At 45.6% G+C, this 144,179-nt stretch overlaps 1 protein-coding gene across 2 annotated transcripts; it reads right to left on the reverse strand.

The window, feature by feature from the left end:
* Positions 1–16,946: 16,946 nt before the first annotated feature.
* On the reverse strand, positions 16,947–108,099 carry LOC138638360 (phospholipid scramblase 2-like). 2 transcript variants are annotated; one of them, XM_069727593.1, is made up of 9 exons: positions 107,936–108,099; positions 65,197–65,239; positions 64,055–64,222; positions 59,343–59,491; positions 57,824–57,866; positions 55,765–55,985; positions 49,952–50,113; positions 35,706–35,867; positions 16,947–18,019 (listed from the first exon to the last, which is right to left on the reverse strand). In XM_069727593.1, exons 2-9 carry the CDS (start codon positions 65,207–65,209, stop codon positions 17,981–17,983), a joined length of 957 nt encoding a protein of 318 aa, XP_069583694.1. In that variant the 5' UTR covers positions 65,210–65,239; positions 107,936–108,099; the 3' UTR covers positions 16,947–17,980. The 2 variants fall into 2 exon arrangements, with proteins under 2 accessions (XP_069583694.1, XP_069583695.1); XM_069727594.1 differs by lacking the exon at positions 107,936–108,099 and adding an exon at positions 101,663–101,924.
* Between the last annotated feature and the right edge of the window lie 36,080 nt (positions 108,100–144,179).

Genomic DNA, 144,179 nt, shown 5'->3' on the forward strand with positions numbered 1-144,179 from the left:
GTGGTGGGGGTATGTGGGCACAGTGGTGGATTACAATATTTGTAATGCTTGGTTGCATAATAAGTAATTATATTTTAATAGTGGGTGCACGCCTGACATTGAGTTGCGTAGTGTAGAATTTGGGGAAAAAATAGGGAACGTGCTCTGGAAGGAGTGCTCTAGATAACTGTGTTATTTTCTGCAGAGACAACTCCTGGCTGGAAGAAGTGATGGCGGTCTGCGCTAGATGAAGAAGAAAAGATTAAGGGCTTCAGCTAGAAAGGTCGCTGGTGAGTCAGTGTCTTATCTGTACACTTACACTCATAAACAAGAGCTCTGCACATTGTATAAATGTCACTCATAATGGATAAGTCACTGTATTGCCTGTACACTGACATTATATACAGAACTCCTGTGTATAATATCTCTGATGATCACTATAATACCTGTACACTATATACAGAGCTCCTGTGTATAATGTCACCTGTGATCACTGTATTATCTGTACACTGACTCTATACACAGCGCTCCTGTGTATATTGTCACTGGTAATCCTTGTATTACCTGTACTCTGACACAATATACAGAGCTCCTGTATATAATGGCACAAGAATAGTAGATTGAATAGGCCACTCTGTTTATTGATGAGGCTCCCCAATAAATAACTGATATAAATAAATGTCAATCAAAAAGACATACTGATAGGGAATCTAGATTGTGAGCCCCAACGGGGACAGTGATGATAATATGTGCAAACTGTAAAGCGCTGCGGAATATGTTAGCGCTATATAAAAATAAAGATTATTATTATTATTATTATTAATCAAACTTTAATCAATGAATAGTTAAAATGAAACCATGAAACAATCATAACTGGGCAACATAACCCCCTTGAACAAACATCATGACAAAAATAAAAATAATTTTTGGTGTCACTGATTTTTGTCTTCTTCTTAAGACTTGCACGAAACCGCCTCAGTACCAGGTATTTATCAGCAAACTCCTTTCTGATGATTTTCATTGTCCAATCAAGTAGAAAAAGAGAGATTATTATGAATAAAGATAAAGTAAAATTAAAAATAGGGATGGCCAAACAATAGTCTACATGTGGCTGTGACATCATTGTCCCCTTGGTTCAAGTGCCCCAATAGGGCCTTGCCAGGATGCCAGGAATTGACCCATAACATGCAGTGTCTATTCCTTTCTGAGACCTCCAGCATCAGAACTTGGAGCATGACACACCTGGAAGTGAAAAGGTAACATTACTTGATAGAAGAAAGTACAAAGGGGTCTGGTTTTGTTTTTTCTTTTTTGTTTGGGATGTGATACACTTGAGCAGACACCCTTTCTCCTAAGGATCCCTTTGAACGTCCTGGTGATTTCTGTACTAGAAAAAACAGTACTGGTGAGATTCGTGGTCTGTGTCCGTGTGCCATGTGTATATACAAATGTGTCATACGTGTGACATCTGTATGCTGTCCATGTGCCCATGTGTCATGCATCGGCGCATAAGAAAAGAAGTATAGTTAGCTCTGCTCCTAGGCGACGGGTGCTGAAGACAGCTCTTAACATTGTTGCCTGGTCTCCCTGAGATCAGCGCGATGAGGCGACAATTATGGGAGCTGTATTGATCACCTGCGCATGCACATTTTCTAAGAAATAAATATTAAAAAAAAAACATTGTGTGAACTCCCCTGTAATTTTTTTGAACCAGAAGAGGGAGGGAATGCCGACCACTAGGGGCTGATGTTAATGTTTTGGGAAAAGGGCCCATAGCCATAAATGTTCCTCGGCTATTAATAAAAGTTTTTTTTATTCCAGCCACACTGCAATGGCAGAAACATCAGTTTTATAGACTACTTTTGGTAGAAAAATATAAGGAAAGTAACACAGGTAGTTGACTGAAAGTAAGTGCATGCCTGTCTGTCTGGGAGCCCTACCTACATGGGCAACCCACCAGATGGAGACCCAACTTGGAGTCTCCACATTTCATAAAATAATTGGCACACAACACTAAAGTGTCATCAATTTCCACAAAGTAGAAACAGTATAATAGGCCTCTGATCCACCTTCCACCACAGGCAACCCACCAGATGGAGACCCAAGTTGGAGTCTCCACATTTCAAAAATTGTTTGTAACATTAGCAGCAGTAACAACAGCAGCCACAGAAGACACCACAAAGATGGCACAGACTGCAGTAACGCGATCAATACATGACACTGAAAACAACAAAATAGCCTAGTTTTCCCAATCTGCGACTGGGATGCAACAGTCATCAGAGATCCATGACTTGTTCATGTTAATGAAAGTTCCTTTGAAGGGACAGATGGATGCTCTTGCAGCGCCCCAGAGATCTAGTCGTTGCAGTAACGTCGCTCTGCCACTAAGGAGAGTGATGGTACGTCTGACTGCACTAAAGGAGTTCTTTGACCAGGTATCACCAGCACACATTACACTTCACACTCTTGCCACTAGGGGGAGTAAAAGGCTTATTTATTGGGCCACTCCTCACATTGATAAAACTAGGGGTTGGACAGGAAGTTAGGCAGAACGAAGTCTGGGAGAGCTCCAGGGAGGACCTGTCAGAACTGGGAAATCTGGCAGGTACCTAGCGAAAGGACAGATTGTTACGGAACAGCGCCTGCACTACCTTGTGGCGGTATCCTAAGAAAGAGACACAAAGCAAAGGATATTGTGGAACAGTGAGAAACGGGATCAGCACAAACGAGATCCAGTAGGAGTCGTGCCCCGAGAATGGCAACATCTTACTAAGGCGCATAGCCGGTGGCCGGAGCACCGAGGAAGTAACAGTCTCCACGCATTACTTCAAACAGCGGCAGGACAGTTAATTACAGGTTGGCTGTCTACCATACTACACCTAAGAAGGACATAGGAGGCAATCGTGGGAGAGGGGCGACACTAGGGTTCCAGAATAGCTCCAGGCCTACCTGTCATAAAGGTGCGTCCTAGCCATAACATACCTGGGGGACGGAGAAGAGAAAGATCTAGAAAGAACGAGAACAGAAGTTGTGAGGACTATCCTGAATGCTCAGCAGGGAAGCACTACAACACACAGGCGCTAGTGGGTAGACACTGATTTCCACCTGCAAAGGGAACTCCGGATGTGCCTTCGGACCGGCCGGTCTCAGACAGCCCTGTTAACAGTGCCCTGGATTGAGGATCCTGAAACTTTCAGTAAAAGGTAAAGAAACTGCAGCCTTTGTCCTCATTATTCCTCGCACTATGCACCATCACCCTTTATTGGATGCCCCTTGGCAGGGTCACGGACCGGGTCCAGCCACCGTGACAACCCCAGAACTGAGACAGAAAGGACCGGTACCGAGGAACCTGTGGCCCTGTGTCTGGGGGTGATCCACTCTTATCAATCAGGAGACCACCAGCAGTGCTGAAGACACATCCTGAGAGAATGCTTACTGCGAGCTCAGTCCACTCTTCCATTTTTGAAGACCAAAATGTAAATGGGTCCAAACCTCCCAAATAGCATGGATATTGAGCTCCAGGTATTCCTGCACCATCCTCTCCAGTCGTTCACAATGTGACAGACTTGCACTCTGTTCTGTTGATGCATGGGCTGGCCTAAAAAATGTGTTAAATGACTCACAGAAATTGCTTCTGCCACTTACACTGGTGCTGTTAATAATAATTTGGTGATGACTCCTTGACATTCCCGGGTTTGGATGTCTACAACTGGGATGCACCCTGTGTTCCTCACTGCGGTCTTGGGGAAACCATTTTAAGATTGTCTACAAACGTATTTCAATACGCCAGCATGCATGCATCCGTTTCCAGTAGGGGAATCATCTGGCTAAATTTGCTCTTGTACCATGGATCTAAGAGAGTGGCAACCCAGCGGTCAGCACTATTTCTAACCCTAAGAATACAGGCATCGTGTTGAAGATAGCGCAGCAAGAAGTCACTCATGTGTCAGGCGCTTCCATGAGGTCCAAGTGCAAGCTGTGTTAGTGTCCGGGTAACACTCAAGGTTGCTTCCTCCATCCCCTCCCGCCAACCATGGAAAACAGACAGAGTATCATTATCCTTTTCCTCTCCTGACTGTTGCGCATCCATCACCTCATCCTCCTCAATTTGTTCCTCGGCTCTTGCATCTTCACTAACAGTTTGGAACCATGAGCCCCCCTTGATCGCTGTAATCCATCCTCCCATGGCACCTACATGTGTGATGACAGTCTGGAAATTTGAGATATTGTTATTCCTTCCGCATCCTTTTCTGCTTCCAACTCTTCCTCTTGGACCATCACCTCCGCACGCAGACTAATTGTGGTAGAGAATGCCAAGAGTGTGCAAAGCAGTCATCAAAGCAAAAGGTGGCTACTTTGAAGAACCTAGAATATAAGACATAATTTCAGTTGTTTCACACTTTTTTGTTAAGTATACAATTCCACATGTGTTAATTCATAGTTTTGATGCCTTCAGTGTGAATTTACAATTTTCATAGTCATGAAAATACAGAAAAATCTTTAAATGTGGTGTGTCCAAACTTTTGGTCTGTACTATATATTTGTGTCAAATATATATATATATATATATATATATATATATATATATATATATATAAAGCTGAATGTGTTTATGTGTGTGTGTGTGTGTGTGTGTATGTCCGGGATTGGCATCTGCACCGTCGCAGCTACAGCCACAAAATTTTGCACAGTCACACGTCTGGACCCTGAGAGCATCATAGGCTATGTTGTGAGGTGAAATTTTAACCCCGCGCTTTCCAATTCACCAAACAATTTTGCCCTTATCTACATAATGGGGAAAAGTGAAAGGAAAAGTGTTGGAGGCAAATTGACAGTTGCCAGATGTGAACAAGGGGGACTTAAAGAATGAGAGCGATGGCGCCAAAGAGTATATACCGTACAGTTGCTAAGGTGGGGCCCCGACATGGGATACTCACCACACACGGGGATATGAACACACACACAAAATGCGCCACACACTACCACGTGCTTGAACACATATTACCCGCAGCACACATTTCACCACACATACATCAACCTCGCCACATAAAAGTCGAAACACAAAAGTCGCCGCTCAAAACTTGCCACGCGCAAAACTCGCCACATGCAAAAACTAGGCTCACGCAAAACTCGCCACAAGTGCAAAACTCACCTCATGGAAAACTCGCCACACGCAAAACTTGCACACGCGGAAAAATTGCCACATGCACAAAAGTTGCAACACATGCAAAAGTTGCCTCTCACAAAACTTGCACATACTCAAAAGGCACCACACATAAAACTCGCCATGCGCAAAACTCGCCATGCGCAAAACTTGCTGCACACAACTTGCTACACTAACCTGTCACATGCAACTCGACACACAAAAAGTTTCTACACGCATGTTGCCACACAAAACTCATCTCACAAAAGTCGCTACATGCATGTCGCCACATGCAACTCAACACACACAACTTGACAAACGAAACTCGCCCTAAAACACACACAAGTCTGGTATTATCCTTCAAAAATAAAAATCAGATTAATAAGCAGACAAACTACAAGAGCAACAAATGTACCATATAGGAAATACGGCAGCTGTCAGTCACATGACCTGTCTATTATGTGTATATGTGAGCTAATATATACTGCCAGGGGGAAGGCTTCCTGTTGGCTGGGGATTTATCAGGCTGCCAATTTAGCTTACAAATACTGAGGTAAAAATACTGAGCAAATAACGTGTGAACGAGGTCTAATACAGGAGGAGATGACACACAGGTATATACTATATACAGGGGAGATGACACACAGGTATATACTATTTACAGGAGCAGATGACCTACAGGTATATACTATACACAGGAGGAGATGACATACAGGTACATGCTATATATACAGTAGATGACATACAGGTATATACTATATACAGGAGATGACACACAGATATATACTATATACAGGGGAGATGACATACAGGTATATACTTTATACAGGAGATGACATACAGGTGTATACTATATATAAGGGAGATGACAAACATGTATATACTGAGGTGAAAATGAGAGGTGTGAGGTGAAAATGAAAAGGTGTGAGTGCAAAATGAGAGGAGTGAGGGAAAATAGTGGAGTGATCGGAAAATGACAGATGTGAGGTCGAAATGACAAGTGTTAGGGGGAATGAGAGGAGAGAGGGAGAAAATGAGAGGTGTGAGGGAGAAAATGAGAGATGTGAGGGGGAAAATGAGAGGCGTGATGGGAAAATAAGAGAAGTGAGGTGCTATAACTAACCACAGATATTTACTATGCCCAGGCAACGCCGGGCTCTTCAGCTAGTATATACAGGTCCTTCTCAAAAAATTAGCATATAGTGTTAAATTTCAATATTTACCATAATGTAATGATTACAATTAAACTTTCATATATTATAGATTCATTATCCACCAACTGAAATTTGTCAGGTCTTTTATTGTTTTAATACTGATGATTTTGGCATACAACTCCTGATAACCCAAAAAACCTGTCTCAATAAATTAGCATATCAAGAAAAGGTTCTCTAAACGACCTATTACCCTAATCTTCTGAATCAACTAATTAACTCTAAACACATGCAAAAGATACCTGAGGCTTTTATAAACTCCCTGCCTGGTTCATTACTCAAAACCCCCATCATGGGTAAGACTAGCGACCTGACAGATGTCAAGAAGGCCATCATTGACACCCTCAAGCAAGAGGGTAAGACCCAGAAAGAAATTTCTCAACAAATAGGCTGTTCCCAGAGTGCTGTATCAAGGCACCTCAATGGTAAGTCTGTTGGAAGGAAACAATGTGGCAGAAAACGCTGTACAACGAGAAGAGGAGACCGGACCCTGAGGAAGATTGTGGAGAAGGACCGATTCCAGACCTTGGGGAACCTGAGGAAGCAGTGGACTGAGTCTGGTGTGGAAACATCCAGAGCCACCGTGCACAGGCGTGTGCAGGAAATGGGCTACAGGTGCCGCATTCCCCAGGTAAAGCCACTTTTGAGCTACAGAGAAGCAGCACTGGACTGTTGCTAAGTGGTCCCAAGTACTTTTTTTCTGATGAAAGCAAATTTTGCATGTCATTCGGAAATCAAGGTGCCAGAGTCTGGAGGAAGACTGGGGAGAAGGAAATGCCAAAATGCCTGAAGTCCAGTGTCAAGTACCCACAGTCAGTGATGGTGTGGGGTGCCATGTCAGCTGCTGGTGTTGGTCCACTGTGTTTCATCAAGGGCAGGGTCAATGCAGCTAGCTATCAGGAGATTTTGGAGCACTTCATGCTTCCATCGGCTGAAATGCTTTATGGAGATGAAGATTTCATTTTTCAGCACGACCTGGCACCTGCTCACAGTGCCAAAACCACTGGTAAATGGTTTACTGACCATGGTATTACTGTGCTCAATTGGCCTGCCAACTCTCCTGACCTGAACCCCATAGAGAATCTGTGGGATATTGTGAAGAGAAAGTTGAGAGACGCAAGACCCAACACTCTGGATGAGCTTAAGGCCGCTATTGAAGCATCCTGGGCCTCCATAACATCTCAGCAGTGTCACAGGCTGATTGCCTCCATGCCACGCCGCATTGAAGCAGTCATTTCTGCCAAAGGATTCCCGACCAAGTATTGAGTGCATAACTGAACATTATTATTTGATGGTTTTTTGGTTTGTTATTAAAAAACACTTTTATTTGATTGGATGGGTGAAATATGCTAATTTATTGAGACAGGTTTTTTGGGTTATCAGGAGTTGTATGCCAAAATCATCAGTATTAATACAATAAAAGACCTGACAAATTTCAGTTGGTGGATAATGAATCTATAATATATGAAAGTTTAATTGTAATCATTACATTATGGTAAATAATGAAATTTAACACTATATGCTAATTTTTTGAGAAGGACCTGTACAGTATATATAAAATCTACCTATACTATGTGTACATTTATTTTATGTATTCTATTTTTAACCTGTCAATGTGATTTTACATTATATCACACTGAATTGCCAGCTTTTTTAAGGACACCGTTGCGTATTTCTCGCAAGTGACACTCATGGTCCACGTGGTGTGCGAGTTTTTCTCGCACCCATAGACGTGCATTGGCAAGTCTCGGCCGTAATACGGTGACAATCACAACATGCTGTGATTTCATCCGCACGTATAATACGGTCAAGAAAATTACGCTTGATGCGAGCTGCCCCATAGATTAACAATCGTCCGAGTGCTATGCAAATTTTTCTCGCATACTACTCATTCGTATTTCTTGCTAGTGTGACTCCGGCCTAAGGCATGTTGATTGCGCATGTATCGGTTTGTGCATGTAGTTGTCAATATCCTCAATATTCCAATCTCTCACTCCCATCTCAAAATCTTCTCTTGAGCTGTGCCCGTGCTCTGGAGTTCTTCACCCAGTGCAATTCAGTTAATTTCCAGTATCCATAGTTACAACCGTGCTCTAAAAACATGTCTCTAGACTGGCCTATCACCTCACTGTTCCCTTTTCTTCATTCCCAAACTTTCTTCAGAAATTTGACCCCTTTTTCTCCTGGTTCCACACCCTCCATAGGCTGTCTGTCTGTAAATATAAAGAATAGTCCCGAAGACATATTAAACTAATAGTAGTATCATGCATACATTGGCATGTATATGCTGAGTAGTAGGGTTGAGCGAAACGGGTCGAACATTTTCAAAAGTCGCCGACTTTTGGCTAAGTCGGGGTTTCATGAAACCCGATCCGACCCCTGTGCGGGGTCGGCCATGCGGTACGCGACTTTCGCGCCAAAGTCGCGTTTCAATGACGCGAAAAGCGCCATTTCTCAGCCAATGAAGGTAAACGCAGAGTGTGGGCAGCGTGATGACATAGGTCCTGGTCCCCACCATCTTAGAGAAGGGCATTGCAGTGATTGGCTTGCTGTCTGCGACGTCACAGGGGCTATAAAGAGGCGTTCCCGCCGACCGCCATCTTACTGCTGCTGATCTGAGCTTAGGGAGAGGTTGCTGCCGCTTTGTCAGAAGCAGGGATAGCGTTAGGCAGGGTCCATTAACCACAAAACCGCTTGTGCTGCAGCGATTTGCACTGTCCAACACCACCCTCGGTGTGCAGGGACAGTGGAAGTTTTTTTTTTTTTTTTTTTCCCCTCAGCGCTGTAGCTCATTGGGCTGCCCTAGAAGGCTCCCTGATAGCTGCATTGCTGTGTGTACGCCGCTGTGCAAACCAACTGCTTTTTTCAAAGCACAAATCCTCTTGTTCCTTCCTTTCTGCACAGCTATCTTTTTTGTTTGTCCACACTTTTTATTTCATTTGTGCATCAGTCCACTCCTTATTGCTGCCTGCCATACCTGGCTGAGATTACTGCAGGCAGGGAGATAGTAGCTGCCTGCCATACCTGGCTGAGATTACTGCAGGCAGGGAGATAGTAATTGTAGGACATTCCCTGTTTTTTTTTTTTTTTTTTTTTTTTGGTGGGAGATTAAGATTGGCAATTTGGCATTTCTGCTAGAGTGCCATCCCTGTGTGTGCCATCTCTCTCACATAGTGGGCCATAGAAAGCCTTTTCATTTTTCTGTATTTTTTTTTGTGGGGTGTATAAATTCTCCCTGATAAAAATACAGTGGGAGATTAATATTGGCCTTTGGGCTTGTGTGCCAGTCCTGAGTGTGCCATCTCTCTCACAAATAGTGGGCCATAGAAAGCCTATTTTATTTTTTTTTGGGTTTTATAAATTCTCCCTGAAAAAAAGGGAGATTAATATTGGCCTCTGGGCTTGTGTGCCAGTCCTGAGCGTGCCATCTGTGCCAGCCCTGAGCGTGCCATCTCTCTCACAAATAGTGGGCCATAGAAAGCCTATTTAATTTTTTTTTTGGTTTTATAAATTTTCCCTGAAAAAAGGGAGATTAATATTGGCCTCTGGGCTTGTGTGCCAGTTATGAGCGTGCCATCTGTGCCAGTCCTGAGCGTGCCATCTCTCTCACAAATAGTGGGCCATAGAAAGCCTATTTAAATATTTTTTTGGTTTTATAAATTCTCCCAGAAAAAAAGGGAGATTAATATTGGCCTCTGGGCTTCTGTGCCAGTCCTGAGCGTGCCATCTGTGCCAGTCCTGAGCGTCCCATCTCTCTCACAAATAGTGGGCCATAGAAAGCCTATTTTTTTTTTTTTTTGGGTTTTAGAAATTCTCCCTGGAAAAAAAAGGGAGATTAATATTGCCCTTTGGGCTTGTGTGCCAGTACTAAGCGTTCCATCTCTCTCTCTCTCTCAGTCAGTGGGCCATAGAACGCCTATTTTTGGTTTTATTTGTTTTCTAAATTCTCCCTGAAAAAATCATTTTATTTTATTTGGTTTCTAAATTCTTCCTGATAAAATCATATTTTTTTTATTATTTTTTTTTCTAAAGTCTCCCTGAAAAAAAAAAAAAAAACAGTGGGAGATTAATATTGGCCTTTCTGCTTGTGTGCCAGTCTTGACTCCTGGGTGCGTCATCTCTCAGTCAGTGGGCCATAGAACGCCTATTTTTGGTTTTATTTGTTTTCTAAATTCTCCCTGAAAAAATCATTTTATTTTATTTGGTTTCTAAATTCTTCCTGATAAAATCATATTTTTTTTTTTATTTTTTTTTCTAAAGTCTCCCTGAAAAAAAAAAAAAAAAAACAACCAAAAAAAACAGTGGGAGATTAATATTGGCCTTTCTGCTTGTGTGCCAGTCTTGACTCCTGGGTGTGCCATCTCTCTCTCTCTCTCTCTCTCTCTCTCTCTCTCTCTCTCCAATTGTGGTCCATAGAAAGCCTATATTTTTTTTCCTTGATTTGGGTTCTAAAATCTACCAGAGAAAATAACTCCATCAATCATTGGTAGAAAAATATTGGCCTCTGGGTTTGTGTGCCACTCCTGACTCCTGTGTGCGTCATCTCTCAGTCAGTGGGCCATAGAACGCCTATTTTTGTTTTTATTTGTTTTATAAATTCTCCCTGAAAAAATCATTTTATTTTATTTGGTTTCTAAATTCTTCCTGATAAAATCATATTTTTTTTATTATTTTTTTTTCTAAAGTCTCCCTGAAAAAAAAAAAAAAAAAACAAACAAAAAAAACAGTGGGAGATTAATATTGGCCTTTCTGCTTGTGTGCCAGTCTTGACTCCTGGGTGTGCCATCTCTCTCTCTCTCTCTCTCTCTCTCTCCAGTTGTGGTCCATAGAAAGCCTATATTTTTTTTCCTTGATTTGGGTTCCAAAATCTACCAGAGAAAATAACTACATCAATCATTGGTAGAAAAATATTGGCCTCTGGGCTTGTGTGCCACTCCTGACTCCTGTGTGCGTCATCTCTCAGTCAGTGGGCCATAGAACGCCTATTTTTGTTTTTATTTGTTTTATAAATTCTCCCTGAAAAAATCATTTTATTTTATTTGGTTTCTAAATTCTTCCTGATAAAATCATATTTTTTTTATTATTTTTTTTTCTAAAGTCTCCCTGAAAAAAAAAAAAAAAAAAAAAAAAAAACAAAACCCCCAAAAAAATGGGAGATTAATATTGGCCTTTCTGCTTGTGTGCCAGTCTTGACTCCTGGGTGTGCCATCTCTCTCTCTCTCTCTCTCTCTCTCCAATTGTGGTCCATAGAAAGCCTACATTTTTTTTCCTTGATTTGGGTTCCAAAATCTACCAGAGAAAATAACTCCATCAATCATTGGTAGAAAAATATTGGCCTCTGGGCTTGTGTGCCACTCCTGATTCCTGTGTGCGTCATCTCTCACTCAGTGGCCCATAGAAAGCATATAGTTTGTTACATTTGTTTTCTAAATTCTCCCTGCAAAAATCTATTTTTTTTTTTTTGGGGGGTTTCTAAAGTGTTCCTGAAAAAAATAAAAATAAAAAAAAAATAATAGTGTGACATTAATATTAACATTTGTGCTTCAGTGACAGTCCTGCGTGTGGGGCATCTCTCTAATTTGCAGCCACCAAAAAAAGAGTGTGTAACATTGGGCCTGATTTTCGCTGTGGTCTCACCAACCTGTAAAGGGGTAGCTAAATCATACTGAAGTTATAGCTCACCGTGTAAGTTGTGTGACTGCAACAAATAACGTTAGTTTGGTTACGTTTTTAAAACAATGAGGAAGTCTAGTGGAAGAGGTCGTGGCCGGGGGCGTTCATTGTCAGCTGGTAATGAGGGTAGTGTTAGTGGTGGAGCATCAGGTGGTCGTGGGGAAAAAAATATTGCACCTAAGTCTGGAGCTGTGGAGCCAGGTTCATCGTCCGGCTACACAAGGCCTCGAACGCTCCCTTTTCTGGGATTAGGAAAACCGCTTTTAAAGCCGGAGCAGCAAGAGCAAGTTTTGGCTTATCTTGCTGACTCAGCCTCTAGCTCTTTTGCCTCATCTCGTGAAACTGGTAAAAGTAAAAGCAGCGCGTCGTTAGTGGATGTTCACGGTCAGGGACAAGTCACTTCCTTGTCCTCTTCAGCAAAAACAACAACAGAGAAGAATGCAGCAGGCGACACAACGGGTTACTCCATGGAGCTCTTTACACATACCGTCCCTGGCTTAGAAAGTGAAGCAGTTAACAGTCCATGCCCATTACAAATTGAATCTGACATGGAGTGCACTGACGCACAGCCACAGCCAGACTACTATGCTGGTCCTTTGTCTCAGACCACAACATTGCCCTCGCAGGGTGCTGATCAAGAATCAGACCCTGATGAGACTATGTTGCCCCATCACGAACGCTATACCACCGAACGACACGGTGACACAGACGAAGTTGCGCAGGAGGTACAAGAAGAGTTATTAGATGACCCAGTTCTTGACCCCGATTGGCAGCCATTGGGGGAACAGGGTGCAGGCGGCAGCAGTTCTGAAGCAGAGGAGGAGGAGGGGCCGCAGCAGGCATCAACATCGCCACAGGTTCCATCTGCCGGGCCCGTATCTTGCCCAAAACGCGTGGCAAAGCCAAAACCTGGTGGAGGACAGCGTGGCCATCCGGTTAAAGCTCAGTCTGCAATGCCTGAAAAGGTATCCGATGCTAGAAAGAGTGCAGTCTGGCATTTTTTTAAACAACATCCAATTGATCAGCGCAAAGTCATCTGTCAAAAATGTTCTACTTCCTTAAGCAGAGGTCAGAATCTGAAAAGTCTCAATACTAGTTGCATGCATAGACATTTAACCACCATGCATTTGAAAGCTTGGACTAACTACCAAACGTCCCTTAAGGTTGTTGCACCCTCGGCCAATGAAGCTAGTCATCAACGCAACATCCCTTCCGGCAGTGTAGGACCACCATTTAGCGCACCACCTGCTGTATCTGTGCAGGTATCTTTGCCAGGCCAAAGCAGTCAGGGTCAGGGAATCACCAGTTTCGTAGTAGGAAACACTGCATCTAGGGCACCGGCGGCAACAATACCATCTCCCACCGTCTCTCAGTCTGCCATGTCCACCGGCACCCCCGCTAGTTCCACGATCTCCAGCTCTCCAGTCCAGCTCACCCTACATGAGACTATGGTTAGAAAAAGGAAATACTTAGCCTCGCATCCGCGTACACAGGGTTTGAACGCCCACATAGCTAGACTAATCTCGTTAGAGATGATGCCCTACCGGTTAGTTGAAAGCGAAGCTTTCAAAGACCTGATGGACTACGCTGTACCACGCTACGAGCTACCCAGTCGACACTTTTTTTCCAGAAAAGCCATCCCAGCCCTCCACCAGCATGTTAAAGAGCGCATCGTCCATGCACTCAGGCAATCTGTGAGCACAAAGGTGCACCTGACAACAGATGCATGGACCAGTAGGCATGGCCAGGGACGTTACGTGTCCATCACGGCACACTGGGTAAATGTGGTGGATTCAGGGTCCACAGGGGACAGCAAGTTTGGGACAGTTCTGCCTAGCCCACGGTCTAGTAAACAGTTGTCTGTAGCCGTTCGCACCACCTCCTCCTCCTCCTCCTCGTCCTCCTGCAGAAGCAAGAGCTCGTCCACAGACCGCAGTCGCACAAACACTCCATCCGCACCTGCCACTGTTGCACACCAGGTCTCCCATTATGGGGCAGCTACTGGCATACGTCAGCAGGCTGTATTGGCTATGAAGTGTTTGGGCGACAATAGACACACCGCGGAAGTTCTGTCCGAGTTCTTGCAGCAAGAAACGCAGTCGTGGCTGGGCACTGTAGATCTTGAGGCAGGCAAGGTAGTGAGTGATAACGGAAGGAATTTCATGGCTGCCATCTCCCTTTCCCAACTGAAACACATTCCTTGCCTGGCTCACACCTTAAACCTGGTGGTGCAGTGCTTCCTGAAAAGTTATCCGGGGTTATCCGACCTGCTCCTCAAAGTGCGTGGACTTTGCGCACATATCCGCCGTTCGCCTGTACACTCCAGCCGTATGCAGACCTATCAGCGTTCTTTGAACCTTCCCCAGCATCGCCTAATCATAGACGTTGCAACAAGGTGGAACTCAACACTGCACATGCTTCAGAGACTGTGCGAACAGAGGCGGGCTGTTATGTTTTTGTGGGAGGATACACATACACGGGCAGGCAGTAGGATGGCAGACATGGAGTTGTCAGGTGTGCAGTGGTCGAAGATTCAAGACATGTGTCAAGTCCTTCAGTGTTTTGAGGAATGCACACGGCTGGTTAGTGCAGACAACGCCATAATAAGCATGAGCATCCCCCTAATGCGTCTGCTGATGCAAAGTTTGACGCACATAAAGGATCAGGCGTCTGCACCAGAGGAAGAGGAAAGCCTTGATGACAGTCAGCGATTGTCTGGTCAGGGCAGTGTACATGACGAGGTACCGGGCGAAGAGGAGGTGGAGGATGATGGGGATGAGTATATTTTTAATGAGGAAGCTTTCCCGGGGGCACGGGAAATTGGTGGCGTGGCAAGGCCGGGTTCTGGTTTTTTGAGGGACACAAGTGACGTAGATTTGCCTGCAACTGCCCCTCAACCAAGCACAACCGCAGATTTGACAACGGGAACTTTGGCCCACATGGCGGATTATGCCTTGCGTATCCTCAAAAGGGACACACGCATTACAAAAATGATGAACGATGACGATTACTGGTTGGCCTGCCTCCTTGATCCTCGCTATAAAGGCAAATTGCAAAATATTATGCCACATGAGAACTTGGAACTAATATTAGCAACAAAACAATCAACTCTTGTTGACCGTTTGCTTCTGGCATTCCCTGCACACAGCGCCCGTGATCGTTCTCACACGAGCTCCAGGGGCCAGCAGACCAGAGGTGTTAGAGGGGCAGAAATCAGAAGTGGCGTTGGCCAGAGGGGTTTTCTGACCAGGTTGTGGAGTGATTTTTCTATGACCGCAGACAGGACAGGTACTGCAGCATCAATTCAAAGTGACAGGAGACAACATTTGTCCAGTATGGTTACAAACTATTTTTCATCCCTTATCGACGTTCTCCCTCAACCGTCATTCCCATTTGATTACTGGGCATCCAAATTAGACACCTGGCCAGAATTGGCAGAATATGCATTGCAGGAGCTTGCTTGCCCGGCAGCTAGTGTCCTATCAGAAAGAGTATTCAGTGCTGCAGGTTCAATACTAACAGAAAAAAGGACTCGTCTGGCTACCCAAAATGTAGATGATCTAACCTTCATTAAAATGAACCACAACTGGATTTCAAAATCTTTTGCCCCACCCTGCCCGGCTGACACCTAGCTTTCCTATGAAAAGGTCTTGCCTGTGGACTATTCTGAATGACTTTTCCAATCTCGTAATTTTCTTCACCTGATTGTCCAGCATACGACATGTTTCCACCTCACGAAATGGCCAAACTCCCCACACGGGGCCGTGCTATCGCCACTTTGCGCTTGGACCCTTGAGAGTGCTGTTTGTCTGAAGAGGTGGGTGTGGCCGCTTTTGGTCGACGGCACTGCCACTGGGTCCCTCATAGTACAATAAAGTGTCTCTGGCGGTGGTGGTGCGCACCCAACGTCAGACACACCGTTGTAATATGAGGGGCCCTGTGCCTGTACCGCCGGCCACAAGACAGTTCCCCCCCCAGCTCAAACAGTGCTCTACCACTAGCAAAATTATCTCTCACAGCTTCACCAATGTGTAGTCTAGGCGCTGACATCCTTCAATGCCTGGCACTGACAATACCATTGTTTTGACATTTTTGTTATGTTAGGCCTTCGAAGCCTGTCTGCGGTCCCTTCTTTCTACAACTACTACACTGACCAGGCCACTGCTGGCCGTGTTACCCTGGAACCAATTTAAAAGTGCCTACAGTCAGCCCAATTTTGTTATGTTAGGCCTTCGAAGCCTGTCTGCGGTCACTCCTTCCACTAGACTTCCACTGACCAGACCACTGCTGCCCGTGTACCCCTGCAACCAATTTAAAAGTGCCTACAGCCAGCCCAAGTTTGTTATGTTAGGCCTTGGAAGCCTGTCTGCGGTCACTCCTTCCACTAGACTTCCACTGACCAGACCACTGCTGCCCGTGTACCCCTGGAACCAATTTAAAAGTGCCTACAGCCAGCCCAAGTTTGTTATGTTAGGCCTTGGAAGCCTGTCTGCGGTCACTCCTTCCACTAGACTTCCACTTTTTTACATATAAACAATATCCTCATAAGGAATATTTTGTTGCTTCTATACAATCAGTGTTTTGTCAGTAGGAGATTATCACAAGATGCTCTCCTGCCTACTAGTCCAACTACGCCCCCAGTACTAATTAGCAGCTTTCCAGTACTAATTAGCTGCCGATAAGTGGTGTGGGTGGGGATATACAGGGTTCTGTTGCAACCAATAAACTACGTGATACATCGTTGGAATCAGTGTATCTGTCTCTACATCATGCTGCTGTTAGATAACATAGTAAAAACCCACTGGCACATTCCTTTCAAAATGGTGTTTGAACCCAGACTAGTGACTACCTTTTTGTATCTGACTTCTCCGAGCTGGTAAAAGTCGAATGTGCAGTATATAGTTATTATACATTACATTGATATTTTTGGCACATGGATGTCAAGGAATTGAAAAACTGTTTTTTATTTAATGCCGAACACTTAAACAGTACATTCATTGTACATTGGCTTACAAGAGGTAGACTATTCACTTAAAGGCAAAAAGTTTTAATAAAAGAAAGATCATTGAAATGCCAACAACCACTAAATTGCATAAAAGTGGAATATATATATATTTTTTTTAAAAACGTGCAAAGTTTTGTAAATTTTACATATAAACAATATCCTCATAAGGAATTATTAGTACAAAGACCATACATTCATCAAGGTGTTTTTGCCAGAATATGATGTAAAACACCTTAAAATGTTACTAAATGTTTGCACAATTTGAGGTTCTGACTGCCAACAAACAATATTATGCTTGTCCCTGTCAAAGTGGATGGAACCGGGGTGGGACAGGGGCGTGATACATCAAATTCACTATTATTTGCACCATAAAGTGGTGTAAATTAAATCACTGGCTGGAGGAATATTTCTGGCGGTGGTGCACATCAGTTGTAAGATGTGACAGGTTCATTAGGAGGCAAACACCTCTTAAAGAATTTGGAGCACCTCACTCCAGCGCCACTTTCACTAAGGCTGGTGTGCACAACTCCAGCCCTGATGAATCAAGACCTAAGTGCTTGGTCAGAGAGAAGTCCTCTAAGCAGAATAACAATTCACATTGCAGGAAATTTAAGTGTGACCCTATGTTACAGGAGCGTGTTACTTGGTTCAGTTTGGTTTGATAGATTTTTACTGTGACCTATCATTCTAACACACTAGTTCCAGCAGCATTAGCAACACCGGAATAAAAATGATGAACAGATTTATAACATTCTGCCCTTCTTTTTTACTTCTAGATGAAACCTAAAAAAAAGTCAAAGCACCAAAACTATTATGAATCCAAAACCTGGAGTGTGACTTGAAAAATATAGAAAATACAGAAAAATAACATTTTAAAAACATATTTAAAAAACTTGAGAAAAATAAAAAAAATAAAAACACGGAAAGTTCTTCCAAAGGGATTTCTTCTGTTATATCCATCTTCACATTCTAATGTTTATTTCCAGTCTGTTCAAAAAACATGAAATCCTGTAAAAAAGAGAAAGAAGAATTAGATTCCTCTAGTTACCTGGGAAACTCACTTTTAAGAGTTACAATAAGCCAGTTCACAAGAATATATAGCCAAAGATAAAAAAAAACAAAAAAAAATAATGTAAATCTTTATTGATAATATACAAAAAATTGTTAATAAAATGGTACAGTGAGTAAGGCTGTGTGTATGTGGTATATTTTTGGTGTGTTTTAGCAGCTGTTTTTCTGAGCGTAAATGGGCCAAAAACACTAGGGAATCCTTATGCCAGTTAATTCAATGACAATCCTGAAGTGTTGTGCACACGATCAGTCATTTTCCTTTGAGTACTTGCAAGTGCGTTTTTTCTGCTGCGCTTCAATTCTTTGTGCGGATTTTTAGTGTTTATACCCATTGACTTCCATTGAGTCAGTCAAATCTTAAAGCAAAAACATAGGTATTAAAAGGTTTGCGGATTTGCTGAATTGTTGTTTGCATTTTTACGAACTTCCTATGGTGTTTCCCACGCTGTCATCTGTGTGACAGCACGAGAAACACGGGGGTTCTGATCGGTGGTAACATTACCGCCAGTGAGACTGCTACCGCCATCAGAGCACTGTGTAGTCATGCTGTCAGGGTGACCCCGCAGCTGTGAATGTGACCTGCCGTCACATTTACAGCAACTCAGCAGGTGTTGGCTGATGAGAGACTACTACTCCATCAGACGATGCCTGCTGTCAGATGATGCCTGCTGATGTTCTCTGAGTATCTTGGGCGTGCTAGTAGATTATGTTTTAGTCCCCGCAGCCGCATGATTTGTGGCTGCTAGATAGGGAATCTCCACATGTATTCAGTCTAACAAACAGGCATGTGTTCAGGTTGTCTAGCAGCCGCAATTCTTGAATATGATAAATGTCTCCTTGAGAAGAATAAAAGTTTTTTTGTTTTGTCCGCAGCAATGGCGCACATGTTACATCGATTTCCATTACACTTGAAAAAACCTTTGTGTTTTAATCAACAGGTCTTTTTGGTTGGACTTTGGAACAGGTTCGGCGAAAGTATATTGCCCACAGTCCATCCTCTTTTTGCCACAAACGTACAGCCCTGAGATATGATTTTTATAAATGTGTCACCTTGATTGATGACAGAGCTTTTTTGGGATAATACTTGTAACATGATCATATTGTAGGCCGTAAGTGTCACGGGTGTGTCAGATGCAGCAGACTGTCGCTCTGCACCTGGATGCAGAAGGTCTCTGCGTTTGGCATTACAGATGCCTCCTTAATCCTTCTGACTCTTGGACCCAGCGGCAACCTCCTGGGTGTTTATAAATCTCCATTCTGCTGCAGAGAGTTGTCGGTGAAATTCACATTTTTCCTTTGTGAAAGCTTGGCGCTACAGCGGTTGGCAAACTTCTTCTCTGGATCTGTTTGAGGACGTTTGGTGTTGCCTCTCTGAGTCTGCCCAAGCTAAGTTCATTCCTCTTGTCTGTCTACCTTTTCGGTCTTTAGTTTACAGTGGGGGCTGACAAGTGCACATCCCTTCCCCCTCCCTATCCAGGGCCTAGCTCTAGGGAGCTACAGGTCTTAGGTTTCCTTCTCGACGATTGGTGAGGAACCAATTTAGGGATGGTAGGGCAGGTGGGTTATCTGATCTGCCAAACAGTCTCCACTCACCCTTTACCTAGTGTCTGGGCTTCCTTCCCCTTATCCATTTGTGTTGCACTTAGTTTTCTCACACTGTGCGTGACAGTAAGATGTGGAAAAAGTAACAGATGCGTTAATAGTTATATTTAAAGGATTATTTTTCTTATCAGATAGGAGTTGATTTCTAGTTTTGTTTTTCACTTTGATAAATACACTCTGAGTTAACTGACTGACATATCCCCTTTGTCGCCATTTGTTAAGTACAATATTACTCTCCCCAAGAAAACAGTTGTCATCTGAACAAGTGCACCCAGCACGTAACATTTCTCCATAGTTGAAGGTCCCCTGGTAGTATGTTTGGGGTAACAGCTTGTCAATTGGAGGATAGTATTGCCTGATATACTCTCCTGCACAAAGATGTATGTACATGGTCAGCAATGCAATCTCCTTCCAGGAAAATATCCAAAACTGAAATTTGATTGGAAAGTTAATCAGCCGTAAATTTCAAATTAAATATATTCTCATTTACATATGCAACAAATTCTGAAAATTTTAATGTAGTTCCCAGTCACACCAGGAGGAAGTTGTCCATACCACCTGATGTGGTGGGGAAGGGGCTGTAAGGGTAGAAAATGAATTTGGTCATTGGTGCTCCAACTACTTGTTTGAAAAATATAGAATTATCATGCACTGGTGGTGCCGTGAGAACACCTGAGCTCATTCGCTGATGAATTTGTGTGACCCCCTCACGGCAGCTCAGCGCTATACACTGCGGGAGCGATGACACTCCTGTCACTGTTTAGCCGGCAGCTGATTAGAGCAGTCACATTTCCCGATGTGACTGTTCTACAAGTGAGATCACCATGGGACACTCTGGATTACGTGGACTGGAGAGCATATGGTTGTTTATTATTTTTTATTGTGTACAGGGAACATGGGCATCGGGCACTGGCCATTTGGCGAGTATAGTAAGTTTAGATTTAATAATGGAGTCTGTCATTTTTTTAAAAATAAAGAACTTTATTCTGGGAGTATTTTATTTACAAACTTTTAGGCTGCCGTCACACTAGCAGTATTTGGTCAGTATTTTACATCAGTATTTGTAAGCCAAAACCAGGAGTGGGTGGTAAATACAGAAGTGGTGCATATGTTTCTGTTATACTTTTCCTCTATTTGTTCCACTCCTGGTTTTGGCTTACAAATACTGATGTAAAATACTGACCACATACTGCTAGTGTGACGGCAGCCTTACTGTGGGGTTAGTAATGGGGGCATCTTATAGATGTCTCGCCATTACGAACCTGGGCTTCATGTCAGCAGCCACTACTATTACCCTACTTGCCAACGCACCAAAGCAAGTGGGAAGAGTGAGGCTAAGTGCTAAATTTGGCACATCTTATTGATGTGCTATTTCTGGGGCGGTAGAGAGCTGATGTTTTTAATTTGAGAGGTGGCCAATATCCATGGCCCCTTCCTAAACTATTGATGTCAACCTGCAGCTGTCTGCCTAGCCTTTCATGGTTAGATTTTATTGGGGGACCCCAAGTGAATTTTTTCTGGTCCCCCTGTAATCAGTTAAGGCTAAGCAAACAGCTATGAGCTGATATTAATAGCCTATATTATGCATTGTTGCCATAGAAGAATCAACTAAGATGTAAATGAAAGAAAAAAATAACATATGAATTGCTGTATTCATCTCCTTCTGCTAGAATGGTGCAGGTCCCAACACTTGTTTTGGCGTATAGCCTTCGTCAAGGGGTGTGGTTTCAGACCAACAGGAGGCATATTAAATACTAGTACAGACCATTAGTGTCACGCCACGTTTTAAAGCATATCCAATTTGTATGCAGCTGTCACGGGTGTGCCAGGTGCAACAAACAGTCATTTTGGATCCGGCTGTAAAAGATCTTTGCGCTTGGCTTTGCAAGCATCTTCTTGACCTTCATCTCTGTTATGGAGTGATATCCTTCTCCCTTTGGGACATAGCAGTGATCTCCACCTTCTGCTGCTTATTGACACACCTTTGCTGGATGTTTAAATACCCTGAGTCGTTTCAGCAAGGCGCTGGTGTTAGCTGAATTTACCTCTGTTGGAAGTGCTAGAAGTCAACTAGTTTCTTCTTGAAGCCTCTTGGAGGATTGCTGGCGTGAGTGTATTCCCTCGTTTGTCTTCCCGATTTGTCTTTAGTTGCAGGGCCTATCGCTAGGGGCTTTCAAGGACTAGGTTCCTGCTTGATGATAAGTGCAAAACCTATTTAGGGATGTTAGGGCTGACAGGTGTTTGTCAGATCAGCCCAGAGGTCTCCACTCCCCCCTTTACTAGTGTTTGAGCTACCCCACCCTCTTTCCGTTAAGCAGCCAGATTCTCCCTCACCCAGTGTGGCAGCAGAGCATGCAGCCGCTTCTAGCTCCACGAAGGCTCATCCCTCACCGTGTCATCTGAAGGGGCCAGGTCGGATGACGTGAGCAAGAACCCCATCATGTGATGAGTCACATGATCTGTAGCGGGCCTGGGATAGTATTTAGCATGCCTGATTCTTCTATGGCAACAATGCAAAATATATTTGGACTATTGGTTACTACTTATTGGATATATATCCTCTTTGCATTTTGTACTGTATTTATTACCATTTATATTTTTTCATCTCCGCCTACTGTTTATGTGTCGCCTTTACTGTGCCTTTTTATTACGGTAATAATTTTTTGCATATTTTCAATAAAGATTTACAATGATTTATTTATCTTTGGCTATATTTTCTTGTGAATTGGCTTGTTACTGCTACTTTGTATAGCTGTATTTGTATATATTTAGGTAAGTGCTTTGATATTTTATCTTCTTAACTGGAACTTTATTGTTTGGCTGATGATTGGCTATTTTTAAGAGTTACACTAGATGACCAGATGCAGATATTCAGGGAGATATAAAGTGAAAGGAAAACAAAAAAAATGACCAGGAATATATATTGGTATAAGTGTAATGTGTAGGTGCACATTCACACTGGCCACACAGCCAGAACCTAGGATAAAAACAATGAGCAAATACCCTGGAGTAAGTAAATAAATAGTAATAGTGTCAATTAAGTAGCCCATGTTATTTACATGCACTGTTTTGATAAAAAAAAGTCATAAAAGCCGTCCCACCATGACAAGGTGTACCCAATCAGGATGGTCCCTAACTTTTGTAGTTAACTTCACAATGTGTCAGCAGATCTCAATATAGATGGGGGCAGAGCAGGACCGAAGCCTGACTGTTCAGATATCTGCCAGTGGAAAGGTATAGGAACAAAATGACCAGACTGAGAAGTACAAAGTTCCAAAAGCAAATGAGCAGGAGCACATGTTGGTAGAACTACAGTGTGTAGGTGCACATTCAAACTGTGGCCATTTAACAGGCAGAACCTAGGATAAGTACAAAATGAGCAAATACCCTGTTGTAAGTAAACAAATAGTAATAGTAATGGGTTTCACAGTATAGTAATGAATCGGGTCACCTTGTCATGGTGCAATAGCATTTACATTTTTTTTAATATAAAAATAGTGTCAACTAAGTACTCTGTTACATGTACTATTATTCATTCACTTACTACAAGCTATTTGCTCATTTTGTTTGTATCCCAAGTCCTATAAAGTGGAAGGAGCTGCTTAGAGCATGACAACCACTGGGAGGCAATGTACGATCACTGCATTGTGCAATGCGGAAAGACCTGGATGATACAAATATCAGATGTATTAAACTTGTTGGCGCACTAACAAAGGGGTTATTCCCATTTTTTTATGGGTGGATATTGCCTGATATTTCTTGTTAAAAAGGATCTATCACCAGGTTTTTCCTACCCCATAAGGGAGCAGCATAATGTAGTGGTAAAGATCCTGGTTCCAGCAATGAATCACTTAGGCTACTTTCACACTTCCGTTTTCTGGGGTCTGCCGTGGTGCAGCAAAATGACGTATCGACGGATGTCATGAAAATAGGTAAAAACGTGTGCAATGACGGATCCAGTGTAATGACGGATCTGTCGTACAGAAATTCCGAGAGAGAGGAGAGAGGGAGAGGGAGAAAGAGAGAGAGGAGAGAGAGAACCTTTCTGGGCACATGACAGCTGTTCTATACAGCTGATTTTGCCCGCAACATCTGCGGGTGGAATCACGATCCACCCACGGTTGTTAACTGGTTAAAATGCTGCTGTCAATTTCTGACAGCGGCATTTAACTCGGGCTTACTGGAAGCGTGTTACTAATCCCGCCCATCGGTGACCCCGTCAGAACAGATAGGCAGACATGACAACTAGAGGTCTGCAGCAGACCTCTATGGTTATAATTGCCAGATTGCTATGAGTGCCACCTATGGTCAGCACTCACAGCAAGTTAGCATTTCTGCTACACACAGGCAATCTGATCACAGGCAAATCTGTGTGTAGCAGAAGTGATCAAATTACTGCAGCATCTAGTCTCCCATGGAGACTAATGAAGCATGCAAAAAGTAAAAAAAAAAAAATTAAATATTCAAAAATAGAAGTTCAAATCACCCACCTTTCGCCCAATTCAAAATAAAATAAAAAAAACAAACATACACATATTTGGTATCGCCGTGTTCAGAATCGCCCGATCTATCGATATAAAAAAAAATTAACCCGATCGCTAAACGGCATAATGAGAAAAAAAAAGGCAGAATTACGATTTTTTAGTCGCCACTACACTGCAATAAAATGCAATAACGGTTGATCAAAAGATCACATTTAGACTAAAATGGTGTCAATAAAAATGTCAGCATGGTGCACAAAAAGTAAGACCTCACCCAGCCCCAGATCACAAAAAATGGAGACACTACAGGTCTCGGGCAATGGCAAATTTGTTTTTTCTTAAACACATTTTGGATTTTTTTTTCACCACTTAAATAAAAAAAGAACCTACACAGGTTTGGTGTCTATGAACTTGTTATTACCTGGAGAATCATAATGGTAGGTCAATTTTAGCATTTAGTGAACATGTTAAAAAAAACAAACAAAAAAACAAGTGTGGAATTGCACCTTCTTTGCAATTTCACTGCACATGGAATTTTTTTTCCCCGTTTCTTAGTACACGACATGTTAAAACCAATGGTGTTGTTCAAAACTGCAACTCGTCCCGCAAAAAACAAGCCCTCACATGGCCATATTGATGGAAAAATAAAAAAAAGTTATGGCACTGTGAATGGGAGCAAATAACGGAAATTCAAAAACTGAAATACCCCCGTTGTTAAAGGGTTAATATTGACAAGTACTGTCAGACAATAACCAGTTATAAAGATTAGAATAACCCTATAAAATGGAGTCAGTGAGCGGCAAAAGACTGTTCAATTCAAGCACAAGTATTTGATGCACCCTTTGAGTTGACAAAAAATTCAGCGCACCTTCCCACCTTCTGGTCTTCCATGTGGTCACATTGCGGGTTTACGACGATCATGCAAAAAAAAAAAAGGCTACACGGCTGCAAACGTTCAACCAAGAGAAAGGGGGCAGAGATGTAAAAGAGGAAGGGGCGGCACATGTGACTGTTCAATCCGTGCAGTAATAGAAAGCATTAACTGTACTGTAAGGGTAACAATCTAAACATTATACAAAACACAAGCAAATATTTGATAAAAATGGGACATGCCCAAATATTGCATGTAATGATAATATGCCCATATACTTCAAAAAATAAAAAAATGCTTTCCAAAAAAAAAGAAACCATGTTAATTGCAGATTGTAAGGGTACCGTCACACAGTGGCACTTTGATCGCTAGGACGGCACGATCCGTGACGTTCCAGCGATATCCTTACGATCTCGCTGTGTCTGACACGCTACTGCGATCAGGGACCCCACTGAGAATCGTACGTCGTAGCAGATCCTTTGAAACTTTATTTCGTCGCTGGATCTCCCTCTGACATCGCTGAATCGGCGTGTGTGACGCCGATTCAGCGATGTCTTCACTGGTAATCAGGGTAAACATCGGGTTACTAAGCGCAGGGCCGCGCTTAGTAACCCGATGTTTACCCTGGTTACCAGCGTAAACGTAAAAAAACAAACACTACATACTTACCTTCCGTGTCTGTCACCGCTCTGCTTTACGACTGACCGGCGCTGACAGTGCAGAGGAAAGCACAGCGCCGGAGGACAGACACGGAATGTAAGTATGTAGTGTTTGTTTTTTTTATGCTTACGCTGGTAACCAGGGAAAACATCGGGTTACTAGGCGCGGCCCTGCGCTTAGTAACCCGATGTTTACCCTGGTTACCAGGGGACTTCGGGATCGTTGGTCGCTGGAGAGCTGTCTGTGTGACAGCTCTCCAGCGACCACACAGCGACGAAACAACGATGCTGCAGCGATCGGCATCGTTGTCGTATCGCTGCAGCGTCGTTTCAGTGTGACGGTACCCTTAGGCTCACTTGTGTTTATTTTTCATACCATCAGATGCATTACAAGCAAGCAGAAACCTGATGGAGAACCTGAGGGACCCATTATACTGTAATGAGATCCATTAGGATTTACTGCAAGAGAGATTCAGTTAGATCCATTAAGGCTTCTTAGAAAATAAAAGCCATAAAAGCCATGATGCCAGTGTGAACAGAACCTACTTCTAAAGCCATAACCCAAACCACAGGTGGAGCAAGGTCTCGGTACAGGATGTCACATTCTATTCTCCACCGTGCCAAGTCACAACTGTGGTTTCCTGTTTTCATCAGCATGAATGTGCTCAGTTGTGCTGGTGTATAACATAGCACATTAGCAGGAGCTCCTTACAGCAATGTTCGAGAACTGATGGAGAAATATGCAGTCTCTTCCCACTTAGGACCATTGTGGGTCCTAGCAATATGTCATTTATCCCAATACCAGTGTAACAGGCCAAATTAACCCCCGCCCAGAATATACCCGGGGTTAAAGTGGCCTAGGACAGATTATACCCCTCTGGGTCAGAATATACCCCAGCTGCTGTAGATCAGATTGTTCAGGCTTTTGAGAACCATTGAGTGATATCTACTATAGAATTGTCCAAGGGTCACTTCCGTCTTTCTGTCTGTCACGGATATTCATTGGTCGCGGCCTCTGTCTGTCATGCAATCCAAGTCGCTGATTGGTCTCGCCAGCTGCCTGTCATGGCAGCGATAGCCACAGTCCGATTAGTCCCTCCCTACTCCCCTGCAGTCAGTGCCCGGCGCCCGCTCCATACTCCCCGCAGTCACCGCTCACACAGGGTTAATGCCAGCGGTAACGGACCGCGTTATGCCACGGGTAACTCACTCCGTTACCGCCGCTATTAACCCTGTGTGTCCCCAACTTTTTACTATTGATGCTGCCTATGCAGAGTCAATAGTAAAAGGATCTAATGTTAAAAATAATTAAAAAAAAAAAAAAATCATTACATACTCACCTTCCGCCGCCTTTCCCGCTCCTCGCAACACTCCAGTAACAGCTCCATGCAAGCGGCAGGTTCCAGTGGCAAGGATGGTATGCGACAAGGACCTGCCATGACGTCACGGTCATGTGACCGCGACCTCATCACAGGTCCTGCACGCCTGCACGAGAAGGACCTGCCATGACGTCACGGTCATGTGACCGCGACGTCATCACGGGTCCTGCGCTACCAACCCTGGGACCGGAAGCTGCAGAGTGCACCGCACACAGGCGACAGGACTACAAGGGCTCCCTTGGAAGGTGAGTATGTTTATTTTTTATTTTTTAACCTGTGACATACGTGGCTGGGCAATATACTATGTGGCTCTGTGCTGTATACTACGTCGCTGTGCAATATACTACGTGGCTCTGTGCTGTATACTACGTCACTGGGCAATATACAACGTGGCTCTGTGCTGTATACTACGTCGCTGGGCAATATACTATGCAACTGGGCAATATACTACATGGCTGAGCAATATACTATGTGGCTGGGCAATATACTACGTGGCTGGGCAATATACTACGTAGCTGGGCAATATACTACGGGACTGGGCAATATACTACGTGGCTGGGCAATATACTACGTGGACATGCATATTCCAGAATACCCAATGCGTTAGAATCGGGCCACCATCTAGTACTCAATAACGGGGCCCAAGGCAGCACACGGGGACCCAGGCTGAACACGGGGCCCTAGGTAGCACATGGGGAGCAGAGACAGCGTACGATGTCCCAGGCAGCACACGGGGGGCAGAGACAGCGAACAGGGCCCCAGGCAGCACACAGGCGTCCCTGGCAGCACATGGGGCCCCTGGCAGCACATGGGGCCCCAGGCAGCACATGGGGCCCCAGGCAGCGCACAGGACCCCAGGAAGCGCACAGGGCACCAGGCAGCACACAGGGGCCCCAGGCAGTGCACAGAGGAGCAGAGACAGCGCATGGGACCCCAGACCGCGCACAGCGGGGGGGAAGAGACAGCGTGCAGGGCCCCTGTGCGCTGTCTCTGCCCCCCGTGCGCTGTCTGGGACCCCCTGTGTGATTTATTGGACCCCGTTCTTGAGTATATCACTCAATCCTGTGCAGTGCCCGGGGCCCCCGTGTACTGCCTGGGGTCCCGTGTGCTGCCAGGGACCCTGTTCGCTTTCTCTGCCCCCGTGTGATGCCTGGGGCCCAGTGCGCTGCCAGGGGCCTCTGCATGCTGCCTTGGGCCCCGTGTGCTGCCTGGGGCCCCTGTGTGCTGCCTTGGGCCCCTGTGTGCTGCCTGGGGCCCCGTGCGTGGCCTGGGGCCCTGTTTGCTTTCTCTGCTCACCCGTGTGTTGCCTGGGGCCCTTTGCTGCCTGGGACCCAGTTAGCTGTCTCTTCCCCCCGTGTGCTACCTGGGGACCCGTGCGCTGCCAGGGGCCTCTGTGTGCTGCCTGGGGCCTATGTGTGCTCCCTGGAGCCGCGTGCGCTGCCTGGGACCCCGTTCGCTGTCTCTTCCCCCGTGTGCTGCCAGGGGCCTCTGTATGCTGACTGCGGCCCCCATGTGCTGCCTGGTGTTTCTGTATACTGCTTCAGGCCCCGTGTGCCACCTGGGACCCCGTGACTGCCTGGGACCCTGCTCGCTGTCTCTTCCCCCGTGTGTTGCCTGGGGCCCCTGTGTGCTGTCTGGGGCCCCCATGTGCTGCCTGGTGTTTCTGTATGCTGCTTCAGGCCCCATGTGCTGCCTGGGACCCCGTTTGCTGTCTCTTCCCCCCATGTGCTGCCTGGGGCTTCTGTGTGCTGCCTGGGGCTCATGTGTGCTGCCTGGGGCTCGTGTGTGCTGCCTGGGACCCTGTTTGCTGACTCTGCCCCCCGTGTGTTGTCTCTGGTCCCTGTGTGCTGCCTAGGGCCTCTGTATGCTGCCTGGGGTCCCGTGCGCTGCCTGGGACACCGTTCGCTGTCTCTGCTCCTGTGTGCGCTGCCTTGGGCCCCCGTTCTGGAGTATATCACTCAATCCTGTGTGATGTCTGTGGCCCCTTGCGCTGTCTGGGGCCCCTTGTGCTGTCTCTGCCCCAGTGTGAGCTGCCTGGGGCCCCTGTGTGCTGCCTGGGGGGCCTGTGTGTTGCCTGGGGTTTCTGTGTGCTGCCTGGGGCTCCTGTGTGCTGCCTGGGGCTCCTGTGTGCTGCCTGGGGCTCCCGTGTGCCGCCTGGGACCCTGTTCGCTTTCTCTGCTCCCCCATGTGTTGCCTGGGGCCTCTGTATATTGCCTGGGGCCCGTGTGTTGCCTGGGGCCTTTTGCATAGCCTGGGGCCCCGTGTGCTGCCTGGGACCCCCTTCGCTGTCTCTTCCCCGTCTGTTGCCTGGGGCCCCTGTGTGCTGCCTGGGGCCCCTGCATGCTGCCTGGGGCCCCGTGCGCTGCCTGGGACCCCGTTTGCTGTCTCTTCCCCCCGTGTGCTGCCTGGGGCTCCTCTGTGCTGCCTGGGGCTCCGTGCGCTGCCAGGGGCCTCTATATGCTGCCTGGGGCTCCTCTGTGCTGCCTGGGGCTCCTCTGTGCTGCCTGGGCCCCGTGCGCTGCCAGGGGCCTCTGTATGCTGCCAGGGGCCCATGTGCTGCCTGGGGCCCTTTGCATTGCTTGGAGCCCCCGTGGCTGCCTGGGACCCCGTTCGCTGTCTCTTCACCTCGTGTGCTGCCTGGGGCTCCTGTGTGCTGCCTGGGGCCCCGTGCGCTGCCAGGGGCCCCGTGCACGGCCTGGGACCCTGTTTGCTGACTCTGCCCCCGTGTGTTGCCTCTGGTCCCTGTGTGCTGGACCATACAATTTGTTGTGCAGCTTGTCCTGAGTATACTGATACCTCATGTGGGGGGGAAACTACTATTTGGGTGCAAGTTAGGGTTCAAAAGGGAAGGGGCACCATTCAACATTTGGAGCGCAAAGTTGGCTGGAAAAGATAGTGGACGCCATGTCATGTTTGCAGAGCCCCTGATGTGCCTAACCAATGGAAACCCCCCGCACAAGTGACCCTATTTTGGAACCTTCACCCCTCAAGGAATTTATCTAGAGGGGTGGTGAGGACCTTGAACCCCCAGGTGTTTCACAGAAATTTATAACGTTAACGTTGAGCTGTGAAAATAAAAAACAAATATAAATTTGACATGAGTACGCCAATATCCTATATGTGATCAGAAACTACTTTTCAGGCACAGTGCAATGCTCAGAAGGCGAGGAGTGCCATATTGGAGTGCATTTTGATGGAATGGTTTCAGGGTGTCATGCCACATTAGAGCCCATAAGGTGCCAGCACAGCAGAAACCCCTATAAGTGACCCCATTTTACAAACTACACCCTTCTATTAATTCATCTATGTGTGCAGTGAGCATATTAACTCCACAGGTGTGTCACAACATTTTATGCAATTAGGCGTTGAAGAAAAAATAATTGAATTATTACCAGTAAAATGTTGTTTTAGCCCCAAGCTTTTATTTTTCAAAAAGGGAAAAGAAGAGAAATTGCGTAACAAATTATGTGGTCCACTTCCTCAGATTTATCTGGAATGGTTTGTGGTTGTCATGTCACATTGGCAGAGCCCTTGTGGTGCTTGATCAGCAGAATCCTCTATAAGTGACCCCATTTTACAAACAGGTGTGTCAAAGAATTTTATACAACTGGGGGAGCGAAGAATTAATAATTACATTTTCAGCTCTAACATTTTGTTTTAGCCCCAGATTTTCATTTTCACAAGATAAAATGGGAAAAAGGCCCATCTGGACTCTAAACAGTGGAAACCCTCCTCTTTTGACCCCTTATTGGAATTTACACTCCACTGTGAATTCATCTACAGGTGTTAGTGACGATTTTGACTATGGGCATTTTTCAGAAACAAATACGCACTGGAAGATGCAGAGTGCAAATTTCATATATTCCATTGTAGTGCCCATACATTGTGTCCTGCTTGTCACTCTGGAGCCACACACCCATACATTTAGTGGTCTCTACTCATTACATTAATGTCAAATATGTCGTCGCTAACTTAAGTTTAGACACATTGTGGAGCTTAAAAGGAAGGGGAAGTATTTGGATTTGGGAACGAAGATTTCACTTCATTTCTTGGTGGGAGCTTTCCCAGAGCTTTTGTGCTACCAGTAATTTGAAAAGCCCTTATGTCTGTTAATATCTGTGATTCAGATGAAACGCCCGGGGAATCCAATCACTATAATGAAGCAGCCAAGTTACTCTGGACTCCATCTGGCCTCTGTTCAATGTTGTCTTTCTTTTCAGAGGTGTACAAAACTGTAGCTGACAGCGCTTTTGTGCATGCTTAAAAAGACGGGACACAACCAGATCATAGGCCAGTCTGCATCCACAGTGCCTCTATTTACCTCATTATAGGAAATTTTAAATCTGAGGTTCTGTCTGAATCACATATTTCAGAGAATTACCTGGAAACTCCTATGCAAGCGCTCAGAGCAGAGCGCAGGATAAATGTGAGACAAGCCTTATTGCAATCTTTGGGAGGCAGAATGACCAAATCAACAACAGGTGTAGAAATGTTTTTGTTTTTTTATGCTGTTCCTCATGCATTATAAGTGATAAGATGGCATTATTCTTCGGATCGGTGCAATAACAGTGATACCAAATGTATATACAGTAGTGTTTTTATGTTTGGCTGCTGTTAATTTACAAAAAAAAAGTTTTTGCATCACCGTATTTTGAGAGCTCCAATTTTCATATACCGTATTTTTCAGACTATATGACGCACCGGACCATAAAACGCACCCCAAATGTTGGGGTGGAAAATAGCAGAAAAAAAGATTTTTATGAGGTGGGGTGTTAGGGGTCGAGTTCCTGCCTCTGCACAGGGGGAATCTCAGGCCATCTCCGCTGCGATCTCCCATTCTTCTCCTGCCGCAGTGGAGCCTGCTCAGCAAAGACGTCGATCCCAGCATCCCGCTTAGTCTGACTCTGTGCTAAGAGTTACTGCTGCATTTCCTGCTTCTGCCATTGAAGTCAGTGCTGGGCAGCGGCGAGCAGACGCTTCTGGGACTAAGTCCTGCTTTTCACGTTCTGAGCATGCCCAGAGTAAAATCTCTCAGTGGAGATCGAAGGTCACATGATCAGATACTGCAGCTAAGGTCATTGGTCCTTCTTGGAAGGTCCTTGTAGGTGCTAGGACTAAGTCCTGCTTTGCACTCTGAGCATGCCCAGGGCAAGATCTCTCAGTGGAGATCTGGGGTCAAATGTAGGGTTGAGCGAAACGGGTCGAAATTTTTCAAAAGTCGCCGACTTTTGGCAAGGTCGGGTTTCATGAAACCCGACCCGACCCCAGTGTGGGGTCGGACATGAAGTCGGCGATCTTTTGAATCTAGAATCGGAATTCCGATACCGATTCCCGATATGTTTAAGATATCGGGAATTGGTATCGGAATTCAGATTTAAGTGTAAAATAAAGAATTAAAATAAAAAATATTGCAATACTTACCCTCTGACGCGCCCTGGTACTAACCGGGAACCTTCCTTCCTTAGAATCAGCCTTCCAGGACCCTGGGTTACGTCGCGGTGACGTCGCGGCTTGTGATTGGCTGCGCGGCCGCCCATGTGACCGCTCGCGCGGCCAATCACAAGCCGCGACGTCACCGAAGGTCCTGGAAGGGCTGATTCTTAGGAAGGAAGGCTGCCGGAAAGAAGCAGGGCGCGTCCGAGGGTGAGTATATTCCTATTAGGTATATACTCACCCTCGGACGCGCCCTGCTTCTTTCCGGCAGCCTTCCTTCCTAAGAATCAGCCCTTCCAGGACCTTCGGTGATGTCGTGGGTGACGTCGCGGCTTGTGATTGGCCGCGCGAGCGGTCACATGGGCGGCCGCGCGGCCAATCACAAGCCGCGACGTCACCCAGGGTCCTGGAAGGCTGATTCTAAGAAGAAGCAGGGCGCGTCCGAGGGTGAGTATATTCCTATTAGGTATATACTCACCCGTATATACTCACCCTCGGACGCGCCCTGCTTCTTTCCGGCAGCCTTCCTTCCTAAGAATCAGCCCTTCCAGGACCTTCGGTGATGTCGCGGGTGACGTCGCGGCTTGTGATTGGCCGCGCGAGCGGTCACATGGGCGGCCGCGCGGCCAATCACAAGCCACGACATCACCGCGACGTCACCGCAAGGTCCTGGAAGGCTGATTCTAAGGAAGGAAGGTTCCCGGTTAGTACCAGGGCGCGTCAGAGGGTAAGTATTGCGATATTTTTTATTTTAATTCTTTATTTTACACTAAAATATGGATCGCAGGGCCTGAAGGAGAGTTTCCGCTCCTTCAGACCCTGGGAAGCATGGAAACCCAATGCACTGCATTGGGTTTCGGGTTTCGTCCGACCCCAACTTTTTTATAGGATCGGCCGATTTCACTCGACCCGACTTTTTCAAAAGTCGGGTTTTGTGAAACCCGGCCCGATCCTATAAAAGTAAAGGTCGCTCAACTCTAGTCAAATGCTCAGGTACTGCAGCAACTCCATTGGTCCTTCTTTGAAGGTCCTAAACGTGCTGCAACTATTTAAGGCTCACACGGCCGCACGGCCATGCGCTAGTATTGTCTTTTGTTATGTGCTTTGCGCCAGTGTGGTCACGTGAGAGTGTGTTCAGGGACCCAGCTGAAATAAGCCCCTAGAATTCTGGCACCTCCGGCAAGGAGTTTGTGTTTGAATGTATTCAGGGACCCGGCTGAAATAAGCCCCTAGAATGCTGGCTCCTTCGGCGAGGAGTTTTGTGTACATGCGTGACCACTGACTGCTCTCTGTTTGGGCAGGTAGCCTGTGCCAGGGCACAGTGCTTCTCTTTCACGGCTACTCGGTGAATTAACTGAATTAGTCTATACCGCCATATAGTTTGCTAGCAGCGGGTACTCCTGCACGGTGGACCCCGGGCTGCGAACGCACCAATATCAATAAAAACATCTCTATTTACTCGGTGCGTTCCGCTAGCCCTAACATTGGGTCAGTCTTATTGTCCGAATTTAAGGCTCTTTGGTCTTCACCATAGTGGAGTTTGGAGTCAGACTGTTTGAGGGTGTGCACAGGTGTCTTTTTATACTGATAACAAGTTTAAACAGGTGCCATTACTACAGGTAATGAGTGGAGGAAAGAGGAGACTCTTAAAGAAGAAGTTACAGGTCTGTGAGAGCCAGAAATCTTGATTGTTTGTTTCTGACCAAATACTTATTTTCCACCATAATATGCAAATAAAATGTTAAAAAAAACAGACAATGTGATTTTCGGGATTTTTTTTTCTCAGTTTGTCTTCCATAGTTGAGGTCTACCTATGATGTAAATTACAGATGCCTCTTATCTTTTTAAGTGGTGGAACTTGCACTATTACTGACTGACTAAATACTTTTTTGCCCCACTGTATATAAGGCAGCTTTATTCTTTGGGCCAGTAACATTGCAGCGATACCACTTTATGTTATGGCGTTTTACACAATAGAAACTATTTTATAGAAAGAAGAATTATTTTTGCATCGCTTTATTCTGAGAGCTATAACTTTTATTTCTCAGGTGACAGAGCTGTATGGTGGGACAAGATGACTTTTTCGTGATACCATTTTTATTTACACTCATCTTTTTTATCACATTTTATTCCACTTTATTTTTGGCGGTTGGTTGTTTATTTTTGTTTTTACATAACTATACATTATTTGATTTTTTTTTTCTTCATTTTTTGGTTATTTTGTGATTTTTTTTCTTACATTTTCTCTACATTTTTACTTAGTCCCTCTATGGGACTTTAACTTTTATTATTTTGATTGCTGGTACAATGCATTACAGCTTCTGTGTCAGCATGATCGTCATGACATACCGATACATCCATTTGCGGGAACACATAGCAAAATATGATGTACAAGTACCTCATAAGTCGAGAAAGGGTTAAAGAGGCTATTACACGACTGCCGATCAAACAAGTGCGCAATTGGCGGTCCTTAAACCCTGCCAGTCTGGTATTGTAAACCCGGCCTTACACAGGAAATATAATATCCAAAAGGAACATCAGTAGTGGATCGTTCTTGGCACATACGCTGCCATTGATCTTGACAGCGCAGGTCCTGTTGATGTTCTGCCCTATCTGTATAATTACTCCATAATTATCAGGAAACGAGCAATCCTAGGAACGCTCGCTCACATAGTCCTACAGTGTAAATGCACCCTTAGATTGCTGGATTCAGGTCACATAGCATATATTCCTCCATTACATCCTAAAGCGCATTTTGCATTGGGTCACATGATTTTCACCGGTCGGTGAGAAGTCCTTGCCCCCATGACTACAGCTTGTGTGATGACTCACCTAACATCAGATACACCCACTCCGCAGGCTTCATGGATCACGTTTCCCACCTATCTACTTCTGCCAGCATTGTCCATCGCTTTGCTCCTTTTCTCTCTTTTAGTATATTTTACTATCATCTAACCACTTTAACCATTTACTTACCTTCCTGCATCAATCACAGCTTGTAGTTTTAAAATTGGTGTTTAGAGGGTAGGCTAGGAACATTTACAGGCTTTAATATTATAAGAGCAGGCTTGATTCAATCTAATCGTTCTACTGTGCACAAACTTTAACAAAAATGGTTCCAACAAACAACCCATACATTTATCACAACCCCTCTCCGCAGGAGAAATAAGAATAAGACATGGAATAAATAATACTTACAATAAGGAAAAGGGCACCAAGAATAACGGCTTTGATTTTGACATCAAGGTCCATGGGGAACTGAACTCCAAAGTTGTCAGCATCTGTGAAGTACTCCTTTACCATTCCAGACCATTGTTTAGAAATCCGCCCAATGATAGTTTCGTCATCGAGTGCCTTCAGCTAAAGAGAGAAATTAAGTAGAAGAGTTGGAGCTGTTTCGGCATGTTAGGATTTATGTGTAGACACACTGCACAATAAAACACGCCTTCTTGGGAGCTTTATTTTTGGATTATAACTTTTTGGATACAATGTTTGAAAACATCCCACAATCTTATCACATGATACTGCGCGGTATAAAAAAGGAAAAAGCAGAAGAGCAAAGGTAAATCCCAGAGCTGACGCATCGGCACTTAAGGCTATTACACATTAACCATGAAAGTCAAACATATACTAACATCTTTGCTTATGGAATATCTGGCTGAAGGCAGTTATGCCAGGAATGGCACTTTTGGGCGATATCATTGAAACATCCAAAACTTATCAGCCTGTTCTTGGACTTACTAGGAACCTGTGATGAATATTTTATACCTTTTAACATGGAAGTACAGGTGCTTTATGATCATTAAATCTATAAATTAATTGTAGAAATCAGTTTTGCAGTTTCTGAGAAATAGTGTTGAAATTGCATGCAAATGAGCTGTGGGACATTGCACTTGCAGCTCTCCTGCCTCTCTCCCTATTCCCCTCCCTCTGCCTCCTGTCTGACAGGTCACATTGTACTTGCAGCTCTCCTGCCTCGCTCCTTATTCCCCTCCCTCTGCCTCCTGTCTGACAGGTCACATTGTACTTGCAGCTCTCCTGCCTCTCTCCTTATTCCCCTCCCTCTGCCTCCTGTCTGACAGGTCACATTGCACTTGCAGCTCTCCTGCCTCTCTCCTTATTCCCCTCCCTCTGCCTCCTGTCTGACAGGTCACATTGCACTTGCAGCTCTCCTGCCTCTCTCCTTATTCCCCTCCCTCTGCCTCCTGTCTGACAGGTCACATTGTACTTGCAGCTCTCCTGCCTCTCTCCTTATTCCCCTCCCTCTGCCTCCTGTCTGACAGGTCACATTGCACTTGCAGCTCTCCTGCCTCTCTCCCTATTCCCCTCCCTCTGCCTCCTGTCTGACAGGTCACATTGTACTTGCAGCTCTCCTGCTTCTCTCCCTATTCCCCTCCCTCTGCCTGCCTCCTGTCTGACAGGTCACATTGCACTTGCAGCTCTCCTGCCTCTCTCCTTATTCCCCTCCCTCTGCCTCCTGTCTGACAGGTCACATTGTACTTGCAGCTCTCCTGCTTCTCTCCCTATTCCCCTCCCTCTGCCTGCCTCCTGTCTGACAGGTCACATTGCACTTGCAGCTCTCCTGCCTCTCTCCTTATTCCCCTCCCTCTGCCTCCTGTCTGACAGGTCACATTGTACTTGCAGCTCTCCTGCCTCTCTCCTTATTCCCCTCCGTCTGCCTCCTGTCTGACAGGTCACATTGCACTTGCAGCTCTCCTGCCTCTCTCTGTATTCCCCTCCCTCTGTCTGCCTCCTGTCTGACAGGTCACATTGCACTTGCAGCTCTCCTCCCTCTCTCCTTATTCCCCTCCCTCTGCCTCCTGTCTGACAGGTCACATTGTACTTGCAGCTCTCCTGCTTCTCTCCCTATTCCCCTCCCTCTGCCTCCTGTCTGACAGGTCACATTGTACTTGCAGCTCTCCTGCCTCTTTCCCTATTCCCCTCCCTCTGCCTCCTGTCTGACAGGTCACATTGTACTTGCAGCTCTCCTGCCTAGCTCCCTATTCCCCTCCCTCTGTCTGCCTCCTGTCTGACAGGTCACATTGCACTTGCAGCTCTCCTGCCTCTCTCCTTATTCCCCTCCCTCTGCCTCCTGACTGACAGGTCACATTGCACTTGCAGATCTCCTGCCTCTCTCCCTATTCCCCTCCCTCTGCCTCCTGTCTGACAGGTCACATTGCACTTGCAGCTCTCCTGCCTCTCTCCCTATTCCCCTCCCTCTGCCTCCTGTCTGACAGGTCACATTGCACTTGCAGCTCTCCTGCCTCTCTCCTTATTCCCCTCCCTCTGTCTGCCTCCTGTCTGACAGGTCACATTGCACTTGCAGCTCTCCTGCCTCTCTCCCTATTCCCCTCCCTCTGCCTCCTGTCTGACAGGTCACATTGGACTTGCAGCTCTCCTGCCTCTCTCCCTATTCCCCTCCCTCTGCTTGCCTCCTGTCTGACAGGTCACATTGCACTTGCAGCTCTCCTGTCTCTCTCCTTATTCCCCTCCCTCTGTCTCCTGTCTGACAGGTCACATTGCACTTGCAGCTCTCCTGCCTCTCTCACTATTCCCCTCCCTCTGCCTTTTGTCTGACAGGTCACATTGCACTTGCAGCTCTCCTGCCTCTCTCCCTATTCCCCTCCCTCTGCCTCCTGTCTGACAGGTCACATTGTACTTGCAGCTCTCCTGCCTCGCTCCTTATTCCCCTCCCTCTGCCTCCTGTCTGACAGGTCACATTGTACTTGCAGCTCTCCTGCCTCTCTCCTTATTCCCCTCCCTCTGCCTCCTGTCTGACAGGTCACATTGCACTTGCAGCTCTCCTGCCTCTCTCCTTATTCCCCTCCCTCTGTCTGCCTCCTGTCTGACAGGTCACATTGCACTTGCAGCTCTCCTGCCTCTCTCTGTATTCCCCTCCCTCTGTCTGCCTCCTGTCTGACAGGTCACATTGCACTTGCAGCTCTCCTCCCTCTCTCCTTATTCCCCTCCCTCTGCCTCCTGTCTGACAGGTCACATTGTACTTGCAGCTCTCCTGCTTCTCTCCCTATTCCCCTCCCTCTGCCTCCTGTCTGACAGGTCACATTGTACTTGCAGCTCTCCTGCCTCTTTCCCTATTCCCCTCCCTCTGCCTCCTGTCTGACAGGTCACATTGTACTTGCAGCTCTCCTGCCTAGCTCCCTATTCCCCTCCCTCTGCCTCCTGTCTGACAGGTCACATTGCACTTGCAGCTCTCCTGCCTCTCTCCTTATTCCCCTCCCTCTGCCTCCTGACTGACAGGTCACATTGCACTTGCAGCTCTCCTGCCTCTCTCCCTATTCCCCTCCCTCTGCCTCCTGTCTGACAGGTCACATTGCACTTGCAGCTCTCCTGCCTCTCTCCTTATTCCCCTCCCTCTGTCTGCCTCCTGTCTGACAGGTCACATTGCACTTGCAGCTCTCCTGCCTCTCTCCCTATTCCCCTCCCTCTGCCTCCTGTCTGACAGGTCACATTGGACTTGCAGCTCTCCTGCCTCTCTCCCTATTCCCCTCCCTCTGCCTCCTGTCTGACAGGTCACATTGTACTTGCAGCTCTCCTGCCTCTCTCCCTATTCCCCTCCCTCTGCTTGCCTCCTGTCTGACAGGTCACATTGCACTTGCAGCTCTCCTGTCTCTCTCCTTATTCCCCTCCCTCTGTCTCCTGTCTGACAGGTCACATTGCACTTGCAGCTCTCCTGCCTCTCTCCCTATTCCCCTCCCTCTGCCTCCTGTCTGACAGGTCACATTGTACTTGCAGCTCTCCTGCCTCGCTCCTTATTCCCCTCCCTCTGCCTCCTGTCTGACAGGTCACATTGTACTTGCAGCTCTCCTGCCTCTCTCCTTATTCCCCTCCCTCTGCCTCCTGTCTGACAGGTCACATTGCACTTGCAGCTCTCCTGCCTCTCTCCCTATTCCCCTCCCTCTGCCTCCTGTCTGACAGGTCACATTGTACTTGCAGCTCTCCTGCCTCTCTCCTTATTCCCCTCCCTCTGTCTGCCTCCTGTCTGACAGGTCACATTGCACTTGCAGCTCTCCTGCCTCTCTCCTTATTCCCCTCCCTCTGCCTCCTGTCTGACAGGTCACATTGTACTTGCAGCTCTCCTGCCTCTCTCCTTATTCCCCTCCCTCTGCCTCCTGTCTGACAGGTCACATTGCACTTGCAGCTCTCCTGCCTCTCTCTGTATTCCCCTCCCTCTGTCTGCCTCCTGTCTGACAGGTCACATTGCACTTGCCGCTCTCCTCCCTCTCTCCTTATTCCCCTCCCTCTGCCTCCTGTCTGACAGGTCACATTGTACTTGCAGCTCTCCTGCTTCTCTCCCTATTCCCCTCCCTCTGCCTCCTGTCTGACAGGTCACATTGCACTTGCAGCTCTCCTGCCTCTTTCCCTATTCCCCTCCCTCTGCCTCCTGTCTGACAGGTCACATTGCACTTGCAGCTCTCCTGCCTCTCTCCTTATTCCCCTCCCTCTGCCTCCTGACTGACAGGTCACATTGCACTTGCAGCTCTCCTGCCTCTCTCCCTATTCCCCTCCCTCTGCCTCCTGTCTGACAGGTCACATTGCACTTGCAGCTCTCCTGCCTCTCTCCCTATTCCCCTCCCTCTGCCTCCTGTCTGACAGGTCACATTGTACTTGCAGCTCTCCTGCCTCTCTCCCTATTCCCCTCCCTCTGCCTCCTGTCTGACAGGTCACATTGTACTTGCAGCTCTCCTGCCTCTCTCCCTATTCCCCTCCCTCTGCTTGCCTCCTGTCTGACAGGTCACATTGCACTTGCAGCTCTCCTGTCTCTCTCCTTATTCCCCTCCCTCTGTCTCCTGTCTGACAGGTCACATTGCACTTGCAGCTCTCCTGCCTCTCTCACTATTCCCCTCCCTCTGCCTTTTGTCTGACAGGTCACATTGTACTTGCAGCTCTCCTGCCTCGCTCCTTATTCCCCTCCCTCTGCCTCCTGTCTGACAGGTCACATTGCACTTGCAGCTCTCCTGCCTCTCTCCCTATTCCCCTCCCTCTGCCTCCTGTCTGACAGGTCACATTGTACTTGCAGCTCTCCTGCTTCTCTCCCTATTCCCCTCCCTCTGCCTGCCTCCTGTCTGACAGGTCACATTGCACTTGCAGCTCTCCTGCCTCTCTCCTTATTCCCCTCCCTCTGCCTACTGTCTGACAGGTCACATTGCACTTGCAGCTCTCCTGCCTCTCTCCCTATTCCCCTCCCTCTGCCAACTATCTGACAGGTCACATTGCACTTGCAGCTCTCCTGCCTCTCTCCTTATTCCCCTCCCTCTGCCTCCTGTCTGACAGGTCACTTTGTACTTGCAGCTCCCCTCCCTCTCTCCTTATTCCCCTCCCTCTGCCTCCTGTCTGACAGGTCACATTGCACTTGCAGCTCTCCTGCCTCTCTCCCTATTCCCCTCCCTCTGCCTCCTGTCTGACAGGTCACATTGCACTTGCAGCTCTCCTACTTCTCTCCTTATTCCCCTCCCTCTGCCTCCTGTCTGACAGGTCACATTGTACTTGCAGCTCTCCTGCCTCTCTCCTTATTCCCCTCCCTCTGCCTCCTGTCTGACAGGTGACATTGCACTTGCAGCTCCCCTCCCTCTCTCCCTATTCCCCTCCCTCTGCCTCCTGTCTGACAGGACACATTGCACTTGCAGCTCTCCTGCCTCTCTCCCTATTCCCCTCCCTCTGCTACCTGTCTGACCGGTCACATTGTACTTGCAGCTCTCCTGTCTCACTCCCTATCCCCCTCCATCTGTCTGCCTCCTGTCTAACAGGTCACATTGTACTGTACTTGCAGCTCTCCTCCCTCTCTCCCTATTCCCCTCCCTCTGTCTGCCTCCTGTCTGACAGGTCACATTGCACTTGCAGCTCCCCTCCCTCTCTCCCTATTCCCCTCCCTCTGCCTCCTGTCTGAAAGGTCACATTGCACTTGCAGCTCTCCTGCCTCTCTCCTTATTCCCCTCCCTCTGCCTCCTGTCTGACAGGTCACATTATACTTGCAGCTCCCCTCCCTCTCTCCTTATTCCCCTCCCTCTGCCTCCTGTCTGACAGGTCACATTGTACTTGCAGCTCTCCTGCCTCTCTCCTTATTCCCCTCTCTCTGCCTCCTGTCTGACAGGTGACATTGCACTTGCAGCTCTCCTGCCTCTCTCCTTAAACCCCTCCCTCTGCCTCCTGTCTGACAGGTCACATTGCACTTGCAGCTCTCCTGCCTCTCTCCCTATTCCCCTCCCTCTGCCTCCTGTCTGACAGGTCACATTGCACTTGCAGCTCTCCTGCCTCTCTCCCTATTCCCCTCCCTCTGCCTCCTGTCTGACAGGTCACATTGTACTTGCAGCTCTCCTGCCTCTCTCCTTATTCCCCTCCCTCTGTCTGCCTCCTGTCTGACAGGTCACATTGCACTTGCAGCTCTCCTGCCTCACTCCCTATTCCCCTCCCTCTGCCTCCTGTCTGACAGGTCACATTGTACTTGCAGCTCTCCTGCCTCTCTCCCTATTCCCCTCCCTCTGCCTCCTGTCTGACAGGTGACATTGTACTTGCAGCTCTCCTGCTTCTCTCCCTATTCCCCTCCCTCTGCCTGCCTCCTGTCTGACAGGTCACATTGCAATTGCAGCTCTCCTGCCTCTCTCGCTAGTCCCCTCCCTCTGCCTCCTGTCTGACAGGTCACATTGTACTTGCAGCTCTCCTCCCTCTCTCTCTGTATTCCCCTCCCTCTGTCTGCCTCCTGTCTGACAGGTCACATTGCAATTGCAGCTCTCCTGCTTCTCTCCCTAGTCCCCTCCCTCTGCCTCCTGTCTGACAGGTCACATTGTACTTGCAGCTCTCCTCCCTCTCTCTCTGTATTCCCCTCCCTCTGTCTGCCTCCTGTCTGACAGGTCACATTGCAATTGCAGCTCTCCTGCCTCTCTCCCTATTCCCCTCCCTCTGCCTCCTGTCTGACAGGTGACATTGCACTTGCAGCTCTCCTGCTTCTCTCCCTATTCCCCTCCTGCCTCCTGTCTAAGAGGTCACATTGTACTTGCAGCTCTCCTGTCTCACTCCCTATTCTCCTCCCTCTGTCTGCCTCCTGTTTAACAGGTTACATTGTACTTGCAGCTCTCCTGCCTCTCTCCCTATTCCCTTCCCTCTGCCTCCTGTCTGACAGGTCACATTGTCCTTGCAGCTCTCCTGCATCTCTCTATTCCCCTCCCTCTGTCTGCCTCCTGTCTAACAAGTCACATTGTACTGTACTTGCAGCTCTCCTCCCTCTCTCCCTATTCCCCTCCCTCTGTCTGCCTCCTGTCTGACAGGTTACATTGCAATTGCAGCTCTCCGGCCTCTCTCCCTATTCCCCTCCCTCTGTCTGCCTCCTGTCTGACAGGTCACATTGTACTTGCAGCTCTCCTCCCTCTCTCTCTGTATTCCCCTCCCTTTGTCTGCCTCCTGTCTGACAGGTCACATTGCACTTGCAGCTCTCCTACCTCTCTCTCTATTCCCCTCCCTCTGTCTGCCTCCTGTCTGACAGGTCACATTGTACTTGCAGCTCCCCTCTCTCTCTCTTCCCCTCCCTCTGTCTGCCTCCTGTCTGACAGGTGACAATGCACTTGCAGCTCTCCTGCTTCTCTCCCTATTCCCCTCCCTCTGCCTGCCTCCTGTCTGACAGGTCACATTGCACTTGCAGCTCTCCTGCCTCTCTCCCTATTCCCCTCCCTCTGCCTCCTGTCTGACAGGTCACATTGTACTTGCAGCTCTCCTGCCTCTCTCCTTATTCCCCTCCCTCTGCCTCCTGTCTGACAGGTCACATTGCACTTGCAGCTCTCCTGCCTCTCTCCCTATTCCCCTCCCTCTGCCTCCTGTCTGACAGGTCACATTGTACTTGCAGCTCTCCTGCTTCTCTCCCTATTCCCCTCCCTCTGTCTGCCTCCTGTCTGACAGGTCACATTGCACTTGCAGCTCTCCTGCCTCTCTCCTTATTCCCCTCCCTCTGCCTCCTGACTGACAGGTCACATTGCACTTGCAGCTCTCCTGCCTCTCTCCCTATTCCCCTCCCTCTGCCTCCTGTCTGACAGGTCACATTGCACTTGCAGCTCTCCTGCCTCTCTCCTTATTCCCCTCCCTCTGCCTCCTGTCTGACAGGTCACATTATACTTGCAGCTCCCCTCCCTCTGCCTCCTGTCTGACAGGTCACATTGCACTTGCAGCTCTCCTGCCTCTCTCCCTATTCCCCTCCCTCTGCCTCCTGTCTGACAGGTCACATTGTACTTGCAGCTCTACTGCCTCTCTCCTTATTCCCCTCCCTCTGCCTCCTGTCTGACAGGTGACATTGCACTTGCAGCTCTCCTGCCTCTCTCCTTAAACCCCTCCCTCTGCCTCCTGTCTGACAGGTCACATTGCACTTGCAGCTCTCCTGCCTCTCTCCCTATTCCCCTCCCTCTGCCTCCTGTCTGACAGGTCACATTGCACTTGCAGCTCTCCTGCCTCTCTCCCTACTCCCCTCCCTCTGCCTCCTGTCTGACAGGTCACATTGTACTTGCAGCTCTCCTGCCTCTCTCCCTATTCCCCTCCCTCTGCTTGCCTCCTGTCTGACAGGTCACATTGCACTTGCAGCTCTCCTGCATCTCTCCTTATTCCCCTCCCTCTGCCTCCTGTCTGACAGGTCACTTTGTACTTGCAGCTCCCCTCCCTCTCTCCTTATTCCCCTCCCTCTGCCTCCTGTCTGACAGGTCACATTGCACTTGCAGCTCTCCTGCCTAGCTCCCTATTCCCCTCCCTCTGCCTCCTGTCTGACAGGTCACATTGCACTTGCAGCTCTCCTACTTCTCTCCTTATTCCCCTCCCTCTGCCTCCTGTCTGACAGGTCACATTGTACTTGCAGCTCTCCTGCCTCTCTCCTTATTCCCCTCCCTCTGCCTCCTGTCTGACAGGTGACATTGCACTTGCAGCTCCCCTCCCTCTCTCCCTATTCCCCTCCCTCTGCCTCCTGTCTGACAGGACACATTGCACTTGCAGCTCTCCTGCCTCTCTCCCTATTCCCCTCCCTCTGCTACCTGTCTGACCGGTCACATTGTACTTGCAGCTCTCCTGTCTCACTCCCTATCCCCCTCCATCTGTCTGCCTCCTGTCTAACAGGTCACATTGTACTGTACTTGCAGCTCTCCTCCCTCTCTCCCTATTCCCCTCCCTCTGCCTCCTGTCTGACAGGTCACATTGTACTTGCAGCTCTCCTGCTTCTCTCCCTATTCCCCTCCCTCTGCCTGCCTCCTGTCTGACAGGTCACATTGCACTTGCAGCTCTCCTGCCTCTCTCCTTATTCCCCTCCCTCTGCCTACTGTCGTCTGACAGGTCACATTGCACTTGCAGCTCTCCTGCCTCTCTCCCTATTCCCCTCCCTCTGCCTCCTGTCTGACAGGTCACATTGTACTTGCAGCTCTACTGCCTCGCTCCCTATTCCCCTCCCTCTGTCTGCCTCCTGTCTGACAGGTCACATTGCACTTGCAGCTCTCCTGCCTCTCTCCTTATTCCCCTCCCTCTGCCTCCTGACTGACAGGTCACATTGCACTTGCAGCTCTCCTGCCTCTCTCCTTATTCCCCTCCCTCTGCCTCCTGTCTGACAGGTCACATTGTACTTGCAGCTCCCCTCCCTCTCTCCTTATTCCCCTCCCTCTGCCTCCTGTCTGACAGGTCACATTGCACTTGCAGCTCTCCTGCCTCTCTCCCTATTCCCCTCCCTCTGCCTCCTGTCTGACAGGTCACATTGCACTTGCAGCTCTCCTACTTCTCTCCTTATTCCCCTCCCTCTGCCTCCTGTCTGACAGGTCACATTGTACTTGCAGCTCTCCTGCCTCTCTCCTTATTCCCCTCCCTCTGCCTCCTGTCTGACAGGTGACATTGCACTTGCAGCTCCCCTCCCTCTCTCCCTATTCCCCTCCCTCTGCCTCCTGTCTGACAGGACACATTGCACTTGCAGCTCTCCTGCCTCTCTCCCTATTCCCCTCCCTCTGCTACCTGTCTGACCGGTCACATTGTACTTGCAGCTCTCCTGTCTCACTCCCTATCCCCCTCCATCTGTCTGCCTCCTGTCTAACAGGTCACATTGTACTGTACTTGCAGCTCTCCTCCCTCTCTCCCTATTCCCCTCCCTCTGCCTCCTGTCTGACAGGTCACATTGTACTTGCAGCTCTCCTGCTTCTCTCCCTATTCCCCTCCCTCTGCCTGCCTCCTGTCTGACAGGTCACATTGCACTTGCAGCTCTCCTGCCTCTCTCCTTATTCCCCTCCCTCTGCCTACTGTCGTCTGACAGGTCACATTGCACTTGCAGCTCTCCTGCCTCTCTCCCTATTCCCCTCCCTCTGCCTCCTGTCTGACAGGTCACATTGTACTTGCAGCTCTACTGCCTCGCTCCCTATTCCCCTCCCTCTGTCTGCCTCCTGTCTGACAGGTCACATTGCACTTGCAGCTCTCCTGCCTCTCTCCTTATTCCCCTCCCTCTGCCTCCTGACTGACAGGTCACATTGCACTTGCAGCTCTCCTGCCTCTCTCCTTATTCCCCTCCCTCTGCCTCCTGTCTGACAGGTCACATTGTACTTGCAGCTCCCCTCCCTCTCTCCTTATTCCCCTCCCTCTGCCTCCTGTCTGACAGGTCACATTGCACTTGCAGCTCTCCTGCCTCTCTCCCTATTCCCCTCCCTCTGCCTCCTGACTGACAGGTCACATTGCACTTGCAGCTCTCCTGCTTCTCTCCTTATTCCCCTCCCTCTGCCTCCTGTCTGACAGGTCACATTGTACTTGCAGCTCTCCTGCTTCTCTCCTTATTCCCCTCCCTCTGCCTCCTGTCTGACAGGTGACATTGCACTTGCAGCTCTCCTGCCTCTCTCCTTATTCCCCTCCCTCTGCCTCCTGTGTGACAGGACACATTGCACTTGCAGCTCTCCTGCCTCTCTCCCTATTTCCCTCCCTCTGTCTGCCTCCTGTCTAACAGGTCACATTGTACTGTACTTGCAGCTCTCCTCCCTCTCTCCCTATTCCCCTCCCTCTGTCTGCCTCCTGTCTGACAGGTCACATTGCAATTGCAGCTCTCCTGCCTCTCTCCCTATTCCCCTCCCTCTGCCTCCTGTCTGACAGGTCACATTGCACTTGCAGCTCCCCTCCCTCTCTCCCTATTTCCCTCCCTCTGTCTGCCTCCTGTCTGACAGGTCACATTGTACTTGCAGCTCTCCTCCCTCTCTCTCTGTATTCCTTTCCCTCTGTCTGCCTCCTGTCTGGCAGGTGACATTGCACTTGCAGCTCTCCTGCTTCTCTCCCTATTCCCCTCCTGCCTCCTGTCTAACAGGTCACATTGTACTTGCAGCTTTCCAGTCTCACTCCCTATTCTCCTCCCTCTGTCTGCCTCCTGTCTGACAGGTGACATTGCACTTGCAGCTCTCCTCCCTCTCTCTCTGTATTCCCCTCCCTCTGTCTGCCTCCTGTCTGACAGGTCACATTGTACTTGCAGCTCTCCTCCCTCTCTCTCTGTATTCCTTTCCCTCTGTCTGCCTCCTGTCTGGCAGGTGACATTGCACTTGCAGCTCTCCTGCTTCTCTCCCTATTCCCCTCCTGCCTCCTGTCTAACAGGTCACATTGTACTTGCAGCTCTCCAGTCTCACTCCCTATTCTCCTCCCTCTGTCTGCCTCCTGTCTGACAGGTCACATTGTACTTGCAGCTCTCCTCCCTCTCTCTCTGTATTCCCCTCCCTCTGCCTCCTGTCTGACAGGTCACATTGTCCTTGCAGCTCTCCTGCATCTCTCTATTCCCCTCCCTCTGTCTGCCTCCTGTCTAACAGGTCACATTGTACTGTACTTGCAGCTCTCCTCCCTCTCTCCCTATTCTCCTCCCTCTGTCTGCCTCCTGTCTGACAGGTCACATTATACTTGCAGCTCTCCTCCCTCTCTCTCTGTATTCCCCTCCCTCTGCCTCCTGTCTGACAGGTCACATTGTCCTTGCAGCTCTCCTGCATCTCTCTATTCCCCTCCCTCTGTCTGCCTCCTGTCTGACAGGTCACATTGTCCTTGCAGCTCTCCTCCCTCTCTCTCTGTATTCCCCTCCCTCTGTCTGCCTCCTGTCTGACAGGTGACATTGCACTTGCAGCTCTCCTACCTCTCTCTCTATTCCCCTCCCTCAGTCTGCCTCCTGTCTGACAGGTCACATTGCACTTGCAGCTCTCCTCTCTCTCTCTGTATTCCCCTCCCTCTGCCTCCTGTCTGACAGGTCACATTGCACTTGCAGCTCTCCTGCCTCGCTCCCTATTCCCCTCCCTCTGTCTGCCTCCTGTCTGACAGATCACATTGCACTTGCAGCTCTCCTGCCTCGCTCCCTATTCCCCTCCCTCTGCCTCCTGTCTGACCAGTCACATTGCACTTGCAGCTCTCCTGCCTCTCTCACTATTCCCCTCCCTCTGTCTGCCTCCTGTCTGACAGGTCACATTGCACTTGCAGCTCTCCTGCCTCTCTCCTTATTCCCCTCCCTCCGTCTGCCTCCTGTCTGACAGGTCACATTGTACTTGCAGCTCTCCTGCCTCTCTCCTTATTCCCCTCCCTCCGTCTGCCTCCTGTCTGACAGGTCACATTGTACTTGCAGCTACCCTCCCTCTCTCCCTATTCCCCTCCCTCTGCCTCCTGTCTGACAGGTCACATTGCACTTGCAGGTCCCCTCCCTCTCTCCCTATTCCCCTCCCTCTGCCTCCTGTCTGACCAGTCACATTGCACTTGCAGCTCTCCTGCCTCGCTCCCTATTCCCCTCCCTCTGTCTGCCTCCTGTCTGACAGATCACATTGCACTTGCAGCTCTCCTGCCTCTCTCCCTATTCCCCTCCCTCTGTCTGCCTCCTGTCTGACAGATCACATTGCACTTGCAGCTCTCCTGCCTCGCTCCCTATTCCCCTCCCTCTGCCTCCTGTCTGACAGGTCACATTGCACTTGCAGCTCTCCTGCCTCTCTCCCTATTCCCCTCCCTCTGTCTGCCTCCTGTCTGACAGGTCACATTGCACTTGCAGCTCTCCTGCCTCTCTCCTTATTCCCCTCCCTCCGTCTGCCTCCTGTCTGACAGGTCACATTGTACTTGCAGCTCTCCTGCCTCTCTCCTTATTCCCCTCCCTCCGTCTGCCTCCTGTCTGACAGGTCACATTGTACTTGCAGCTACCCTCCCTCTCTCCCTATTCCCCTCCCTCTGCCTCCTGTCTGACAGGTCACATTGTACTTGCAGCTCCCCTCCCTCTCTCCCTATTCCCCTCCCTCTGCCTCCTGTCTGACAGGTCACATTGTACTTGCAGCTCTCCTACCTCTCTCCCTATTCCCCAGACACAGCCTGCCTCCTTTGTCAGACTGACAGGTCACTCTTGTTTCAGTAATCTCCTTCTCCTGAGGTCAATCAGAGACATGAGACAGGCAACAGGCAGGGAAGTGAGGGCAGGAGAGCTGCAAGTGCATTGTTCCACCACACAGCAGCTGCCGCTCATTTGCATATGATTTCAAAGCAAGATTTCTTAGAGACAGTAGAATCAAGGTATGGATTTAATCAGCATGAAAGCCCTGGTACTTAATGTCAGTAGTTTGAGGTATAAGTCCTCATGACAGGTTCCCTTTAACAGGCGATAATGTTCAATCATTGATATATACTCTTGTGAATTTTTCCATCAAGGTTGAGGGCTCATTTTACTGGATAGCTAACAAATGTTGTTCTCCACAGTGCAAATCTTGTTTACACCTAACGATACAATGCCAAGAACGATGATTGTTTGAAAAATAGAAAAGATCATTTCACCAAATGAACAAGAGTTTTGCAAATTGCTTGTTCATCGGGTGATCGTCAACCTATTTACACTGCAGGATTATCGTAAAATCCTAGGAACGTTCATTCTCAATAATCTTTCTTTTTCTTTTTAAATGCACTTTTAGAGGACTAATTAGGGTTAATCAAGGTATGTTGTTGCTGAGTGGGGGTAGTTTCTTTTCTTCAGGAAGTGCCTATAGGTTTCGATAGGATGAGGGAATCTAACCTTTTTCATCAAAGGTATTAGTAATTTTGATATGTGTTGTAATTTCAGTTATTATGTGCTTATCGATGGGGACGGCCTCCTGGGACCTCACCCACTTATCCCTGGAACAAGGCTCTGAAAAGCTTTGTTAATATGGAGCTCCATTCATTGCCTAGGGGGCACCAGGAGACAGCCATTGTAACCGGATCAGTGACAATTAGAGGTAGCTGGTGGTCTGACCTCCAATCAGCAGGTTATCATTGCATCAGTGGAAAGGTAATAACTTGCCCATTTGGGACAAACACTGATAGGACCCCAAAATGTGTCAGAAGGCATGGACTTGTTCTCATAAGAAAGGTATAGAAAAGACTAAATTGACAACATGTCTCAAGAGCCATATAAGTCGTCGTAACCACTGCTCCACGGTATGATCAGTGAACAAACATCTCCATAGGACATTACATACCTCAAAATTCACATCTGAACAGCAACTACAGGGGATGCAGGGTCCTTGCACTTTCAGAACATCCTCCTCCCTCTCGTTCTGTAGGGTAAACTTGGGTAGACATGGGTGCCAGTTCTGTTTCACATAGCCGACTGTGTTTCCAGGAGGAGCCTGCACTTCAAGCTGTCAGGAGAAAAGCCACACATCATAATCACTCTCGAATTTTAGAGCCATCTTAAGTCTATCATAACAGATTGTGCATCATACTAGATTAACAAAGAAACAATTCTTATATGTCAGTGTGGAGGGAGTTTCTAATTTAGTAAAAATCTGGCGGAGAAGCAGGAGTCAGACCTCAGTATCCTGCACAAACTGTATGGAGAAGAGGACACTGAATTACGGGCTGGTGCTTACTGTTCCGACGTCAGGTGCACTTTTCACTGCCGGTGTCAAACTCAAAAAGGTCTTAAAGATATTTTTTGCGAGATTATGTACCGTTTTCTTCCTAAGTCTGGGGTCACACTGTCGTATATGCTCTCAGAATTAAGCAGTTTATGCTAATGGCACTCAGATCAAACTCTGTCAGAGTCTGATCCTAGTGTCTCTGCATGTGATCCGATTCTCCCGTATGCAAGAATCTCTGCACAGGTGCGGAGAAGATGGGGAAATTCATTTCTCCATTCTCTGTGTCTGCGGTAATCGGACTGCACTCGGATGACATTCGAGTGCAGTTCAATGTTTCACAAGCTTCCATAGACTTGTATGAGTGCACGTGTTCTGATTATCGGATGCACACGCAGCATCGGCATCCGAATCGTCATGAGAAAAAAAGTTGCAGACCTGCACTGCCCCATAGTGTAACATTTGGCCAAGGGCTATCCAATAAAACATCAGATAGCACTGTGATACGCTTGTGTGAGCGAGCCATAAATCAGAACCCCGCCTGGGTAAAAGATGTTTGTGGTAATGTAGCATAGACTCGTTCCCTTCAATGCAAATAAACTGCAGTACCAGACACAGGTGTGGACAGGAGGGGCGCTGTCACATACAGGATAGGGAATAATGAAAAAAGAGCTGTCATCAGCCCAAATGGCTAATATGTGAAGTAGCTTTAATTCCCGGCCCGCTGAGTGCCTCCTGGAACAGGAGTGACCTATCAGTCAGACACCGGATTCAGGCAGTGAGCGAGGAGCAAGGAGAGAGGAAGAAGAGCTGAAGGCCCACCCCACTGCTCGCGCAACTTATTAGCAATTTAGTACTAAGGATTTCTCTAAAACCGCAAAACAGATTTCTAAAAACAAGATAAGGATTTACTCAGCATTAAAGCAATTCACATATACGCCATTAGTTTAGGGGATGAAATCCTGGTGACATATTCTCTTTAATTATCGCTGGGAGACCAACTGCATGAACCCCACGGATCTCAAAAAGAGGACTCTGAATAGCCGCATCTGAATGGAGCAACGTCAAACATGCGGAGCTCTCCTCCAATCAGTCTCTACAGGACTCAGAGATAGCCGAGTTCAAGGCTCCAATTCATAAAGATGGGGCTCTAAAAGCCTTGTTCTAGGGACCGGTGGGAGTCCCAGGAATCTTTAGAGGGAATCTGTCACCTCATTTTTCGCATATAAACTGCGGCCACCGCCATTAGGGGCTTATCTACAGCATTACTGAATGCTGTAGATAAGCCCCCAAATGTATCCTGAAAGATAAGAAAAACTAGTTAAGGCCCCTTCACATTAAGCGACGCTGCAGCGATACCGACAACGATCCGGATCGCTGCAGCGTCGCTGTTTGGTCGCTGGAGAGCTGTCACACAGACCGCTCTCCAGCGACCAACGATGCCGGTAACCAGGGTAAACATCGGGTTACTAAGCGCAGGGCCGCGCTTAGTAACCCGATGTTTACCCTGGTTACCAGCGTAAAAGTAAAAAAAAACAAACACTACATACTTACCTTCCGCTGTCTGTCCCCGGCGCTCTGCTTCTCTGCACTCCTCCTGTACTGGCTGTGAGCGCAGCGGCCGGAAAGCAGAGCGGTGACGTCACCGCTCTGCTTTCCGGCTGACCGACGCTCACAGCCAGTACAGGAGGAGTGCAGAGCACAGCGCCGGGGACAGACAGCGGTAGGTAAGTATGTATGTAGTGTTTTTTTTTTTTACTTTTACGCTGGTAACCAGGGTAAACATCGGGTTACTAAGCGCGGCCCTGCGCTTAGTAACCCGATGTTTACCCTGGTTACCAGTGAAGACATCGCTGGATCGGTGTCACACACGCCGATCCAGCGATGTCAGCGGGAGATCCAGCGACGAAATAAAGTTCTGGACTTTGTTCAGCGACCAACGATCTCCCAGCAGGGGCCTGATCGTTGGTCGCTGTCACACAGAACGATTTCCTTAACGATATCGTTGCTACGTCACAAAAAGCAACAATATCGTTAACGATATCGTTATGTGTGAAGGTACCTTTAGATTATACTCACCCATGCGATGACGTCCTCCTCCTTGCTTCTGTTGTGGCTCATGCGCAGGCATCGAGAAAGGTCAGAGAGGCCCGGCTCCTGCGCACTGCAGTACTTTGCTCTGCCCTCAACAGGGCACATCAGTACGCCTGCGCAGGAGCCGCAGCAGAAGCAAGGAGGAGAACGTCATCATATGAAGGTGGGAGGCGCCAGACCCGGACCTGCAACACCCATCGGACCTGGACCGCCACTGGGTGAGTATAATCAAAATTGTTTTTCTTATCTTTCGGGTTACATTGGGGGCTTATCTACAGCATTACAGAATACTGTAGATAAGCCCCTAATGGTAGTGGCCACAGCTTATATGCAAAAAATGAGGTGACAGATTCCCTTTAAATTATCTTCAATCCAACTATTAGGGGCAGAAATGTGGAGTTAGTAACACAAGCCTACGACTCCTCAATTTCCCTGACTCCGACTCCACAGAACTGGTCACTACTGAGCATGTGCATAAAGTGCAGCACAGGTTCATCTCAACTAAAAGACAAGATCCTGAGATCAGGAGCAGAACAGACATTTATAGGACATTTCAGAACTTTCCCAAATTCTTCTGAAAACATTACAGCACATCCTGCACTGAATTACCGAACGCAATGTATTATACACTGCTCAAAAAAATAAAGGGAACAGTAAAATCCCACATCCTAGATGTCACTGAATGAAATATTCCAGTTGTAAATCATTATTCATTACATAGTGTAATGTATTAAGAACAAAAAACCTAAAAAATATCAAAGTAAATCACAACTAATATCCCACGGAGGTCTGGAGTTGGAATGATGCTCAAAATCAAAGTGGAAAATGAAGTTACAGGCTGATCCAATTTCATTGGAAATGCCTCAAGACAAGGAAATGATGCTCAGTAGTGTGTGTGGCCTCGATGTGCCTGTATGACCTCCCTACAACACCTGGGCATACTCCTGATGAGGCGGAGGATGGTCTCCTGACGGATCTCCTCCCAGACCAGGACCTGGAGGATCCAACTTCTGGACAGTCTGGTGCAACGTGACGATGGTGCGAGACATGATGTCCCAGATGTGTTCAATCGCATTCAGGTCTGGGGAATGGGCGGGCCAGTCCATAGCTTCAATGCCTTCATCTTGCAGGAACTGCTGACACAGTCCAGCCACATGAGGTCTGGCATTGTCCTGCATTAGGAGGAACCTAGGGACAACCTCACCAGCATATGGTCCCACAATGGGTCTGAGGATCTCATCTGGGCACCTAATGGCAGTCAGTCTACCTCTGGCGGGCACATGGAGGGCTGTGCAGCCCTCCAAAGAAATGCCACCCCACACCATTACTGACCCACTGTCAAACCGATCATGCTGAAGGATGATGCAGGCAGCTGATCGCTCTCCACGGCGTTTCCAGACTCTGTCACATCTGTCACATGTGCTCAGTGTGAACCTGCTTTTATCTGTGAAGAGCACAGGACACCAGTAGCAAATATGCCAATCCTGGTGTTCTGTGGCAAAGAGTCCGGCACGGTGTTGGGCTGTGAGCACAACCCCCATCTGTGGACGTCGGGCACTCAGACCATCCTCATGGAGTCGGTTTCTAGCAGTTTGTGCAGACACATGCACATTTGTGGCCTGCTGGAGGTCATTTTGCAGGGCTCTTGCAGTGCTCCTCCTGTTCCTCCTTGCACAAAGGCTGAGGTAGCGGTCCTGCTGCTCGGTTGTTGCCCTCCAGCTGCCCCCTCCACATCTCCTGGTGTACTGGCCTGTCTCCTGGTAGCGCCTCCAGCCTCTGGACATTACGCTGACAGACCCATCAAACCTTCTTGCCACAGTTCACATTGATGTGCCATCCTGGATGAGCTGCACTACCTGAGCCACTTGTGTGGAGTCCGTCTCCTGCTACCACGAGTGTGAAAGCACAACCAACAATCAAAAGTGACCAAAACATCAGCCAGAAACCATTGGTACTGAGATGTGGTCTGTGGTCCCCACCTGCAGAACCACTCCTTTATTGAGTGTGTCTTGGTAATTGCCAATAATTTCCATCTGTTGTCTATTCCATTTGCACAACAGCATGTGAAATTGATTGTCAATCAGTGTTGCTTCCTAAGTGAACAGTTTGATTTCACAGAAGTTTGATTTACTTGGAGTTATATTCTGTTTGTGTGTTCCCTTTATTTGTTTGAGCAGTCTATATTTTATGGATCATTACATATTATATCAACTCCACCAAAATGGAAACGGACTCCACAACTCCGCTAAGGGGATCATTTAGAAACCCCTTTAATAATATGTTTGTTCAGCTTTTTATTAAATCTCTTTATTACTTGTTTTCCAAGTTTATAGCAAGTGAAAAAACAAACATTTGTGTTAGTAACAACCATTATGAAATATCATAATAAAAAAAAGGCAACATTATATGTTAAGTTAGTAATTGGAGATCTCTTGAAAGTTGCATTGTTAAGTTGCAATACGTCATCATCCTCATCGACTGCCAAATGCCTTAAAGAGGCAAACTGTAAATATATAGATAGGGTGCACTCCTATAACAAGATCATATAACAATAAAGAAATGGGGTGCAAAGCCTAGTCTGTAAACATAGAATGAAAGAACAAAGAAGAAAAAAGATTAGACTAATAATGTCCTGCACAGCCACTAATAATAAGATGCAAAAAACTTTATTATCCCTCAATACACACTAATAAAATCATTTAAAACCATGAGTACAAACCCAATAACCCAACACCCCTACAGGTATATGTAAACCATAGAAATACTACAAAGAATTCTCAAACTGCTTATGAGTACATACAGCATAATTAGCAAACCATAAACAGTTGGTCCAATAAATAAGTGCATAAATATTCAAACAGTAATATGTTGCCAGCAGACATTAGGATATTGACAATAAAATAAATGGATTATTATTGATATAGCCCCAATGCTGCAACTAAGGAGTGATTACCATATGCTGAGGCACTATCACAGGCACATATAGTGTCGTACAATGAATCTTAACATATAAAGCTGTGTCTCCATAGACTATCATGGGCATGATTTGCCCCTATATCAAAGTCCTATACACGTAAACAATGCAAGAAAATAATGTGTGCATCGAGCATAAATGAGAGAAAAATGCCACAATAATCGTAATTTCACAGATATAAAAATTGGCAGTAATCAGACATATAACCTGGCAAAGAATCAATCAATGTGGCATGAGGACCAAGGAAGGCTATATACGCCTATGGAGCCATAGTACCAGTATTCAGAAATACCCAGGGCTACAGTAGATCTGCCCAAAGTCAAAAGCAAAGCAAAAAGGAGGGGTGAGGCGAAGGCTTACTTACTTTCTGTAGGCAGCAGGGAAAACAGCATGAAGAGCATCTGTAAGGTCGGAGGAGCCGAATTACTTCACGTCCGCTGTTATCAACAATGGTCATAGTGAAGGAGCGAGCGGGTCCACAGAAGTTCCGAGTGCAGCAATCATTTTCTTCGGCAGCAAAGTACACCCTCTGTCCCATGCTATTCTTGATCTCATATTTGTTGTTGGTTTCGTAGCCAATCAAAGCTTAATATGGAGATAAAGGAAAAATAAACAGTTATGAAAAGGAACTATCCTTATACAAATATAACTTCTAGGCTTGTTGCGGAGAAAGATCATCGAGGAGAGGTTACAGTAGCACATGTAGTGACTCCCGCACAGGGTCAGAACTGCTGAAGAATTAATTAATGAATAAAGAGAGTAAATCAGAATCTATATACTTTGCACAGCTGCCAATCCACATATGTACAGGAGCCGCAGGCTGCCAAAGAGCACCATGTGTGGCCAGTCCGTCGGACGAGTGACAGTGGCGCCTAAGACTTTGGTGAAGATCCCATCACAGCAGAAACAGATATTGATGCTGCCAGCAAATCGTTACATACCGTATTTTTAAGACTATAAGACGCACTTTTTTCCTCCAAAAATTTGTCGGAAAATGGTGGTGCGTCTTATAGTCCAGATGTATATGAGGTGGCTGTAGATAGGGAGGTGGGGGAGTGGCAGCGGCGGAGCAGCAGGTCATAGGAGGCAGGGGCCACCCATAGGAGTGAAGAGCAGTGAATATTCATTTCTCTTTAATAGCAGACAAGCTGTTCCTGTGGTGGCTGTGCGCTTAAGTGTGTCCACAACTTGAGGGAATGGATATTCGCTGCTCTCCACTCCCATGGGAGTGGACAGCAATGAATATTCATTGAGCTTTAATAGCGGGCACCATAGACACAGCCGCCGGCTTCCTGAAACAGCCAGGCAATCACGCATGCTCGCTATTAAACAGAATCATCTCCATGGAAGTGGAGAGCAGTGAATATTCATTTGGTAAAGTATCAGGCACACATGATCGCCCGGCAGCTTCAGGACGCCAGCAGCTGTGACTACTGTGCTCGCTATTAAAGATAAATGAATATTTACTGCTCCACACACCAATGACTCTTCTACTTCAGTCTCAGGACATACCGTAGTAATAAATGCACATATGTAAATAGCCTTATAGAGGTCTAGTTAGCTAGGAGGAAAGGCCTCTTCTGTAAGAGACACTTCAAAAACTGCTCAGAGTTAGCGATTACTAAAAGTGCTGGCACGATACTATCGTTTTATTGATGTATGCATAGAAATTGTTAATTGCGTCATATTTTGCTCACATATGACTGCTAATTCTGGGTAAGTGTCACTGCGTATACTCTTAGTTGGTGTTATCGGCAGTAACTGCTGTCATTGTATTTGTTCCTTATACACGGTTTAACTACCATCCTCTCCTTTGTTTTATAAACTGGTTAATAAATATTCATATTAAATTATGTAATCTTTGTGGGTGTCTGCAGATTGTTGCTGTACCCCTGGCCGCCCCTCGTACACGTTTCAGCATCATCAGGAGGCTTAGTCTGCACTCCTACACCACAGCTTCCTTCATCTCCACCCTCTAAAGAGGTCCTGAATCCATGGCGCTCTAGTTTCAGTCATGGAGGTGGTGCCGGCACGGTTCCAGTCACCACACTGTCTATGGACATGGGCAACTATACCTGCACCCTCAGTGCTGGGGTGCGGTTACAGCGACCCCTCTCCATACACAGAACAGTGACTGTACGCCTTCCGCCACCACCTCCATGACCTGAACGCTGGCGGAAGGAACAAAGTTTATTTCCTTGCTGCAGCATGGCTCAAAGTGTGAGCGTCGGGAAGGTTCAGAACACTATTAACCTACAGATTAACCCCTTATCTGCAGGTTGATAGTATTTTTTCCTGTAACAAGTTCCCTTTAAATCGAATTTAAAAAACATGCCCTGAAATGAAACATCATTTCATTAAACCCCAAAACTCTCCTGAACGATCATTTATAATGATTTGTTCACTAGTAAAGTATCACCTACCTTCCAGTAGCTCTACTTGTTGATGGACAAGAAGTTGGTCTATCTGTAAAACCAAAGCATAAAGTTAGGAGACATAGGAACGACATCATCAGGCCAGACAATTTACGCTGCTAAAGATTAGAACAGTCCACAGACAAATAAAAAACGGCTTCTGGCATCAATTAGAAAGACAAGTAAAACACTCTCGGGACCTTTTTATTCCCTCCCTTCATAAATACTACCACAAGCAAAACGCCGCATAAAATATGTATTATAAAGCAATATCCACGTCAGATGTAATAATTACAGCATTACTGTAGTCATGATTACTCATCTGATACATTATTGATTTATAAAGCCAGGCAGAAATAATTATATAATGTGCATATCATACATTTATTGTACAAATACTAAATGAATCAACAAGTTAATAAAAATGTATTTTTACTGAGGGGTTTAATCACTTTGCTTCAATCTCATAAGGAGATTTAAATGGCAGATCTTTAAAGAGAACCTGACATAAGGTGAAAAGTGGCCAGTATATGCGCTCACTGGATTCCTGCCTCTCCGCTGAGGACTTTTTTTATTTTTTAGATCCACTATACACTTTGAGAGATTCAGACCTTTTTTATTTAGCGATGCTTTTTATGTACACTTTTCCCCCCCCAGATAATTCTGTGAGTCGCGTCCTCATGGAAAAGACCCTAAAAATTAGCACTAAATAAAAAAGCCCAAATCTGTGGAACCATATGGTGGATTTAACAGAAAAAAAAAAAAAAAAGAAAAAAAGCAGAATACTCAGGAAAGCACCAGAAATAAAATAAGAACAAAACTGGCCAATTCTGACTTGATGACATGTCCCCTTTAACACTAAACTGGGCACGGACAGGAGAACGCAGTCACATGGAAAAGGGAGCTAAAACTATTTTAGACACTTCTTGCAGAAAATAAAGCCCCCCATACACTTCAGGTTATGGTCAGGTGAACAGACGATTTTGGTAGGACCAGCTGAATGTTACATGAGCATGGAGACCTGACGATCGTCCTCTGAAAGATGATGTTGTGGAACATAAGGATCAGGCGATCTGAATTCACACGCCTGATCCTTTCTTCTCTATGTATATGGGCCACAGGAGGAGATGATGGTCAGCTCCTTATTCTGCTCTTACCACAGAGAACACATGAATGCTTGGTTTTACTGAGTATTCATATTTATGGGGAAATCGGGAGAGATAGATGTGGGCCACATGAGAGATTGGCTGCCATTGCCTTGCGCAGGCGTGTACTATGACAGAGAATGAACTTCAATCCAATATTTCGGCCAGCATGCAGCCAGCGGGTAAGGAAAGGGTGAATCAAACACCCGAAAACTCCGCCCATATGACCGAAAGCCGGTCCCGCCAAATTCAGGTGACAGGTTCCCTTTAACAAAGAAGAGATGCAAATCCCAGCTTTAGCCAAGAAAGTAGCGTTCCATTCAGTAGCTCCGCACCCTTTTTTGGGTATGATCTCTTTTCAAAAAATATGGTTAACCATTTACCTGGCACAGATATTCTAAACCTGGTGGGCAGTTGGGATCTGCTGGAGGTGCTGGCATCCATGCACCTTGTGGACCACCCGGACCCATTGGTTGGTTTTGAACAGGAGGTCCTCCAGCGTGTGGGCCATAGTTAGGATGAACTGGTTGGCCTGAAGTTGATAAGTAAAAATTCAAGTTAATTAAACAAGGTAAAATATCTTGACAGGTTCCAGGTACATCAAACAGAAAAGTATAGCTCCTTTGTTTCAATCTCTAATGCTAATCTTTGAATAATTACATTGGACACTTGAATCAAACAGGATGCAAATGGTTCAAAAGTAAAAAACAAAACAAAACTGTACAACGGCACAAAAATCTCCCAGTTTTGCATAAATACCGTACTTAAAAATGTACATGCCAAAGCTTCATAGGCCAGACCATGATCCTTCGATTATCAGAACATTTAGTACAGTTACTCTAGAAACAGAGTCCTACAGTGCCGAGAAAAGGACAAGCCATGCCGGTCTGATTATTCTCCAGCCATGTTTATTTCTTTAAGAGTTTAGTACCGAAAAGTTTCCAAGTATGAGCAAAGTTCATGAGACAAAACTCACAGTGACTTCATTAGAAGGGCTAAACATTCCAGTCTAAACTGGTGATTTACAAAAAAGATTGTCCTGTCTGAGAAACTTCAATCATATTCACGCAGGACAGATCTAATGAGCAGATGATCAGTACCGGCCCGCATTGTTCTACATATGATCCATTGACTCTTGAGGCTCAGAAACATTAATTCGGTCATACCCTGGCAGTAGACAATATCTTTGTCTTCTTTGTATATTTGTCTTTTTACAGTGTATAGTGATTGAAAATTTTGATAACTTCTTGTGTTACATATCCTGAAGACTAGTTGAAAAGGTGTGACCTGCGGGAAAACTAGTCCTGCCCCGTCTGCCAATAGCACACCCGCTGAGGTTTCTGAGATACCTGATCTGACCGGAGACTTGAGGTCACACTGCGCATGCCTGAAAATTGCAGCATTCACAAGCGTAAGGCTACGTTCACATTTGCGTTGTTGGGTGCAGGGTCGGCGACGCAACCAACAACTCAAGTACACAACGCAGCGTCTTGCGATGCATGCTTTGTCATAAGATCGTACAGAGCAGGAATTTCGGTGCAGGGAAAACGCTACAAGGAGCGTCCTCTGCGTCCTGTCTGTGCGTCAATATGACGCATGCGTCGTAAAACGCAATACAACATATACCGGCGCATGTCCATGCGCCCCCATGTTAAAGATAGGGGCGCATGACGCATGCGTCGGTATGCGTCGACGACGCTGCGCCCAACAACGCAAATGTAAACGTAGCCTAAGAGAGTTACAAACTCTCTGCCAGAATGAGCTGACTGACTGGTTCTTAGTTGACACGTTCTGCAGCCGGCAGTGGCACACAGATCCTTTAGGAAAGGGTACAACTTTTACAATGAAAGTAACAGAAAGGAAACATTAAAAACACACAAAAATTGTCTACAGAGTTGGCCGTGTCTTTTAAAGAAGGTCAATCAAAAGAATTAGCCTTCCAGATAACAAGTAGGTTTTCATTTATTTTTCACAGGGAAAAAAACAATATACGGGGGCAATGGAGCCCTAGACTTTGTGTATTCAAGATGGGCCCATCACAACACACATATTACGTCTACTAAACATGGAAAAGGAATTGAAGACAATGTAAGGTCATAAAAGTACCTACTATCTCAATCAGGCTTTTGTGTTACAAATATTATTTTTTAAATTAACTGTTTTTGTTCACAGCATGAGTCTTCTAAAAAAAAAAAAAAAAAAAAAAAAAAAGAAATTGCAAACTTGCAACTTTCACACTGGCAAGTTGGGATATTTTAGACTAATACTACCTGTCCTTTCAGCAGACTCATTATAATCAGAGGCAGGAGTATAATAACAGGTAAATGTTCTATATACAGATGACAATACAGGATCCACAGTTCACAGTAGGGAATGTCATAATGAACCCTGGCTCCATGTCCTTTCACAATGACCTTTGCACACGCTCACCAGAAGCTTCAATAGAAAAGAGAAGGTTCATTGCTTCTAATATACATGTACTTTTCTGGAAACTACAGAAACGTAAAGTCTTAACATTTCTACTGGCCAGTAAATTGCTAGAGCTCCAATAACATCAAGATTGTGATATGGGTAATACATTGCCAAAATGTTTTAACACAAATTTAACAACACAAAAATCTGATTTCACTAATCGGCAATTTTATGATGCAACAAAAAATTATCTAGATTTGATGGGCTTCATGCAGCAGCCATTTTATACGCCATCATTTACCGTTTCCTGTGGAATGGGGCTTTAAAAAAAAAAAAACGTGATAGGAATAAAAGGAGCAGTCACAGAAAATGTACGAAGATGCACTTGCTGATAATGAACACAAAATCTACGGTAATTGGATTTCATAATGACTTTAAGTGCATTCAGTCATTCCTAAAAAAAAAATATATAATAATCCTAACAATTATGATATACGCCATTAGTAAATACTCCCATGATCCAAAGTACAGGCATCAGCAGTAATAGATAGTGCTACCATTTGACAGCATTATGGCAGCTCTCTACTGTGGCATGCAATTACATATAAACTAATATAAACTAATCAAACAACACTAACAAGATGGGATAGTGTCAGGAAAACGCAACGACAATGTTTATTACAGCACATGGCCTAGGATCATAGAGAGCTATAGGACCACAAACCGTGTAATGTGGAACTTACCAATCCCGACCCCTTTTTGCAAACGCTTTACACTTTCTCGTTTTCCACTACTGTTCTCTTTTCTTTATACAACAGGAACATGAGACCGCTGCAGCCAATCGCTGACATCTGCATTATTATCATCATTCAGCCTTTAGCAGACATACTACAGTTATTCCTCCCAACAGCAGACACTAGACCGAGTGTGCATATGTTTTCAATAGGAAATGGGGGTAAGAATACATTCACATGACCAGTGATCATCCACTAGAACCGATATTGACTTGCTTAGACTTCCATAAAGGCGCCTAAAGTCCCACAAATGTACAACCTCAATTCCAAAACATGTTGACAAAGTTTATAAAATGTAAAGACAATAATGCAATGATTTGGAAATCTCGTATAGCCACATTTTATCCACAATAGACTGAAGAACATGGATCAGAATGTGAACATTAGACATTTTTACATTTCACTTGAAAATATTACTTAATTTAGAAATTGACCGCAACACATCTCAAAAAAGTTTGGACAGGACCATGTCTACCATTGTGCAGCATCGCCCATCGGCAAAGTGAGGAGACCAATTTCTGTTTATTTTGGGAGAGGAATATTGTCCCATTCTTGTCTGATTCTATCAACTCCATAGTTCTGAGTCTTCTTTGCCGGATTCCTTTTGGTTTCATAATGTTCCAAATGTTTTATAATGGTGAACGGACTGGGCTACAAGTGGCCAGGTCATCTCCCGAACTCTTCTTCTGTGAAGACATGCTATTGTGGTGAATGCAGTATGAGATTTAGCATAGTCCTGCTGAAATAGGTAAGGCCTTCCCTGAAATAGACATTGTCTGCATAAGTGCATATTTTGTTCTAAATCCTCTATATAATGCTTAACATTGATAGCTACTTTCAAAATGTGTGAGTTGGCCATGCCATAGACACTAATGCAACCCCCATACCAACAGAGATGAAGGGTTTTGTGTAGTGTGCTGATAACAAGCTGGATGGTCCCTCTCCCCGTGGCGTTCACAGGACACAGCGTCCGTGGTTTCCATAAAGAATTCTTATTTTCATTTCTTTTGACCACAGATAAATTTTCCATTTTGCCTCAGTCCAATATAAATGAGCTTTGGCCGGAGATGACGTTTCTTGGTTGTGTTGATATATGGCTTCTTTTTTGTGTTTGTACGATAGACCTTTAACTTGCATTTGTGGATTGCACAGTGGACTGTATTCACAATGATTTCAGGAAGTATTCCTGAGCCAAAGCAGTGATTAGTAAGACCGCATCATGCTTCACTTTAGTCCAGTGCCACCTGAGGGCCCGAAGGTCAGAATCATCCAATATTGTCCCTAGTGCACACAGATTTCTCCGGGATCTCTGCATCTTGTGATGATATCAGTACGGCAGATGGGGGGGGGATGGAATATTCAAAGTCTTTGCAATTTTACATTGAGGAACATTTCATTTAAATTGATCCACAAATTTTAGATGCAGTTGTTTACAGATTGGTTGAATGTCTGACCATCTTTGCTTCTGAGAGACTCTGCCTCTCTAAATTGCCATTTTTATACACAGTCCTAGGATTTAGTTGACAATTGACCCTCCAGCTGTTTTTCATTAGCATCACTTAATTTTCCAGCCTTTTATTAACCTTTGTACCAACTTTTTTGAGATATGTTGCTGCCATCCGCTTTTAAGAAAGTTCTTCTTTCAAATAAAATTTAAATTTGTCTACCTTTTACCTTTGATGTTGTCTTGTGAATAATTTATGCTATAAGAGATTTCAAAATTATTGATTTTTTGTCTTCTTACCATTTTACATAGCCTCTCAACTTTTGGGGAATTGGTTTGTATGTCACAACAATGTAAATGCAATGTATATGGTACAAAGCTGGATCATTTATTACATCTACTCAAACTTGAATGAAATTCAGCTCATTGCAAACAGCCCTTTTACCTTGAAATGCTCCTGGTTGGGGTTGTCCATATCCATAAGGACCTGGAGGTGGGTATCCAGGAGCAGGGTAATTCATTGGTGGATATCCTTGAGCAGCGTAGCCTGGACCTGGGTTCATGGCAGGAGGGTAACCACTACCAGAATTTGGGTCCGGTTTGTAGTTTCCATCTATAATGTATATAAAGTCAATTTAAAGCAACATAAGGTATACAGTTAAAATATTATTAATCCCCCTTTAATCTTCCTTTTGTCAATACAGAAGTGCTTATCTTCAACATCTGTTCCAGCAACCCTTACATAACAGAATATTAAGACTAAATGATCAATTATATTTATCAAGGATATTTTAAGGAGTTTTCATGAACTACTAAAGATGCCCTGTTCTTAAATCAGGTTTTTCTGTTACATTTCTTTTTTGACCATTTTTGTTTCCATAGCACAAGCTTTAAAAACAAAACAAAGAGCAATCTTGCCATTTTCACAGTGGCCACTGGGTTTTTTTTTTTTTAGACTCATGTTTCCTGTTCTTTCAGGTAGAGTTTTCAGTAGGCTCTTTATCATCAGAGGCAGGATTATTGTGACAGGTAACAGATTTTATACACAGCTGATAATACAGAATTCACTAATGTCACACTGGACCTTGCTCCCCCTCTCTTCACAATGCCCATTGCATGCTGTCATTAAATACTACAATACAAAAAGATAGGGTCAAAGTATGGTCAATGTGGCATGTATATGTGGATACCCTGAGGCTACTCAAGTGTGAAAATTGTAAGTTTTAAATTCTTTGTTTTAATCCAGATTGGGGAAAAAAAAATTGCAAAAAATAATAATTTAAGACAAAATCCTGATTTAAAACAATAGGTCATTTTCTGGTGATAGCTTCCTTTCACACATTTGAGGTTAAGAGTCCAATTAAAATTAATTAATTGGCTAAACACAGGTCTGTTTGTTCCTTTGTGGAGATAGCCACAAAAAAAGATGGTATGTATAATAATAAACCAAATATAATAATACAAGAATTATTTTTATTATTATTATTAGTAATAGTACAATGTAATGTATAATATTAAATTACATTCATATAATTTGGGGTTAATACAATCCAGCTCAGCTTACCATTAAATTACAATCCACATTACCTTTCATTTCCATGGTGGTTACAGCTAGAGACGTCTAATGATCCTAAAATGAAGAGATACAAATGAGAACAGAATGTGATGGCGCTTAGTTACTAAATATAAAGGCTCTGCATGTCATTATTTTTTTTATTTAAAATGAAACTGAGTTCCAATTGCAGTGTAGATTTTCAGGTTTACTATAAGGGGTTGAACAAAAATATCCGGTGAAATGTTTAGGAATTACAACTATTTTTTTTACAAAGCTTCCTCATTTCAGGGGCTCAAAAGTAATAGGACAAACTAACTTTACCATAAATAAAATGTTCAGTTTAAACTTTATACTTTGTAGAGAATCCTTTGGAGGCAGACGGCCTGAAGTGTGGAAGCCATGGACGTCAAACGCTGGTTTTATTATTTTGTGATGCTTTGCCAGGTCTCTGCTGCAGATGACTTCAGTTCTTGCTTGTTTGTGGGTCTTTCTGCCTTAAGGTTTGTCTTAAGCATGGGTAATACATGCTCGATGGTGTTGAGACCTGGTGACTGACTCAGCCACTGCAGAATATTCCACTTCTTTGCCATAATAACTCCTACGTGGCTTTTGCAGTATGTTGTGGGTCATTTTCCATCTGTACTCGAATTGCTGTTCAATAAACCTGGTTACATTTGATTGAATCAGAGCAGAAAGTATAGCACTGTACACTTCGGAATTCATCCGGCTGCTTCAGTCTTCAGTCACATCGTCAATAAACCCTAGTAGCCCAGTGCCATTGGAAGCCATGAATTCCCGCGCCATCGCACTGCCTCCATCAAGTTTTACAGAGGATGTGATGTGCTTTGGATCATGAACCGTTCCAAGCCTTCTCCATATTTTCTTCATCCCATCATTCTGGTACAGGTTGATCTTAGTGTCATATGTACAAAGAATGCTTTTCCAGAACTGGGCTTGCTTCTTTACATACTTTTGTCAAATCCTAATCAGATTAATGGATTGCACCTTGTGGTAAACCCTCTGTATTTTCACTCATGAAGTTTTATCTTTATAGTAGACAAATACTGTAACACCTACCTGCTGGAGAGTGTTCTTCACTTGAGTGGATGTTGTGAAGGAGTTTTTCTTCACTATGGAAATGATACTGTAATCATCCAACACTTGTCTTCCATGGACATCCAGGCCTTTTTGAGTTCCCAAGCTCACTAGTGCTCTTTTTTAGCACAATGTACCAAACTGATTTCTTCTATTAAGAGTTCCTTTGACCGCATGTTGTGGGTTCACAACAACAATAGCTTCCAAATGTAAATGCCATGCCTGGAATCAACTACAGACCGTTTACCTGCTAAATTGATGATGCATGTACATGGGAATAGCCCATTAAAGTGCTTTAGAGATAATTGTCCAATTACATTTGGTCCATCTAAAAAGAGGAAGCTACATAATAAAGAGTTGTAATTCCTAAACCTTTGCTCCAATTAGGATGTGAACACCCTCAAATTAAAGATGAGAGTCTGCACTTTAAACCACCCACATTATATAACTGTATCTTGAATATGTTTTGGTAAACCGGTAAAATGTCAAAACTTGTGTCACTGTCGAAATATTTCTAGACCTAACTGTATATACAGTATATTATATATTTATTGGAAAGGTGAACAAAATAGGAGCAGACTTTTCCTTATATTCCTTCTGTCTCTTAAGGTTCACCCACAAGGGACAGGTACTGTTGCATGGCAGACATACAAAGACAAGTGACAGGACAGTTGTCACTAGCTGCCAGCCTAAAATTAGTCATAAACACCTACAGATTAATTAACTGGTTGCCTACTGCACAGTGTGCTAATGTTACAGTCTGTGACTCCCATATGTATTGGCTAAGTAAGCAGAGACAAAAAACAGTGAGTGGCATTCATTATACAGACAGTAGTATCGGTAATTGTAGATATGCATCAACTGTGATAGCTAAATTGATAGCCTAAGTCAAGATGGAAAGTCTGACACTATTAATGATACTCAAGCAAATGTCCAGTTCATTCATACACAACAATTACTGAATAACACTACAATACCAACTTTGTTTTGGCATGCCTGCGAGTGGCATTGACTAGGCGCTGCTCATTGTTTCCTGCAGAAGTGGTGCTACTGATTTAAAAGGGAACTTGTCACCTTCAGAATGCTGTACATTTGCAGATCTACAGATACAGGGTTATTCTGCAGGTAAATAGCCTGGCTGCTTTACCGGAAAAGGGGCTGCAGGGAAAAAATAAAGTTATATTCTCTGCAGCCAGCTTGCTTACAGTTATCAGGGTGGCGCAGGGAGCAGTTACAGTCACTGTTCACTACACAGTAAGTTGTGACCACTCCCTGGTACTCTGATAGCCTACTCTGCACACACACACACCTGTTTCAGTTGGCATGTGGACATGATTTAGACACTATTCACCTGCCTGTTACCACTATATGTGCAGGTAAACTGCGTTATTTTAAGAGGTGACAGGTTGCCTTTGGGGTGGCCATACAGGTGTCCTTGACAGCAAATAACCATCTCTTCCAGCTCCTCTATACACATTCATGTATTTCTAGTAGAGAGAAGTCGAGTTCTCTTTTTGTCAAGAGTTGGCTGGCTGCCATATATACGTCAGATGATCAGACGGCCATCTATAAGCTAATGTACATGGGGACTGTAAAAAAGGTTGCGCAGTGCTCTCATTCTCACATTAGGAGGTAGGCACCATGGATGGATTTGTATTGGACATACAGACATGTGCAGGCCAGCAGAGATCATACAGGTGTCCTATTCTTACGAATACCTGGCAGTCATGAAGGCTTCTTGGCAGGTATCTGCTGACACAAAGTCATCAACAACGCTCACCTCCTGATGTGAAAAGGAGAGGCGTGCGACGACCCTTTTAACACGCAATGCTCCTTAACAAGTAAATGTTACAGTCCTATACTGCTGAAAAACAGTAATAAGGTTTTTATATGGGTCAGTACATTTGCCTCAATTTGTAATTTTCTAAAAAACCAAAAAGAAAAACACAATTTAGTGAAAAATATTTACGGTATTTTTTTCTGCGAGTGCTGGCCACCATGACAGGACATCGGCACTCTGTGATAACCGACTGTGACGTAACCTTGGCCACTGTGGGTGTACAGCAATGCTGTCCTACAGACTCTTCATTTCACGATTCTGGGGTACATTACTTTGAAAAATTGCATCATGTATGTAAAACTCAGCTGCGCCAAAATGTTGTGGTTTTTGGTGCTTTCACGCCACTTTTTCATAGCTCTGCTTGCTTGGAGCTTGGGCGGGAAGGGAGCATGGGGCCACAGCTCGTTAAATTCACAATGATCTGTGGCGTTACACCATAAATCCAGCCAGTGACTGGACTAAGATTTGTGGTGTGGTGCAGGAAGGCACACACTCGTCAGAAGCCACTTCTTCATTAAGAGGAGTGCGCCACTCAATGACTCAGAAGCGTCTGACTCCCAACATGCCCCCTCCTCAAGACCGCCGAGAAAAATCGCAGGTTTTCATGAACTGAGGTACTTGTGTTCTGTTCAAGCAAACATATTGGGACCAATTTATCAAGAGGTCAAATTTCATTTTTTAAACTGTTCTGGTAAAATGAAAGCTTCATTAGGATTGGTTGTTATGGACAAGTAACATTTTTACTTTACACAGTTTTGATAAATAAGGTCCATTGTATCAAGGCGAATCAACGCCAGGTGACAGTGGCGATAGGTTTCTCCCTTTTGTTTAGTCTATATGACGGAAGGGCTCCGGCTGTACACACTAAATGTTGTAGTAAGGGTCTATTAATGTCCTTTTGGCCTCCATCCACTCAGCATACCGCAAAAAAAGGAGCATGGACTAGAGAAGACTAGTTCTACGGATTGGAGCCTGCAAAATATGTATTCATTACATTATTGGTTCACAGATCCTACCATATGGCATTTATACATCTAATAAATGTAGGTATGTCAGAAGTTTTTTTAACAGCTTTTCATAAGCTACAATGGCATCAATTCAAAATCATAAAGAAACTCAGATTTATCCACTAATCCCATATTAGTCTATGGCTAACAGATTCCAGGGAGCTTTTGCACATCTAAATCTACTATATAAAGCTGAATGTGTGTGTGTGTGTGTGTGTGTGTGTGTATGTGTGTATGTGTGTGTGTGTGTACGTGTGTATGTGTGTGTCTATGTCCGGGATTGGCATCTGCACCGTCACAGCTACAGCCACAAAATTTTGCACAGTCACACGTCTGGACCCCGAGAGCGTCATAGGCTATGTTGTGAGGTGAAATTTTAACCCCGCGCTTTCCAATTCACCAAACTATTTTTCCCCTATCTACATAATGGGGAAAAGTGAAAGGAAAAGTGTTGGAGGCAAATTGACAGCTGCCAGATGTGAACAAGGGGGACTTAATAAATAATAATAATAATCTTTATTTATATAGCGCCAACATATTCCGCAGCGCTTTACAGTTTAACAGTTTCAAACACAAAAGTCATAAGTAACAGAATGAAAAGAATGAGAGCGATGGCGCCAAAGAGTATATACCGTACAGTTGCTAAGGTGGGGCCCCGACATGGGATACTCACCACACACGGGGATATGAACACGCACACAAAATGCGCCACACACTACCACGTGCTTGAACACATATACCACCCTCAGCACACATTTCACCACACATACACCAACCTCGCCACATAAAAGTCGAAACACAAAAGTCGCCGCTCAAAACTCACCACGCGCAAAACTCGCCACATGCAAAAACTAGGCTCACGCAAAACTCGCCACAAGTGCAAAACTTACCTCATGGAAAACTCGCCACACGCAAAACTTGCACACGCGGAAAAATTGCCACATGCACAAAATTTGCAACACATGCAAAAGTTGCCTCACACAAAACTTGCACATACTCAAAAGGCACCAGACATAAAACTCACCACGTGCAAAACTCGCCATGTGCAAAACTTGCTGCACACAACTTGCTACACTAACCTGTCACATGCAACTCGACACACAAAAAGTTGCTACACGCATGTTGTCACACAAAACTCATCTCACAAAAGTCGCTACATGCATGTCGCCACACACAACTCAACACACACAACTTGACAGACGAAACTCGCCCTAAAACACACACAAGTCTAGCATTATCCTTCAAAAATAAAAATCTGATTAATAAGCAGACAAACTACAAGAGCAACAAATGTACCATATAGGAAATACAGCAACTGTCAGTCACATGACCTGTCTATTATGTGTATGTGTGAGCTAATATATACTGCCAGGGGGAGGGCTTCCTGTTGGCTGGGGATTTATCAGGCTGCCAATTTACCTTACAAATACTGAGGTAAAAATACTGAGCAAATAACGTGTTAACGAGGTCTAATACAGGAGATCACACAGGTATATACTATATACAGGGGAGATGACACACAGATATATACTATATACAGGAGAGATGACACAGGTATATACTATATACAGGAATGACATACAGGTGTATACTATATATAAGGCTACGTTCAGACTAGCGTTGTGCGCCGCTGCGTCGGCGACGCGACGCACAACGCACCGAAAAACGCGGCCAAACGCACGCAAAAACGCTGCGTTTTGCGACGCGTGCGTCGTTTCTTGCCGAAAATCGGACGCAAGAAAAATGCAACTTGTTGCGTTTTCTTGGTCCGACGCTTGCGGCAAAAAAGACGCATTTGTCGCAAAACGCAACAAGCAAAAACGCATGCGTCCCCCATGTTAAACATAGGGGCGCATGACGCGTGCGTCGCCGCTGCGTGGCCAGACGCGGCGCCGACGCACACTAGCACAACGCTAGTCTGAACGTACCCTAAGGGAGATGACAAACATGTATATACTGAGGTGAAAATGAGAGGTGTGAGGTGAAAATGAAAAGGTGTGAGTGCAAAATGAGAGGAGTGAGGGAAAATAGTGTAGTGATCAGAAAATGACAGATGTGAGGTCGAAATGACAAGTGTTAGGGGGGAATGAGAGGAGTGAGGGAGAAAATGAGAGGTGTGAGGGAGAAAATGAGAGATGTGAGGGGGAAAATTAAAGATGTGATTGGGAAAATGAGAGGCGTGATGGGAAAATAAGAGAATTGACGTGCTATAACTAACCACAGATATTTACTATGCCCAGGCAACGCCGGGCTCTTCAGCTAGTCTATAATAAAAGCCATTAAATGGGTTATCCAGGACTTACATATTCCTGACCTATCCTCAGAGTAGGTCGTCAAAATGAGATCTGTGGCGATCAGACACCCGACACCTCCACCTATCTGATCGACAAGCTCATACTTAGATTTATGTAATCTATGGAGAACATCACATCTCCACATGGAGTGCTGCAATCTCCCATTCACTTAAAAGGGATACATATGGATCATAGACAGGTCATTGATATGTACAGAAATTCCTGGACAACCCCTATAATTCAATGTGAACATGGCCTAAACGGCTAAACACCCTATACTGCCGAATGAATCATTGTAGCAGGCTTTCTGAGAGATTCATGAAGCTATTGCCGGCAGTAGCGTAGCCCCAGGGGGGCAGAGGGGGCCATCGCCCTGGGCCCGGAGCTCAGAGTAGGCCCACCCGGAGCTAAGCTACCGTAACTGTATCGGTGCGCGCAGCCGATACAGCTGACCGCATTGATGAGGGAAGGAGTGCTACGCTCCTTCTCCCATCATGCCCCTGTCAGCGTTTGACGTCACCGACACTGACAGCGGGCGCGATGACGTCACTACACGGCGCCCACTGTCAGGAGATTAGCGGGAGCTCGGAGCACCGCTGGAACAAGGAGGAAGAGAGTTGAGTATTTTTTTTTTTTTTTATTGGGGCTGCCTTATACTACAGGGTCTGCCTATGGGGGAGCTGCCTTATACTACAGGGTCTGCCTATGGCGTTCTGCCTTATACTACAGGGTATGCCTATGGGAGTGCTGTCTTATACTACAGGTTCTGCCTGTGGGAGTGCTGCCTTATACTACAGGGTCTGCCTATGGTGTGCTGCCTTATACTACAGGGTTTGCCTATGGGGTGCTGCCTTATACTACAGGGTCTGCCTATGGCGTGCTGCCTTATACTACAGGGTCTGCCTATGGGGGTGCTCCTTATACTACAGGGTCTGCCTATGGGGGTGCTCCTTATACTACAGGGTCTGCCTATGGGGGTGCTCCTTATACTACAGACCCTGCCTATGGAGTTCTGCCTTATACTACAGGGTCTGCCTATGGGGTGCTGCCTTGTGCTATAGAGTCTGCCTATGGGGGTGCATTATACAATATAGAGTAGGCCTATGGGGAGTGCATTATAATAATAATAATAATAATTTTTATTTATATAGCGCCAACATATTCCGCAGCGCTTTACAAATTATAGAGGGGACTTGTACAGACAATAGACATTACAGCATAACAGAAATACAGTTCAAAACAGATACCAGGAGGAGTGAGGGCCCTGCTCGCAAGCTTACAAACTATGGGGAAAAGGGGAGACACGAGAGGTGGATGGTAACAATTGCTTTAGTTATTCGGACCAGCTATAGTGTAAGGCTCAGGTGTTCATGTAAAGCTGCATGAACCAGTATGTAGCAGTACAGACACAGAGGGCTAATACTGCATAAATTGTATGAGAACATGATGCGAGGAACCTTTTTTTTTTTTTTTTTTTTTTTATTATAAATAGGCCACACAGGGATCGTTAGGTTAATGCATTGAGGCGGTAGGCCAGTCTGAACAAATGAGTTTTTAGGGTACGCTTAAAACTGTGGGGATTGGGGATTAATCGTATTAACCTAGGTAGTGCATTCCAAAAAATCGGCGCAGCACGTGTAAAGTCTTGGAGACGGGAGTGGGAGGTTCTGATTATTGAGGATGCTAACCTGAGGTCATTAGCGGAGCGGAGGGCACGGGTAGGGTGGTAGACTGAGACCAGGGAGGAGATGTAGGGTGGTGCTGAGCCATGGAGTGCTTTGTGGATGAGGGTAGTAGTTTTGTACTGGATTCTGGAGTGGATGGGTAGCCAGTGTAATGACTGGCACAAGGTAGAGGCATCGGTGTAACGGTTGGTGAGGAATATGATCCTGGCTGCAGCATTCAGGACAGATTGGAGCGGGGAGAGTTTTGCAAGAGGGAGGCCGATTAGTAGAGAGTTACAATAGTCCAGACGAGAATGAATAAGTGAAACAGTAAAGGTACCGTCACACTAGACGATATCGCTAGCGATCCGTGACGTTGCAGCGTCCTCGCTAGCGATATCGTCCAGTGTGACAGGCAGCAGCGATCAGGCCCCTGCTGTGCTGTCGCTGGTCGGGGAAGAAAGTCCAGAACTTTATTTCGTCGCTGGACTCCCCGTAGACATCGCTAAATCGGCGTGTGTGACACCGATTCAGCGATGTCTTCACTGGTAACCAGGGTAAACATCGGGTAACTAAGCGCAGGGCCGCGCTTAGTAACCCGATGTTTACCCTGGTTACCATCCTAAAAGTAAAAAAAAACAAACAGTACATACTTACCTACAGCCGTCTGTCCTCCAGCGCTGTGCTCTGCACTCCTCCTGTACTGGCTGTGAGCGTCGGTCAGCCGGAAAGCAGAGCGGTGACGTCACCGCTCTGCTTTCCGGCCGCTGTGCTCACACAGACAGTACAGGAGGAGAGCAGAGCGCAGCGCTGGAGGACAGACGGCTGTAGGTAAGTATGTACTGTTTGTTTTTTTTACTTTTAGGATGGTAACCAGGGTAAACATCGGGTTACTAAGCGCGGCCCTGCGCTTAGTTACCCGATGTTTACCCTGGTTACCGGCATTGTTGGTCGCTGGAGAGCGGTCTGTGTGACAGCTCTCCAGCGACCAAACAGCGATGCTGCAGCGATCCGGATCGTTGTCGGTATCGCTGCAGCGTCGCTAAGTGTGACGGTACCTTAAGAGTTTTTGCAGAGTCGAAAGTAAGAAAAGGGCGAATTCTAGAAATGTTTTTGAGATGCAGGTAAGAAGAGCGAGCCAGTGATCGGATGTAGGGGGTGAATGAAAGGTCAGAATCAAGGATGACCCCAAGGCAGCGGGCATGTTGCTTTGGAGTAATGGTGGAACCGCACACCGAGATGGCAATGTCAGGCAAAGGTAGGTTAGTAGAGGGAGAGAACACGAGGAGTTCAGTTTTTGACAGGTTTAGTTTCAGATAGAGGGAGGATATGATGTTAGAGACAGCGGTAAGACAATCACTGGTGTTTTCTAAAAAGGTCGGTGTGATATCAGGAGAAGAAGTGTATAATTGGGTGTCGTCAGCATAGAGATGGTACTGGAAACCAAATCTACTGATTGTTTGTCCAATAGGGGCAGTATATAACGAGAAGAGGAGGGGGCCTAGGACTGATCCTTGAGGAACCCCAACAGTAAGGGGAAGGTGAGAGGAGGAGGAACCAGCAAAACATACAGTGAAGGATCGGTCAGAGAGATAGGAGGAGAACCAGGAGAGAACGGTGTCCTTGAGGCCGATGGAGCGGAGCATAGTGAGGAGGAGCTGATGATCCACAGTGTCGAATGCTGCAGAGAGATCCAAGAGAATTAGCATTATACTACATTTAGGACGATCTAGTGCATTATACAATATAGAGGCTATCTAGGGGCCATCGTACAATTTGGGGATTACAGTGAAGGGAGCATCATACAGTGTTGGAGCCATCAAACAGTTTGGGGGCTACTAAGGGGTCAGTATACTGTGTGGGTGGTACTATACAGTGAGTGAGCATTATATTATGTATAAGAGCATCATACTCTGTATATGGGAGCTGTACGGGGGGGGAGACTCTGAGCTTTATTAAATGTAAAGTGGGCACTTACTGTTATAGCGGAACTCAGGTTACTGTGACTGTCAAATGGGCACACAGGGCATTATTACTTTTTAGGGGGCAAAATATGGGCACTGTTTTCTAGGGCACTTGCACCCGGCATTACTATATTATAGAGAGTTGCTTTAGAATTTAGAAGGCACAGAGAACCGCACAGTAGGTGCAGTAATAGGGACACATACGGCAGCAGCGGCTCAGTATTGGGGTATTGGCATTCGGCAGGATGAGGAGTTTGTGCAAATTGGGAATAGATGTGGTGATGTCTGGAATATGAGAAGTGAAATGAGCCTTTGTTGAAATCTCTGCAGATGAGTCCTGGCTGGAAGAAGTTGTCATGTCGGTCTGGGCCAGATCAAAAAGACGGGAAAAGCGAACGACTCCATCAGAAAGAACATCACCTGTAAGTCATTATCTGTAACTGTGCTGTGCTCTCTTATATGTTCTGTGGGACTGGTATCTACCACTGACCATATGGCGGTAATATCTTTATATAGAGACTAGATGGTGGCCCGATTCTAACGCATCGGGTATTCTAGAATATGTATGTATATAGCAGCCACATAGTATATAGCACAGTCCACGTAGTATATAGGAGCCATGTAGTATATAGCAGACAAATACTACGTGGCCTGTGCTATATACTATGTGGCTGCTATATACATACATATTGTAGAATACCCGATGCGTTAATACAGGCCACGCAATATATAACAGTGGTCACGCAGTATATAACACAGCCATGTACTATATAACACAGCCCACACAGTATATAGCAACCACGCAGTATATAACACAGGCCACGCAGGATAACACTGGCCACGTAATATGTATAGCAAAGCCCACGCAGTATACAGCAGCCACGCAGTATATAACACAGGCGACGTAGTATACAACACAGGCCACGCAGTATATAACACTGGCCACATAATATATAGAACAGCCCACGCAGTATATAGCAGCCACGTAGTATATAACACTGCCCACGCAGTATATAGTAGCCACGTAGTATATAACACTGCCCACGCAGTATATAACAGTGGCCATGTAATATATAGCACAGCCCACGCAGTATATATCACTGCCTATGTAGTATATAGCAGCCACGCGGTATCTAACACAGCCCACGTAGTATAAAGCAGTGTGGGCACCATATCCCTGTTAAAAAAAAAATAATTAAAGTAAAAAATAGTTATATACTCACCCCCTGGGATCCACCGAAGCTCCGGCGATACATGCGCAGCTGCCGCCATCTTCCGTTCCCAGGATGCATTGCGATATTACCCAGATGACTTAGCGGTCTCGCGAGACCACTAAGTCTTCTGGGTAATTTCGCAATGCATCGCCGGGAACGGAAGATGGCGGCAGGCGCGAGCGGCTCGGCGGACTACAGAGGGTGATAATAGCAGGTTTTTGTTTTTTTTTTATTATTTTTAACATTAGATCTTTTTACTATTGATGCCGCATAGGCAGCATCAATAGTAAAAAGTTGGGGGCACACAGGGTTAATAGCAGCGGTTACGGAGTGCGCTACCCGCGGCATAACGCGGTCCGTTACCGCCAGCATTAACCCTGTGTGAGCGGTGACTGGAGGGGAGTATGCGGGCGCTGGGCATTGACTGCGTGGAGTAAGGAGCGGCCATTTTCTTCCGGACTGTGCCCGTCACTGATTGGTCGTGGCTGTTTTGCCGCAACCAATCAGCAACTTGGATTTCCATGACAGACAGAGGCCGCGACCAATGAATATCCGTGACAGACAGACAGAGACAGGACAGACGGAAGTGACCCTTAGACAATTATATAGTAGATTATCTTCAGTAATAGCGCGGTCATGTGCTGAGGTTCTCCACTATTAGGGTGCATCTTTTTAGAACTCCACTCAGAAGTTTCACCCCCCCCCCGAACCAAAACCCTAGCTACGCCTCTGACTGCGGGTGTATGTACATCCCCGGGCAGGATCAGCTTAGTACATGTCATCAGTTACTAACAGCTGACTGCTCAAAAAAGTTGCACGGTGAAAAGTTTTGATTCCACTATGGACTCCAGACCATTTCAAGGAAAACACAAATGTGGCATCAGTAGTGTCCGGCTTAGGCAAAAATAACTTATAATTGGGAATCCAGTAGAACCTCTGATGTACTCAATAATCAAGGAGGAATTCCTGTTAATCCACATCATAGGTGATAACGAGATCACTGGTGGATGACTACTGGGCCCTCACATCGCCAAAATTGATTGGTGTCCCGTAAAGGGTAGGATCAAAGTCTACAGTGACAATGTTAACAGATAGACAAATGCAAGTCTAAGCTTGGATTAGTTTGTCGTTCCTCTGCAGCGGGATTCTAGTTTTACAAGCTAAAGGTTAGGAGCAAACCATTCTTTACTCCACGACACGCAATATATTGTAAGTTTATGCTGACAACTAATTAAATTGCCAGTACTAGGTGTAAACCTGGAAAGAACAATTCATGATATGAAGGCTGCAAGCCAAATATTCCTGCTGTGTAACACAAGAACATGCAAATATATATTTTCCCAGAAGCATTGAGTGATGCAGTATCATGTATCCACTATAATTATTTCGATAGTGCCAACATCTTCCGAACCACTTTACAATTCAGAGGAGACTTGTACAAACAAGATAAGACATTACAGAATAAAGCTTTAGTCACACTAAACGACTTACCAACGATCACGACCAGCGATACAACCTGGCCATGATTGTTGGCAAGTCGTTGTGTGGTAGCTGGGGAGCTGTCACACAGACCGCTCTCTCCAGCGACCAACGATCAGGGGGAACGACTTCGGCATCGCTGAAACTGTCTTCAACGATGCCGAAGTCCCCCTGCAGCACCCGGGTAAGTCCCCCTGCGCTTAGTAACCCGATATTTACCCTGGTTACAAGTGAACACATCGCTGGATCGGCGTCACACACGCCGATCCAGCGATGACAGCGGGTGATCAGCGACCAAAAAATGGTCCTGATCATTCCCCAATGACCAACGATCTCCCAGCAGGGGCCTGATCGTTGGTCGCTGTCACACATAACGAGATCGTTAGCGGGATCGTTGCTACGTCACCAAAAGCGTGACGTTGCAACGATATCGTTAACGATATCGTTATGTGTGACTCAGCCTTAACACAGTTCAACACCTACCAAGAGGAGTGAGGGCTTACAATCTATGGGGAACTAGGGGACACAGGAGATAACAGTAAAGTCTTTGTCATGTAAGGTCCAGCCATTAATATAACGCTCCATGAAAACGATCTGAATAAGATGTCTGTATGGGCAAACACTTGGTAGATGAGATGTAATGTAGATAAATGTAAAGTAATGCACCTAGGACAAAGTAATTTTATTGCTGCATATACAGTGGGTATGGAAAGTATTCAGGCCCCTTTAAATTTGTCACTCTGTTTCATTGGAGCCATTTGGTAAATTCAAAAAAGTTCATTTTTTTCTCATTAATGTACACTCTGCACCCCATCTTACCTGAAAAAACATAAATATAGAAATTTTTGCAAATTTAATAAAAAAGAAAAACTGAAATATTACACGGTCATAACTATTCAGACACTTTGCTCAGACACTCATATTTAAGTCACATGCTGTCCATTTCCTTGTGATGCTCCTTGAGATGGTTCTACTCCTTCACTGGAGTCCAGCTGTGTTTAATTAAACTGATAGGACTTGATTTGGAAAGGCGCACACCTGTCTATATAAGACCTCACAGTGCATGTCAGACCAAATGAGAATCATGAGGTCAAATGAACTGGCCAAGGAGCTCAGAGACAGAAATGTGGCAAGGCACAGATCTGGCCAAGGTTACAAAAGAATTTCTGCAGTATTCAAGGTTCCTAAGAACACAATGGCCTCTCTAATCCTTAAAGGGAAGGTACCGCGTTTGTAGATCATTAATAAATCACTGTAATGTAGCATAACATGCTGCTATAAGCAAGTTTGAAATGCATGTGAAACAGATTTCATGTGTTATATGAGTTTAAAGAATGCACTGGGGGCTGACATCTTGGTTTTGCAGCAGTAGCAGGGCCCTATCAGTGTCAGATTACGGCACCCCATGGACATAGGAGATAATAGACCAGCAGGGACCCTATCTGTAACATTGCAGCAGCATTAGCAGTGAGCTGGGCACGCCTCTGTGGGCTGCACAACTCACTGCTGTAGGTGTGACTAGCTGCCATTTTATTATAGCCCTGTGCTCTCTATCACAGGACAGAAGAAGCCCTCACTGCTCCTCTGTACTCCAAGCAGGCACACTTCCTCTGCTCCTCACACGCTGCCCTGTGTGCTTCTCCTGCTGTGTCTCCCACTCCCCCTCACACACAGTCCCTGTGATCTCCAGTAAGCTGCACTGACAGCCTGCAGAGAGGAAGGTGACACCTGGAGAGAGAGAGAAGGGCAGCTGACAGGACAGGGATTAAGGTGGGGGAAGGGGGATGGCAAGAATGTTATTCACAAAAAATGCTGCTGAGTCCACTGTGTTCTGCTCCTCTGTAAACAAGCTGTGCCTCTGATGCAGTAACTGCTGGTGATAGCAGATCACAGGGCAGTCACACACAAAATGGTGCTGCCCTGTGATACTGCTCTTCATTCTTACTGTTAGAAGCAAAATTGGGGCAGTAACTGCTGACATCACCATTTCCCTCCCATTTTGGGTGGTCTAATATCCCTGGGGTAGAGCTGCTAAATCTTACTATAGCTGCTTGAGGTCTAAAACGGAAAATGCTCCCCCTAGTGGTAAATATGTATGTTTGTCGAAAAATATATAATATTTTTCATATAGAAATGTTTGCAAACAGTGCAAACATTGCATTAATACATTTTAATTACTATTTTAAGCTTAATTTCACAAAAAAACAAAATGCAAGAAAACTGGTGGCACCTTCCCTTTAAATGGAAGAAGTTTGGGACCACTGGAAGTCTTCCTAGGCCTGGCCGTCCAGCCAAACTGAGCAATCGTGGGAGAAGAGCCTTGGTGAGAGGTAAAGAAGAACCCCAAATTCAATGTGGCTGAGCTCCAGTGATGCAGTAGGGAGATGGGTGAAAGTTCCACAAAGTCAACTATCACTGCAGCCCTCCACCAGTTGGGCCTTTATGGCAGAGTGGCCTGACAGAAGCCTCTCCAAAGTGCAAGACATATGAAAGCCCTCATAATTAGTTAAAACATACATGAAAGACTCCCAAACTATGAGAAATAAGATTCTCTAGTCTGATGAGATGAAGATAGACCTTTTTGGTGATAATTGTAAGCAGTATGTGTGTAGAAAACCAGGCACTGCTCATCACCTGCCCAATACAATGCCAACAGTGAAACATGATGGTGGCAGCATCATGCTATGGGGGTGTTTTTCAGCTGCAGGGACAGGACAACTGGTTGAAACATGAATTTGGCCAAGTACAGAGATATCCTGGATGAAAACCTCTTCCTGAGTGCTCTGGACCAAAGACTTGGCCGATGGTTCACCTTCCAACAAGACAATGACCCTAAGCACACAGCTAAAACAAAAAAGGAGTTGCTTCAGAACAACTCTGTGACCATTCTTGACTGGCCCAGCCAGAGCTCTGACCTAAATCCAATTGAGCATCTCTGGAGAGACCTGAAAATGGCTGTCCACCAACGTTCACCATCCAACCTGAGGGAACTGGAGAGGATCTGCAAGGAAGAATGACAGAGGATTCCCAAATCCAGGTGTAAGAAAACTTGTTGCATCATTCTCAAGAAGACTCATGGCTGTACTAGCTCAAAAGGGTGCTTCTACTCAGTACTGAGCAAAGAGTCTGAATACTTGTGACCATGTGATATTTCAGTTTCTTTTTTAATAAATTTGCAAGAATTACTACATTTCTGTTTTTTTTTTCCAGTCAAGATGGGGTGGAGAGTGTACATTAATGAGAAATAATGAACATTTTTTTAATTTACCAAATGGCTGCAATGAAACAAAGTGAAAAATGAAAAGGGTCTGAATACTTTCCGTACCCACTGTACATTAAATAGGAGTATAATCGGGACTACAGATCAAGAGAAGGACTTCAGTATTCAGGTTTCAGGTAAGCTGAGCAGCAGTACTCAATGTCAGGCAGCAGCTGCAAAAGCAAACAAGATTTTAGGATGTATAGAATGAGAAATAAAATCCTGTCTTCCCAATGTATTGTTGTCTCTTTATAAATCACTTATGAGGCCACATCTAGAATATGGGATTCAGTTTTGGGCTCCACATTTTAAATTGGATATTCAGAAGTTAAAATCAGTTCAAAGACAGTCAACTAGATTACTACAAGGGATGGAAGGCTTCATATGAGAGGTTGGAAAAGTTGACCTCGTTTGTCTTAGAAAAAAAGACAGCCTTAGAGGTATCTCATTTATATGCATGGAGATTATAATATATATATATATATATATATATATATATATATATATATATATATTTATATATATATATATATATATATATATATATATATATATATATATATATATATATATATATATATATATATACATACATACATACATACACACTAGATGGTGGCCCAAATCTAACGCATCGGGTATTCTAGAATATGTATGTATATAGCAGCCATATAGTATATAGCAAAGGCCACAAGATATTCTTGAATACCCGATGCGTTAATACAGTCCACGCAGTATATAACACAGCCCAAACAGTATATAACACAGCCCACGCAGTATATAACATTGCCCACATACTGTAGTATATAACACTGGCCACGTAGTATATAGCAGCCATGCAGTATATTACGCAGCCCACACAGTATATAACACTGCCCACATAGTATATAACACTGCCCACGTAGTACATAGCAGCCATGTAGTATATAACGCAGCCCACGTAGTATATAGCAATGTGGGCACTATATGCGTGGTTAAAAAAGACTGAAAATAAAAAATAAACATATACTCACCCTCTGAAAGGCCCCTTGTAGTCCTGGCACCTGTGTGTGGTGCACACGGCAGCTTCCCGTCCCAGGGTTGGTATGAGTGCAGGACCTGTGATGATGTCGCGGTCACATGACCGTGACGTCATGGAAGGTCCTTCTCGCATACGATCCTTAGCACCGGAACCTGCCGCTTGTACTGACGAAGACAGCACGCGACCTCGGAGGGTGAGAATATGCTTTTTTTTGTTTATTATTATTATTTGTAACATTAGATCTTTTTACTGTTGATGCTGCATACACAGCATCAATAGTAAAAAGTTGGTCACACAGGGTTAATAGCTACGTTAATGGAGTGCGTTATACCGCGGCATAACGCGGTCCATTAACACTGCCATTAACCCTGTGTGAGGGCTGAATGGAGGGGAGTATGGAGCAGGCACTGACTGCGGGGAGGAAGGAGCAGCCATTTTTCCGCCGGACTGTGCCCGTCGCTGATTGGTCGTAGCAATGGTCGTGGGCATTTTGCCACGACCAATCAGCGACTTGGATTTCCATCACAGACAGAGGCCGCGACCAATGAATATCTGTGACAGACAGAAAGACAGAAGGGCAGACGGCAGTGACCCTTAGACAACTATATAGTAGATATATATATTTTACATGTGCAGTCAGTACAGAGGACTTGCACATGACATATTCCTTTCAACAATCATACTAACGACCAGAGGGCACTCATTACGGATGGAAGAAAGGCTATTCCGAAGGCTAAATAGGAAAGGGTTCTTTACAGTTAGAGCAGTCAGACTGTGGAATGCCCGACCACAGGAGGTAGTAATGGCAGATAGCTGTTTGCAGGCTCCAAAGTCACTGGATGAGCACAGCTCCTATTGATGTGAATAGTAACTGAGCTATGATACCTAAGAACAGCCTCTATACAGACCAGTGGGAGTGCCAGGTGTCAGACCAATACCAATCTGATGTTGAAGACCAGTGTCAGACTGAAGAACATTGGGCCCACCAGAGGATTTCATTCTGAGGGCCCACCTTCCTCCTCCACTCAAGAGCTCCATAGCTGCTGCAAGGTTTGCACTATGAACCCTCCTGAAGAAGAAGCTAGGGCCCACCGAAGGATTCTCGGGTTCTCTAGTGGGCCAGTCCAGCACTGTTGAAGACCCATCCTATGGACAGGCCATTAATATCAATGTCCGATTAGTCTGCAAAAGAAAAATCTGAGTTGTATTCATGCGCTGTCCTTTTTTAGTCTAACAGGTTGCTAGAAAAAGCCAGTGAAAACCTCTATTGCTTTTTTTTTTTTTTTTAACCCCTTCCCGACCCATGACGCCACGTAGGCGTCATGAAAGTCGGTGCCAATCCGACCCATGACGCCTATGTGGCGTCATGGAAAGATCGCGTCCCTGCAGATCGGGTGAAAGGGTTAACTCCCATTTCACCCGATCTGCAGGTACAGGGGGAGTGGTAGTTTAGCCCAGGGGGGGGGGGTGGCTTCACCCCCCGTGGCTACGATCGCTCTGATTGGCTGTTGAAAGTGAAACTGCCAATCAGAGCGATTTGTAATATTTCACCTAAAAAACTGGTGAAATATTACAATCCAGCCATGGCCGATGCTGCAATATCATCGGCCATGGCTGGAAACACTTATGTGCCCCCACCCCACCGATCGCCCCCCCAGCCCTCCGATCTGTGGTCCGCTCCCCTCCGTCCTGTGCTCCGCTCCCCCGTCCTCCTGTCCGCTCCCCCCGTGCGCCAATCACACCCCCTTGCTCCAATCACACCCCCCGTGCTCCAATCAAACCCCCCCGCACTCCGATCCCCCCCCGTGCTCCGATCCACCCCCCCGTGCTCCAATCCACCCCCCCGTGTTCCGATCCACCCCCCCATGCTCCGATCCACCCCCCCGTGCTCCGACGCCTCCCCCCCGTGCCCTGATCTCCCCCCCCCCTTATACTTACCTAGCCTCCCGGGGTCCGTTCGTCTTCTTTGCTGGGCGCCGCCATCTTCCAAAATGGCGGCAGATTCATTCCAGAGTGAATTTTGATCACTGAGATATAACCTATCTCAGTGATCAAAATAAAAAAAAATAGTAAATGACCCCCCCCCCCCTTTGTCACCCCCATAGGTAGGGACAATAAAAAAAATAAAGAATTTTTTTTTTTACCACTAAGGTTGGGGTAAGAACTAGGGTTAGGGGTAGGGTTAGGGGTAGGGTTAGGGGTAGGGTTAGGGTTCGGGATGTGCACACGTATTCTGGTCCTCTGCGGATTTTTCCGCAGCGGATTTGATAAATCCGCGATGCTAAACCGCTGTGGATTTACCGCGGTTTTTCTGCGCATTTCACTGTGGTTTTACAAATGCGATTTTCTATTGGAGCAGTTGTAAAACCGCTGCGGAATCCGCAGAAAGAAGTGACATGCTGCGGAATGTAAACCGCTGCGTTTCCGTGCAGTTTTTCCGCAGCATGTGTACAGCGATTTTTGTTTCCCATAGGTTTACATTGAACTGTAAACTCATGGGAAACTGCTGCGGATCCGCAGCATGTGCACATACCTTTAGAATTAGGCTATGTGCACACGGTGCGGATTTGGCTGCGGATCCGCAGCAGTGTTCCATCAGGTTTACAGTACCATGTAAACATATGGAAAACCAAATCCGCTGTGCCCATGGTGCGGAAAATACCACGCGGAAACGCTGCGTTGTATTTTCTGCAGCATGTCAATTCTTTGTGCGGATTCCACAGCGTTTTACACCTGTTCCTCAATAGGAATCCGCAGGTGAAATCCGCACAAAAAACACTGGCAATCCGCGGTAAATCCACAGGTAAAACGCAGTGCCTTTTACCCGTGGATTTTTCAAAAATGGTGCGGAAAAATCTCACACGAATCCGCAACGTGGGCACATAGCCTTAGGGTTAGGGTTGGGTTGGAATTAGGGTTGTGGTTAGGGTTAGGGGTGTGTTGGGGTTAGGGTTGTGGTTAGGGGTGTGTTGGGGTTAGGGTTGTGATTAGGGTTACGGCTACAGTTGGGATAAGGGTTAGGGGTGTGTTGGAGTTAGAATTGAGGGGTTTCCACTGTTTAGGCACATCAGGGGGTCTCCAAACGCAACATGGCGCCACCATTGATTCCAGCCAATCTTGTATTCAAAAAGTCAAATGGTGCTCCCTCACTTCTGAGCCCCGACGTGTGCCCAAACAGTGGTTTACTCCCACATATGGGGTACCAGCGTACTCAGGACAAACTGCGCAACAATTACTGGGGTCCAATTTCTCCTGTTACCCTTGAGAAAATAAAAAATTGCTTGCTAAAACATCATTTTTGAGGAAAGAAAAATTATTTTTTATTTTCACGGCTCTGCGTTGTAAACGTCTGTGAAGCACTTGGGGGTTCAAAGTGCTCACCACATATCTAGATAAGTTCCTTGGGGGGTCTAGTTTCCAAAATGGGGTCACTTGTGGGGGGTTTCTACTGTTTAGCCACATCAGGGGCTCTGCAAACGCAACGTGACGCCCGCAGAGCATTCCATCAAAGTCTGCATTTCAAAACGTCACTACTTCACTTTCGAGCCCCAGCATGTGCCTAAACAGTGGTTTACCCCCACATATGGGGTATCAGCGTACTCAGGAGAAACTGGACAACAACTTTTGGGGTCAAATTTCTCCTGTTACCCTTGGGAAAATAAAAAATTGCGGGCTAAAAAATCATTTTTGAGAAAAGAAATTTTTATTTTTATTTTCATGGCTCTGCGTTATAAACTTCTGTGAAGCACTTGAGGGTTCAAAGTGCTCACCACACATCTAGATTAGTTCCTTTGGGGGTCTAGTTTCCAAAATGGGGTCATTTGTGGGGGGATCTCCAATGTTTAGGCACACAGGGGCTCTCCAAACGCGACATGGTGTACGCTAATGATTGGAGCTAATTTTCCATTTAAAAAGCCAAATGGCGTGCCTTCCCTTCTGAGCCCTGCCGTGCGCCCAAACTGTGGTTTACCCCCACATATGGGGTATCTCCGTACTCAGGACAAACTGGACAACAACATTTGTGGTCCAATTTCTCCTATTACCATTGGCAAAATAGGAAATTCCAGGCTAAAATATCATTTTTGAGAAAAGAAAAATTATTTTTTATTTTCATGGCTCTGCATTATAAACTTCTGTGAAGCACCTGGGGGTTTAAAGTGCTCAGTATGCATCTAGATAAGTTCCTTGGGGGGTCTAGTTTCCAAAATGGGGTCACTTGTGGGGGAGCTCCAATGCATAGGCACACAGGGGCTCTCCAAACGCGACATGGTGTCCGCTAACAATTGGAGCTAATTTTCTATTCAAAAAGTCAAAAGGCGCGCCTTACCTTCCGAGCCTTACCATGTGCCCAAACAGTGGTTTACCCCCACATGTGAGGTATCAGTGTACTCAGGAGAAATTGCCCAACAAATTTTAGGATCCATTTTATCCTGTTGTCCATGTGAAAATGAAAAAATTGAGGCTAAAAGAATTTTTTTGTGAAAAAAAAGTACTTTTTCATTTTTACGGATCAATTTGTGAAGCACCTGGGGGTTTAAAGGGCTCACTATGCATCTAGATAAGTTCCTTGGGGTGTCTAGTTTCCAAAATGGGATCACTTGTGGGGGAGCTCCAATTTTTAGGCACACGGGGGCTCTCCAAACGTGACATGGTGTCCGCTAAAGAGTGCAGCCAATTTTTCATTCAAAAAGTCAAATGGCGCTCCTTCCCTCCAAGCCCTGCCGTGCGCCCAAACAGTGGTTTACCCCCACATATGAGGTATCAGCGTACTCAGGATAAATTGGACAACAACGTTCGTTGTTCAGTTTCTCCTTTTACCATTGGGAAATTAAAAAAATTGTTGCTAAAAAATCATTTTTGTGACTAAAAAGTTAAATGTTCATTTTTTCCTTCCATGTTGCTTCTGCTGCTGTGAAGCACCTGAAGGGTTAATAAACTTCTTGAATGTGGTTTTGTGCACCTTGAGGGGTGCAGTTTTTAGAATGGTGTCACTTTTGGGTATTTTCAGCCATATAGACCCCTCAAACTGACTTCAAATGTGAGGTGGTCCCTAAAAAAAATGGTTTTGTAAATTTCGTTGTAAAAATGAGAAATCGCTGGTCAAATTTTAACCCTTATAACTGCCTAGCAAAAAAAAATGTTGTTTCCAAAATTGTGCTGATGTAAAGTAGACGTGTGGGAAATGTTATTTATTAACTATTTTGTGTCACATAACTCTCTGGTTTAACAGAATAAAAATTCAAAACGTGAAAATTGCGAAATTATCAAAATTTTCGCCAAATTTCCGTTTTTATCACAAATAAACACAGAATTTATTGACCTAAATTTACCACTAACATGAAGCCCAATATGTCACGAAAAAACAATCTCAGAACCGCTAGGATCCATTGAAGCGTTCCTGAGTTATTACCTCATAAAGGGACACTGGTCAGAATTGCAAAAAACGGCCTTTAAGGTCAAAATAGGCTGGGTCATGAAGGGGTTAAAGTACGAGAAAAATGGATGACACATGGATGATAAAAAGGACATGTGATCCAAAAAGGGCTGGAGATTAGATCCAGAATGCTGATGAAAATCGTTTTTTTTTTTTTTCTAGTCTGCCAAAAAAAAAAAAAGTCTAAGGGTATGTGCACACGTTGCGGATTTGCCTGCAGATTTGCAGCAGTTTTCCATGCGTTGTACAGTACCATGTAAACCTATGGAAAACCAAATCTGCAGTGCACATGCTGTGGAAAATAATGCGCGGTATTCCAGAATTGAAATTCGCAGATGTAAAAACGCAGACGAAATCCGCAGGTAAAACACAGGGCGTTCTACCTGCAGATTTTTCAGATTATGCGCGGAAAAATCTGCACACGAATCCGCAACGTGTGCACATACCCTAAATTTGCCGTAAAGTAGAGAAGGGGCGAGGCAAACTAGAAACTGCAGACTGTGGGGGTAGACAACACAGGGAATAGTATGGCATCAGGAACAGAAGTGAAGTGGACTATATACAGATAGTATTGGACTGAGCCTGACTGATAGGAATCAGCTATGCCAACGTTAGGGCTCATGCAGATGTCCCTGCAGATCGATCTGATTGGGGACCACAATGCATTGACAAGCCGGGGGTCTCCCAACCTGAGCGTGACATCCTCAAAGAAACATATGAAGTCGTCATGCTCCAGTTGGGAGACATCTGGCCAGCCAATGCATTGTGATCTGTGATCGGACCTATTTGCATGAGCCCCCAATCTTATGGGTCTGGGCTAGCTTTTAGGCACATGGTGCCATCCCCACGGACACATTGTTATTTTTTTCTGCACGGAGACGGAATGTGACATTAGATGTGCAATATATTCTTTTGCAGGATGCTTCTCCGCAAAGTGGAAAAACCTCTGGCGGGACCCACAATCATTAAAAATAAGATCTAGCCCATTGGGGTTTTTGTACCAGCCCAATATGGCATTTCGTATAGACCCTATGATTGGACTTTACTAACTCGACAAATAATGGAATGGAATAACACCGCTGCAAGCAGTCAGCCTGATTATCTCTTCTGCTGAAATAGAAAAGTTTAAGAAGCTCCACACTGTTCTTCTGCTCCAGTGATATTTCCTTCTAGCTTTGTTCACCACATCTGATAACTAAATTCACATAACACAGAGCATTCCAGTGACGCCACGAAGGATATTTAATACAAAACTATGTGCAGACTTGTATTGTGTGCCGTGAACCCTATAACTATTCACTTCCATTCCACCACTCCCAAAAATGATCTTAATTAAGACCCGAATAGGATATACCTAAGTACAGACAGGTGACCGCTGCAATCAATCACTGACCGCAGCGGTGACCAACATGTTACTGTTGCAATAAGTGATTCTTTGAACAGTCACAAGTCCGACGTTGCTGGAAGAGGGAGATCGGAGACTGGCGGGGGAATTGCAGGAGCAGTGGGGGATCGGAAGGTGGTAATTTCATGTTAAGCAGAATTTTTTAAAAAGCTACATAACGTCTTTGATCAAAATGTCCTTTAACAAATTAATTTCTCCTGATGTGATCGCTGCCTTACTATCTATTAAATATATGAATGGAATAGAAGCATGTTAGAATGCTAGCGTGCAAGAAGATCCCCCGAGATCCGAGGCTGGGCGGCCCTGCAGGGATTGCTATTTCTGATCACAGAAGCTGTGATTTCTGCCAACGACTAGGTTCTCTCATCCAAAAGAATCGGGCCGATTATACAAATCACACTCTGACCAGATGAGGATTCTCCATCTTCTCCATTCTGGGAGTCCCTGGAAATCGGACTGAACTCAGATGTCATCCGAGTACAGTCCGACTTATTGACTTGAATGGCCGAGTGTGATCTGAGTATTAAACTCCAGCACGCAGTGTTTTTTTTCCCCTCAAACAGACTTTGTCTAAGGAAAAAAAATCTGACGTGTGGACGGCCCCATGGAATAACATGGATCCCAGTGCGAAACAAAAACACTGCGGTCTGCCCCTACCATGATGCAGGCCTTTACCTACAGCTTCCAAACAGCAGTTTACGTTACCATTAGGTAGGATAAGGGTACATGCACACGTTGCGGATTCTCTGTGGATCCGCAGCGTTTTTAGCGGTGCAGAAACGCTGCAGATCCGCAACTGATTTACAGTACAATGTAAATCAATGAGAAAAAAAAAAAAGCTGTGCAAACGTTGCGGAAAATCCAGTGCGGAAAGGCTGCGGATTAAAAGAAGTAGCATGTCACTTCTTTTTTGCGGATCTGCAGCGTTTTTGTACCCATTCAATTATAGAAATCCGCAGGGGTAAAAAACGCATTAAATCCGCCCCCCAAAAAAAAACGCACACAAAAAGCTACGGATCTGCACAAAAAATGCGACAAATCCGCAGCTGCATTTTCTTCCAGGAGAGGCAGAATCCGCACCAGAAATTCCTAAGGCTAATCCGCAATGTGTGCACATAGCCTAAGGTGAGGCCCACAGACAAGACCGGCACATACCGCTCATATATGGAAAACAAAGCTACAAGAAGCATGCTGCATTATTATTACAAGAGAACTTTACCTTCTAGAATTTTTATTGTATGTATTTCATATTAGTCCCTAAAGGGAACGGGTCATCAGAAAAAAAACACATTTTTGATAGTATTTATTTCCAGTTCACGACCTGTATAAAAAAAAAAAATTGAAATCTTGCAATTTTCACACAGGCCACTGGGACTATTCCTACATCTTGTGCCTCCGGGAAATCCATGTGTATTATCAGCAATGAAATCAACTGGCTCAGACCCTAGCTTTTGTACTAAGACATCAACGAGCATGTGCAAAAGTCATTGTGGGAGGAATAATAAAAAAAGAAAGAAATTTAACTTAAAAACATGATTTAAACAATAGGTCATTTTCAGGTGGGTAAACATTTTTGAGTCCTTCTACACGTATACACAAGCTTGTTAAGGACCATGTTTTCCCCAGCGGTAGGCCATTTCTATAAACTTATGGTCACTTCACTTAGGGTACCATCACATTAAGCGACGCTGCAGCGATATAGACAACAATGCCGATCGCTGCAGCGTCGCTGTGTGGTCGCTGGAGAGCTGTCACACAGACAGCTCTCCAGCGACCAACGATGCCGAGGTCCCCGGGTAACCAGGGTAAACATTTGGTTACTAAGCGCAGGACCGTGCTTAGTAACCTGATGTTTACCCTGGTTACATAAAAAAAAAAAACACTACATACTTACATTCCGATGTCTGTCGCGTCCCTCGCAGTCAGCTTCCCGCACTGACTGTGAGCGCTGGCCGGCTGTAAAGCAGAGCACAGTCAGTGCGGGAAGCTGACTGCGAGGGACGCGACAGACATCGGAATGTAAGTATGTAGTGTTTTTTTTTTTTAGGTAACCAGGGTAAACATCAGGTTACTAAGCACAGTCCTGCGCTTAGTAACCCGATGTTTACCTTGGTTACAAGTGAAGACATCGCTGAATCGGCGTCACACACGCCGATTCAGCGATGTCAGCGGGTGATCCAGCGACGAAATAAAGTTCTGGACTTCTAGCCCCGACCAGCGATCTCACAGCAGGGGCCTGATCGCTGCTGCGTGTCAAACTGAACGATATCGCTATCCAGGACGCTGTAACGTCACGGATCGCTATCGTTAAGAAGTCGCTCAGTGTGAAAGTACCTTAAAGCTCTGTTCCCACAGGCCAGAATTTATAAATGTCTTCACTTTTAAGAAAAGGGTTGGGACAGTCTGTAATGGTGTGAAAAATACACAAACGTCCAATCGCCCTATTATACTGCAAATGTGTAACAAATGAAGCCTTTGAGAAAAACTAATCAGACTCTCATGAGGCCAAAATCAACCGTAAGATCACTCATGCGACCAACAGTTATTTCTCCATTACATAACAGTTATTTGACTTTACTATGCACGTGCGTTCTCAGCCTAGCTGAGCGTCCATGTTTATCTCAATGGAAGGAGGAGAACCATCAATGCTAGACCGGGAAGATCAGGCTTGTCAGTCCTGATGAAACCAATGGGTTTGGCCGATTCTTGGCTTGTGTGTATGGTCTCCGGTTACCAGTCACTGCTTCTGGGCTGTTCCCAGGCTCGGACACAGGGACACAGTACATGGAGGTTTAAGGTACCTTCACACAAAGATATCGTTAACGATATCGTTGCTTTTTGTGACGTAGCAACGATATCGTTAAGGAAATCGTTATGTGTGACAGCGACCAACGATCAGGCCCCTGCTGGGAGATCGTTGGTCGCTGAACAAAGTCCAGAACTTTATTTCGTCGCTGGATCTCCCGTGGACATCGCTGGATCGGCGTGTGTGACACCGATCCAGCGATGTCTTCACTGGTAACCAGGGTAAACATCGGGTAACTAAGCGCAGGGCCGCGCTTAGTAACCCGATGTTTACCCTGGTTACCAGCGTAAAAGTAAAAAAAAAAACACTACATACTTACCTACCGCTGTCTGTCCCCGGCGCTGTGCTCTGCACTCCTCCTGTACTGGCTGTGAGCGTCGGTCAGCCGGAAAGCAGAGCGGTGACGTCACCGCTCTGCTTTCCGGCCGCTGTGCTCACAGTCAGTGCAGGAGGAGTGCAGAGAAGCAGAGCGCCGGGGACAGACACCGGAATGTAAGTATGTACTTTTTTTTTTTTTTACTTTTACGCTGGTAACCAGGGTAAACATCGGGTTACTAAGCGCGGCCCTGCGCTTAGTTACCCGATGTTTACCCTGGTTACCCGGGGACTTCGGGATCGTTGGTCGCTGGAGAGCGGTCTGTGTGACAGCTCTCCAGCGACCAAACAGCGACGCTGCAGCGATCCGGATCGTTGTCGGTATCGCTGCAGCGTCGCTTAATGTGAAGGGGCCTTTAGTGTGCTATCAGAGAGTATTCCCAGCATGGACAGGGACTTCATTTAGTTCTATGCTTGTCATTCATCATTTGGTTAACTAGTCATTTAACCCCTTAGTGACGGAGCCAAATGTTTTGAAATCTGACCAGTGTCACTTTATGTGGTAATAACTCTGTAAAGCTTCAACAAATCCCAGTGATTTTGAGCTTGTTTTTTTTTGTGACACATTATACTTTATGAAAATGGTAAATTTAGATCGATATGTTTTGTGTTTATAAAAAATATCAGAAATTTGAGAAAAAAGATAAAAAATTAGGAATTTTCAAACCTTGAATGATTATCCCTTTAATCCAGATAGTCATACCACAGCAAAACATTAATAAATAATATTTCCCACATGTCGGCTTTACATCAGCACCGTTTGTAAAATGTTCTTTTGTTTTGTTAGCATTTTAGGAGGTTTAAAATGTAGCAGCAATTTTTCATTTTTTCAAGGAAATTTACAAAATTTATTTTTTTAGGGACCTATCTATGTTTGAAGTGACTTTAGGGGTCCTATAATTTGGGAAACCCCCAAAAGTTATACCATTTTTTTTTTAGGCTATATTCACACTTTGCGGATTTTGCTGCGGATCCGCAGCAGTTTCCCATGAGTTTACATTACAATGTAAACCTATGGGAAACAAAAAACGCTGTGCACATGCTGCAGAAAAATCCGCGCGGAAACGCTGCGGATTACATTCCGCAGCATGTCACTTCTTTTCTGCGGATTTTCACCTGCTCCAATAGAAAACTGCAGATGAAAATCCGCAGAAGAAAACGCAGTAAAAACCGCGATAAATCCGCAGTAAAAACCGCAATGGTTTTTCACTGCGGATTTTGGAATTCTGCTGCGGAAAAATCCGCAGTGGAATCTGCAAAGTGTGAACATAGCCTTAAACAGCACCCCCTGATGTATTGAAAACTGCAGTCAGGTAGTTTATTAACCCTTCAGGCGATTTTCATGAATTAATGCAAAGTGGTATGGGAGAAATGAAAAAGTGTATTTTTACCACCTAAATGCCTCTAACTTCTGAACAGGTTACTACAGTTGTCATACTCTAAGGCTATGTTCACACCTTGCGTCGGGTCCCTGCGGGTTCTCCCGCAGCGGATTTGATAAATCTGCAGGGCAAAACAACTGCGGTTCTCCCTGCAGATTTATCGCGGTTTGTTCCGCGTTTTCCGCTGCGGGTTTGCGCCTATACTATTGATGCTGCATATGCAGCAATATGCAGCATCAATAGTAATGTTAAAAATAATAAAAATTGGTTATACTCACCCTCTGATGTCCGGATCTCCTGGGCGCTGCACCCGGCGGTCCGGTTCCAAAGATGCTGTGGGAGAAGGACCCTTCGTGACGTCACGGTCATGTGACCGCGACGTCACCGCAGGTCCTGGTCGCACAGCAACTCTGACCGGACGGCCGCGTGCAGCGCCCAGGAGCTCCGGACATCAGAGGGTGAGTATAACCAGATTTTTTATTTTTTAACCCCAAATATGGTTCCCAGGGCCTGGAGGAGAGTCTCCTCTCCTCCACCCCGGGTACCACCCGCACATTATCCGCTTACTTCCCGCAACGTGGGCACAGCCCCATGCGGGAAGTAAGCGGTTCAATGTATTCCTATGGGTGCAGAATCGCAGCGATTCTGCACAAAGAAGTGACATGCTGCGGGTTGTAAACCGCTGCGTTCCCGCGCGGTTTTTCCCGCAGCATGTGCACAGCGGTTTGCGGTTTCCATAGGGTTTACATGTTACTGTAAACGCTATGGAAACTGCTGCGGACCCGCAGCATCAAAATCGCGGCGGTTCCGCGGTGAAAACCGCTAAGTGTGAATATAGCCTTAACCATTTACGGTATATGATATAGTCACTATTGGCAGCAGCATCTAAGGGGTTAAACAGATATGGACGGTGACAACACTGATTGTGGCTGGTGCAGCAAGTTGTCAGCTATAGTGTACAGCCGACAGCTGCTGGATTGTCACCTGTATGGGGAGGCTAGTCTCTTATATCTCAGGTCAGTTAAAAGACGTATTGGCTGTCATTAAGGGGTTAAAAAAACCAAGAGAAGCCACATTGTTACAGTTATCAATGTTATGGGAAAAATACACCTTTCCCTATAATTAGAAAGGTCATAGACATTGTTCACATGTTACTTTGTCTCAGCCTTCCATTTTCAAGCAAGTTTGCCTCACAGAGCCCCTATGGTAATGAGAAACCAGCTATTTTCTAAAGGTACCTTCACACATAATGATTTCGTTAACGATATCGTTGCAACGTCACGCTTTTTGTGACGTAGCAACGATTCCGCTAACGATCTCGTTATGTGTGACAGCGACCAACGATCAGGCCCCTGCTGGGAGATCGTTGGCCACTGGGGAATGATCAGGACCTTTTTTTGGTCGCTGATCATCCGCTGTCATCGCTGGATCAGCGTGTGTGACGCCGATCCAGCGATGTGTTCACTTGTAACCAGGGTAAACATCGGGTAACTAAGCGCAGGGCCGCACTTAGTAACCCGATATTTACCCTGGTTACCATTGTAAAAGTAAAAAAAAAAAACACTACATACTTACATTCCGATGTCTGTCACGTCCCTCGCCGTCAGCTTCCCTGCACTGACTGTCAGCGCCGGTCATAAAGCAGAGCACAGCGGTGACGTCACCGCTGTGCTCTGCTTTACGGCCGGCGCTGACACAGTCAATGCGGGAAGCTGATGGCAGGGGACGTGACAAACATCGGAATGTGAGTATGTAGTGGTTTTTTTTTGGTATTTTTTTTACTTTTACAATGGTAACCAGGATAAATATCGGGTTACTAAGAGCGGCCCTGCACTTAGTAACCCGATGTTTACCCTGGTTACCCGGGGACTTCGGCGTCGTTGAAGACAGTTTCAACGATGCCGAAGTCGTTCCCCAGATCGTTGGTCGCTGGAGAGAGCGGTCTGTGTGACAGCTCCCCAGCGACCACACAATGACGTACCAACGATCACGGCCAGGTCGTATCGCTGGTCGTGATCGTTGGTAAGTCGTTTAGTGTAACGGTACCTTAAGACTACAAATGCTGTGAACCAAAGGATGTCACCAGGGGGGACGGGAAACCGCGGGACTTGAATTTTCTATGGCTGTAAGACCTTACTAGTTATGGTGCGGTATTAAAATACAAAATACAAAAATTAAAAGATCACTATTGAATTGAGAATTTCTGTTATATGGCTAAGGCCATGTTCACACATCAGTATTGTCAGTATTTTACATCAGTATTTGTAAGCCAAAACCAGGAGTGGAACAATCAGAGGAAAAATATCATAGAAACATATGCACCACTTCTGTATTTATCACCCACTACTGGTTTTGACTTATAAAAACTGAGGTAAAATACTGACCAAATACATGAGTGTGAACGTGGCCTTATAGACTTAAAAGTGATCCACTGAGACTTCCATACATTATACAAGTGTTGTGTACAGGTGCCCACAAGGGACTGTAGATGATGCAACCATGTTCTCTACAACGACCGCTGTGACACTGACAATATTTATATGTACAATTGTGCAAATGCACAAAATTCCAATAGTAGCATTTCCCAAAACACATGGTTTTCCTACATTCCTCTAATGGCATCTGCTCTGAGTTTTTTTAAAGATTTCGAAACACTTGGTCTGATTTTCCAAACAGGTGGAGCAGAAATCAAATCTTAATCTGTGTTCATAAAAAGACAAACAAAACCCCAACAACCTGTCTACAATGCCTTGCACCGCATTTTTCTATGTGTTAGGGCCTGTGTAGATGAACGCATTACGGTCCGATTGCGATACGACAAAACATGGGATCACAGCCAGACCAATGTTATTCTATGGGGTCGTGCAAATGTCCGATGCTACACAATCCAGGCTGGTCAGAATCTGGGGTATAATAATTATTATCACCAAGGCGTTGTCTGGTGTAGATGCAGGAAACGGTATGGAATTAAAATGCATTACTCAGCTATGGTCTAAGGCAGGGGTGTCAAACTGCATTCCTCGAGGGCTACAAACAGGTCATGTTTTCAGGATTTCCTTGTACTGCACAGGTGATAATTTAATCACCAACTCATTATTTGTGTAGATGATTAAATTATCACCTGTGCAGTACAAGGAAATCCTGAAAACATGACCTGTTTGTAACCCTCGAGGAATGCAGTTTGAAACCCTTGGTCTAAGGCAGGGGTCCCCAACCTGTAGCTCGCGAGCCACATGTGGCTCGCTGACGGTCTCCGGAAATAAGACTGTGTTAAGTCCCCACCGCCTGTAATACCCGCCCCGCCGATTGTAATATGCCACCCCTCCTGTGTCAATCACTGACTGCAGTCACTCCTGTGCAGTAGTCACTGTGCTCTATTGAAGCCGCACAAAGTCTCGCGAGACTTCACAAATCGTCAGGCTTCTGCTCCGTGCAGTAACTGAACCTGCGTCCGAGACACAGGTTCAGTTACTCTATAGCAGTGTGGGCCCAGGCCTGCACGGCAATAGTTAAAGCCGCCAGCCAATCGGAGGCTGGCAGCTGACATCAGCGCGCACTTGACCGGCGTATGACGTTATTTTCATTCTCCGGCAAGTACGCGCTTGAGACGTCTGGAGGGATCATCATCGCCGCAGGAGCATGGCAAGGTATAAAGAAAGTTGTTTTTTGTTTTTTTATTTTTGTTTTTAAAGCAATATGTTTCACTGGCAGGATGGAGACACATGGACCATGTGTCTCCATCCATGTGTCTCCATCCTGCCTGGGGCAGAATAGAGATATGGGTGCAGGATGGGAGACAAGGGGCCAGGATGGAGACAAGGGGCCAGGATGGAGACAAGGGGCAGGATGGAGACAAGGCAGCAGGATGGAGACAAGGGGCAGAATGGAGATGGGGCAGAATGGACACGGGGCAGGTTTGGAGACACTGTGCAGGATCATGGGGCAGGATGGAGACTGATGGGGCAGGATCATGGGGCAGGATGGAGACTGATGGGGCAGGATCATGGGGCAGGATGGATACAATGAAGCCAGATGGGGCAGGATGGAGACAGATGGGGCAGGATCATGGGGCAGGATGGAGACAGATGGGGCAGGATCATGGGGCAGGATGGAGACTGATGGGGCAGGATGGAGACAAGGGGCAGAATGGCGATAAGGGGACAGAATGGCGATAAGGGGGCAGGATGGAGACAGGGGGCAGGATGGGGGCAGGATGGGAGAAACGGGCAGAATGGACACGGTGCAGGATGAAGACAGATGGGGCAGGGTCATGGGTCAGGATGGAGACAGATGGGGCATCATCATGGAACAGGATGGAGACAGATGGTGCAGAATCATGGGGCAGGATGGATACGATGAAGACAGATGGGGCAGGATGGAGAGAGATGGGGCAGGATCATGGGGCAGGATGGAGAGAGATGGGGCAGGATGGAGACACATGGTGCAGGATCATGGGGCAGGATGGATATAATAGAGACAGATAGGGCAGGATCATGGGACAGATGGGATAGGTGGGGCAGGATGGGATATCACATGGAGGCTGGATGGGAGAACATATGGCTGGAGCAAGGAATGAGACACACAAGGGCCAGGATGGGGATATTATTACTGCAGTGAGGTATTTATTTTATTTTTTGAGGTTAGTGTTTTAAATGGGGGAGACGGTCCTGTTATTGTGCAGAGCAACACTGTGGCCCTTTTCTCTTCATCTGGTGTAGTTTAGAAATTGGGGCAAAAAAAAAGTAATGTGTTCTGCAAGCGGAGCTCTAGATCAGGGGTCCCCAACTCCAGTCCTCAAGGCCCACTAACAGGTCATGTTTTCAGGATTTCCTCAGCCTTGCCCAGGTAATAATTGCATCACCTGTGCAATGCTAAGGAAATCCTGAAAACATGACCTGTTGGTGGGCCTTGAGGACTGGAGTTGGGGACCCCTGCTCTAGATAACTGTGTTATTTCCTGTAGAGACAAGCCTTGGCTGGAAGAAGTAACGGTTGTCTGTGCTGGATGAAGATGAAAAGCAAAGATGTTGGACTGGTGACTCAGTGTGTTACCTGTACACTGACGCTACTGTACTACAATTTGGCTCTCGACCAACTTTCATAGCAGAATGTGGCTCTCAAGGTAAGAAAGGTTGGGGACTCCTGGTCTAAGGGGTAACGTTTCTCCTCGTGGAGAGTGGCATGCCACTGTAAAGAGGTTTATTCGCCATGCAGTGCTCCTCTGGGAAATTAAATATGCAAACTGCCTCTTCAGAGTGGAAGAGGACTAGAATTCTCTATCGCCACAGGTGGAACTATAGAGTTCTACTCCTCTTCCTCACTCAATCCCTATAATATGAGAGTCACCGCTTTGGTGGACTCAGCAGGTGATGTAGCAATGGTGTCATGTCCAATAACACATGAACATCTGCAGCCAGCCACAAGCCTCAAGGCTCATGCCGAAATGAATAGCACCTGACTGATGGGGCTAATAACTGGATTGAGGGATCACATATACAAGAACAACCTACATAGATACAGGACCAGAGAGGACCACCTCTGAGGGGTCCAAAACTGCCAAATAACACTTCTATTGTATTGACAGACAATTACCAGGTGGCAAAACCAAGCTTCTTTCTACCCACATGAGTGCGACTGGGGAAATATGTGTTTTGCTTGTTTCACCAATACAAGGAATGTGGCAAAAAAACACAAATCAAAAATCTGTGGTGGAACGCATGAAGTTTGGCTCACATTGTTCAATACCTTCGATAGCAATTGTTACCATCCACCTCTCGTGTCTCCCCTTTTCCCCATAGTTTGTAAGCTTGCGAGCAGGACCCTCACTCCTCCTGGTATCTGTTTTGAACTGTATTTCTGTTATGCTGTAATGTCTATTGTCTGTACAAGTCCCCTCTATAATTTGTAAAGCGCTGCGGAATATGTTGGCGCTATATAAATAAAATTATTATTATTATTATTATTATTCGGCACCTGTGACAGAACTCTAACTTACTGGGATGATGGTCTATAGCAATTTGTCCACCGCAGCTCGAATACTCAGATCAAAGCCATGATAGCTTTTTATGTCTGATGAAATACTGTTATAATCAGATAGAAAGGAAATGCAACTACTTCATGCAAAGAACAGAACCCTGCTCACGTCACACTTCTCTGGAATCTTATGATGCCAAACGGCGGTATGACTGCCACCCTACAGGCTCGAGGGCATGCTACCATGTGCAGGAGGCCTTATTGTGAAGAACAGTGGGCCCAGACCTGTGGCTTTTCAGCTATTGCAGAACTTTCATTCTTAGTTTGTCCTAACAGCCGCACATTTCCTGTTCAAAAACTGGAAACAGATGATGGCAATGTACGGTAGATCATTTTTTTTTCCAAATAGCAGGGGTCATATACTAAAAGGTTCAGAAGGCCATGTGATGTAAATGAATCCCACACATTAATAACATTTTGTATAATATCGCTTTCTAACGGATCTACTGAACGTAATAGAAAACGCTATGTGAACCGAGCCTCTGAGCAACACAAATCCAGCGTGCGAAAACAGCTTTGCTCATTATCTGTGTAGGAAGAGGAAGCGTGGCTCCGCACCTAACCCACATTGAGAAGGAGAAATGAAACCGTGCTATGCTTTGTATTTTTAGGTGTGTGGTGGCAATGATTGGGCAGCACGGTGCTCAGTGGTTAGCACTGTTACTTTGCAGCACTGGGGTCTTGGGTTGAAATCCCTTCAAGGACAACATCTTCAATTTGCAGACGGTCTCATGTTTGCCTGGGTTTCCTCCAGGTACTAAAATTTCCTTCCACACCGCAAAGATGTTCTGATAGGGAATTCAGATTGTGAGCCCCAATGGGGACAGCAATGCTAATATCTGTGAAGCGCTGTGGAATATGATGGCGCTATATACACTTAGGTCCAGAAATATTTGAAACCAGCAAAAGTTTTGGCATTTTAGGGTACATGCCCATGATCAGGAATAGCAGCGTTTAGGATGGAGCGAGGCCGTGCCCACTAGTGGGGTTCAGGCAGGGAATATGTATATCACACACATCGCCGCCATTCCCAGGTGAGAAATCTGCGAATGCTCGCAGCATACGGCGCTTATGCTGGGGGGATTCAGAAGTCTGCAGTCACTCAGAGTGGACCCAACAACCTTAAAGGGAACCCGTCACCCCGATTTTTCAGTACGAGATAAAAATACTGTTAAATAGGGCCTGAGCTGTGCGTTACTATAGTGTATTTTGTACCCTGATTCCCCACCTATGCTGCCGAAATAACTTACCAAAGTCGCCGTTTTCGCCTGTCAATCAGGCTGGTCAGGTCAGATGGGCGTGGCGACATCGCTGTATCTTCCCCCAGATCTTGCATATATTTCCGTTGGTGGCGTAGTGGTTTGCGCATGCCCATCTTCTGTATCCACTGGGCAGGAGAAGAAAAAACGTGCGATCGGCGCTATTTCCCTGGTGATCTGTGGGGGCAGCCATCTTCCTGAGGCCGCGCGTGCGCATATGGACTCCACTGCTGCCCGGGGCTTCAGGAAAATGGCCACGGTATGCCGCGCGTGCGCACATGGAGATCGCGGCGGCCATTTTCCTGAAGCCGAGTTCGCATCTCAACTTCAGGAAAATGGCCGCCGCGATCTCCATCTGCGCACGCGCGGCATCCCGCAGCCATTTTCCTTAAGCCCCGGGCAGCAGAGGACTCCATATGCGCACGCACGGCCTCAGGAAGATGGCCGCCCCCACAGATCACCAGGGAAATAGCGCCGATCGCACGTTTTTTCTTCTCCTGCCCAGTGGATTCAGAAGATGGGCATGCGCAAACCACTACGCCACCAACGGAAATATATGCAAGATCTGGGGGAAGATACAGCGATGTCGCCACGCCCATCTGACCTGACCAGCCTGATTGACAGGCGAAAACGGCGACTTTGGTAAGTTATTTCGGCAGCTTAGGGGTGGAATCAGGGTACACAAAATACACTATAGTAACGCAGAGCTCAGGCCCTATTTAACAGTATTTTTATCTCGTACTGAAAAACCGGGATGACAGGTTCCCTTTAACTGAACCTGAAAGTTTAAACTTCAATTGCATCTCCGTTGTTTCAGTCTAAATCTAAAATAGTGGCCTGCAGAGCTGAAATCACAATGATTTGGTCACTGGATATTTCTGGACCTAACTGTAAGTAAGCATTATACATAAGGACTGCTCCGCTTTATCTAGGAAGAAAAACAAAAATACCCATGAGGTTAGAATCACCTCTTCAACTTGTGGATTCAGAAACGTTTGCTGGAAGTGAGAATCCAGATTTACCAGATATGTAATCCTGCACATGGAAGGACGTGACGATCATTTCTCACATACAAATCCTTGGAAGAAAAGTCCACAGAATCGCTGCTCCCAATTCCTGGCCTTTCCAGGGGTCATGGTTACGTCAGTGAACCTGGCTTCTATTAGCATTGTGTTTCTTTAGGGAATACTCCGCTGTAAGCACAACTTCCTTCTGATGAATCGGATTATTCTGATGAAAGAAATCCAGAAATTCCTTATGGAGGGGACACATATTAACCCTCATTTAAAGGAGAAGAAAAAATGAGGGTGTCGCCCATAGTTACTAATTTCCAGGAGCAAACGATAAGTCCCCATGTGCCACCGCAGGGTAATCCTGCCCGCCATAGCCTGAAGACACATGCCAGCCTGTCGGGATTGCACTAGCGATAGACACATCTGGTATCATCAGGGTGTGTTCACACCGGGTGTTTTTTTGAAGCGTTCTTAGTTTCTGCAGAGTTTTTTGTGCAGGAAAAACTCTGTATTTTACAGTAGCGGCAAAGTAAAGGAGATTTCAAAATCTCATTCACATGATGCATTTTCTTCCTTGAGCTTTCTGAAATCTGCAGCATGTCAGTTCTTTCATCGGTGTTTCAACCATTTAAATGAATGGAAATAAAATGCTGCAAAAATGCATGAAAAGACACATCTGAGCAAGCAGTGTTTTTCCTGCTACCACTCTGAAAAATATGCAGCAAGAATACTGTGTGCGAACAAGCCCTTTCTGTGGAGCCCGAATCTATACTGCTGCTTAGAAAATGGTCGTGGTCTATAATTGGTACCACTATGGGGGTTTTGTCAGCAACATCCCAGATTTCAGTGGACACAGACAATATATCACTCACACCAGGGTAAGAAGTCGCTCTGACCATGGAGAAGGCAAGATGTCTTAGGCTGCCGTCACACTATCTGTATTTGGTCAGTATTTTATATCAGTATTTGTAAGCCAAAACCAGGAGAGGAACAATTAGAGGAAAAGTATAATAGAAACATATGCACCACTTCTGTATTTATCACCCACTCCTGGTTTTGGCTTACAAATACTGATGTAAAATACTGACCAAATACTGCTAGTGTGATGGCAGCCTTACATTATCAGGTCACATCTTGCAGCCATCGCCCCAGCTCCCGTACAGGGTCTGCTGCCCATTCTCTCTGCTACTAAGTGCCGGAGCTCATCAGGGCCTGCTGTCGGCTGATCCCTATTGTATGAGTATGGTACTCTCCTGTATTCAGCTGATCCCCATTGTATGAGTATGGTTCTCTCCTGTATTCGGATGATCCCCATTGTGCGAGCATGGTTCTCTCCTGTATTCGGATGATCCCCATTGTACGAGTATGGTACTCTCCTGTATTCGGATGATCCCCATTGTGCGAGCATGGTACTCTCCTGTATTCGGCTGATCCCCATTGTATGAGTATGGTTCTCTCCTGTATTCGGATGATCCCCATTGTGCGAGCATGGTACTCTCCTGTATTCGGCTGATCCCCATTGTATGAGTATGGTACTCTCCTGTATTCGGCTGATCCCCATTGTATGAGTATGGTTCTCTCCTGTATTCGGATGGTCCCCATTGTACGAGTATGGTACTCTCCTGTATTCGGATGATCCCCATTGTACGAGTATGGTACTCTCCTGTATTCATCTGATCCCTATTGTATGGGTATGGTTCTCTCCTGTATTTGGCTGATCCCCATTGTATGAGTATGGTACTCTCCTGTATTCGGCTGATCCCCATTGTATGAGTATGGTACTCTCCTGTATTCATCTGATCCCTATTGTATGGGTATGGTTCTCTCCTGTATTTGGCTGATCCCCATTGTATGAGTATGGTACTCTCCTGTATTCGGCTGATCCCCATTGTATGAGTATGGTACTCTCCTGTATTCGGATGGTCCCCATTGTACGAGTATGGTACTCTCCTGTATTCGGATGATCCCCATTGTACGAGTATGGTACTCTCCTGTATTCGGATGATCCCCATTGTATGAGTATGGTACTCTCCTGTATTCATCTGATCCCTATTGTATGGGTATGGTTCTCTCCTGTATTTGGCTGATCCCCATTGTATGAGTATGGTACTCTCCTGTATTCGGCTGATCCCCATTGTATGAGTATGGTACTCTCCTGTATTCATCTGATCCCTATTGTATGGGTATGGTACTCTCCTGTATTCGGCTGATCCCCATTGTATGAGTATGGTACTCTCCTGTATTCGGCTGATCCCCATTGTATGAGTATGGTACTCTCCTGTATTCAGCTGATCCCTATTGTATGAGTATGGTTCTCTCCTGTATTTGGCTGATCCCCATTGTATGAGTATGGTACTCTCCTGTATTCGGCTGATCCCCATTGTATGAGTATGGTACTCTCCTGTATTCATCTGATCCCTATTGTATGGGTATGGTACTCTCCTGTATTCGGCTGATCCCCATTGTATGAGTATGGTACTCTCCTGTATTCATCTGATCCCTATTGTATGGGTATGGTTCTCTCCTGTATTTGGCTGATCCCCATTGTATGAATATGGTACTCTCCTGTATTTGGCTGATCCCCATTGTATGAGCATGGTACTCTCCTGTATTCATCTGATCCCTATTGTATGGGTATGGTTCTCTCCTGTATTTGGCTGATCCCCATTGTATGAGTATGGTACTCTCCTGTATTCGGCTGATCCCCATTGTATGAGTATGGTACTCTCCTGTATTCATCTGATCCCTATTGTATGGGTATGGTACTCTCCTGTATTCGGCTGATCCCCATTGTATGAGTATGGTACTCTCCTGTATTCGGCTGATCCCCATTGTATGAGTATGGTACTCTCCTGTATTTGGCTGATCCCCATTGTATGAGTATGGTACTCTTCTGTATTCGGTAGATCACCATTGCATGAGTACAGTACTCGGCACTCTCCTGCATTCGGTAGATCCCCACTGTATGAGTATGGTACTCTTCTGTATTCGGTAGATCCCCATTGCATGAGTATGGTACTCTCCTGTAATCGGCAGATCCCCATTGTATGAGTATGGTACTCTCCTGTAGTCGGCAGATCCCCATTGTATGAGTATTGTACTCCCATGTATTAGGTAGGTCCCCATTGTATGAGTATGGTACTTTCCTGTATTCGTTAGATCACCGTGGTATGAGTATGTTACTCACACAATTTGGGCTTCTGTACTCGGCTGATTACTTGCACACGCCTTGTCATTATTTTGCCTTTTCAATTCTTTCTTCATTGAAACTCATCAGGTGACATTTAAATTTAGCTCAAAGAAAAGGAATTACTCATAGCGAAGGGTTAAATGGCGAAGGGTTACCTAATACTAAAAATATAAGCTGTGACTGGTGATGGCTCCACTTACAGTAACCCCAGTTTATAATGAAGAAACTCACATGTGCTCAATTCACACCAAACCCAACATCTCACCCGTGTAGCATGCACACAGCACTGCCTCATGCTGTAATAGCCAGGTATATCCAGTATTATCCTGCCTCATGCTGTAATAGACAGGTATACCCAATATAATACAGTCTCATGCTGTAATATACAGATATACTCCACATAATACAGCCTCATACTGCAATACACATATATCCCATGTAATACAGCCCCATACGGTAATATACACATATATCCCATGTAATACAGCCTCATACTGTAATATAAAGATATACCCCATGTAATACAGCCCCATACTGTAATACACAGATATCCCCATGTAATACAGCCTCATACTGTAATATAAAGATATACCCCATGTAATACAGCCCAATACTGTAATATACACATATTCCATGTAATACAGCCTCATACTGTAATATACAGATATACCCCATGTAATACAGCCCCATACTGTAATACACAGATATCCCCATGTAATGCAGCCCCATACTGTAGTATACAGATATACCCCATATTATACAGCCTCATACTGTAATATACAGATATACCCCATATTATACTGCCTCATACTGTAATACAGATATACCCCATGTAATACAGCCTCATACTGTAATATACAGATATACCCCATACTATACAGACCCATGCTGTAATATACAGATATACCCCATACTATACAGCCTCATACTGTAATATACAGATATAACCCATATTATACAGCCTCTTCAGTAATATACAGATATGCCCCATAGTGTACAGCCTCATACTGTATATACAGATATACCCCATATTCTACAGCCTCATACTGTAATATACAGATATACCCCATAGTATACAGCCTCATGCTGTAATATACAGATATACCCCATGTAATACAGCCTCATACTGTAATATACAGATATACCCCATACTATACAGCCTCATACTGTAATATACAGATATACCCCATACTATACAGACCCATGCTGTAATATACAGATATACCCCATAGTATACGGACTTATGCTGTAATATACAGATATACCCCATGTAATACAGCCTCATACTGTATATACAGATATACCCCATATTATACAGCCTCATACTGTAATATACAGATATACCCCATACTATACAGCCTCATACTGTAATATACAGATATACCCCATAGTATACAGCCACATGCTGTAATATACAGATATACCCCATGTAATACAGCCTCATACTGTAATATACAGATATACCTTATACTATACAGCCTCATACTGTAATATACATATATACCCCATACTATACAGACCCATGCTGTAATATACAGATATACCCCATGTACTACAGCCTCATACTGTAATATACAGATATACCCCATATTATACAGCCTCATACTGTAATATACAGATATACCACATACTATAGACCCATGCTGTAATATACAGATATACCCCATAGTATACAGACCCATGCTGTAATATACAGATATACCCCATACTATACAGCCTCATATTGTAATATACAGATATACCCCATAATATACAGACCCATGCTGTAATATACAGATATACCCCATGTAATACAGCCTCATACTGTAATATACAGATATACCGCATACTATACAGACCCATGCTGTAATATACAAATATACCCCATACTATACAGCCTCATACTGTAATATAAAGATATACCCCATGTAATACAGCCTCATACTGTAATATACAGATATACCCCATACTATACAGACCCATGCTGTAATATACAGATATACCCCATGTAATACAGCCTCATACTGTAATATACAGATATACCCCATTTAATACAGCCTCATACAGTAATATACAGATATACTCCATATTATACAGCCTCATACTGTAATACACAGATATAACCCATATTATACAGCCTCATACTGTAATACAGAGCTATACCCCATATTATACAGCCTCATACTGTAATATACAGATATACCCCATATTATACAGCCTCATACTGTAATATACAGATATACCCCATACTATACAGGCCCATGCTGTAATATACAGATATACTCCATATTATACAGCCTCATACTGTAATATACAGATATACCCCATACTATACAGCCTCATGCTGTAATATACAGATATACCCCATATTATACAGCCTCATACTGTAATATACAGATATACCCCATATTATACAGCCTCATGCTGTAATATACAGATATACCCCATATTATACAGCCTCATACTGTAATATACAGATATACCCCATATTATACAGCCTCATACTGTAATATACAGATATACCCCATATTATACAGCCTCATGCTGTAATATACAGATATACCCCATATTATACAGCCTCATACTGTAATATACAGATATACCCCATACTATACAGCCTCATACTGTAATATACAGATATACCCCATATTATACAGCCTCATACTGTAATATACAGATATACCCCATACTATACAGCCTCATACTGTAATATACAGATATACCCCATATTATACAGCCTCATACTGTAATATACAGATATACCCCATACTATACAGCCTCATACAGTAATATACAGATATACCCCATATTATACAGCCTCATACTGTAATATACAGATATACCCCATAGTATACAGCCTCATACTGTAATATACAGATATACCCCATATTATACTATATTATGTCCGAGTACTGGCCCCATCACAGAGCAGACATCCTGGCTATCAGGCGGTGCCACAGGCGGAGGCTGCAGGGGCTCCGAGCTGCCACCTGACAGAACCACTAGTGACCTCACAGGTGTGAGCTCCGGTCACCAGCTGGGCACCGGGCAGCACTCACCCGTCCTCCGCAGCTGCTCCCTCAGTGTGGGGCGCTGAGCCGGGGCAGGTAGCTATAAGGTGCGGGAGGAGCCGCCCCGGGAGGAGGCACAGTCCTAGGTGGCAGAAGTGAAGGGACTACATGGGAGGGCGACCATCTCCTCCCGTCTGGGGGAAGGGAATATTGCAGGGGGAAGTCCAGGAATTGGAAACTTGACACCAGCAGTTTGTTTTCTATGGAGGGCAGTGATTGAGAATCCTGGGGCTGCTGCTCGGCTTCTCTCCTCATATCCACTGATGGGACCTGACACGAGGCTCAAGATGGTTTATTATTCGTCAGTTTTCTTCGCAATTTCGGCAATTTTTTCTTTTCTGTTTCTTTATAGGTTTAACAAAAAAAAATAAGCATCACACAATAACAAAAGACAATGCAGTGAGGTGCCCTGATGTGAATACGCTTAAAAACGGCTACAAAAACAATAAAACTAGCACAAAAATGGGCATTAAAATGGGCACCAAAGAGCGCTGAAGAAAGGGTTAAGGCTATGTTCACACGTTCCTGATTTCCCTCCTTTTTTTCAGGACTAAAAACCGCAGCTCTTGGCAGAAAACGCAGGTCCTTTTTTTGGTGCGTTTTTTGGTGCGTTTTTTGATGCGTTTTTTTATGCAGACTCTGTGTGTTTTCTAGGAAGTTTTTTAGGGTTAAAATGGCTGAAAATACCCTAACCCTACCCCTAACCCTACCCCTAACCCTAACCCTATTCTGACCTTAGTGGAAAAAAATAAAATAAAAAAAAATTCTTAATTTTTTTATTGTCCCTACCTATGGGGATGACAAAGGGGGGGGTCATTTACTATTTTTTTTATTTTGATCACTGAGATAGGTTATATCTCAGTGATCAAAATGCACTTTGGAACGAATCTGCCGGCCGGCAGATTCGGCAGGCGCACTGCGCATGCGCCCGCGATTTTGCAAGATGGCGGCGCCCAGGGAGAAGACGGACGGACGGACATCGGGAGGCCGGGTAAGTATAAGGGGGGGAGATGAGGGCACGGGGGGGGGCGTCGGAGCACGGGGGGGTGGCATCGGAGCATGGGGGTGTGGCATCGGAGCATGGGGGGGTGGGATTGGGGCACGGGGGGGCAGCCACACTGCAGCGGTTCTGCACCACAAACCGCAGAAAACCCGCAGATATTTTTTTCATCTGCGGGTTTTACTGCGGGTTTGACCTCACAATGGAGGTCTATGGGTGGAGAACCGCTGCAGTTCCGCAAAAAGAAGTGACATGGTACTTCTTTTTTACCGCGGCTATTCAGTGCGGCTTTTTTCGCGATTTTCCGCAATGTGGGCACAGCAGTTCCTGTTTTCCATAGGGTACATTGTAATGTACCCTGCATGAAAAACAGCTGCGGACCCGCAGCGGGAAAATCGCGGCGATTCCGCATGAAAAAAAGGATGGTGTGAACATGGCCTAAGGCTATGTTCACACGTTCCTGATTTCCCTCCTTTTTTTCAGGACTAAAAACCGCAGCTCTTGGCAGAAAACGCAGGTCCTTTTTTTTGGTGCTTTTTTGATGCGTTTTTTGATGCGTTTTTTGATGCAGTTTTCTATGCAGAGTCTGTGTGTTTTCTAGGAAGTTTTTTAGGGTTAAAATGGCTGAAAATACCCTAACCCTACCCCTAACCCTACCCCTAACCCTACCCCTATTCTAACCTTAGTGGAAAAAAAAAATTCTTAATTTTTTTATTGTCCCTTCCTATGGGGGTGACAAAGGGGGGGGGGGGGGTCATTTACTATTTTTTTTTATTCTGATCACTGAGATAGGTTATATCTCAGTGATCAAAATGCACTTTGGAACGAATCTGCCGGACGGCAGATTCGGCGGGCGCACTGCGCATGCGCCCGCCATTTTGCAAGATGGCGGCGCCCAGGGAGAAGACGGCCGGACGGACACCGGGAGGCCTGGTATGTATAAGGAGGGGAGATGAGGGCACGGGGGGGCGTCGGAGCACGGGGGGTGGCATCGGAGCATGGGGGGGTGGGATTGGGGCACGGGGGGGCAGCCACACTGCAGCGGTTCTGCACCACAAACCGCAGAAAACCCGCAGATATTTTTTTCATCTGCGGGTTTTACTGCGGGTTTGACCTCACAATGGAGGTCTATGGGTGCAGAACCGCTGCAGTTCCGCAGAAAGAAGTGACATGGTACTTCTTTTTTACCGCGGCTATTCAGCGCGGCTTTTTTCGCGATTTTCCGCAATGTGTGCACAGCAGTTCCTGTTTTCCATAGGGTACATTGTAATGTACCCTGCATGGAAAACAGCTGCGGACCCGCAGCGGGAAAATCGCGGCGATTCCGCATGAAAAAAAGGATGGTGTGAACATGGCCTTAATGCCTTTGGGCCACTGATCTCACACTGCAGACATATAGAACAGGGCGCCCCACATCCAAACCAGTTATTTCCAGCCTGGCCCAAATGGGTTCTGGGCATCAGAACTGGCATCAAAGTGGGCAGACAGTCAATTTTTGCCATTTGAATAAGTGATGTTTTTAAGGAGTTAAATGACTTTGGGCCACTGATCTGATACATAAAATACACGGACAGTGATGCCCTGCACCAAACACAGGTCCGTCCAGCCTGGCCCAAATGGGTTCTGGGCACCAGAACTGGCATCAAAGTGGGCAAACAGCCCATTTTCACAGATTTGAATAAGTAACTGATTTTTTGGGGGGGGGGTTAAATGCCTTTGGGCCACTGATCTGACACTTAAAATACACAGACAGTGATGCCGTGCATCAAACCCAGGTCCCTCCAGCCTGGCCCAAATGGGTTCTGGGCACAAGAACTGGCATCTGTGGAGCATAAGATGCTCTATAAAGATATTTGCCCCATATAGTGCTGCACAAACGTTAATTATGGCCCCATAAGATACTCCATAAAGATATTTGCGCCATATAGTGCTGCACAAACGTTGATTATGGCCCCATAAGATGCTCCTTAAAGATATTTGCGCCATATAGTGCTGCACAAACGTTGATTATGGCCCCATAAGATGCTCCATAAAGATATTTGCGCCATATAGTGCTGCACAAACGTTGATTATGGCCCCATAAGATGCTCTATAAAGATATTTGCCCCATATAGTGCTGCACAAACGTTGATTATGGCCCCATAAGATGCTCCATAAAGATATTTGCGCCATATAGTGCTGCACAAACGTTGATTTTGGCCCCATAAGATGCTCCATAAAGATATTTGCGCCATATAGTGCTGCACAAACGTTGATTATGGCCCCATAAGATGCTCCATAAAGATATTTGCGCCATATAGTGCTGCACAAACGTTGATTATGGCCCCATGAGATGCCCCATAAAGCTATTTGTGCCATATAGTGCTGCACAAACGTTGATTATGGCCCCATAAGATGCTCCATAAAGATATTTGTGCCATATAGGTGCTGCACAAACATTGATTATGGCCCCATAAGATGCCCCATAAAGCTATTTGTGCCATATAGTGCTGCACAAACGTTGATTATGGCCCCATAAGATGCTCCATACAGACACTTGCCCCATTTGCTGTTGCAGCGATTAAAAAAAATCACATACTCATCTCTCGTCGCTCAGGCCCCCGGCACTTTCAATATCAACCGCTCCATCTTCAGCGTCTTCTGCCCTGACGTTCAGGCAGAGGGCGCGCACTAACCACGTCACCATGCCCTCTGACCTGAGCGTCACTGCAGAAGATGCTGAAGACGGAGCGGCGCCGGAACGAGGAGCAGGTGAATATCGCGCAGGTCTCCTCCTCCCCATTATACTCACCTGCTCCTGGCGCCGTGCAGTCCCTGTTTCCCCAGCGCCGCAGCTTCTTCCTGTATTGAGCGGTCACCGTTACCGCTCATTACAGTAATGAATATGCGGCTCCACCCCTATGGGAGGTGGAGCCGCATATTCATTACTGTAATGACCGGTACCATGTGACCACTCAGTACAGGAAAAAGCTGCGGCACCGGGGAACCAGGGACCTGCAGGGACCGCGCCAGGAGTAGGTGTGCATGACCCCTGGGTATGACTCACACTGCAGACATATAGAACAGGGCGCCCCACATCCAAACCAGTTATTTCCAGCCTGGCCCAAATGGGTTCTTGGCATTTTCACAGATTTGAATAAGTGATGTTTTTAAAGGGTTAAATGCTTTTGGGCCACTGATACCACAGTGCAAACATATAGAACAGGGAGCCCCACATCAAAAACAGGTCTCTTCAGCCTGGCCCAAATGGGTTCTGGGCATCAAAACTGGCATCAAAGTGGGTATGTGTTGTGAATTCTGTGGCTGAGTTCACTTCTGTGGTCACAAGTGGTATTGCAGTCTCTGGGCTTCCTCCCTCAGGTGTTTTGGTGAGCTCGTTGGCTGCCTTGCTATTTAGCTCCACCTGAGTCTGTCTTCCTTGCTCCTTGTCAATGTTCCAGTGTTGGATCTGAGCTACTGCATCTTTCCTTGGGCCTGCTGCTCTGCTAGATAAGTGCTTCTAGTTTGTTTTCTGTTTTTTTCTGTCCAGCTTGCTATTAACTTTTGCTGGAAGCTCTGAGAAGCAAAGGGGTGCACCGCCGTGCTGTTAGTTCGGCACGGTGGGTCTTTTTGCCCCTTTGCGTGGTTTTCGTTTTAGGGTTTTTTGTAGACTGCATAGTTCTCTTTGCTATCCTCGCTCTGTCTAGAATATCGGGCCTCACTTTGCTGAATCTATTTCATTCCTACGTTTGTCTTTTCATCTTGCTAACAGTCATTATATGTGGGGGCTGCCTATTCCTTTGGGGTATTTCTCTGAGGTAAGTCAGGCTTGTATTTCTATCTTCAGGCTAGTCAGCTCCTCAGGCAGTGCCGAGTTGCATAGGTAGTGGATAGGCGCAATCCACTGCTGCTTACAGTTGTGTGAGGATAGATCAGGTACTGCAGTCTACAGAGATTCCACGTCTCAGAGCTCGTCCTATTGTTTTTGGTTATTGCCAGATCTCTGTATGTGCGCTGATTACTGCACGCTGTGTTGCCTGATTCCCAGCCATAACAGTACAAGGAGCCCTTCAATGATTTCCAATAGAGGGAAAAAAGAAATCCTGACATCATTTTTTTTTCTTAGCTCTGTCTTCAGTCTTTTTTTTTCCCCTAGACATTAGAGTGCTTCAGGACACAGCTGTGGACATGGATATTCAGGCTCTGTGCTCCTCAATGGATAATCTAGTTGTAAATGTACAAAAGATTCAAGATACTATTGATCAGAAATCGATGCTAGAACCAAGAATTCCGATTCCTGATTTTTTTTTTGGTGACAGAACTAAGTTCCTGAGCTTCAGAAATAATTGTAAGCTATTTTTGGCCTTGAAACCTCATTCTTCTGGTAATCCTATTCAACAGGTTTTGATTATTATTTCTTTTTTGCGCGGCGACCCACAGGACTGGGCGTTTTCTCTTGCACCAGGAGATTCTGCATTGAGTAATGTTGATGCATTTTTCCAGGCGCTGGGATTGCTTTACGATGAGCCTAATTCAGTGGATCAAGCTGAGAAAAATCTGCTGGCTTTATGCCAGGGTCAGGATGATGTAGAAGTATATTGTCAGAAATTTAGAAAATGGTCAGTACTCACTCTGTGGAATGAATCTGCATTAGCGGCTTTGTTCAGAAAGGGTCTCTCTGAAGCTCTTAAGGATGTAATGGTGGGATTTCCTATGCCTGCTGGTTTGAATGAGTCTATGTCCTTGGCCATTCAGATCGGTCGTCGCTTGCGCGAGCGTAAATCTGTGCACCATCTGGCGGTATTGTCTGGGAGTAGGCCTGAGCCTATGCAGTGCGACAGGACTATGACTAAAGTAGAACGGCACGAACACAGACGTCTGAACAGACTGTGTTTCTATTGTGGTGATTCTACTCATGCTATTTCTAATTGTCCTAAACGCACTAGGCGGTTCGATAGCTCTGCCGTTATTGGTACTGTACAGTCCAAATTCCTTTTGTCCATTACCTTAATGTGCTCTTTGTCATCATATTCTGTCATGGCGTTTGTGGATTCAGGCGCTGCCCTGAATCTGATGGATTTGGATTATGCTAAACGTTGTGGATTTTTCTTGGAGCCTTTGCGGTGTCCTATTCCGTTGAGAGGAATTGATGCTACACCTTTGGCCAAGAATAAGCCTCAGTACTGGGCCCAGCTGACCATGTGCATGGCTCCTGCACATCAGGAAGTTATTCGCTTTTTGGTACTGCATAATTTGCATGATGTGGTCGTGTTGGGGTTGCCATGGCTACAAACCCATAATCCAGTATTGGATTGGAACTCTATGTCGGTAACCAGCTGGGGTTGTCAGGGAGTACATGGTGATGTTCCATTTTTGTCTATTTCGTCATCCATTCCTTCTGACATCCCAGAGTTCTTGTCGGACTTTCAGGATGTATTTGAAGAGTCCAAGTCTGATGCCCTACCTCCGCATAGGAATTGTGATTGTGCTATCGATTTGATTCCTGGTAGTAAATTCCCTAAGGGTCGTTTATTTAATTTGTCCGTACCTGAACACACCGCTATGCGCAGTTATGTGAAGGAGTCCCTGGAGAAGGGACATATTCGCCCATCGTCGTCACCATTGGGAGCAGGGTTCTTTTTTGTAGCCAAGAAGGATGGTTCGCTAAGACCGTGTATTGATTACCGCCTTCTTAATAAGATCACTGTTAAGTTTCAGTATCCCTTGCCATTGATTTCTGACTTGTTTGCTCGGATTAAGGGGGCTAGTTGGTTTACTAAGATTGATCTTCGTGGTGCGTATAATCTGGTGAGAATCAGGCAGGGAGATGAATGGAAAACGGCATTTAATACGCCCGAGGGTCATTTTGAGTATCTGGTGATGCCGTTCGGACTTGCCAATGCTCCATCTGTTTTTCAGTCTTTTATGCATGACATTTTCCGTGAGTATCTGGATAAATTCTTGATTGTTTACTTGGATGACATTTTGATCTTCTCAGATGATTGGGAGTCTCATGTGAAGCAAGTCAGAATGGTTTTCCAGGTACTGCGTGCTAATTCCTTGTTCGTGAAGTGATCAAAGTGTCTCTTCGGTGTGCAGAAAGTTTCATTTTTGGGGTTCATCTTTTCCCCTTCTACTATCGAGATGGATCCGGTTAAGGTTCAGGCCATCCAGGATTGGACTCAGCCGACATCTCTAAAAAGTTTGCAGAAATTCCTGGGCTTTGCTAATTTTTATCGTCGCTTCATCTGTAATTTTTCTAGCATTGCCAGACCATTGACCGATTTGACCAAGAAGGGTGCTGATTTGGTTAATTGGTCTTCTGCTGCCGTGGAAGCTTTTCAGGAGTTGAAGCGTCGTTTTTGCTGTGCCCCTGTGTTGTGTCAACCTGATGTTTCTCTTCCGTTCCAGGTCGAGGTTGATGCTTCTGAGATTGGTGCAGGGGCGGTTTTGTCACAGAGAGGTTCTGGTTGCTCAGTGTTCAAACCATGTGCTTTCTTTTCCAGGAAATTTTCTGCTGCTGAGCGTAATTATGATGTGGGCAACCGAGAGTTGCTGGCCATGAAGTGGGCATTCGAGGAGTGGCGTCATTGGCTTGAGGGTGCTAAGCATCGCGTGGTGGTTTTGACTGATCATAAGAACCTTACTTATCTTGAGTCTGCCAAGCGCTTGAATCCTAGACAGGCCCGTTGGTCGTTATTTTTTGCTCGTTTTGATTTTGTGATTTCGTACCTTCCGGGCTCTAAAAATGTGAAGGCGGATGCTCTGTCTAGGAGTTTTGTGCCCGACTCTCCGGGGTTATCTGAGCCGGCGAGTATCCTCAAGGAAGGAGTCATTGTGTCTGCCATCTCCCCTGATTTGCGGAGAGTGTTGCAGAAATTTCAGGCTAATAAACCTGATCGTTGTCCGGCCGAGAAACTGTTCGTCCCTGATAGGTGGACTAGTAAAGTTATCTCTGAACTTCATTGTTCGGTGCTGGCCGGTCATCCAGGAATCTTTGGTACCAGGGAGTTGGTTGCTAGATCCTTCTGGTGGCCATCTCTGTCACGGGATGTGCGTGCTTTTGTGCAGTCCTGTGGTATTTGTGCTAGGGCTAAGCCCTGCTGTTCACGTGCCAGTGGGTTGCTTTTGCCCTTGCCGGTCCCGAAGAGGCCTTGGACACATATTTCGATGGATTTCATTTCTGACCTTCCCGTTTCTCAAAAAATGTCTGTCATTTGGGTTGTCTGTGATCGCTTTTCTAAAATGGTCCATCTGGTGCCCTTGGTTAAATTGCCTTCCTCCTCTGATTTGGTGCCTTTGTTCTTCCAGCATGTGGTTCGTTTACATGGCATTCCTGAGAATATTGTTTCTGACAGAGGTTCCCAGTTTGTCTCGAGGTTCTGGCGAGCCTTTTGTGGTAGGATGGGCATTGACCTATCTTTTTCCTCGGCCTTCCATCCTCAGACTAATGGCCAGACCGAACGAACCAATCAGACCTTGGAAACATATCTGAGATGTTTTGTTTCCGCTGACCAGGATGATTGGGTGTCATTTTTGCCGTTGGCTGAGTTCGCCCTTAATAATCGGGCCAGCTCGGCTACCTTGGTCTCTCCATTTTTCTGCAATTCTGGGTTCCATCCTCGTTTCTCTTCAGGACAGGTTGAGTCTTCGGACTGTCCTGGTGTGGATTATGTGGTGGACAGGTTGCAGCAGATCTGGACTCAGGTAGTGGACAATTTGACCTTGTCCCAGGAGAAGGCTCAGCTTTTCGCTAATCGCAGACGCCGTGTGGGACCCCGACTTCGTGTTGGGGATCTGGTTTGGTTATCTTCTCGTCATATACCTATGAAGGTTTCCTCTCCTAAATTTAAACCTCGTTTTATTGGTCCGTATAGGATTTCTGAGATTCTCAATCCGGTGTCTTTTCGTCTGACCCTCCCAGACTCCTTTTCCATACATAATGTATTCCATAGGTCGTTGTTGAGGAGATACGTGGCACCTATGGTTCCATCTGTGGAGCCTCCTGCCCCTGTTTTGGTGGAGGGGGAATTGGAGTATATTGTGGAGAAGATTTTGGATTCTCGTGTCTCTAGACGGAAACTCCAGTATCTGGTCAAATGGAAGGGTTATGCTCAGGAAGATAATTCCTGGGTTTTTGCCTCTGATGTCCATGCCCCAGATCTTGTTCGTGCCTTTCATGTGGCTCATCCTGGTCGGCCTGGGGGTTCTGGTGAGGGTTCGGTGACCCCTCCTCAAGGGGGGGGTACTGTTGTGAATTCTGTGGCTGAGTTCACTTCTGTGGTCACAAGTGGTATTGCAGTCTCTGGGCTTCCTCCCTCAGGTGTTTTGGTGAGCTCGTTGGCTGCCTTGCTATTTAGCTCCACCTGAGTCTGTCTTCCTTGCTCCTTGTCAATGTTCCAGTGTTGGATCTGAGCTACTGCATCTTTCCTTGGGCCTGCTGCTCTGCTAGATAAGTGCTTCTAGTTTGTTTTCTGTTTTTTCTGTCCAGCTTGTTATTAACTTTTGCTGGAAGCTCTGAGAAGCAAAGGGGTGCACCGCCGTGCTGTTAGTTCGGCACGGTGGGTCTTTTTGCCCCTTTGCGTGGTTTTCGTTTTAGGGTTTTTTGTAGACTGCATAGTTCTCTTTGCTATCCTCGCTCTGTCTAGAATATCGGGCCTCACTTTGCTGAATCTATTTCATTCCTACGTTTGTCTTTTCATCTTGCTAACAGTCATTATATGTGGGGGCTGCCTATTCCTTTGGGGTATTTCTCTGAGGTAAGTCAGGCTTGTATTTCTATCTTCAGGCTAGTCAGCTCCTCAGGCAGTGCCGAGTTGCATAGGTAGTGGATAGGCGCAATCCACTGCTGCTTACAGTTGTGTGAGGATAGATCAGGTACTGCAGTCTACAGAGATTCCACGTCTCAGAGCTCGTCCTATTGTTTTGGGTTATTGCCAGATCTCTGTATGTGCGCTGATTACTGCACGCTGTGTTGCCTGATTCCCAGCCATAACAGGTATGACTGCCGAGCCCTTGGTTTGACTCGAGTATAAGCCGAGAGGGGGACTTTCAACCCAAAAAAATGGGCTGAAAGTCTCGGCTTATACTCGAGTATATACGGTAAATAGGACCTGCCTGACAAAGTGACGTAGACCAGAAGATCCTCAAAAGCTAGACATCTTGCCGCGATCCAAAGAAAATTTGGAACATATGAGAAACAAACTAATTGAGATCTATCAGTCTGGAAAAGGTTATAAAGCCATTTTTCCAGCTTTGGGACTCTAGTGAACCATATTAAGAGCCTTTATCCATAAATGAAGAAAACATGGAACAGGGGTGCACCTTCCCAGGAGTGACCGACCGAATTACTCCAAAAGTGCAGTCATGGCTCATCCATGAGGTCACAAAAGACTCCACAACAACATCCAAAGAACTGCAGTTGTCACTTGTCTCAGTTAAAGTTAGTGTTCATGACTCCATCATAAGAAAGACTTTGCAAAAATGGCCTTCATTGCAGATTTCCAAGACAAAAACCAGTGCTGAGCAATAAGAACGTAAAGGATTGTCTTGGTTTTGGCAACAAACATCTTGATGATACCCAAGACTTTTGGGAGAATACTTTGTGGACTGACGAGACAAATGTTGAACTTTTTGGATTGTGCATGTCCCATTACATCTGGCTTAAAAGTAAAACAGCATTTCAGAAAACTAACATTATAACAAGAGTAAATTATGGTGGTGGTAGTGTGATGGTTTGGGGCTGTTTTGCTGCTTCAGAACCTGGAAGACTTGCTATGCTAAATGGAGCCATGAATTCTCCAATCACACCAGCAAGTCCACTTCTGAATGGCTTAAAAAACAAAATGAAGACTTTGGAGTAGCCTAGTCAAAGTCCTGACCTTAATCCGATTGAGATGTTGTGGCATGACTTTAAAAAGGCACTTCATGCTCGGAAACCCTGCAATGTGGCTGAATTACAACAATTCTGCAAAGATGAGTTGGCCAAAATTAATCAAGAGCATTGGAAAAGACTCATTGCCAGATATTGCAAACATTTGATTGCAGTTGTTGATGCTAAGGGTGGCCCAACCAGTTATTAAGTTTAGGGGGCAATCATTTTTTCACACAGGGCCTTGTACGGTTGGATTTCTTTTTCCCTTAATTTCCCATTTTCCACTGATGATATGGAATTTGAGTGCATTGAACTGCTCATAACCACTTGGAAAAAAAAGAATCTTATCTCTAATACTTTACAACCAGCAGGTCTTTGACGTTTTGCTGCCTCTCCCATAGAGTGATTAAAGGAAGCTGCAACTCCTGGCCTGAATGTGGGTTAGATCACGCTAACATTATAAGGAAGATGACAAAAAATAAAAAGCATAAGATATGATGTACCCCATACTATAACATCCTATGTGGGAGGATGTATAGTAAGGAAACTTTTTATCCTGTTTCTTCTTGTGTATAGTCTGCATATTTCTGCAAAGAAAAGTCCTAAGTTTTCTGAAAAGCTGAATAAATTCATATTATAAATGACCCTGTTAGGATAACAAGGACCAAGCACCAGCTGCTTTATCTAGAAAGACTATGAATGAATCCACTGGACCACCTGGAACAAGACAATAAAAAACAATGATCTAAGCACACAAACCCAGGTCAGTGAATTACCCATCAACATTGGAGACAATCAGGGGGAGCAGAGGCAATTCTCTTTAACCTCTTCCCGACAGAATGTCCATGCTCAGGTGCCAGGTATGTAGTAGGCTCAGGAGGAGGGTTGATCAATCGCCCTAAAAATCGGATCGGAAAGGATCAGTCAGATCACACTTGAAAATCGGCGATCAGGAATTCCGATTTCCGAACCTCATTGAAGTCAATGAGGATAAAAATTCGGAGACTGTGCGGGACTGTCGGGGGTCTGTGCGGGCCTCTCGGGGGTTTGTGTGGGCTGCCGGTGGTCTGTGCGGGCCTGTCGGGAGTCTGTGCGGGCTAGCCGGGGGTCTGAACGGGCCTGCCGGGGGTTTGTGCAGGCCTGTCGGGGGTCTGTGCTGGCCTGCTGGGGGTCTGTGCGTGCCTGCCGGTGTCTGTGCGGGCTGCTGGGGTCTGTGCGGGCCTGTCGGGGGTCTGCGGGCCTGTCTGGGGTCTGTGCTGGCCTGCTGGGGGTCTGTGCGTGCCTGCCGGTGTCTGTTCGGGCCTGCTGTGGGTCTGTGCGGGCCTGTCGGGGGTCTGTGCGGGCCTGTCGGGGGTCTGTGCGGGCTGCCGGGGGGTCTGTGTTGGCCTGTTGGGGGTCTGTGCGTGCTGCCGGGGGTCTGTGCGGGCCTCTCGGGGGTCTTTGTGTGTGTGTGTGTGTGTGTGTGTGTGTGCAGGCATCGTCCGATGGGACTACAAGTCCCATCGGGCTATGCTTGCTACAATGACAGTGATTGACAACGATGGGACAGTAGTAGTCCCATCATCCGGCTAATGTGTTGAATGTAAAAAAAAAACACAAACATACATACTACTTACAACATACTACATACATACAACATACATACATACAACACACTACATATATACTACATACATACTACATACATACAACATACTACATACATACTACATACATAGAACATACTACATACATACAGCATACTACATACATACATACTACATACATGCTACATACATTCTACATACATACAACATACATACATACAACATAATACATACAACATACATACTACCTACATACATACTACATACATGCATACATACAACATACTACATACATACTACATACATACAGCATACTACATACATACAACATACATACTACATGCAATACATTCATACATTACATACATATAACATACAGTACATATAACATAGAGTACATACACACCATCACTTGTCACTTTGATCCCCGAAGCCAGTGTCACCTGTAAAAAATATTAAAATAACAAGCAAAAATATACTCCCTGATCCAAAGAAATCCACAAGTGTCCCACGACGATCTCCCGTGGAGAGCATCAGCAGCAGCTGATGCGACCGCTCTCTAGGGGCTCCAGGAATACAATGACGGGAGGGAGGTATTCTTCCGTACTGTATTCCTCTGCCACTGTAAAAAATAGTCCCTAGTCTCACTTTTGGCAGTGCTGTGTGAGAAAGTTCCCACGCAGCAAATGCCATAAAGTGAGACCAGTGAACTACAGTAACCTCTCAGTGATGCACTGCAGGAGCCAGTCTCCTGTCAGTGTGTCACTGGAGGTCTTATAGAGCAGTGACATCACCCGATATCACTGATCTACAGGGGAGATCGTCGTGGGACACTTGTTATTAATTGGACTGCGTCGGACAGGGAGTATACGGTTATTACCCCATATCCCACTGCTACTCGGGAGTGGGAAGAGAGTTGCTAAGTGCCGGAATTGGCGCATCTTACAGATGCGCCATTTCTGGGGCGGCTGCAGACTGGTATTTGTAGCCTGGGGGGGCACTAACCATGGCCCCTCTTTAGGCTATGAATATCAGCCCGCAGCTCTCTGCGTAGCCTTTCTGGCTATAAAATACTAGCTGTTTCCAGCCAGCTAATGCTTGGCATTCTTATTGCTATCTAATATAAACCTTGTGATATCTCTCTCTGTTCTTATCAATCTGCTAAGGTGTTCGTTGTTGATAACCAATCCTACGATTTTGTCGATATTGCTGTTGTCGATCAGCTACTGCATCGTTTTCCGGATTTTCCTGCGGCCTGTGAGATGGACCTGGCGACTTTTCTTGGCTCATTTTGTTTGGGAGAATGCGGATGCAATTAAATGTACGTTTACCTTGGCTGAAGTGGTTGAATTACATAGAAAGGAAGTGCTGCTTGTGGTAATGTGGGGGGCGGAGCCTCATGTGGTAATGTGTGGGGACGGAGCCTCGTGTGGTAATGTGTGGGGACAGAGCCTCATGTGGGAATGCAGCCTCGTGTGGTAATGTGTGGGGATGGAGCCTCGTGTGGTAATGTGTGGGGGTGGAGCCTTGTGTGGTAATGTGTGGGGACGCAGCCTCGTGTGGTAATGTGTGGGGGTGGAGCCTTGTGTGGTAATGTGTGGGGATGGAGCCTCTTGTGGTAATGTGTGGGGACAGAGCCTCGTGTGGTAATGTGGGGGGACAGAGCCTCGTGTGGTAATGTGTGGGGACACAGCCTCGTGTGGTAATGTGTGGGGACACAGCCTCGTGTGGTAATGTGTGGGGACACAGCCTCGTGTGGTAATGTGGGGGAACACACCCTCTTGTGGTAATGTGGGGGAACACAGCCTCGTGTGGTAATGTGTGGGGACACAGCCTCGTGTGGTAATGTGTGGTGACGCAGCCTCATGTGGTAATGTGTGAGGACGAAGCCTCATGTGTAATGTGTGGGGACGGAGTCTCGTGTGGTAATGTGGGGGACGGAGCCTCATGTGGTAATGTGTGAGGACGGAGCCTCGTGTTGTAATGTGGGGGGCATGATTATGTGATTGTGGGATTATGTGTGGCAATGTGGTGGGGGGGCGGGATTATCTGTGGTAATGTGGTGGGGGCGGGATTATGTGGTAATGTGGTCGGGGCGGGATTATGTGTGGTGATGTGATGTGGTGGGGGGGCGGGATTATGGGTGGTGATGGGGTGGGGGGCAGGATTATGAGGGGTGGGGGGTAAGATTATGGGTGGTGATGGGGTGGGGGGCGGGATTATGGGTGGTGATGGGGTGGGGGTGGTATTATGGGTGGTGATGGGGTGGGGGGGCAAGATTATGGGTGGTGATGGGGTGGGGGGGAGGGATTATGAGTGGTGATGGGGTGGGAGGGCGTTATTATGGGTGGTGATGTTTATTATGGGTGGTGATGGGGTGGGGGGATGGGATTATGGGTGGTGATGGGGTGGGGGGGCGGGATTATGGGTGGTGATGGGGTGGGGGACGGGATTATGGGTGGTGATGGGGGGAGGGCGGGATTATGGGTGGGGATGGGGTGGGGGGCATGATTATGGGTGGTGATGGGGTGGGGGGCGGGATTATGGGTGGTGATGTGGTAGGGGTGGGATTATGGGTGGTAAAAGGGGGATTATGGGTGGTGATGTGGTGGGGGGGCGGGATTATGGGTGGTGATGGGGTTGAGGGGCGGGATTATGCATGGTGATGGGGTGGGGGGGCGGTATTATGGGTGGTGATCGGGTGGGGGTGGTATTTGGGTGGTGATGTGGGGGGGCAGGATTATGGATGGTGATGTGTTGGGGGCAGGATTGTGTGTGGTGATGTGTTGGGGCGAGATTGTGTGTGGTTATGGGTTGGGGGGCGAGATTGTGTGGTGATGGGTTGGGGTGCGGGATTGTGTGGGGTGATGGGTTGGGGGCGTGATTGTGTGGGGTGATGGGTTGGGGGGCGTGATTGTGTGGTGATGGGTTGGGGGGCGGGATTGTGTGTGGTGATGGGTTGGGGGGCGAGATTGTGTGTGGTGATGGGTTGGGGGGCGGGATTGTGTGTGGTGATGGGTTGGGGGCGGGATTGTGTGGGGTGATGGGTTGGGGGCATGATTGTGTGTGGTGATGAGTTGGGGGGCGTGATTGTGTGTGGTGATGGGTTGGGGGCGGGATTGTGTGTGGTGATGGGTTGGGGTGCGGGATTGTGTGGGGTGATGGGTTGGGGGGCGTGATTGTGTGTGGTGATGGGTTGGGGGGCAGGATTGTGTGTAGTGATGGGGGGCGAGATTGTGTGTGGTGATGGGTTGGGGTGCGGGATTGTGTGGGGTGATGGGTTGGGGGGCGTGATTGTGTGTGGTGATGAGTTGGGGGGCATGATTGTGTGTGGTGATGGGTTGGGGGGCGAGATTGTGTGTAGTGATGTGGTGTGGGGGCGGGATTGTGTGTGGTGATGGGTTGGGGGGCGGGATTGTGTGGTGATGTGGTGGGGGGCGGGATTGTGTGTGGTAATGAGGTGTGGGGGCAGGATTGTGTGTGGTGATGTGGGAGGCGGAGCTACTGTGCAGGGGGTGGGATTAGCGAGTAATCACGATGCCTCATATATATAGATAAGGGGACCCCACATCATTTTTTTTGGGGGGGTCCCCCTATTTTAATAGCCAGTAAATGCTACGCAGAAAGCTGTGGAATGATATTCATAGCCTGGGAGGGGCCATGGGTATTACCCCCTTCCCAGGCTACAAATATTGGCCCCCGGCCATCGGCTTTCCCCCTCTGGTGCAGAAAATGGCATGGGAGCCTGTTATGGCTGGCAATCAGGCAACACAGCGTGCAGTAATCAGCGCACATACAGAGATCTGGCAATAACCAAAAACAATAGGACGAGCTCTGAGACGTGGAATCTCTGTAGACTGCAGTACCTGATCTATCCTCACACAACTATAAGCAGCAGTGGATTGCGCCTAACAACTACCTATGCAACTCGGCACTGCCTGAGGAGCTGACTAGCCTGAAGATAGAAATACAAGCCTGACTTACCTCAGAGAAATACCCCAAAGGAATAGGCAGCCCCCCACATATAATGACTGTTAGCAAGATGAAAAGACAAACGTAGGAATGAAATAGATTCAGCAAAGTGAGGCCCGATATTCTAGACAGAGCGAGGATAGCAAAGAGAACTATGCAGTCTACAAAAAACCCTAAAACGAAAACCACGCAAAGGGGCAAAAAGACCCACCGTGCCGAACTAACAGCACGGCGGTGCACCCCTCTGCTTCTCAGAGCTTCCAGCAAAAGACAATAGCAAGCTGGACAGAAAAAAACAGAAAACAAACTAGAAGCACTTATCTAGCAGAGCAGCAGGCCCAAGGAAAGATGCAGTAGCTCAGATCCAACACTGGAACATTGACAAGGAGCAAGGAAGACAGACTCAGGTGGAGCTAAATAGCAAGGCAGCCAACGAGCTCACCAAAACACCTGAGGGAGGAAGCCCAGAGACTGCAATACCACTTGTGACCACAGAAGTGAACTCAGCCACAGAATTCACAACAGGAGCCCATGACATTTTTTTCCGTATTTTTTTTTCTTCAAGAAACATCTTTTCTGAAGGATCCGGCAAAAAACGGATGAAACGTGTGGCCATTAGGCGTAATCCGGCTCTAATACAACTCTATGAGAAAAAATCGATCCGGCGGAAAAAAACGATCCGTTTTTTTTCAAAACTCACCAGATTGTGCCTGACGGCAAAAACCTGATGTGTGAAAGCAGCCAGATATATGGATAGATACATCTGTGTATCTATAGATATATCTATCAATAAATATATCTATAGATCGATATAGCCATAGATATATAATAGAAAGGCCGATGTTTCTTAATGAGCGTTTAATTTAAAAAAAAAAAAAAAAAAAAGGGAAAAAAATGCTGTGGGCTCCGGCGCAATTTTCTGCGCCAGAGGGGGAAAGCCAACAGCCGGGGGCCAATGTTTGTAGCCTGGGAAGGGGGTAATTCAGATGGTCCCTCCCAGGCTATGAATATCAGCCCCAGCTGTCTGCATAGCCTTTACTGGCTATTAAAATAGGGGGACCCCCCCAAAAAAATGACGTGTTGTCCCCCTATATTTTATGGCCACAAGGGCTACGCAGACAGCTGCAGGCTGATATTCATAGCCTTGAGAAGGGCCATGGATATTGCCCCCCCACCCTGGCTACAAATACCAGTCTGCAGCCGCCCCAGAAATGGCACATCTGTAAGATGCGCCAATTCCGGCACTTAGCCCCTCTCTTCCCACTCCCAAGTAGCGGTGGGATATTGGGTAATAAGGGGTTAATGTCACCTTGCTATTGTAAGGTGAAATTAAGCCGAGATAATAATGGAGAGGCGTCAATAAGACTAGTGAAAGAGTTAAAAACAAAATAAAGACACAGCCAGAAAAAAGTATTTTATTATTCTTAATTTAACCATACTTACCATACTTCAGCGCCTGCAAAAAACGTAAAATAATAAACCGTATACTCCCTGTCCGACGCAGTCCAATTAATAACGAGTGTCCCATGATGATCTCCCCTATAGAACAGTGACATCGGGTGATGTCACTGCTCTATAGGACCTCCAGTGACACACTGACAGGAGACAATGGCTCCTGCAGTGCATCAGTGAGAGGTTGTTGTAGCTCACTGGTCTCACTTTATGGCATTTGCTGCGTGGGAACTTTCTCACACAGCAGTGCCAAAAGTGAGACTAGGGACTATTTTTTACAGTGGCGGAGAAATACAGTGTGGAAGGATACCTTCCTCCCGTCATTGTATTCCTGGAGCCCCTAGAGAGTGGTCGCCTCAGCTGATGCTGCTGCTCTACACAGGAGATCGTCGTGGGACACTCATGGATTTCTGCGGATCAGGGAGTATATTGTTTGTTATTTTAATATTTTTTACTGGTGAAACTGGCTTCGGGAATCAAAGTGACAAATATTATCTGCATGTGCATCTGCACCCTACTATTCATCTGTCTCCACACCCTCCATGCACAGATGACCGGATCATGCAGCTTTATATGAAAATCCCTATTTATTATAATTGCCAGACCTGAAATAACAAGCACTTTCACCTATTGTGTCCCCCCATTTCCTTGTAGATTGTAAGCTTGCGAGCAGGGACCTCACCCCTAATGTCACTGTATAAATTGTCTTAACTTGTACTGAATTTATTGTCTGTACATGTCCCCGCTTAATTGTAAAGTGCTGCGGAATTTGTTGGCGCTATATAAATAAAAATTATTATTATTATTATTATTATTATTAAGTGATGGTGAGTAAGTACTCTATGTTGTATGTACTGTATGTTATATGTATGTATTGTATGTAATGTATGAATGTATTGTATGTAGTATGTATGTAGTATGTACGTAGTATATTGTATGTATGTTGTATGTATATAGTATGTATGTTATATGTATGTATGTAGTATGTATGTTGTATGTAGTATGTTGTATGTATGTATTATGTATGCTGTATGTAGTATGTATGTTGTATGTATGTAATATGTATGTAGTATGATGTATGTAGTATGCTGTGTGTATGTTGTATGTATGTAGTATGTTGTATGTATCTAGTATGTTGTATGCATGTAGTATGTTGTATACATGTTGTATATATGTAGTATGTATGTAGTATGTACCGGATGATGGGACTACTGCTGTCCCATCGTTGGCTAATGTGTCAATCACTGTCATTGTAGCAGGAATCGTCCGATGGGACTTGTAGTCCCATCAGACGATGCCTGCACACACAAACAAAGACCCCGAGAGGCCCACACAGACCGCCGATAGGCCCGCACAGACCCCTGGCAGCTCGCACACACCCATACTTCACAGGCTCTTCATTGGGTGGTTCATGTGTCAATCACAAGCATTGTGCAAAAAAACTTTGCACTTCCGATTTCCGATCACATTCAAAGATCGGAATCGGGTTTCGGAATTCCGATCATATTGAAAATCGGTATAATTCCGATTTTACACAATCAGATCGAGCAACCCTACTCAAGAGCTGTGCCAGGATCATACTCAGCAGATGTCGGCTGTGTCATAAAGCTGGCGTCTGCCTGTAACAACAGTGAGCAGAATTTGCTCAGATGGCTGCTGTTTAATGGGAACGAAATGACTGTTCAAACCTAGTACTAGCGCTTGGTGCATCATGGCAGCTCCAAACATTTAAGTGCACCTTCACACCTGCTTTTTTTCCCCCTATCTCCAACCCCCACCCTCTTCTTTGATTGACAGTTCTGGCTTCATGGTGCTGCAGAAGGGGAAGATAGATGGGAAACAAGCAGTTTGGAAGGTGTAGTTAAATGATTGTCCCCTCCTTTGTGCACCGAGCTCCTGTACGGTTTGAACAGTCATTTTAAAGGGACTCTGTCAGCACAGAATGACTGATCAAACCAAGTTCAGGAGTTCGGTGCATCATGGTGTGGCCAAATATTTAACCCCTTCACCCCCAGGTCATTTTCAGTTTTTGCATTTCTGGTTTTGCTCCCCTTCTTCCCAGAGCCATAACTTTTTTATTTTTCTGTCAATATGACTGTGTGAGGGCTTGTTTTTTTCAGGATTAGTTGTACTTTGAATGACACCATTGATTTTACTATTTAATGTACGGGAAAATGGGAAAACAAATTCAAGTGCGGTGAAATTGCAAAAAAAGTGCAACTTTTTTTTCTTTTTACCATGTTCACCAAATGCTTAAACTAACCTGCCATTATGTCATGTCATTACAAATTCGTAGAGACCATTAGGTTCTTTTTTATTTAAATGGTGTTGTAGCATCTCCATTTTTCGGGATCTGTGTGAGGTTTATTTTTTGTGCGCCGAGCTGTAGTTTTCATCAATACCATTTTGAGATAGATATGATGTTTTGATCACCTGTTATTGCATTTTATTGCAATGTTATGGTGACCAAAAAAATTGTAATTCTGACGTCTTAAATTTTTTTCTCGTTACGTCATCTACTGATAGATCGGGCATTTCTACACGCAGCGATACCAAATTCGTATTTTTGATTTTTTTTTTTACTGTTTTGCTTTGAATGAGGCAAAAGGGAGTGATTTCAACTTTTATATATTTTTTTATATTTTTTAAAACCTTTTTTTTCACTTTTTACTTGCTTCAATAATCTCCACAGGAGATTTGAACCTGCGATCATTTGATCACTTTTGCTTCAGAGACCCATAGGAGTTACGGTAAATTTAAAAAAAAACAAAAAAAAAACTGCACATTTGGTACCACCATCGTCATACTGGCCTGGAGAATCATTTTGTCAGGCCATTTTTATAGCACAATGAACACTAAAGAAAAAGAAAAAAAAAAGGGTCGGAATTGCGTTTCATTTCAGTGCAATTATTCATCTCATTCTTCAGCACATTTTTTCATAATGAGACTGGTGTCATTCAAAACTACAACTCGTCCTACAAAAAAAAAAGCCCTCATATGCTCATGTAGCTACCACGATGAACGAAAGGAAAAACGAAAAATGTTATGGCTCTTAGGAAAGGGGAACGCAAAAATGAAAACAGAAGGAAGAGGATAAGGTGCTAAATCAGAAAAATGTCCTAGATTGTTAGAATTTTGGGGATAGGATTATTCTGTTTGAGTCCCAGTGTGACCCTGCTGGTCTGAAAAGGCTTTATTCCATGTATGCCGGGTACATGAATGCACAAGTGGGTTTCACATAATGCAGAGATTTCTTCACTGTGGACTCGACAGTTTTCGTGATGTAGACATAATAATTCTGTAGACTTTAAACCTTTTCGCACATTCTTCCATTTATAAATGACTTTATCACCACCGTCATTAGTTAGATTACCTGGTGCTCGTTAACAAACTTATCTAAAAAATGACAACACTTGAAATGTAATCATGTTTCATAAAGTCCTATCGCCAAGGTAAGCTCTGTGTAACTGCACATTGTTCCTGGAGTTTTACTCAATCAGATGATATCAGCAGCTGATGCCAGCAGAATACTAGGAACACTATTTACAGCAGTGTTCCACAAGTTCGGTCCTCAAGAGACACCAACAGGTCATGTTTTCAGGATTTCCTAACTATTACACAGGTGATAATTGCATCACCTGCACAGGCAATAATTCCATCACCTGTGCAATACTAAGGAAATCCTGAAAACATGACCTGTTGGTGGCTCTTGAGGACTGGACTTGGGGAACACTGATTTACAGCAACTAGTGATGAGCGAATGTGAGGTGTTATCCGAGCATGCTCATGTGCTAAACGAGTGTCGTCAGCATGCTTTAACCCTGCTGTTCTGTTAGGTCAAAAATGACCGTTTTTGAAATTCTATAATGTTATAAAAATTCAGCGTGTGATTCTGAGACTTGAGGCTCCCTGACTTTTCGTCATTAGGGGGGTACTCTCTGTGGGAATTCTTTTTTTTTTTAATTTTTGTTTACTTTATTTGGTAGAATTTTTTTTTACACTTGTACTGTTCGGTCAAAAATGACCGATAGGCCTTTATTCAGCTCTCCAGACAATTTTTGACAAAAATAAAGGTGCTATCACCTCATTTTGAACTATATATTGCATCTACTACTATTTATCAATGTATCTGACTACTTTTGGTCAGAAAAGATTTACACATACCAACATTTTCAAGTTGCGATACAGCCGACGGATTCGCTTCCAGTATAGCTATGCGCAATTTATTTCACTGGTTTTTATTTACCCTGCTGTTCATATAGATCTAGTTCCATTCAGTTGTCAACATTTCATATTGTAAATCATGATTTTCTGATTTTCCATGTGTTTGCTGGTTGTACAGTATTACACTGTGCAATGCTGTCCTAAGCAGAATTCACCTAAAGTGTTGTACTGTGAGCTTTTTCCTGCTGCAGGGTGGTGTCTGCTCTGATCTTATCTGTAGACAGATAACATAGCAGTGTAGAGTTTCAGTTCAGCTGGAGACAACACAGAGTGAGCAGAGGTTCAGACGTCAGAGCTCTGAAGTCCCATTTTTACAGGTATGTTACAGATAAATTATTCTTTTATTCTAAAATTATTCAATATTCTCACTGCTGTGATAAAATGGATGATAGGGGGTTAGCATTAGGGTTGTGTAGACTCAATGTCTGCTTATGAGTACATATTCTCACTGCTGTGATAGAATGGATGATAGGGGGTTAGCATTAGGGTTGTGTAGACTCAATGTCTGCTTATGAGTACATATTCTCACTGCTGTGATAGAATTAGTGCATGCCTCATTTTTGTTTGCGACGCTCCAGCACCATAATCACAGGGCATATCTCAATGTGTGACGGGACGTTATTGTGTGTATTGTTGCGAAATTGTTTTGATTTTTTTTTTTCATTCATTGTTTATGGATATATTTTATTTTTTCATTCAACAGTGATGCCTTACAGCATGAGAAGAAGACACTTCACCCAAGCTGAATTGGAGGAGTTTATAAACGACTCCGATACAGACGAGGATGTCCCACCTGAAAATGTCTCCGAAGAGGAGGACAACATTAGTGAGGATGAAGATATTGCCGAGAACTCGGATTCTGAGGGTGAATCTGATGTGGAAACCCCGACAACCGGTCTGACGCAAGAAATCAATTCAAAAAACAAAGATGTCGTTTGGAAATTGCAGCCTCCTGCTCCGACTGGTAGAAGGTCTTCATCAAATGTCATCACAGATACTCCAGGTCCCACTAGATATGCAATTGCTAGAATTGATGACATTCAATCGGCATTCCTATTATTCATAAATATAGCCATGCAAAATATACTTATCCAAATGACAAACATTGAGGGAAAAAAGGTTTATGGCGATAAATGGAAGAACTTCGATGTGACGGCTATGGATGCTTACATCGGGTTACTTCTATTAGCTGGAGTATACAAATCATATGGAGAGTCCACTAAAAGTTTGTGGAATTCGGAAACGGGGCGCCATATATTTAGGGCCACCATGTCTTTAGAAAGATTCCACGAAATTTCCAGAGTTCTACGGTTTGATGACAAAACGGATAGATCTGAAAGAAGAAGCACAGATAAACTTGCCCCAATTAGGGATTTGTGGAGTAAATGGGTCGAGAACCTCCCAAAATGTTATAATACCGTAGAAAATGTCACTGTTGATGAGCAGCTGGTGTCATTTAGAGGCAGGTGCCCATTCAGGCAATACATTCCAAGTAAACCAGCAAAATACGGTATAAAAATCTGGACTCTGTGTGACAGTAAAACATCATATGCTGCAAATCAAGTATATATTGGAAAAAACCCTCTAGAAAGACCTGAAAAAAACCAAGGCATGAGGGTAGTTTTGGACTTGACCCATGGACTCAAAGGGAGAAACGTTACCTGTGACAATTTCTTCACATCCTACCAATTGGGGCAGATGTTACAAAAAAACAATATAACTATGCTGGGTACTGTACGAAAAAATAAACCTGAACTTCCACAGGGTATCCTCAATAAGAGAGACGTACACAGTTCAATGTTTTATTTTACAAAGGACACTACGGTAGTGTCGTACGTTCCCAAAAAAAATAAACAAGTTATCCTCATGAGCACCATGCACCATGATGCAAAAATAAGTGAGAGAGATGACAGAAAGCCAGACATGATTCTTCACTATAACGCCACTAAAGGTGCTGTTGACACATTAGACCAGCTTGTAGGCACGTATACATGTAAAAGAAAAACAAATAGGTGGCCTATGATTCTCTTTTACAACCTGATCAATGTATCTGCCTATAATGCCTTTGTATTGTGGCGGGAAATAAACCCCAAATGGCAAGAAAAAAAATTACACAAACGACGGCTTTTTATTGAGGAATTGGGGAAGTCTCTCACTAATCCATATGTAAAAACACGGCCACGAAATCCAAGAAATGAGAGTGCAGAAAAAGTGGCCCGACAAATTCGAGAGCATGGTGGAGACGGCGAGCCAACAGCTTCGACCACCACTGATACTGAAACGGCTTCCACCATCGCAACCAGCTGCAAGCGAAAAAGATGCTCATTCTGTCCAACGTCCAGTAACCATAAATCTAATATTATGTGTTGCAAATGTGCAAAATACTTGTGCAAGCGTCATGTAAATTATACATGTGATCAATGCAAGTAATACATTGATCGCATTTATCATTTGTTTTTGACAAAAAACCTTTTTTTTTTTTTTAAAGTTTGTATATAGTTTAGAATAAAGAAAAGTTTTTATGTGCAATATGAAGCAAATATTGCAAAAAATGTTTTTGATTTAATTTTTCATCTGATTATTGAAAACCATGTTCACATACAGTAAAACAATGCAACAGGTAATCAAATAACACTTGAATTAGGTACAAATCACAACTTTGTTAGGTCCGGTCAAAAATGACCGGGAACAGTATAAGTGTATAAAAAACAACGTTTTTTGCCATTTTATAGAGAAAAAAGCTTTTTTTTTTTTTTTTGCCTTTGAAAAAAGTATATCTACATAATGTTTGATATTATTACTTATAGTTAACATTTAGATCAAGATTTTTTTTTTATCTGCAAAAATAATCAATTTTTACAAAAATCGAAAAAATACCATGTTCCCTTTTGGATATAAAAAAAATATAAAACAAGCTTTGTATTTATTTTTTTTTTTCTGGTATTTGAACAACCATCTTCACAAGCAATATAATAGTGCAAAAACTGTTTAAAAAAACCACTTAGATTAGCTAAAAATGATTATTTTATAAGGACGGTCAAAAATGACCGGGAACAGTACAAGTGTATGTGAAATCTAAACAGAACAGCAGGGTTAATAATATGCTCGAGTCCCCACGGCTGCATGTCTCGCGGCTGTTCGACAGCCACAACATATGCATGGTTTGCTTGTTTGTTATGCAATCCCTGCATGTGTTGTGGCTGTCAAACAGCTGCTAGACATGCAGCCACGGGGACTCGAGCATATTATTCGAGCACGCCAAAGACACTCTGTTAGTACACGAGCATGCTCAGATAATACCTTATCTCAGCACGTTCGCTCATCTCTGACACCACCCTGTATTTTGAAGTTATGATGAAAACAAATGAGCCCATACCCCTCAGTAAGTAAATGAACACTGTAGCAATAGTGCATAAAAATATTCTAAGGTGATTAGTTAGCATTGTTTTGATTAAAAAAAGCGTAAAAGCCATCCCACCACGTCACGGTGACCCCAAAATCTTACCATATGTCAAATGATGTAACTGTGCATAAGGACCGAGCAGGACCGAGATTTGGCTAGTAAACACCCAGCCATGGGGAATTATAAAAACGTAATGTCCAGCTCCCATAAAAAGGGAGGCCATGTTCTTTGCAAGAAACCTAAAGCAAAAATCCTAAGAAATGAGGCGGGATATAAGATGGTGTGCACGCAGCGTGTAGGCGCATATTCACAGTGACCACTAAACAGGCAAAAAATAAGATAAAACGTGACCTTTCTGAGTAGGGTCACCTGCGTCAAAAACCAGAGTGGTGGCAGGAAGAAAAAAAGATTTCAGAAATCTCATTCATTATGTTGGTATTGTGAAACGCTGCATAAAAAGTGCTGCAAAACCACTGAGTGCAAACATATCTTAGAATGGTGATATCCAGCAGCTTTTATTCCAGTGGTTGTTGGGGAGCACAGCAGTTGGAGCCATAATGATCACACATTCAAGACGATTTCTAGGGAAAAGATGATAGTGTAATATTTAAACTCCTTCTCGAGCTTTGGTGTAAATATACTTGCACTCCGAGCCTATATCTTTTCCTGCACATGATGACTGATGCATTTAATAACCACGGGTAGAGAAGTTCTCCACCCGAGGCTGTTAGCCAGTTAAATTGCGCTATCAGCCATTGACAGCAGGATTTAATGTCTGGGAGCGCGTCACAAATCCTGCCCAATGGCGCCTCCCTCTTGTGATCGTGGGGCACCGATGGGTTATCCTGACAGACTGTGGACTGCTGCCTGTCATTAGAATCCTCTTGTGCATACCGGCCAGTGCCGTTACAAAATAGGACATCGTGATTTCTGCTGAAGCACTGCTATTTATGGCACAAGTGATTGGACAATTGCAGCTTCAAGTCTTGAAGTCAATAGAAAGTGACAAAAAAATGTTTAAAAGTATGAAAAAAAAAACAATTTCAAAGCACCCCCTTTAGTCCCATTAGAAATAAAAAGATATACACATATACACATATTTAATATCACTGCTTTCAGAAATGTCTGATCTATCAAAATAATTAAATTAATCAGTTCGGTAAGTGGTATAATGAGAAAAAAGATCAGAAAGCCAGAACTACTTTTTTTTTAGCCTCCGCATCATTGTAATAAAATGCAAAAAGAGGTGATCAAAACATTGTATCTACCCCAAAATGGTATCATTTAAAAGGTCAGCTCAGGACTCAAAAAAGTAAGCCCTCACCCAGCTCCAGATCCCTAAAAATGAAAACTTTGCAGGTCTCGGAAAATGGCGACATAAGCAAAAAAAATTCTTACAAATTTCCAAATTTTTTTTCTCACTACTTAGATAAAAAAAACGATATACATGTTTGCTATCTGCGTATTTGTATTGACCTGGAGAATCATATTGGCAGGTTAGTTTTATTATATAGTGAGCATGGAAAATGAAAAAAAAACCCTGAAAAACAGTTGTGGATTTGCACTTTTTTGCAATTTCAACGCACTTGGAATTTGTTTCCTGCTTTTCAGTGCATCACATAATAAAATACATGATATCAATCAAAAGTGCAATTAGTCCAGCAAAAAACAAGGCCTCATACATATATGGAGACTGAAAAATGAAAAACGTTATGGCTCTTGGAATAAGGGGAGGAAAAAATTAAAGTGCAAAAATTTAAAACTGGCAAGGTCAAAAAGAGGTAAAGTGACTTCAAAGTACTGCACATAAGGTATGTCTGATGGTTAAAGGGAACCAGGTTTGGCCGATGAGTTACGGCCACCGCCTTTCAGGCCTAATCTACAGGATTTTATAATGCTTTAGATAAGCCCCCGATCTGACCTCCGAAAGAGGAAAAATAACTTTTATTATACTCAAACCTGGTGGCAGGTTCTGTTGCTTTGTACAGTTTATGTGACACAACTCTTTATAGCTCATAACATTGAATCCTCTAAAAACAGGTTACAGAGAAAGGCAACATTCACACATCTATTGTGTTCTGTATGTTTATAAAGTGACAGCACAAAGAGCCATAAACACATCCACTTTAAATATGGATCCATGCCCTATCCGTGAGACTTACAGCAGGTCCTTTTCCCATCTGTTTTGTGGTTCAGACTTGGCAATTACAATATACGGGGATCAGTCAGACACTGATGGCAGAAATACAATTTTCTTCCTTTGGTCATTGTAGTCAAAGGCTTATTAGCACAAAGCAGTTTTCAGTGGTATACAAACTTGATAGTACCTTTCCTATTTATGGGGTTTGATACTTAAAGGGACTCTGTCACCTGAATTTGGAGGGAACAATCTTCAGCCATAGGGGCGGGGTTTTCGGGTGTTTTATTCACACTTTCCTTACCCGCTGGCTGCATGCTGGCTGCAATATTGGAATGAAGTTCATTCTCTGTCTTCCGTAGTACATGCCTTCCCACTAGAGTTGAGCGACCTTGACCTTTTTAGAGTCGAGCCGGGTTTCGCGAAACCCGACTATCTCAAAAGTCGGGTCGAGTGAAATCGGCCGATTATGAGGTAAAGTCGGGATCGACCGAAACACGAAACCCAATGCAAGTCAATGGGGCAGCATAGTCGGCAGTGAGTGGGGGCCAGGAAAACACCTAGAGTGCCCATTTTAATGTCAAAACCATCCATTCTTCTTAATGAAGCTTGTCAAGCGTAATTTACCTTATAATAATTGGAAGGCATTTGAAATTGGGGGTCATTTGGCTAAAGTTGTGTGGGGTAGGGCTGGTTCAAGTAATTAGTGGGCCCAGGAAATCTGGACCACGTCACGGCAGTGGAGCAGGGAGAGGTAAGTATTTCAACTTTGCAAGTGCTGTGATCCTGAGCAAGCAGGGGGGGCCCACTTGTTGGCATTGGCACTGGCACAGGGCCCCTCAAAGTACAGCGGTGTGTTTGCACGGCGGGGGCGCCTCCCACCGGCAGCAACACTTTTGCGTACTATGAGAGGCCCTGTGCCAGTGACGTCGCCAACTAGTATTCCTCCCCCCACCTGATGAAGGAACCTGCACTTTCATCTGCACCTTCCTCTTTGTCCCCGTGTAAGGTGGTATGGTATGCGGGAAGAGCAACCTGACTTTCAGCAGGGTCACAATGTTGTTGTGTAGCATGCACGGGGAATGTTGCGTTATGGGTCAATGTACCAGCAGACTCATCTATCACTGGCTGGGCAATGGGCACGATGAAGTGGAAACACGGATATAGGCCCAAAGAATAAAGTGGGCTAAATGCAGTTCAAAATTGGTAACACAGGAATAACCAGGGGGCATTGCAGTGGAGGACAACTGGAATGAGAGGCTGACACAGAGAGTAGGGCCAAATCAGTAAGTAGTCGAAATGCAGTTCAAAATTGGCAACCGTAGTAAACAGGCGGCACAGCTTTGTTCAGTGGAGGAGAACAGCAAGGAGTGGCAGACACCGATAGTAGGCCCCAACCCAACTAGTAGGCCAAATGCAGTCTAACATTAACAACTACTTAACGAGAGCCTGAAAATGGAATTTCAGGACAGGAAACCAGGAGAACAGCAAGGAGTGGCAGACACCGATAGTAGGCCCCAAACCAACTAGTACGCCAAATGCAGTTGTTCCATTTAACCACAATTTAATGAGAGCCTGAAGATAGAAGCTCAGGAAAGGCAACCTGGGGAACACCTTGGAGTGTAACACACCATCTCTCTCCACCCCATACCCATTTTTTAGGCCTAATGCAGTGTACTTTTCTACAACTACTAAACGAGAGTCGGAAGACCGAAGCAATGGCAAGGAAACCTGGGGAACACCTTGGAGTGTAACACACCATCTCTCTCCACCCCATACCAAATTTGTAGGCCTAATGCAGTGTAGTTTCCAACAACTACTAAACGAGAGCCGGAATATCGAAGCTCAGGAAAGGCAACCTGGGGAACACCTTGGAGTGTAACACACCCTCTCTCTACACCCCATACCCAATTTGAAGGCCTAATGCAGCGTAGTTTCCAACAACTACTAAACGAGAGCCGGAAGATCGAAGCTCAGGAAAGGCAACCTGGGGAACACCTTGGAGTGTAACAAACCCTCTCTCTACACCCCATACCCAATTTGTAGGCCTAATGCAGCGTAGTTTCCGACAACTACTAAACGAGAGCATGAAGATCGAAGCTCAGGAAAGGCAATCTGGGGAACACCTTGGAGTGTAACACACCCTCTCTCTACACCCCATACCCAATTTGAAGGCCTAATGCAGTGTAGTTTCCAAGAACTAGTAAACGAGAGCCGGAAGATCGAAGCTCAGGAAAGGCAACCTGGGGAACACCTTGGAGTGGAACACACCATCTCTCTACACCCCATACCCAATTTGAAGGCCTAATGCAGCGTAGTTTCCAACAACTACTAAACGAGAGCCGGAAGATCGAAGCTCAGGAAAGGCAACCTGGGGAACACCTTGGAGTGTAACACAACGTCTCTCTACACCACGGAAGGGCTGATTCTTAGGAAGGAAGGCTGTTGGAAATAAGCATTGCGCGTCCGAGGGTGATTATATTCTTATTAGGTATATACTCACCCTCGGACGCGCCCTGCTTCTTTATTTGGAATGAATGTTTATTTGCAATGTGGTGTTGACTTTCTCTATTATTTTGGTAATTAATGATTTTATTATTTTCATTGTTTTGCATCTTCTCGGCAATAATATAAAGAAGACGCGACAGGACAACACTCGGTGGATGCCATATCTGTGTTTTCAATTTAAAAAACCTTTCAGTTAACTACTTGCAGGAGAAAGTAATTGTAGCTGGTGGCCATTTTTAGTACTGTACCAGATTTTAGTTGTGTGTTTGTTTTTAATGTTAAAATGTCTGCATTTGATATCTCTCCAGTATTTTCTTTTTTGTAAGCAAAATACTTATTTTTATATTTTCTGATGTTGGTTCCAGGGGTACACGGGCAGCAGTGCCCTGGTCAGTGTAGTAGTAGTTGAAAGAATGGACCGCAGACAGGCATCGAAGGCCTAAAATAAAAAAATTGGGCTGGCTGTAGGCAATTTTAAATTGGTTCCAGGGGTACACGGGCAGCAGTGGTGTGGTGAGTGGAGGCCTAGTGGAAGGAGTGACCGCAGACAGGCATCGAAGGCCTAAAATAATAACACATGGCTGTAGGCAATTTTAAATTGGTTCCAGGGGTACACGGGCAGCAGTGGTGTGGTCAGTGGAGGCCTAGTGGAAGGAGTGACCGCAGACAGGCATCGAAGGCCTAAAATAATAACACATGGCTGTAGGCAATTTTAAATTGGTTCCAGGGGTACACGGGCAGCAGTGGTGTGGTCAGTGGAGGCCTAGTGGAAGGAGTGACCGCAGACAGGCATCGAAGGCCTAAAATAATAACACATGGCTGTAGGCAATTTTAAATTGGTTCCAGGGGTACACGGGCAGCAGTGGTGTGGTCAGTGGAGGCCTAGTGGAAGGAGTGACCGCAGACAGGCATCGAAGGCCTAAAATAATAACACATGGCTGTAGGCAAGTTTAAATTGGTTCCAGGGGTACACGGGCAGCAGTGCCCTGGTCAGTGTAGTAGTAGTTGAAAGAATGGACCGCAGACAGGCATCGAAGGCCTAAAATAATAACACATGGCTGTAGGCAATTTTAAATTGGTTCCAGGGGTACACGGACAGCAGTGGTGTGGTCAGTGGAGGCCTAGTGGAAGGAGTGACCGCAGACAGGCATCGAAGGCCTAAAATAATAACACATGGCTGTAGGCAATTTTAAATTGGTTCCAGGGGTACACGGGCAGCAGTGGTGTGGTCAGTGGAGGCCTAGTGGAAGGAGTGACCGCAGACAGGCATCGAAGGCCTAAAATAATAACACATGGCTGTAGGCAATTTTAAATTGGTTCCAGGGGTACACGGGCAGCAGTGACCTGGTCAGTGTAGTAGTAGTTGAAAGAATGGACTGCAGACAGGCATCGAAGGCCTAAAATAATAACACATGGCTGTAGGCAATTTTAAATTGGTTCCAGGGGTACACGGGCAGCAGTGGTGTGGTCAGTGGAGGCCTAGTGGAAGGAGTGACCACAGACAGGCATCGAAGGCCTAACATAACAAAAATGTCAATACAATGGTATTGTCAGTGGCAGGCATTGAAGGATGTCAGCGCATAGACTAAACATTGGTGGAGCTGTGAGATAATTTTGCAAGTGGTAGAGCACTGTTTGAGCTGGGGTGGGGGGAAACTGTCTTGTGGCCGGCGGTACAGGCCCAGGGCCCCTCATATTACAACGGTGTGTCTGACGTTGGGTGCGCACCACCACCGCCAGAGACACTTTATTGTACTAGGAGGGGCCCAGTGGCAGTGCCGTCGACCAAAAGCGGGCTCACCCACCTCTTCAGACAAACTGCACTCTCACGGGTGCTGTCGCCAAGTGTCGATACCACGGCCCCGTGTGGGGAGTTTGGCCATTTAGTGAGGTGTAAACATGTCGTATGCTGGACAATCAGGTGCTGAAAATTACGAGATTGGAAAAGGCATTCAGAATAGTCCACAGGCAAGACCTTTTCATAGGAAAGCTAGGTGTCAGCCGGGCAAGGTGGGGCAAAAGATTTCGAAATCCAGTTGTGGTTCATTTTAATGAAGGTTAGATCATCTACATTTTGGGTAGCCAGACGAGTCCTTTTTTCTGTTAGTATTGAACCTGCAGCACTGAATACTCTTTCTGATAGGACACTAGCTGCCGGGCAAGCAAGCTCCTGCAATGCATATTCTGCCAATTCTGGCCAGGTGTCTAATTTTGATGCCCAGTAATCAAATGGGAATGACGGTTGAGGGAGAACATCGATAAGGGATGAAAAATAGTTTGTAACCATACTGGACAAATGTTGTCTCCTGTCACTTTGAATTGATGCTGCAGTACCTGTCCTGTCTGCGGTCATAGCAAAATCACTCCACAACCTGGTCAGAAAACCCCTCTGGCCAACGCCACTTCTGATTTCTGCCCCTCTAACTCCTCTGGTCTGCTGGCCCCTGCAGCTCGTGTGAGAACGATCACGGGCGCTGTGTGCAGGGAATGCCAGAAGCAAACGGTCAACAAGAGTTGATTGTTTGGTTGCTAATATTAGTTCCAAGTTCTCATGTGGCATTATATTTTGCAATTTGCCTTTATAGCGAGGATCAAGGAGGCAGGCCAACCAGTAATCGTCATCATTCATCATTTTAGTTATGCGTGTGTCCCTTTTGAGGATACGTAAGGCATAATCCGCCATGTGGGCCAAAGTTCCAGTTCTCAAATCTGCGGTTGTGCTTGGTTGAGGGGCAGTTTCAGGCAAATCCACGTCACTTGTGTCCCTCAAAAAACCAGAACCCGGCCTTGCCGCGCCACCAATTTCCAGTGGCCCCGGAAAAGCTTCCTCATTAAAAATATAATCATCCCCATCATCCTCCTCGTCCTCCTCCTCCTCTTCGCCCGCTACCTCGTCCTGTACACTGCCCTGGCCAGACAATGGCTGACTGTCATCAAGGTTTTCCTCTTCCTCAGCTGCAGACGCCTGATCCTTTATGTGCGTCAAACTTTGCATCAGCAGACGCATTAGGGGGATGCTCATGCTTATTATGGCGTCGTCTGCACTAACCAGCCGTGTGCATTCCTCAAAACACTGAAGGACTTGACACATGTCTTGAATCTTCGACCACTGCACACCTGACAACTCCATGTCTGCCATCCTACTGCCTGCTCGTGTATGTGTATCCTCCCACAAAAACATAACAGCCCGCCTCTGTTCACACAGTCTCTGAAGCATGTGCAGTGTTGAGTTCCACCTTGTTGCAACGTCTATGATTAGGCGATGCTGGGGAAGGTTCAAAGAACGCTGATAGGTCTGCATACGGCTGGAGTGTACGGGCGAACGGCGGATATGTGAGCAAAGTCCACGCACTTTGAGGAGCAGGTCGGATAACCCCGGATAACTTTTCAGGAAGCACTGCACCACCAGGTTTAAGGTGTGAGCCAGGCAAGGAATGTGTTTCAGTTGGGAAAGGGAGATGGCAGCCATGAAATTCCTTCCGTTATCACTCACTACCTTGCCTGCCTCAAGATCTACAGTGCCCAGCCACGACTGCGTTTCTTTCTGCAAGAACTCGGACAGAACTTCCGCGGTGTGTCTGTTGTCGCCCAAACACTTCATAGCCAATACAGCCTGCTGACGTTTGCCAGTAGCTGCCCCATAATGGGAGACCTGGTGTGCAACAGTGGCAGCTGCGGATGGAGTGGTTGTGCGACTGCGGTCTGTGGACGAGCTCTCGCTTCTGCAGGAGGACGAAGAGGAGGAGGAGGGGGTGCGAACGGCTACAGCCAATTGTTTCCTAGACCGTGGGCTAGGCAGAACTGTCCCAAACTTGCTGTCCCCTGTGGACCCTGCATCCACCACATTTACCCAGTGTGCCATGATGGACACGTAACGTCCCTGGCCATGCCTACTGGTCCATGCATCTGTTGTCAGGTGCACCTTTGTGCTCACAGATTGCCTGAGTGCATGGACGATGCGCTCTTTAACATGCTGGTGGAGGGCTGGGATGGCTTTTCTGGAAAAAAGTGTCGACTGGGTAGCTCGTAGCGTGGTACAGCGTAGTCCATCAGGGCTTTGAAAGCTTCGCTTTCAACTAACCGGTAGGGCATCATCTCTAACGAGATTAGTCTAGCTATGTGTGCGTTCAAACCCTGTGTACGTGGATGCGAGGCTAAGTACTTCCTTTTTCTAACCATAGTCTCATGTAGGGTGAGCTGGACTGGAGAGCTGGAGATCGTGGAACTAGCGGGGGTGCCGGTGGACATGGCAGACTGAGAGACGGTGGGAGATGGTATTGTTGCCACCGGTGCCCTAGATGCAGTGTTTCCTACTACGAAACTGGTGATTCCCTGACCCTGACGGCTTTGGCCTGGCAAAGAAACCTGCACAGATACTGCAGGTGGTGCGGAAAATGGTGGCCCTACACTGCCGGAAGGGATGTTGCGTTGCTGACTAGCTTCATTGGCCGAGGGTGCTACAACCTTAAGGGACGTTTGGTAGTTAGTCCAGGCTTGCAAATGCATGGTGGTTAAATGTCTATGCATGCAACTTGTATTGAGACTTTTCAGATTCTGTCCTCTGCTTAAGGTAGTTGAACATTTTTGACAGATGACTTTGCGCTGATCAATTGGATGTTGTTTAAAAAAATGCCAGACTGCACTCTTTCTACCATCGGATACCTTTTCAGGCATTGCAGACTGAGCTTTAACCGGATGGCCACGCTGTCCTCCAACAGGTTTTAGCTTTGCCACGCGTTTTGGGCAAGATACGGGCCCGGCAGATGGAACCTGTTGCGATGTTGATGCCTGCTGCGGCCCCTCCTCCTCCGCTTCAGAACTGCTGCCGCCTGCACCCTGTTCCCCCAATGGCTGCCAATCGGGGTCAAGAACTGGGTCATCTATTACCTCTTCTTGTAGCTCGTGTGCAACTTCGTCTGTGTCACCGTGTCGGTCGGTGGTATAGCGTTCGTGATGGGGCAACATAGTCTCATCAGGGTCTGATTCTTGATCAGCACCCTGCGATGGCAATGTTGTGGTCTGAGTCAAAGGACCAGGATAGTAGTCTGGCTGTGGCTGTGCATCAGTGCACTCCATGTCAGATTCAACTTGTAATGGGCATGGACTGTTAACTGCTTCACTTTCTAAGCCAGGGACGGTATGTGTAAAGAGCTCCATGGAGTAACCCGTTGTGTCGCCTGCTGCATTCTTCTCTGTTGTTGTTTTTGCTGAAGAGGACAAGGAAGCGACTTGTCCCTGACCATGAACATCCACTAACGACGCGCTGCTTTGACATTTACCAGTTTCACGAGAGGAGGCAAAAGAGCTAGAGGCTGAGTCAGCAAGGTAAGCCAAAACTTGCTCTTGCTGCTCCGGCTTTAAAAGCGATTTTCCTACTCCCAGAAAAGGGAGCGTTCGAGGCCTTGTGTAGCCAGACGACGAACCTGGCTCCACAGCTCCAGACATAGGTGCAATATTTTTTTTCCCACGACCAGCTGATGCTCCACCACTACCACTACCCTCATTACCAGCTGACAATGAACGCCCCCGGCCACGACCTCTTCCACCAGACTTCCTCATTGTTTTAAAAACGTTACCAAACGAACGGTATTTGTTGCTGTCACACAACTTACACGGTGAGCTATAACTTCAGTATGATTTAGCTACCCCTTTACAGGTGGGTGAGACCACAACGAAAATCAGCCACAATGTTACACACTCTGTTGTTGTTGGCAACAAATGAGATGGCACACACGCAGGACTGTCACTGAAGCGCAAATGTAAATATTTATCTCCCACTGATTTGTGTTTGTTTTTTTTAACCCCTTCCCGACCTTTGACGCCACGTAGGCGTCATGAAAGTCGGTGCCATTCCGACCCATGACGCCTATGCGGCGTCATGGAAAGATCGCGTCCCTGCAGATCGGGTGAAAGGGTTAACTCCCATTTCACCCGATCTGCAGGGACAGGGGGAGTGGTAGTTTAGCCCAGGGGGGGTGGCTTCACCCCCTCGTGGCTACGATCGCTCTGATTGGCTGTTGAAAGTGAAACTGCCAATCAGAGCGATTTGTAATATTTCACCCATTATAACGGGTGAAATATTACAATCCAGCCATGG

The sequence above is a fragment of the Ranitomeya imitator genome, chromosome 5 (assembly GCF_032444005.1).
Source record: "Ranitomeya imitator isolate aRanImi1 chromosome 5, aRanImi1.pri, whole genome shotgun sequence".
In the NCBI taxonomy this organism is placed as follows: Eukaryota; Metazoa; Chordata; class Amphibia; order Anura; family Dendrobatidae; genus Ranitomeya; species Ranitomeya imitator.

Bases quoted from the DNA above. Each gene is read 5' to 3' on its own strand.
- LOC138638360 (XM_069727593.1), bottom strand. The intron at 57,867-59,342 runs GTAAATGGTTAA...TTGGTTTTACAG, and splicing joins GTTTAGAATATCTGTGCCAG to ATAGACCAACTTCTTGTCCA. The intron at 18,020-35,705 runs GTAAGTATTATT...TCTTTTTTACAG, and splicing joins TTGGTGCCCTTTTCCTTATT to GATTTCATGTTTTTTGAACA.